This window comes from Simochromis diagramma, unplaced genomic scaffold, assembly GCF_900408965.1.
Source record: "Simochromis diagramma unplaced genomic scaffold, fSimDia1.1 OVJJ01000816.1, whole genome shotgun sequence".
Lineage (NCBI taxonomy): Eukaryota > Metazoa > Chordata > Actinopteri > Cichliformes > Cichlidae > Simochromis > Simochromis diagramma.
Window position 1 is genome coordinate 6,316,342 of NW_024386908.1, and position 133,909 is coordinate 6,450,250.

Here is a 133,909-nt window from a genome sequence, read left to right on the forward strand (position 1 = left end):
TTGAGTTTAGATCCCTTTGTTTTTTTTCCCGCTCATCTTTACAGTCCTTTGCATATATATGTTGCAGCCACGCTGAAAAAGCCTGGTGCTTTTTTCATATTGATTTTAAAGCTATGCAAATAGACTAAGAAGGACATTTTAATATCAAACATGCTACAGCAACTCCTCAGCAATTTTTTCCAATAATTTTTGTTCATCACTAGTGGCCCCAGGAATAAAGCTTCCCTGATTTCCAATATCTAGCTGTGTCATAATGGCCCCCTGTCACAGCAGGTTGTTAATGAGCGGCCATTTTGTGTCTTTGACTGCAGTTGCACTGAGCTTCATTAATTTCTACAGGTCTCAGAGGTGAGAAATGGGTTGGGGGTGTGTGATGGCGGAGCCATTGTCTCCGGGGACACAACACTGACTATTCTGAAACACATTGCGTTTATATATTCTTGCATGTGTGAAGAACTGTCCTCTTCAGTGTATGTTAGCCTGGGTCTTGAGTGTGTATATCGCCATAGTGACCACCCCTGCCCTGTCTGTAGGGTGTGAAATTACTTCAAAATAGGAAACAGAGGCAGGTGCGCTATGATAGATGATGACCCCTGCGCCCTCTTGTTCAGTAGCAATGGTCCGTGCCGCAACGGACAAGGCCACCCCAAGGCAGGAGGAGGAAATGACACGCTTTTTAGAGGACATAAACGCCATTAGGTCACCACAGGCTGTCTATAGCTTGTTCATTTAGTTTCCCTGTCTAATTTTAATGCTTTCTGTTTTACTCCCTGTTTTAATGTTTGGCAGCAACGATGAAACAGGTGTCAGAGTGCAGAGGAATTATGTCACAGTCCTGCCGAGTGCGACTTTGTTGTGTGAACATCAACCTGCGTGTGAATATGCAGTGTGTCCACAAGCTCAAACCTTTAGAAATGTTTGATTTTACTTTAAAAAGAATTTGATTGGTAAATGGCCTGTATTTATATAGCGCTTTACTAGTCCTTAAGGACCCCAAAGCGCTTAACATATCCAGTCATCCACCCATTCACACACTGGTGATGGCAAGCTACATTGTAGCCACAGCCACCCTGACAGAGGCGAGGCTGCCGGACACTGGCGCCACCGGGCCCTCTGACCACCACCAGTAGGGAACGGGTGAAGTGTCTTGCCCAAGGACACAACGACCGAGACTGTCCAAGCCGGGGCTCGAACCGGCAACCTTTCGATTACAAGGCGAACTCCCAACTCTTGAGCCACGATCGCCCCATATCTCACATCTCAACTCCATTGAAAAGGTTATTGAATTTGGAAGCTATTACTGTGCAGGATTACCCAAGTGCAACATTTGCATAAAATTCAATCCATCTATCTATTTTCTGACTGCTTATCCAGGTTCGGGTCAGTAGGGGAGCAGTTTAAGCAGAGAATCCCAAACTTTCCTCACCCTGCCCACTTCTTCCAGCTCATCTGGGGGCACACCAAGTTGTTCGAAAGCCAGCCAAGAGATATGATATCTCCAGCAAATTCTGGGGCTGTGTTTGGGCCACCTTCTGGTAGGACATACCTGAAAGACCTCGTCTAAGGAGGCACCCGGAGGGCATCCAAATTTTACATGGCACGCTACATATTGAACCCTTTAGGTTTAAACATTTTGGACTGACATCATAGTGCTGACATCACAGTCCCTGTAATGCACAGGTGTCGAACTCCAGGCCTCGAGGGCCGGTGTCCTGCAGGTTTTAGATGTGTCCTTGATCCAACACAGGTGATTTAAATGGCTAAATTACCTCCTCAACATGTCTTGAAGTTCTCCAGAAGCCTGGTGATGAACTAATCATTTGATTCAGGTGTGTTGACCCAGGGTGATATCTAAAACCTGCAGGACACTGGCCCTCGAGGCCTAGACTTCGACACCCCTGCTGTAATGTGTTTATTGTGGGGCTTGCAAAATTGCGACACAGGCCTGGGGTGAATGTTTATGTAATGCAGTGATGGCCATTAACAGAGCAATGGCAGAGAGAGATGTTCCATACTAGCTCTCCCTCTTCATCTGTCTTTGCACTCCTCCCCTCCCTCCTCCCCGGAATCATTGCTGATATATTTCTCTCTCTTAACTTCGAACCGCCCCTCCCTCACCTCTGTACCCCCATCCTCACCCCCTCCCACCAGCAGATACAATAAATATCATGTCATGAAGATGGCAATGCTCCTTCATGGAACACTGCATGTTTATTAGAGGCAGAAGAAGTTTAAGAGAAATGCTAACAGTGTTCATTAATGGGCCGCATCCGCGTTTGATGAGGCATGGCACATCCTAGCCATCGGCCAAACGGGGAGAACAGGCGGGGTTTCAAGGGGGAGGAGGGGATGGGGCGATGGGCATAACGGCCACTGGTAAACGGCCGGTAATTGCGTCCAAATTGTACTGCAAGAAGGCCTCTCAAGGACTGACAGTGACGGAGCAATTATGGCAAGCCAAGCGAGCTGTGTCAAATTAGTCCTCTCCTCCCCTACCTCCTTACTCCAAAGCCCAACCCCTTCTGCCACCCGCTGATGGGGAGTCATATTTCTTTGCCCTACATAGCAGCATGGAGTGATGAACCTTTGATTGTGAATGATACGCAAAACTAGCCACGGCACTTGATGATTCAAATTGTAAATACTTTTTTCCCCCCAAAAGCTAGGGATCACGTGGGTGTCTTAGGCCATATAAAAATGTTTAAGAAGAAAGAAGTTTAGAAAGAGGCGGGGGGGTTGGATGGCAGATGGGTGTGTCTTGTGCTCAGCGACCCAACTGAGGGAGTCTCTACCCAGGAAGGTCATCAGTCAGTGTTGCCTGTCAGGAATGGATCACACACAGTGGAGTGCGTCTGACTTTGGTAATTACATCTGACTGCAGAGTGGGGATGTCTTCTTTTGTGGGCCCACAAAGACTGCATAATTTATAATTAACTGCAATCAGTTCAGTCACAGGGATGTTCATCAGAGCTTTTTTGTTTTAGGGTGGGGTGGTTAGGAGTTTAGGACTTGATCATCATTCTGTGTGTTTCAGTATCGCAAGCTTCAGATGTAGAAATGCATTTTTTAACCTAAATCCAAAAGCAGCTTTTGCTTCTCCTGTCTTTCCTGTTTTTCTCCTCTGACGTTTCACTAAGTCCTGCAATGTATTGTTTATGACCCTTCTGCCAATGTTTATGCACACCGGAATCTGAGAAGGAACAACTTATTGGCTGGATATGCAAACTTTAGGTGGAACAAATGGGCTTTATGAAGATCACAGTGGAGGGGATCAATAGCACTGATGATTCAAGGTGTCAATCCATACATGCAAACACATTCTAATTGATTTTCTCCTATTGATTTCACTTGTGCCTCTGTGGCTCTGGTTAAGATGGGAACATGCATTTGTGTTTGATGATAGAATTCAGACAATGATTAGGCCTGCACTGTGTCAAATTAGTGTTGCTTACTTTGATTTATGATTGTAATGCATATTAAATAAACCTCAGACATTGCAAGCTGGGTTTGAATTATGATTAAAGGAGAATAATATATGGGCCGTAATGTGATAATTATCTTATAAATTATGTAAACAATTATGCCCATGAATCACATTTCCCAAATCATCTAAAAGTAGTTATTTAAATGAAATTCATTGTACTCCCCTTTTAATTTGAATTTGAAATCGTAATGCATCATTTTCTGTGCTTCTCCATGTAATAATTAATCATTCCATTTTAGGGTTAAGATAAGGTTAGGTAAGTAGTGGTTACAGTTAGGGTTAAGGTAATTCTCTGGGAAATGTAAGTCAGTGTAATGTCCTCTGAAGTGATGGACATGACTGTGTGTGTGTGTGTGTGTGTGTGTGTGTGTGTGTGTGTGTGTGTGTGTGTGTGTATGCACACATGCACGCACTTGTGTGCGTACGTTTGCCTCTAAGTTCTAAGTTGAGTCCAAGTGTATCAATCTTGTTACTGCCATTAATGTCACTTTCAGCTCATCATACTCAAATGATATTTAATAATAGATAGCTTTTGGGCATAAATGTTAATGCAGAATTGCATAGAATTTTATGTTCTGAGAATGAAATGCCTTAGTTAACCTCTCAACATTTAGAGAGCTACTCCACTTCCACAGATGGCAAAAATCCTAATAAGTGAATGCAGGCTCATAACTTCCTCTGCAAACTTTCCTCTTAGTCTAAACCAAACACATTCCCTTAATTTCACTCTGAGTTTGCTTGAATAGTAAACACATTGATTATTCATTTTAATCCTAAAAGCAGTTTTATCTAACACGTCTACAGTAATGTGTCACTACTGGTTTCTAGTTCACTTTTTGATATTTGCCATTTCCGAAGAGCAAAATTCAGTGGTTGGTTTTCTCTTATGTCAAAGCTTTTATTACATCTATTGGGAGGTTTAAAAAAGTTTCTTTAGTTACGAAAACAAAAGTCATCAGAACTGCATTCCTTAAATGAATTCCATTTTCAAAAGCAGGGTGGCGTGGTGGTGCAGTGGTTAGCACCATCCCCTAACAGTCATAAGGTCCTGGGATCGGGCACCGGCCAGGTGAGGTCTTCCTGATTGGAGCATGCATGTTGTCCCTGTGCCTGTAGATTAGGTGGCCATTGGATAAAGCAGTGACCTGTACACTAAAGCGTGTACCCTGTGTCTAGCCCTATAATATGTGGGATAAGCTCTGTGGGATAATAGACTGTACACGATTTCTGAAGCTTGTAAGTTTGGGACCTCATTTGTTATAATGCACCTGATCCTTTTCAGTGTATGACAGGGACTGCAAGTAGGCCAGATTGATCTATCTATCCATTCATCCATCCATCACAGGGCTAACACTCTAGTTTACTCCCTTAACTTTCTAACAGCAGAGCAGAGACATCCTGCTGTAATGCATGCAGAATGTCATTTGGCATTGACTGGCTATAATAATGACACCCCTTAATAAAATATGTTTTATATGCATTAATGGTTATCTGACACATGTGCAAGTTACCTTCTGAAATGTTAACGTTGTGCTATTTTCAAAGAAATAAGCTGCTTAACGATTTGTGAATCACTTCAGTTTTTTTTTCTGTGATGTTGACTTAAGAACAAGCTTTAGAAATCAATTTTTGAAGATGTCATTTTTGCCTCTTAAACAAGTGTCAATATGTTTAGCACATTAACACCTATTCCGTCTCATTCCAATGTGTTGCCCCTAGTCTTCTGTATACGATTAGGTGGATTAAACTATTGGGAATTGACCGTGACCCTGGACCATCGACCCTGTATTGATTAGCCATTAACCCACTAACACCAAGTAATCCATTTGAAATAGGTTTCCTCAGGACATAAATGTTGATTTCTTCCTTTTTGCCACAAAAAACCTAGATGCTGGCAACCATCTTTGCAGTCACATTACATTTTAACAGCATCGCCAGTAATGTTCTTGGTGAGTACACCGAAGCAGAGCCGCCTCCAGGATTAATTATTAATACTGTCCTTTGCGCAACCCAAACTAAAAGCATGTTCACAGTTTCTTTTTAAAGATCATCTTATATAAAAATAGCTTAGTGCTCTTACGTATGGAGCCTAGATTCCTGTAAACATGTTTTGCTTGGATTTCCATGGATTTAAGGCATCATTGAGATTCACTTACATGTTACCTTGCCTGTGATTGGAGCCTTTTCCTTGTATTTGTGGTTTTTTTATGCTAAATAATACATTTTAAAGTGTTGTAGTATTTGACAAAGATCTGGACTTTTATTATTTTCCACTGAAATCACAGTTTGGACACAAGTTCCACTGAACCACTGGAAGCTAACACATCTATTGTTGCATACTGGTGCATGTTCTTAGCATGAGGGTGTTGTGGCTTGTCTTACTCCCTTGCTGCCCGTCCAAGCCCCTAGTGGTATGTTTTTGTTTATTAGCCTGGATTCTTGAGTCCTGTTGTTTATTCATAAGCCATTGTTTTCAAGCTTGAACTGCTCTATTCATATTTGTCAGCTGAGTGTCAGTGGATGGCACCGACACGCCTCCCACCACCTCCAGAGACTCTCATTCTGACAAGGACATTTTTTTTCCTCCCCCATCTTCTTCAAGCTCCTGTAATGAAAACTAAATACACACATCTTCCCGTGCTGTCTTAACAAACCCTCGTTTTCTCTTTTTCTTTACTCTCTCTCCTTATTTTATCCTTCTCTCTCTGCTTTTCTGACACCTTGGCCAATGGGAGTTGTTTCTGTGCTCAGTGGTTGTCAGGAGAGACAGCCAATAAGCAATCAAAGTGGCGGCCAGCGGCTGAGACAAAGGAGCACTCTGCCTTTTTCTGAGGTGCTGCAGCGGGCCATACAGAGGGGGCTTGCATGTATAATTAAGTGAGAGAGGAAGCCGGGGCCACTTAATCTTCCCCCTAATGGTGATCCTAGCTCCATCACCAGGTCCCCTCTAGGGGGGCTGTACCCCAAAGACCCACTCTCTGGGTCAACTCTGTCCCCCAATTGTCATTGGCAAATCTTTTTTATCGGCCGGAAGAGCTGTTTTCCTGGACCGTTGGCATTGATCCATTCATCATGGCTTTGTTCCTTTAAGAACTCTGAGGGCACACCAAGGGTCTGCCGAATGGGCTATTTATCATCCAGCAGAGAAAAATAGAGAAAGAAGTCAAGAGATGCATATTTCACGCAGAGTTTTTCTCAAAGCTTACAATAGCTTGACATATTTTCGAGTTCAACTTGTATTGTTACAGGAGTTCCTGTCACCTGTGTGATTTATATGAACAGTAATCATGTTGGAATGGCATTGAAACATACCTGTTTGATTATTGGCACTAATAAATAAACTTACATTGTAAACACAGCTTAGTTTTACGAGATCTGTGGGACTGCTGTCCTCTGGCTCAGCATTTGAATAGTTTAAAAGAATAGTTAAACACTTTTGGAAATGTGCTTATTCAGTCCTGAGATTTAGATGACAGGTTTGTTAACAGGTTTGTCTCCATGTTATTAAGTTTCAGCTGGAAATATGGGTCTAGACAGTGGGTGGGAAATTATTTAATCCCCTGCTTAACTTGTATGTTTTCTCACAAAGGAATCAGCCATATCTAAGTTTGTTTTTATGATTATTTCATTTTAATGTGAAGATTACAATTACTGATACTCCTGATCTCAACTTGCTACGTGTATAAAGCACAACTGTCCACAGAATCAGTTTCTTCCATTCCAATTTCTCCACCACGGTGGGAAAGACCAAAGAGCTGTCAAAAGACATCAGAGAGAAGATTGTAGACCTACAAAGGTTGGATTGGGCTACAAGACCATACCAGCAAGAAGCTTGGTAAGAAGGAATAATGACCATCAGTCGGCCTCAAAGATCTTGCCTCATGGGGTGAGGACGATCATGTGAAAGGTGGTGGATCAGCCCAAAATTACACAGGAGGAACTAGTAAATGATCTGATGACAGCTGGGACCACACTCACGAAGAACACCGCTGATAACACACTACACTGTAATGAATTGAAATCTTGCAGCACCCATCCATCTGCTCAATAAGACACACGTACAGGCCAGTCTTTAAGTTTGCCAGTGAAAATCTAAATGATTCAGAGAAGTAAGAAATTGCCAACAAGGCAACAAATGAGTGGCTAAAGAAGAAGCGCATTAAGGCCTAGGCCTAGTCTCCTGACCTCAGTAGTATAAAAAATCAGTGGAAGGAGCTGAAGGATTTGGAGAGCTTCTGTAAAGAGAAGAAGAGGGCCAAAGACCCTCTTCAAATGTGTGCAAACTTGTGACCAACTAAAAGAAGCATCACTTTGCTTGCCAACAAGGGTTTCTCCACCAAGTAGCATGTCATGTTTCGGTTAGGGATCAAATACGTATTTCACTCTTTGACTTGCAAACTTATAACTTTCAAGTAATGTGTCTTTTCTGGATTTTTTGGTTGATCTTCTGTCTCTCTCCACTGAAATGAAACTATTATGGTAAATGGCCTGTATTTGTATAGTTAGTCCCTAAGGACCCCAAAGCGCTTTACACATTCAGTCATCCACCCATTCACACACTGGTGATGGCAAGCTACATTGTAGCCACAGCTGCCCTGGGGCGCACTGACAGAGGCGAGGCTGCCGGACACTGGCACCACCGGGCCCTCTGACCACCACCAGTAGGCAACGGGTGAAGTGTCTTGCCCAAGGACACAATGACCGAGACTGTCCGAGCCGGGGCTCGAACCGGCAACCTTCCAATTACAAGATGAACTGCCAACTCTTGAGCCACGATCGCCCCATCTATTATAAAAAGTAGAGACTGTTCATTTCTGAGTAAACTTACAAATTCAGCAGGGGATCAAATAATTATTTATGATCTTTCCTAACTAGTTTTGGTCTTTCAGCTTAACCTTGAAAGAAAGCACCAAGTGAAAACAGAAATAAATGAAAAGCAAAGCCCACGCGCAGCTCATGAGCTGCACTCTGCTGGTTAACTGTGTTGTGATTTGTTGCTGCTTTGAAACAGAGAGTGTTTGCTTTCATTTGATTTTGCTACGGCCTTTACAGTGAGTCACAATGATGCTCATTCTACCAAACCTGGAGGCTATCCGTGTATCCGGCTTTGACATAGCAACAGTTTTTGATTCCATGGGAACAAGAATGATTTCTCTATAAAGGTAAAAATACGATATGTATGACTATATATAGAGAGAGATTAGAACCTCGAAAGTTGCCATGATAACATGTTATGTCATGTTGTGTATTCTCTACAAAAACTAAGCCAGCAACAAGTTGTGAGTTTGGAGTTATGTTGTGGAGTATTTCTTGTTCAGTCAGGTGACTGTTGCAGTAACTGTCAAAGAACCTAAGGAGAAAGAGTATGAACTGCTGATCTTAAGACTTTACTTTTATCTGACTCAGACTCTTTTCTCCATCTTTAGTCTCTCTGGGAAACTAACCATCAGACATGACAGCAGTTTTTATCTTCGTTCAATTAAACAAGACATCGAATAAGTGTATTTTCGAAACAGTACCTTTAGCATACAGGTTTTGGTGTGTGGATAAAACTTGACTCGTTTTCATTATTTCTTCAATATGTGATCTTGCCAAAGCTTTTTGCATCATGTTGCTATTTGTTTGTTATGCTTGTAAGTATGCTTGCTCACTTTTATTACACCGGGTGACTCAATGCACAATAGAAAATCAGGAGCACGGCATCTCTCCCCATACTAAGCAAACCAAGATTTAATTCTCCTCGTTCTTACTGATGCAGTTAAAGGGAGCATAATGACCTATTATAGCCTACCTGCGTCATGCTTTATTCATCAGGTGGTGATGCTGTGTTTCCTTATTCAGTAGCCTCCTCATCCTCTTGATACAAAGCAGCAGCAACTAACAGGGTAGCAACCCTCAATCAAGTCCCCTGTGTCTACATTGGCACTCCAAACCACCAGTGACCCTTCACTTTCCTCGGACAGAGGTGAGGATCTGGGGACCAGGACAGGAGACTAGAGAGGACCCATGTGACTCAGTCCAAATGGAGTGTCTTGTGGTTATATCTCTAATATAGACTATAATGTGGTCCCACCACTGACACTAATGGGATGTTACAACGATTTAAAATGATTTAATGGCTCCCAGGTTGGGGCCCCTAATGGCCCTCTTTATACGTCAGTGCGTATTATGAATGGTAATGACAGTGTTGTGAAGTGCCTCTGTTTCTTTGGCTTTCTTTTTTCCCCTCTCTCCTGCTCTCTCTTTCTAAGCAGCTGTTCAGGTAGTGTGACAGGTATCATTTGTGTGGTGATAGGGCTGCAGACAGTGCTGTGAGTCAGTGGATGGTTGAAAGACTCTTTCTGCACACGTGGTGCAATAACGGGTTCATTAAAAGTCTTATTGCTCATTCACTCATGCGCACCAGACCATATACTGAACAGTTTGTTTATATTATGTGCGATATTCATGATTTATACTGACTAAAAACATGTCAGCTATTGGTTTTTAAAGACATATTTCAAAGACCAAAGCTTCCAGACTCTTAGAGCATGACTTAGCTATTCCCTAAAATATCCATCATGGACAAAATGAACATCATGCTTTATTAAAGAAGACTTGAAACAAGTAATCAAGAACTTTACTTCACTTATGCACAGCAGGGTTTTATGCATCAAGTTGAAGATTAAAAAAATTAAAAACAGAAGAATTTCTGAGATCATTTAAAAAGCAACAATGCAGCATGTATTGATACTTTTACAAACTTCCTTGAAAGAAGTAAAAACATATTTGCAAATCTAGATATCTGTGCTCAAAATTTCAAATGGAGAAACACATGTTGAAAAGGAAAACGTCTCTTTTCAATGCTCTAATATAATATGTGCATGGGCTATTTTAGGTTTTTAATTATTCATTGTTGTGATTGGATGAGGGGTAGTTAATTTTAGCTAGTATGTATACTTTCAGACATCATAACAATCTATAGCATGTTCTAGACCCCTTATTGTAATGTGTAAAATCTATAGTTACAGTCTCCATAATTCCCTGATACATACTTGTGGTGTGGTATGTACATGTGATGTACAAATACTTAAGGATCCAGGTAACTGTTTTGTAACTCCCAAGAGAAACATGATCCAACTTTTCCATGCATAATGCAGATTTGTATGATGAATTCTTTTCTCTCTTTTTTGGGGGGAGCAGGAATTCTTTAGAAAATGGGATATATCCATTTTTACTCTGCTCAATTATACACCAAAGTAAAAAATATCACTCATCCAGCAGATACTCAGCGATGTCCAGCAATCAACGTGGCAAAGAAATAGAATGGAGATATAATTGATGGCTTTAATTTTAAAGTCCTCTCTCTATTTTCTTATCCAACATGTCTGCTTTGCAATCCTCAAGGACGTTTCTCAGTGTGGATTAAAGCTATTGATCATCTATACACATACGTAAGCCAGGCGAAGAGGTTAAGCTGATTGCGCATGTTGCATTTTCTAGTCCCCAAAAACTGCACGCTTAAAGTTGTAATTTGTAATAAGCACTCATATGTGAAGTCACAAAAAGGAAGATCTGGAAGATCAAGTGCACACAGAATCTTATCAGACCTAATAAGGATATGATTTTTATCAGCATACAGATGATTATATGTTTCTAAGCACAAATGACAATATAAAAAAATATCAATTCCAACAGCCTTCACACCCTTTTCCCATTGTATTGTGTCTGTGGATGGTTGATGGTTGGAGCAGCTCGAGATGACCGGGTTTATTCCCTGAAACTCTTGGTCAGTTCAGCTTAGCTGTCTAGCAGACTCTCAATATGTTGTCCACAGAACAAACGGGAGGTTTGCGTATACATACGTTTCTATACCACAATATAGTGCGCGAGCGCTTCATGAGTATGTGCTCATGTGCTTCTGTGTGTGTCTGTGTGTGTGTGAGACAGAAGGAGAGCCCAGAGGATTGACAGCTCTAGCAGTCATTACACGCTGGATTGAATGCTAGATTAGTCCAAAGTGGCTCAGGGTCAAGCGGCTGCCTGCTCCCTTTTGGCACTCAATGACTTTAATACCGGCTACTGTATTAGTCAATTACTTCAAAGGCTAGGCTGCCCTCTCATTACCTCTCCCACAGTCCTGACTCCTTGCTTTACGAAGCATCGACTTTTTATTGTATCTATTATTCAATTGGCTTATTTATATTTGATATAAGGACAAAAGAAGACAAAAAAGAAAAAGGGATTACGTTTTTGCATTCATTCATATTGACCATAAAAAACTGGATTTTTATCCAGGATGTAAAGATATTTTTAATGTGTCAACAACACAGATATTATTCATATTTTTGCGAGAGCTACAAAAACCTTGATCTCGACGAATGAAATTCTGGGAATATTTTTGCTGATATATATGTGGAAAAAAAATTAATGAAATATGAAAAAAGGTTGAAAAATCTTGTCAAAACATTAACACCCTGTCTGCTTTTCAAATAAAGCGAAGATAAATGTACAATGAATAGAGCTCATTTGAAGTACAGCAGGGAAAAAGAAGCATTTCGATAAACCTAACAGATCCTAAAGCGCCCAAGTTTTCCAGTCTTGGACATTCTGTCTCCTGACCATCAAAATATCACGTGAGCACTCTGACATAAGATCGAGCCGCTCCGCTCTCCACCTCTCTGCTATTCTTTCTGTCTATCACAGCTCCACTCCTCCCATTAGCTCTGATGTTAAATTGCTCTTGTGTGATTGTGTCATCAGGCTCTCCCTTCCTTTTCTCTTGGGTGACTGATATGACCTTTAGGTACACCGACTGACAATTACTGTCACCGAGAAATTGAATTATTAGCTTTCTCTGCCAACGGAGCCGCGGGTAGGTGGTTGGTAGTTGAGAGTAAAATGCTGTAATTACTTAGCTAAATTGCCATATTATATTTTTTTGCCACTCCTTTTCCTTTTCCATTCTTTCTCGTATGTGATATAAAAGCAGGGTAAAAGAGGGAAAAGAAAGGTGTTGAGCTGTGAAGCTGATGAAAGAATGATTTTGAATGTCCCCTGTAACCCTTTCAGGTGTTGATTGTCAATAGGAGCAATTTGGAGATGTGTAAGGAGGGGCCAGAGGGAAAAGGTCACACTATGCCCCCCACCTTCCTTCCTTTTTTTTTTTTTTTTTTTGTCTTTTTGGTTGTTGGTCAGCATGACTTTCTCTCTTTTTAATTCTCTCTCAGCCTCTCTCTCTCCGCCAAACAGCCAACAATTGATTTGACCCCAGTCTTTCTGTTCTCCAGCCCCCCTCTTTATCACACACAATACTTGCACATACACATCCCAGACTGGTCAGGCTGAACATAATTATTTTTTTCCTCCTTTCCAGTCCTGAGCCAGCAAGTGGTTTCCTTTGCTTAGCAGCTTGTATCACAGCCTGTCAGATCTCACACTTTGATTACAGTATCTAGCTATTTAGCAAAGCCTAAACTGTGCTTTTGTTAATTAACTAGCATTTGAGGAGGATTGATGACTGCGAGGGCCTTCAGAGGTCACTTGGCTTCCTGAGAAAGTGAGAGGAAGACAATGTGGCGGTTTAAAATGCAGAAAGAGCATGGTAGTATCTAAGATAGCACAAGAGGAGAGAAAAAAGCGTCTTGTTTTCTTTTCTTTCTTTTTTTTTCCTCCAGCTTCTCAGACGTATGCTGGGCCCCTGTCATCCTTGGTTCTGCATCTGTATTAACCTTTTCATCTCTTCTTCAAATACACTAAATACACACATTGTCAGTTTCACGAGGAACAAATACTGGCTTCTTATTTTCTTCAATGTTAGAAGGCGTTTATATTTGACGATTAATGCAAGTATTATCTGTATTTCTTTATAGGCTACTAAATGCGACTAATGGTTACAGTTTAAATGACAGCTATCAAAACACAAAAACGTCTCTCTGTGTTTGGCAAAAATTCTAATAAATGTAATCACTAAATACGATTGATTGACTTTTATACATTTACATTAAGACGTATTCTATTTTAAATTACTCCTTAATTGTTGAAGTGGTCTTCAGGAGTAGTTTTCCAGGTTTTCTGAAGGTCTTTCTTTGGGTTTGCTCTGCTTTTTCATTCATGAACCAGTGCTGTGTCACACACAACAGAGCAGAGGCAATCTTTATACACTTTACACACACAAGTTGTTCCCATTTCTTTGGTTGAATCTATGAAAAACAGCCAAAGATAACAGTTGACAGGCATAAAATAGTAAAATAGCCTTCAGTTGATGCATCTAGTGTTGGCTGAATGTTCAACAGAAGGATAGCTTTCATAAAGACATTTTTAAGGAAGTTCAGGCTGTGTTCCACATTAAAGGTGGAATTATAAAATATCGACTTTCAGGCTTGTTAAAAATGTACAAACTCATTTTTTACTTATGTACTGTATTTCCATTTATGTTTGCACATATTTCAACAAATCGCTCCACCTATCCTTTGTTTTCCATAAAGAAATGAAGGGCGACTCGAGACACAGTACATATAGTGTGTGTATATATACGACTACCAAAGTCTGCAAACTGTCAGCTTTAGAGAAAACAGGCAAAAATGTCCAACAAAGGAATTTGAATAGGCACAAGAGCATACAGGGAATAACACAATGAAACCAAACAGGTAGGCAATGCAGGCTGACTAAACAAACACAATGATGTGGAGACTACAGGGGACAAGGGGAGACTAGAAAACCACACATGGCTGATTGTGGGGTAGGCACAGTTGCGTGATGAAAGACAAGAAACTACCAAAGTAAAACAGGAGGTGGATAACAAGAGCTGGAACAAGGAAATTCAGCAACCTGGATGAACAACAGAAGGAAGTGGAGGAAAGTAAATAACGTCTGGTAAGTAAAGTGAGAAATGAAAGCACAGCGTGGCAGTAAATGTCATAAAAACTAAACAAGAAACCAAGAAAACTCAAAAGCACGCGAAAAACACAAGGAGCTAAACTACATAAGTAGTAAACCAAGATGCCGTTTTTCCTTCAGCTGTGGAAGGTGGTGGAAAAAAGGAAACAGAGATACTGAATACTACAGGAAAATGACAAATGATTGAAAATCATAGGCATGATGGGGGAGGGGGGGTTCCAAGATTTTTTTTTCCGTCTTTAAGGTCGAGCCAGCTAAACTATCATAAAAAGGGGACAATAGCCCATAAAGGACATTTATGCTCATCGCCTCGTCCCAGCAGAACCCCCATTGCTCTTTGTCTTAATTGTCCATGAACAAGACATTGTTCTGCAAGATCAGGGTCTGAAGAAAATTTCCTCAAACTTATTCATTGTTACAAGAAACACATTATAGTGCCTTCATTATTTTCACTCTGATATAAAGAATATGTTATTTGAATTTACATAATTCTCTGTGTGGCTCAAAAGCCACTTCTATAAATAGCTTTATTCAACTTGAGCGCAGATTCAAATGAAGGGAGAAGTCATAATCTCGTACAGTTTTACATCTTCCTCCGTTTCATGGCTGTGTCGTGCACACACACGCGCGCACACAAATTTTACACGTCCGCTTTTGTATACTTTGTCCCTGGTTTGTGATGCATGTCACCGTTTTTTTTGTGATGAATGCCGATGAATTGCTAGCCAATGGGAAGATTAATTTGTTGTTCATCTTGTAACACACGCGACTTTCTGCTGACTTTGTGCTGCTCTAAATTAGGTTTTTGTGTGTGTGTGTGTCATACATTTGGCAGGGGGTTGTCCCACTTTCAAAGACTTTGTTTCCGAGAAAGGCCCAGAGGTTCTGCGACACAGCTACCCGCCAGCTCAAACACATCGTCACACATCCACACAGTGTTGACCAAACACAGAGAATCGCACACCAAAATCTGCCTTTCCCTCTGAAAGGAGCTTATCCTCAGCCTGATTTTTTGCCCTGGAGTTTGGTTAAAAGTGTTTTATGTGCTCTCGCTGCTTCTGCTTGGCTAGCCCAGCTGCGCCTGAGGACATACAGTTGATCAATGTGCCATCACAGACAGAGGCAGGACTTTCAGCAGCGCATGACTGACTCCAGCTCGACTACTTGCGGTGTAATAATTCTATTTTGTGGGCTTTTTTCGAGTCCAGAGGTTATAGGTACAATGCTTGAAGAACATCGGTGTTTTTGCCCACTCGCCAAATTACATTTACAGGCCATTCCAGTTTTTTATTAAATTTGACGTTGGCACTGGGATTTGGAAAGGAAGGATGTGATATATTAGTGGTATGTTAATCCCAGGAGAGCGATAAAAATGCATTAAAAATGAACCCTTGTTAATTTGTTGTTGGTGTGTGGCCCTGAGCGTCAAACAGTCCCTCTGTTATTCAGGTAAAGTTTATGTGGCTTCAGAATTATTTCACTACTCAGCCGCCTTCTACTCCTATGGCCCGGCTGCGCTGCCGGGCACTACAGTATCCATAAACCCAACCTGGAGTCTCTCACCTCTCGCCTCTCATTTCTCATGGTATTAATAATACAGAGGCATCCATAAAGTGGGGAGCTGGGCTTGTATTAAAACACCACTGGCCCAGGATATATCCAAGGTCACCACAAGGCTGAACTGTTATTCTCCCCACACACGGAGAGAGGCGAACCGCTGGTCATTCCAGCAGATGGAGATGAGCACCAACACTGAAATGCTTATTTTTCTGCTTAAAAAAAATATATATATATATATATATATATATATATATATATATATATATATATGCAATGAGTTACCCATCAGAGACCTCTCTGGGTTGCAGAGATGTCATCTGCATTCTTTGTTGTGTTAAGAAGAGTTAAATGACCACTCGGGATGGCTATGGGCTGACCTTTAACCCATGAGGATAATGAATGAAATGAGGACCGGCAGGTATAATAGACTGCTGAGGTTGATAGTATTATAGCAGAGGCGGTGGCGGGGGGGGGGGGGGGGGTAGGCCTCCCATGCTTCCTCACGTCTTTGCTTTCTCTCTTTTTCCTCGTTGTTAAAGATGATACAGACACAGAGGAGCAATTACCGAGAGAAAGAGTCTCCCATTTCCATCTGACAACTGAGTAAAAGGCCGTGGCCTTCTCGCTTAGGCATGCAGAGGGCCGAAGTGTAACAGGAAGCTGGAGAGGGTGACAGAGGCCAGCGGCTGCTAGCATCTATTCTCAGATTCCAAGGCCTCACAGGTTTTTTGAAATATGGAAAATGAATTTCATGATGTTTCTATTATTCATTAAATCCCAGACAGGAGTAGAGGGGAAAAGGAGGAAAAGGCAGGCAGGTAGGCGACCGCGATTATCGATTACAATGCTGAAAATATAATGAAGTAGATATGAGAATTGAGTTTTCCCTCATACATTCTGAGGCTACCGACTGTCACAGCGCTGTGTCTGTCTCTGTCACCGAAAGGGCACATTTGTTGTACGTCTGCTGTTGTGTCAAGGCGATGTGTGTGGAAAAGAAATGGGTCCTTTCTCTCTCTCACTCTTGCTCACACACACACACACACACACACACACGCACACACACACACACACACACAGACGTTTTTAACAATCACATTCCAAGGAATTCATTTGTCTTGGTTTAGCTTTGTCTCAGAGGTGACACACAAGCAGAGTGGTGGTGGTTGGGGAGCGGGGGCTCCTTTTGTTGCTCAAAATTGATACCGCCAACTGTGTAATAAAAATGTCCAAAACTTGCAACTCTGTTTGAGGGAGAGCTCCTTTTGTTCCTGGGGAAGCTGTTGTACAGAGGAGATAACTGCAACGCTGTGTTTGGTGGCAAGATTAATATGTTGGGCCGTTTAGACCGGGGGTGTTTTCTTGCTCTGGCTGTGTCTCTGGTGTCACCATCACGGCTCTTTCTTTGAATCCGGCTCATGAGCGTGCTCATTCTGCTGAAATGGTAACCAGCACAGTTTAGCGACACATATATCCTGCTGTAGCCTGCTTTGGTTACAAACTGTGTTGCTGCCATCGGGTTTAAAATACTCCAACAAAGACAGCATTAATTCATTTAATCATGAAAGTTGGCTTATCAGCAGAGCAGAGGGGTGATGACTATCTACAAGGGGTTCCTTAGAATAATGACTACAGTTGATGACTGGAGTTTAAATCCTTTTTTTTTTTTCTTTTAAGGTGGCATATCCAAATAAAGAAAGTGAAATGATGCTTTTCAATTCATTTCATAGTCTGATATTTTTTTCTTTTGGTCTCATGACAAACAGTAACCTGACACGGCTGAATTACTGAACTGTGTCTAAGGACTAATGAGAGAAATTTCCCCAGAGAATCTTTATCTATTGCTCCTTGGAGAGCACCTTGTGGACTCGCTGTGCTGTCTGTCACGTCCACACACACACACACACACATCATCCACACTCGACCCCGGTCCACCCCACCTCCCAACTCCGATCTACCTCTCTACTGTCTGCCTGTCTTCCCCTTTCCACCTCTTCATCCCCCTCTCTCCACCACCTCCTTCACTCATTGACACCCCTGTTTCCTGTAACACTATCATGTAGCACAGCCATTTCACTTTTGCACCTCGCAATTAAAACCAGAGGAAAGGCGGAGGAAAAAGAATATACTTTCAACCCCCACCCCTCATTCAGCAGCAACTACTGCCTTCCCATCAGCAAGACAACCTTTCATGGATTTTTTTTTTTTTCATATATGCGATACACATGTATGTGTTAGAAATCCAGAGTTTATGAGAATGGCAGGCATGGAATTAATTAACAAAGGAAATCTCACCGCTGCTTTGAGCTGAAGTTGATAATTTTAGCTTTTTAGTTTCTGCTCCTGTGATAGCAGGTGGGGGCAGATGTGACAAACACTTTAATAAGGAAACGGTGGAAAGTGAGATTTGTTGTGCCAACTGGAGGAGTCCGTTATTCTGCGATGGCTGACTGATTTGACTCACATGGACAGCACTTCTGCTGAGAGAAATTGTTTCACTTGTAACAACCACACAAAAACTTGCACACACGCACACTCTCGTGTGAAGTCAAAAGCTTTGATCATTTGGTGTTGCTTTGCTGACCTCTGCAGGATCCTCCCCCAGCTCTCTCTTGTGAGTTTGAGAGTGTGTGTTTGTATGTGTGGCCTAGCATAACTTGCTTGTTGTATGTATATGTTTTTCTTTCTTTGTTTTATAGGTGTGTAGAATTTAACATTTTCAAATGGTAAGGCTGAAAGATGGTTATAGAATACTGAGCAAGGAAAATGGGAAATAGGGAAATAGGTGTGGAAATGTATTGAAGCATGCAAACATATGTGGAAAAGGCAAAAAGAGAGTTTGTGCAATTTACTTCAGTATTTTTCTTCAGGCTGTATATTTCTTCAGTGCAGCCTGAGCTCATAGGAAGCTTTCTTGTAATTTCTTTAAGCAGTCTTTGTAGTCTTCAGGAATAGTTCTCCAGACTTACTGAAGGAAATTCAAAGCTCTTCTTTGGATGATGGCTTCCTTTTGTTCAGTCCTCTGTCGAGATGATCCCAAACTGCAGCAGTAATATTGAGGTCCTGTTTCTGGGGAGGCCAATCCATGTGTTTTTCTCTCCAGGTAAGCAGCCACTAATCAGAAGGTCGGTGGTTCGATCCCAGGCTGCCTCCTAGCTGCATGCCAAATATCCTTGGGCAAGATACCAACCCCATGTTTGCCTACTGGTGGTGGTCAGAGGGCCCGGTGGCGCCAGTGTCCGGCAGCCTCGCCTCTGTCAGTGTGCCCCAGGGCAGCTGTGGCTACAATGGCTGTATCCCAATTCAGGGTCTGCAGCCTTAAAGTACGCAGCCTCAACGATCCTCAAGGGCCGCGTACTCAAAGACCGCTAAGGCCGGAAGTGCGAGGCTTGTGTAATGGGACGGTCTAGCCTCCGTTGCGCTGACACTTGTTTGTCAATAAAGTTAAAAAAAAAAAAAAGCCTCCGTTGTGCTGCCCAGGTTGCCTAGCAACCATGATACTAACCACTGGAAACGTGTCATACAGCTTTGTTTGACAGAAATGAAGGAGAAAATCTTTTGTTCATTTGTTTGTTTGTTTCTACAAGAGCTTTGATCATTCTCTGTAAGATTAAGCTCAGCTATTGAACGGTGTATATTTTAAAGTAAAGGCTTTAAAACCAAGTTAGTACAAACGTCACTAATGTCACATAACTTTGCCGACATGTGGCCAACAGTAATGTTTTAATGTTCTTCGTTATTAAACATTTGCACATAAATAAGTGACATAATATTCAGTACTTACTTTTCACAGTTTACTCTTCGGCCGCTCCGCTTCTGCCGTCTGCGGCAGAATTCTCCACACCGACTGCCGCGCTATGAATTGTGGGATATATGGGACCACGAAGTCTACACTGCCACAGCCTTAAAATTCAGGGAAATGAAGGACGCATTTCAGGGCTGCATTTCGAGCAGCCTTTGAATTGGGACAGCCTTCGGCACGCCGCTGTGACGTAATCGGCCTTGAAATGCGTACTTTAAGGCTGCAGACCCTGAATTGGGATACAGCCAATGTAGCTTGCCATTGCCAGTGTGTGAATGTGTGTGTGAATGGGTGAATGACTGAATGTAGTGTAAAGCGCTTTGGGGTCCTTAGGGACTGAGTAAAGCGCTATACAAATGCAGGCCATTTACCATTTACCATTTTACTGCATCGTTGCCATGGTGAGATATTACATTTTTGCCATTTAGATGCTTTTTGGATGACATTGCATTATGCATCAAAATGTGACGTCACTGTTGTCACTCAGTCCAGTTCTTGTATAATTTTACATACTTCACCTTTTCTACCTGTTTCCATTCATTAAGAATAACTTCTTGACAGCCACTCTGTGATATCTGATGAGACTTCAGTGAACAGTTGATGTTTCAACTGAAGGGTCAGATGCATCTCTCAGGTAATGGGTCAGGTCTTTGCTGGGTTGTTCTGTAGTTCTTGTTTTTTAAGGATATGACATTCACATACACATTCAGAAATGGAAACAAATTAAGTGTTTTTTTGACAGGCTGCTATTAACAAAAGACAATTTAAAATTGATTCATTGCAAGTCATCTGAGATACCTTTAGAAATATATAATATATAAGACAAAAAATGAAGAAAGCCTATCTGTGGTCTCGTGGTGTGGAGTGAATTTTCAGCTTTGGTGGAGGTCTACTCTTCTTTGTGACACTGAAGCTGTCTTTTGATTACTCACCTGCCTCAGTCCTGAGATCCTGCATTTAGGTCTGTACCCTAGAGATGATAATCTGACGAATGAGTCTATCCACATATGGAAAACATTGTCTGTTGAGTAGTCCAAAAGTTGTTCGAGCTAATTAGGACATCTCACATAAAGAGAATGACCCAGGAAATTACATTGCTTCTGTGGCTAATTTCTTGCTAGACAAACACCATCTGTGTTTTCATACATGGGAGAGCGATCTGTGGTGTGACAGTATTTGGATGGAAGAAACTGCTCAACAAACAGAGCCAAACGGCCCAGTGTAATTTAGACACACACACATATGTGTACACAAACATTCATAGACACCAAGCCCCCTTGGGAAAACACCATCACACATCGAGTCAGAGATCACAGCTACGTAAACAACAATCCCTGATTAGTGTTGCATTACTGTTCAATTTTTTATTCGTTCCAAATTGGAAATCTGAGGGCTCTGTGTTTTTGTCTCTTCTTGTACGCCACAAGTTCTTTGATATTAAACATGGATTAGCAGTGTCTAAGCTCTCGCTGACCAGACATGAATGAGAGAAGAGGGGGTTGGAACTGCTATCTCTCCTTGTAGAGGCCATTGATTTCCAAGCTACTTACGCCTTGTTTGTATGTACAGACACACTGGAGTGTAAGCCTGTTAAATGTGAAGTGCTTCACCTGTCACCTACAGGTCCCTGTCTCATCTTCTTTGGGCTTCTCAGCACACAAACTCGCGCACGTGTGCACAAAATACAATCTGGCCACTTTGCAAATCAGATTTAGATATCGTATGGGACGCGGGCTGATTTTATCACTGTACCGTCTATTATATCAGGATGTTATGAGCTACTGGGTGACATGGAGCCGACTAAATAGGGTTATCATCCATTTGGTATTCTTATTCAGGGCCTCTGTTAACATAGCTGTAGCTCTATTTTAATTTTAATGTGGCAATAGTTATGTAGGGGTGGTGCCTGGTTAAGCATTTGATCTACCGTTGATTTTCTTCTTTGAACTGACTAAGAACACGAGGCAAGATCGCTCCTATAGATTAAAATTCATGTCAAGTAATATCAATCATGTGATTACTCCCTATCATTTGTAAGTTCTCCTTTCATCTCATCCTTAGTGAATAGAGTTTGACTTGAGCGCCAAACTACTCATAAGGGAAGGCAATTTTGATTATTTCTCTGGGTTCCTAAGAAAATAGAAGTTTGTATTTCTCATAACGTGAGCTTCCATCTGGCCTTGGTGTTCGGTGCTGAAGGATAGCCCAAGTGATTACAGTCTGTAGTCTGCTCCAGCTTATTATGGCAAAACATCACTGGCCCCTTCTCCAAATATATCATAAATAATTATTACGGAGTGCATGTTCAGTGCTCTGGGCTATGGATATAACTTGTTTAGTTTCAAACACAGCCCAATCAATATAAGCCTGTCATCTAAAATTTATGAGAACACCAGCTTGTATTTTATTTATCTATTTATTTATTTATTTCATTTGGCTGCTTTCTTTCAGCTTCTTTTTCTTAACTAATTTTGCTGATCTTTGCGTCTGTGTGTGTATGTGTGTGTGTGTGTGTGTTTGAATTCCTGAAAGCACTTGTACCTTTGTGTGGATGCAGTCAAGTATGCGTGTGTGAGTCTCTGGATGTGTGCACACATTCTCTGCAGCTCGGTCCAGCAGGCAGCGCCACTCAGGGGACTCCTGGAATTATGGATTGAGGACAGGAGTCATGCGATGATTGACAGCCGCATTCCGTTGGAGGTGATTAGGTGCACGAGGCCCAAAGAAAACAGACATGATGGAAATTTCAACATCCCTGCTCTAATTTTGACTGTGGGTAATTATGATACATGATGATCTGCAGACATCATTGGCCACACAGTCTGCTGTGCTCAGTCTCCCCAGTTCTCGCTGGCTCTCTGTGCCTCACTGGCTCACTCACTCACTCACTCTCAGAGCAGCACAAAAGATTTCTTACAAACAAATGGTGTCAAAAAGCAGGTGGGCATCATTAAGCAGCACCGAAAGTATGAAGGTTTGTTTTTTCAGCGAGTTTGTTATTATCTTGTTATATTACTGTGTACACAAAATCAAAGTCGGGGTTTAGTACATCATTTGTAACATTTGTAAGGCAGGAAAAAATTTTAAATCCCAGAATCATTTGTTAAGTATGGGGGGAAATCCCTGTGTCCAGCGTAAAGTGGATAAAAATGTTGGCTGTAGCCACTGTGGCTTCACCAGTTAGTTCGTGAACTCTTGTTTGGAAGCTTCAGTTTCTGAATACTTAAATCATTTTTTGTATTTGCACAAGAAATTTGTGTGCTACGTTTTCAGGTAATGCTAACTAACTTGACCAGCAAGTTGCTAACCAGGTACACCTGCTCAGCTGCTTAATGCAAATTTGCTTAATGCAAATATCTATTCAGCCGGTCACATGGTAGTAACTCAATGCATGTTGGCACGTAGACATGGTTAATTCAAACTGCTTAAGTTTAAACCGAGCATCAGAAGAGGGAAGGGAAGGCGATTCAAGTGACTTTGAACGTGGCGTGGTTGTTGTTATTGCCAGATGGACTGGGCCGAGTGGTCCAAAAAATTGAAACTATCCAGTGAGCAGCAGTTCTATGTGTAAAAACGCTAGTTGATGCTACAGGTCAGAGGTGAAGGCCCAGACACCTTCAAGCTAAGCGGAAGGTGACACTAACTCAAATAACAACTTGTTAGATCTAAAGTATGCAGAAAAGCATCTTTGTTTGAGCAACATGTTGAACCTTAAAGCAGATGGGCTACATCAGCAGAAGAGCACACTGGGAGCCACTCCAGTGTGGTCTGTTCCTTGGTCTCTTGCTTCTCAGTAGGATCAGAATTTAGCAAGAGAGCATGAATCTATCCTGCCTTGTATCAACCACACAGCCTACCTGAGCATTGTTGCTGACATTGCACATTCCCTTATGACCCCAGTGTACCCAACTTCTGATGCCTGCTTCTAGCAGGATAAAACACCATGTCACAAATCTCAGATCATCTCAAACTGATTTCTTGAACATGATAATGAGTTCACTGTAGTCAAATGGCCTTTATCGACACCAGATCTCAATGCTATAGAACAAACTTTGGGATGTGGTGGAACAGGAGATTCACTTCATGGATGTGCAGCTGACAAATCTGCAGTGACTGCGTGATGCTATCATGTCAATATGGACCACAATCTCTGAGGAATGTTTCCAGCACCTTGTTGAATCTATCCCACAGAGACCTGAGGCAGACTCTAACTCAGTACTGGTACTAAAATGTAAACTCGTGCAAGTAAAATGAAATTAGGTAAAAAGTGCAACCCAAACGTCTTGAACAGGCTTTTAATACAACAGATAAGATACTATTTCTCAGACAATAATAACAAAGCCAAAAGGTCCAGTTGAGGGACTCGTAGTAGTAGAACACATGACTCAGCACCCACTGTTTACTTAAAGCAGTGATGCACAAAATACCTGTACAGTTGTGAGCAATACTCACTGCAGATGCCATGGGGGGCAATGGGGGGCAAGGTTATTTTAAAGCCTACCCCATGTGGCCATTAAAAGATCTGCAGTTATAGGCAGTTCTGCAGTGTCAACAGCTAGCTGTAGTTATAAAGACGATGTCTTCTCATGCAGCCCTCTGCAAGATAGTAAGTGCATTTCACAAAGTGCAATTAAATGTGAATTAAACATCTGTTCCACTGAATTTGAGTTAGTCCTTCATTCTTAAGTATCACATTCCATTTAAGTAAACTTACCTCTAGTAAGAACCATCGTGCATCTTATTAATGACAAAACTAATCAGCGTGGAATTTAACTGCTGCGTTAAATCACGCCACACAGTTTTCAAAACCCAAACACACAAGTGGACTCACTCAAACGCACGCACAGGCACGATCTGCAAAGGCCACGAGCGCACCATCGCGGATCCCGAGCCGAGTGTTCAGATCTGAAAGTTACAATATTCCTCCCAGCACTTTTCTTCTCGGCTTCTCTCATGTGCAGCCTCACTCTTTTCCCCCCCATCTGACAAGAGCTGCACGTCCCGCTCTCACTCCCCCAACGTCAGGTGCGTTTAGCATGGCTTTGAACGCCATGCCGCCATATTTTATTGAACACTTTGTTGGTTGATGCTGGAGCCCTCCACAATGCCTGGCGATGAACTCATGCATTAGAGATGTGAGATGCGGACGGCGGCTGGAGAGGGTTTGAAAGAAAATACTGGGAGGGCGGGTGTTTCTCTCTGTTTTGGTGAGCTGTATAGAAGTCATTGTGATTTAGTGTTTCAGTATTAGTTCTTGCTCCCTGTAAAGAAAAATCCATGATAGCTCTCACAGATTCCCTCTTAAGGATAAGAGCTCTGCAAGTGCTCTTAGCCTTGCTCACACACTGTCTTTCTTTCTTCAGCAGGTTCATAACATTGTTTTTTTGTTTTTTAAAAATTTGTTGCTCAAACTTGTGCTCCATGTTGACAGGAATAAAAGAGACTGTTGTCTCTTTTATGATCCTTCAGTCCGGTACCTTATCATCAACATTTCCCGTGTGACCTTTACCTTTGCCTAGAAAGACGTTCTTGGGCGTGGAATACATAGAACAGAGTGTATTTTGCATATCTAATGTTAAACCCAGCTGCCCGTCCTATAGAGTAGGTGAGAAAATACTGATTAATCCCCCAAAGGGGTGAGTGTAAAATACATATCTGCATTCTCTTGATTGTAAAGTGTAGCAATAGGAAAATTAGACACTGAAATGTGTTAAGCCTTAAATTAACGCTCCATATTTTAGTGCCATTTTCAACTGTAGCACGTCGCAGAGGCCTCCACAGACAAGAGGCATCTCACTTGTTGTCAGACAACCTTCTATCACCTCTGCTACACCTTTGTAGGATTTGCATACGATCTGGTTATGTGTGAGCCAGTGAATTAAGAACCAGGCTTTTTATTTTTGAGGTTGCATCTTTTTTTGCAGTACTGGTATTAAAAATAATCCCAAACTGCAGAGTTAGTGCAAAGGTTTTGCGTCGCTCTTTGGATTTCTGACAGGAACTCTGTTCTCGGACATTTATCGATTCACATTTATCTGATGGTCGCTGGATTCTTTGACTGCAGCGCCACAGCCAAACAGATGTTTCATTTACAGCTAACAATTACACCCTGAGAAGTTTTGGGATGGAGGGGGTGGTTAAAAAAAAAAAGGCACGAGTTTATTTAAACAGATTCTTCACATGACACGTCCTCTCTCCAGCACCCCGCAGATTTATTTAAAACGAAACAGTTTGTGCTGATTCTCTCATTTACTTCTCAACCCCCTCAGTCCGCGGAGCAATAATCTGGCTTCCTGTAGACTAAACATAAAATTAAAAAGCAATCTGGTTCTCCTGTATGTTTTATAGAAAATCTGGGGGGAAAAAGAACTCACATCAGCGACTTTTACAGATAAAAGTGCCACGGCTTGCCAAGTGAAAAGACGGATAAAAAAAAAAAGAATATCTTTTTTTTCCTCTCTTTTCGCCTTTGCATATGTTAGAGCAGCTTGATTAACGGCAGGGCTGTCCAAAAGCTAATTATTTTATTGAGTTGTGGGATGAGGCGGGATCCCACCCTGAGGATTTGGCTTTGGCTTTGGCTGCAAAATAGAAAAGGGCCCCCTGCATGTGATGTGTGATTTCTCCCTCCTCCTGGTGCCCGTCCTGCACGGTGACAGCAGGATGAGCCCCAGGTATGGGTGGTCTCATCTCTTCTCTATCAATAAGGAGCTTACTAGCTGTACTGGAAATGGGAGGGAATACAATACCATTGCAATTTGATTTTAAGCCCCACAGGTCAATCTCCTGAACCCCCTTTTCAGGTGCCGCCTTTTATCATTCCCTCCCCATCCTTCACATCTGTCATTTGCTTTCTCTTTCTGAGTCTCTATCGCCCCCCCTCACTTTCATTCTCTTTTGCTTTCTCTAACCCTTTGTCTCTATTACTCTTTTTTTTAACTCTCTGTGTTAAACCGCTAGCAGAAGTGCATTTAAGTTGCTCTCAGAGCGGTCTCTCTTTGAAGGTTGGTGGTCACATCAAAATATGCAACAGCCACAAATATGGATTTTAAATGTCAGGATGTCGTTTCTTTATGGTCACCACTGAGTGGCAAGTAGTTATTGCATTCACTTCAGTGCAAGAAAACAGATGCGCTGCACACAAAATGGGACAAACAAGTAAGAACTGGTGCATTCGTGTTTGCATTTATGCACTTCGTGCTCATTATTTGGCCCATTATAACATATACTTTGAATCCTTGAACAATAACAAATTATGGCAATCTTGTATGGAGGTGTCAGGATAATCACTTGAATGCAGCACAAGTTTTTGCTGTTTGTTAATGCAATGTGTAGTCTTAAAGAACGACCCAGACAGCTCAGGCTGTGTCCAACAAGTGTCACCACACCTTAGTTCTTGTAGAAGAACTCTACGCTGACGATCACCTTGGGGGTGAATTTACAGTGCACAGTCCTCACCTCATGTGCCTCCTCCTCACTTGAACTTTGCACACTGACTAGAAATCTACTGTTTGGTCTCTGGGTGGGAGATCCATCTCTCATCACAACTGATTCAAAGTTGGGTCAGCTGGAAGTTGAGGTTGGAGGTTTTGAGGCCCGTGCTGAAATTGCAGATGTGCACATGCAAGTGGTCAGAATGGGACTTCCCGGGGGTGACCTAAAAATAGTAGCCATACTGGAAGCCGAGACACAAATATAATTCAAGAATCTTTTTTGGATTTTTATGGGTCCACTATGCAGTCAAAGTTCATTCAGGGTTTAAAGCCTGTTTTTATATCGAGTAACTTGATGCAGTTGTCTTCTGAGGTTATTTAATAGAAAAAGAAGTGAAGAAAGAAGAAATGTTGTACTCATAAATAAACATTGATTAGTGCGTAATTACATCTTCCAACAAACTTTCTTCTCGTAAACTTAGAATTTATCCATTAAAAATACATAGGAAGCAGCGCCAGTTTGCGAAGCTGCCGTTTTGCCCTGCCATCTTGATTAGAGTGACTCAGATGGACATTGTCAGATGGACAAGTATGTGGCTAGAGAACTGCCACATACATAGTACCTCTTATAAGATCTCTCTTATCTCCTTTCTACTTCATCCTCTTCCTCCTCATTCTAAGCCTCAAATACTGAGCCGAAGTCAGGGCTCTAATATCAGAAAATGTGCAGAAATATGCTTATTTATTCCGAATATTGTCAAGCGTTTAGACAACAATTTTAGATCCCTTTCAAAGAAAGTTTTACTAATGCCAGCTAACAACAGCTGACAGTGGCTAACAGCAGTTAACAGAGGCTAACAGCATCAGAAAAGTACAGGATACCTCAACAACTTCATATCACTCATCAGTGAGAAGTGAGGTTCACTGACTCAGTGTCTCAGATCGGACTTCTTTCATGAATTTTTACAGCCTCCTGCAGAGTAAATAGATGGGGATACATAGTGAGGCAGAAATAAACAGCGGACTAACAGCCTACATGCGCTACAGATGAACGGTTACTAGAGTTGTTTGTCTTACAGTGTCCACCATAGCAAGAATTATACCCTTGAATTGGATGGATTAAAAAACATAATTCTGCAAATTTGACCGCAATCGGCAATCTACTGACATCTAGTGGTGAGCTTTTATAAAGTGTAACTTTAAAGCAGACTACGTTAACTTTAATTCAGAAAATGAATGAATTAATGCATTTCTTAAGTTATACACACTACACAAGTTTGACTGTGATGCACAGCATGCCTGTGTGAATGCGTGCTTGCATATGGTGTATATATGTGGGTGGCTCTGCATGTGTCATTAGTGTGTTTTAGTATACCACCGAATGCCATTTTTTGTGTGTCGCTGTCTCTGTAGGATCTGATTGACCTCACATCCCTGTCAACAAAATGTAGAGCCAGGCCTGCGAGTTCCATAAAAAAAGCAAGAAAAAAAAAACTTTACTCACTTCTTTGTATCAAAGGCAGCTGCGTTGCAGACAACAAATTGGCTCTTCATGTCTCCCTCGCCAAATGCTAAGGTTAGGCTTTAATTGTGGCACCTGGGTCGGAAAGCAGCAGAGTTATAGACAAAATAGCGATGCTCATGTCAGTGGACGTGTTGTGAATAGTTCACATAATACCAGTGTATACACAGTGGACACGGAGCCAGCCACCTTTGCTCCTCTCCCCTGTTCTCGCTGAATAAGAATCTGACATAAATTCTGCACATATAAAATTAGTAAATGCCACTGTAGCCGTAGTTAAATATCACACAAACCCCCGGGGAGGGGGGCAGGGGGAGGCGCCGACAAGTTACCTTGGCCTATTTTTTTGTGGCGAAGACAGGGGGGAGGGGAAGGGCCTTTGACTAGCAAAAGAGATGGTGGGAGGTTAGAGAGAAGGAACGGGGAGAAGGGAAAGGAAAAAGGGAAAGGAAACAGCTGTACATCATCAGAGAGAGGGTGGGGAAGGAGTGGTGGCGGTCTCCCTGCGAAAGAACCCTACTTTCAGATATGGAGCTGTCATGCAGCAGGCGTACTCGTCTCCCCCCGCTGCTCCCCTTCCTTTCTTCACATTGAAACTATCAAATAAAAAAAGTGTCGTGCAGAAACTTCTTTCTTCAGCCATCATTAGAGGTTAAGTGCAGTCTAATCTCTCCACTAATAAAGTTTCTTTGAAGTGAGGAAAAGGGGTGGAGTAAGGCCAAGGGTTGTTCACACACTCTATTTAGTAAATTAGCTCAGCAGAGGCATCACTGCTGGCGACGGCTGGAACACTCAGCATGAAAGCTGATGTGGCCTCATAGAGTTAGTTGATTATCAACACAGCCTTAGAGTAAATACTGGTTCTCAGTACATTTGGATGTTGGATGTTCTCCAGAATCAGTTTGCAATTCAAGGCAAGCTTTTTGGCTGTTTTTGCAGCTTTTTGGATGGAAACGTGAATATTTGATATTCTAACAAGTGGCTGTTGAATGGAAATGTATTTAAGAAAGTCAAATGGTTTATTTTCTACTTTCTTGTAATTTTTTTTAAAGTGGTCTTGAGCAATAGTTCCCCAGGCTTTCTGAAGGTCTTTCAAAGGTTTTTTGGACATTGGCTAATTTTTCACTCATTTTCAGTCCACTCTTCATACATTTTCAGAGGAATGAGAGCAACCTTGTTATGTCTACACATAACAGACAATTAATCAAAGAACCAATTTTAAACTCTATCTTATATCTTTGGGCCCTTTGTTACTAGCAGTCTGTCACAAAAACGCATCATTTAGTTTACTTTACCAAATATGCCAAAGATAACGCAGTTTGACAGGCATTAAATAGCATTTTTGTAACAAGGCGATTTCCAAAGACCTATTAGCTGAAAACTTGGCATTTCTCGACATCATGCGCATGTATCTTTTTAAGATTTGGGGAAACTGCTCAAGTGAAGGACAGAAATAAGAAGCGACAGGCCAAAAATGCTGTCAATAACAGATGAACAGTATCTAAAAATCACATCCTTAAGAAATAGAATAAAAAATGCAGCAAAGACCTGAAGCAGGATCTTCAGATTATTCTTAACCCCTGAATCCTCATCAGAAATGGTCTCAGTGATAGCGGAGATGGCTTCTTGATAGCCACCTTTCCATTGGTGAGGTATTTTTAATTAAGGTAGGTTAAATTACACATAAACTGGACTGAAAATCAGTTTAGATTTTGTTAAAGAATACAAAATACTGACTTTCATAATGTCAGACAATATTTTCACAGACCGGCCTTTAAGGTGTCGCGGATAAATGCAACAAAATAAAATGATACGACCAAGACAAAAACTGTGGTATTTTGTAAATATAAGAAAAAATGTGAATTCTCTGTGCAATTGTGTAATTGTATTAGCAGCGTCCTCCTGAAATATGTCAACAACATTGAGAGTAATATCCTCCTCTCTGCCCCTTAGTGCTCTCTGGTCACTATGGTAATGCGTAAATATTTCTTTCAAAATTAGACACACAACTACAACACGGGAAAAGACACAGGGAAACCGAGTTAACGATAAAAAACCTGAAAACCATAAATTTCACACCTGAGCCTCAACTCTCGCGGCCCAGCACCAAACTACTTACGGACCGATACGGGTCCGTGGCCCGGGGGTTGGGGACCACTGTTATAGACCATATTTCCATGTATGACTGCATATTTCTCTAAATAAATGTAGGGTGGCTTAAGACTTTTGCACATTTAAAAAACTGAGCTCCCTTTCAGTCGTCAATGGGTAATAACTGTGATTTTGTGTGTAACATAGCAGCATCTAACAAAACAGCACATTTATTAAACAGAAAGTACTTTAATGTAATTTGTCTTATTGGATTTTCTTCATCATCCTTTTTCTCCTTCATTTTCTTCCATTTCCCTGCCTTGTGTGTGTGTGTGTGTGTGTTTTCTTTTGTATCAGCCTGTTGCTTCCACAGCCTCAGCCTGGCACAGCGCCAGTGCTGGGCAGGAATCCCACCCCTCCCCTCCTCATTAATTTGCCAACAGATTGCCAAGGGCTGCTCGCCGTTCACAGACGAGGGGGCGGTGGTGGTCGTGAGGCGTGTTTACAACAGTTAAGTAACAAACTGACAACCATTAAAACCTTAATGCAGCACAGCATCACAGAGCAAAGACTCGACTGCCCCCACTTTGTCTGGCACGCGTGATGATGCAACAGCCAGAGCCGGGCATGCTGTTGGCACTTCATCTTAACTGGAAATCTTGGGACCCTGCCAACACCGGCAGCCAAGAAACAACAGGTCTGAGGCAACACGGGCCTGCCAGTGAAAAAAAAAACCCAAAAAATGCATGCAGACAAATTCATTCAACAAGTGGAATTTTTGTCACGCGTCAAGTATAAATAATGTACAACGTCTAAACGGTGAAATTTAAACGATTTAAATGATAAAATAGTTTTGATAAATATTTAGCACTGACTAAATGTGTTCTGCCTGTGTCTGGAGCATTTTTATAAACTGTAATTGCTCATTTTCTTGTGCTACAGATGTATTAAAATCAACCAATCAATTACATCAATCACATCATGAACAAAAACAACATTTCCCTGCATAAACTGTTATTGTTGGGGCGGCTTACCTTATACAACACAGCTCAATTTGGTAGCGATTTGCAGAGTAAATGTTATTGCCCTTGCATGCATCAACGCCATATGTTTTTTGTGTGTGTGTCTTTTGTTGGAAATTTCACTGGAAGGGGGCAAAATTCCTTCTCCAAAGGGATCTTGTTAAATTACTCCGAACCGTTTAGTGTCCAGCACACAAAAATGCCATTTCGTGACCATATGGAAGCCTTTATGTAAAGTTTTTCCTTGTTGATATACAGAATCTATAACAAATGATAATGATTTGCACATGTGGGATGGATAGGGCTTGGTGTCAGTTGATGGCTTGATGGCTTCAACATGAGTTGTGTGCCCAATTTTAAAGTTGTTCCCTGCCCACTACCTGTCGTAATGGGAAGTTTATGGCTACTTTATTATATCCAGTAACTGGCAGATAGTTTGAGGGGCTAGATTTAAGATGACCATGAGAAGGAAAGTAAAGTGCTGAGCGAGCTCAAACAAGCTTAGTAGGAAACTGAGTTTAAATGTTTTCAGCTTTCCCATTGATTTGATCGTTTAATCTACGCAGATAGATTTAGCTGAAAACCCCAGACCCTCAAGTACACCATTGCGTGACAGATTCATGGCGCAGTGACTACCTCCATATTTGGATTCTGAACGGCTGGTGAGCTGATATGGAATTTTACGCATATAGTTTTTATCAAGAAATCACAACCACATGGATACATATGTACATCATAATGTGAGAGCCTCCTGTGAAGAAGGTAAGCTATCCGAATGTAAAAGGCAGATAAACATGAGATGCTGGCAGCTTCCTTTGTCGGTCACTTGGATCAAAATCATTCACACAAGGGATACAAGGTGGATGAAAGGCAGAGATTGCAAACATGCGGGTAATTTCTAATGCATGTATAGAAACATGTCCTCTAGGAAAGCTGATACACCGTCACTGACCACCAAAAAATTTAGGCAAGGCGGTGACAAATTGCATTACAGGGCAAATAGGCTAGTTTTTTAGAGGCCCCAATTTGTCGTCTCCAATAAAGGCCATTGTTGCTCAAAAGTCTGGGCTCATTGCCCAGTGGCTGTTTAGAGCCAAACTGATTGGACGTAATGTCTGACAGCTGTCGGCGGTTCCATGAATTGAGTCAATTTCTATGTGTCATGCCAAGTTTTCTGTACATCAATATGTATAAGGTGAAAAGAGAGGCCGACAGGGCAAAGGAGAGCGAGAGCAAAAGAGACTGCTTTACAAAGAATGGATGACTTCCTGCTGTAACAAGAGGCCCCATCTGGCGCTGCTTTAGGTTCCCCGGGCTTCATGTGTAGACTGGGGAGAGTTTGGTCAAAGGGTGGGGGAAGTGTGGGTAGAATGTGTGGTAGGGAGTATTATGTGGTTACAGAAGGGACACTTCAGGCTCCCGAGGTCGCAATGTGAGAGTTTCTAGGTCAAGAGGGTTGACTCTGCCCTACCGTGGGCATCTGAAGTCTGGCATTTGGACTGACTTTGTAGTGATACAGATGGGTAGGCATGACATTAGGCCTGTAGGATGGGTGCTAGTGACACATATATACAGATATGTGTATAATACGTCTGGGTGTGAGCATGCAAGCCTGTGTGAAGTCTGATCAGAAGTTTTGGGAAGTCATGTCCAAGAATAGAAATAATCTGTGCTGAATAGAAAGACAGTTTAAGTTAAGTAAGTTGTGAATGCTTGAACACTTTATATGTGACTGCAGGTTCTCTTTCATTTTTGTGAAGTTAGCTACAGTCTACTATTATATATATATATATATATATATATATATATATATATATATATATATATATATATATATATATATATATATATATATGTCCCCACTGCTGTTCTGCATAGGCCTGAACCCCCTCAGTGAGATCATTAACAAGACTGGCTACGGATAGAACGAGACATCGATTCACTGATCCACACTACCAGACTATACAGCAATGACATTGGAATGTCGTTCGGACTGGAGAAGTGTAGTCGGATGGTAACAAAGAGAGGGAAGGTAGTCAGAACTGAGGGGATTGAACTACCAGAAGGCAACATTGCAGACATAGAGGACAGTTACAAGTACCTGGGGATCCCGCAGGCAAATGGGAACCATGAAGAGGCCGCTAGAAAGGCTGCAACCACCAAGTACCTGCAGAGGGTCAGGCAAGTCCTGAGGAGTCAGCTGAATGGTAAGAACAAGATCCGGGCCATCAACACGTATGCCCTGCCCGTGATCAGGTACCCTGCTGGGGTAATAGGCTGGCCAAAGGAGGAGATAGAAGCCACTGACATAAAGACAAGAAAGCTCCTTACCATGCATGGAGGGTTTCACCCCAAGTCCAGCACCCTGAGGCTGTACGCTAAGCGGAAGGAAGGGGGCCGGGGACTGGTGAGTGTCAGCACCACAGTCCAGGATGAGACAACGAACATCCAAGAATACATCACGAAGATGGCCCCAACTGACCGAGTGCTCAGTGAATACCTCAGGCAGCAGAAACCCAAGAAAGAGGAGGGAGACGAGGAACCATCATGGAAGGACAGGCCCCTGCACGGTATGTACCACCGGCAGATAGAGGAGGTGGCTGATATCCAGAAATCCTACCAGTGGCTGGACAAAGCTGGACTGAAAGACAGCACAGAGGCACTAATCATGGCAGCACAAGAACAAGCTCTGAGTACAAGATCCATAGAGGCTGGGGTCTATCACACCAGGCAAGACCCCAGGTGCAGGCTGTGTAAAGATGCCCCAGAGACAATCCAGCACATAACAGCAGGGTGCAAGATGCTAGCAGGCAAGGCATACATGGAACGCCATAACCAAGTGGCCGGCATAGTGTACAGGAACATCTGTGCCGAGTATAACCTGGAAGTCCCGAGGTCAAAATGGGAGATGCCCTCAAGGGTGGTAGAGAATGACCGAGCTAAGATCCTGTGGGACTTCCAGATACAGACGGACAAAATGGTGGTGGCTAACCAACCGGACATAGTGGTGGTAGACAAACAGAAGAAGACGGCCGTAGTGATCGATGTAGCGGTTCCGAATGACAGCAATATCAGGAAGAAGGAACACGAGAAGCTGGAGAAATACCAAGGGCTCAGAGAAGAGCTCGAGAGGATGTGGAGGGTGAAGGTAACGGTGGTCCCCGTGGTAATCGGAGCACTAGGTGCGGTGACTCCCAAGCTAGGCGAGTGGCTCCAGCAGATCCCGGGAACAACATCGGAGATCTCTGTCCAGAAGAGCGCAGTCCTGGGAACAGCTAAGATACTGCGCAGGACCCTCAAGCTCCCAGGCCTCTGGTAGAGGACCCGAGCTTGAAGGATAAACCGCCCGCAGGGGCGTGCTGGGTGTTTTTATATATATACACACCATCAGCCACTGAAGTCTTTCTTTCAACAGATTTTGTCTGCATGATAGCCCACAACTATGCAAAAGTCACATAATTTTGGAGGCAGAATTTGCAGATTGGTAAGGTTCAACATATGAATGCTGAGTACTCAGTAGATTAGCACCAGCACAGAATTCTTGGACAATTGACCGCACAGCGAATGCTGAGGCCCAGTTCAGAGGTTCAGTTAGTACACCTAGCAGCCAGCTGCTAATAGCGCAAAACCTAGAGCCCCTGCTATTTATAAGAAAATTGCTATAGAGAAAAAGTTGTTGTTTTTTTTGTATCAAACTGTAAACATTTTATACCCTGCTGTAATATTTGGCATTTTAACATGAGTGTCACTTTTGCTGCCATTGGCCATTTAAGGGACTACAGTTTTAGCACTTTGCATTGGCTTCATTTTTCAGCCATATAGGTTGTGCTAATGTAGTAATGGCTATAGTGTATATGCAGTATAGCTATACTGCATATCCAAAAAGTATCTGATTTAGAAATTCAATTTTTGTGGATTTAAATGGGGTGGGATTAAAAAAAATTTATACAGTGATTTCTGTCAAATAATGACAAACCACAAACTAGTTAACACTACAAATATTCACAGACAGAGCGCTCCCAGGTATAAAACATATCTCATAGACCTCGTATAGGAAAGATTTAGCTTGTAGCACTGACCGATGTCTGATTTAGACTAATGCTGGCTGCACTGACAGTGTGTGTAGTTCAGTTTCTCAGGAGGTGCACATCAGGTTCTGTAGAAGGTTACGCTGTACATTTAAAAGAGGTTTCCAGTTGCTTCAAAAGTTATGATGTCGATTTCCCACAGAAGTCTAAATCAGTGATTAGTGAGCCAACGTGCATAAACCCAGGTTCCTTTTGATAAGACAGACTTGTGTTTATGTTAAAAGAATGCATATGTTTATGTTGGTATTATTGAAAATCTTGTGAATTTAGACTGCTTTTAATGGGATACAGAACCATTTGAAGAATCCATGACCAGCTCTTTGCCCTGGTGTGTGAGTCAAATTAAACCATTGGCTTTTAGTAGATTTCAGATCTGTGACACTGATTATCCTGCCATTAGCAGTGTCTGTTTATTTGATTTGCTTTATCGATTGGAGCCAATCCCCGATCAAACAAACTTTATGGATGTAACAACACGACCTCCAGGTCCCTGGATAAACAAGACACGGCTTGTGGGGGGCAGCGACACCAATCTGTTCTGGAAAAGTCTCCACATTTCATAACAACTGAACAGTGCTGTGGTTTCCCATAAGACACGTGCAGAGGAATTATCTGTGACAGCACAAGCAAAGGCATGTGATTAGATGCCATATTGTGCTGCCATCTTTTACATACAATATTTATCCTATTGATTTCTTTTGATTAAAAATCTAAGCAGTCAGTGTTGGCTTGTCACTGCGAAAATCTTCACATTTCCCCTCCTTTGTGAGGGATATGTGTCATGTGGATTAATATTTCAAAGTCTGGTAATTCATTTATGGCAGGAAGAGCTTGTTACGGGGGGGAAGAAGCGTCTTCACGCTGCATAGTGAGGGAAAAAACCCCAACAACAATCGTGTTGCTGTTGCTGTTTGTCAACGACCTGCCGCGAATTGGCGATGAGGGAGTTACGGAGCGAGATGAAAAGAAAACATGCTAAATAATACAACAAATTACATTGCAACTTTTTCCCTGTGTGTCAGGAGAGCAGATTTGAATATCTATTATTTACACAAACATCTTGTTAGCTAAAGAGTAAGCAGTTTGTTTACTAAATATGTGTTTTAGGCTGGATCAGAACACTACAGTTGCATAATTCATGGAGCCAGGAGTTGTTTGTTCACGTAACTCAAGCATTGCAAAATGTTGTGGTGTCGGGCACATCCCTGCGCATTAAATATAGACTAGTGCAACACAGAAAAAGCTCCTTCTTTCCAGTCACTTATTCAGACTCGCTTCCGCACATTAATATTGCAAACCGTACACTGGCACGACAAAGCTTTTTGTGTGTGTGGGTGTGTGTTTGTGTGCCTTTTTACCCCAGTTCACTAATATGCCTTGTCCTGAGGATTTTTCCTGTTTCTGCTTCTTCCCCTCCATCGCTGCTTCCAACCACCGCTACCCCGACAACCCCCAAAATTAATCCTCATTTTAAACGTCTGCTCTGGTAGCAGATCAGGCCAGGTGAGAGATTGTCTTCTCCTCCCGCCTTCAGGGCATCTCAAGCTCCATTTAATCCAAATGCCAATTTGTAGCACACAAATAGGAAGAGGCTGGAGCCAGCTGCCTGGTTGGCTGGCTTGTTTGGGCATTTTGTGCACATACAGTACAAAGGTGTGTGAAAGTATCTGCATGCGTGTGTGCGCATGCACACGCAAGTTCCCCTGTACGAGGGTTTACACTGGGCTCTCTCAGCTTGGTGCATCTATAATTGGAGAGCAGGGAGCGTCCAGAGGTGTGGGGTTGTCAGTCACTGTTTAGGTTGCCCTGGGGCCCCTGGCACTCCTGTGGGTATCAAAGTGGCGCTAATTAAATGTGGGCCCCGCTGTACGGCCCTCCACATCACGGGGCCAACGAAGAGCCCCCGCTCGGCTGTCTTCCCCATGCCTTTGAGATTCTGGTGCTCGCACTAATTACCCATTGTCCATTGACTTGCCCATTCTCACACACCCACACACAGACACGCATTTCATCCCCTACCAACCCCCATCTACATCACTAACCCCCCACCCTTCCTATATTTATTATTTTATATTTTCTCTGCCCACTCTGTCTTTGGCTAGCCAGTCTAATTAATCTTATGGAAATCTCCTCCAGCCAAGGTTGGCCTCCGATGTTTGTAATTTGATTTGGTGATGATAAAAGTGAAAGCCGGGTTCTGGGATGCTGAGGGAACAGTGTCATTTCTCTGTCCTCTCGCCCTGTCCCCCTCCACATCCCAGTACTCGGGAGACGCGTGGGGGCTATCAATCTTTCCCACGTGCCCAGCAAACTGATATCCCTGAAAATTAACTTCAATTAATAACAGAAATCCCCTGATGCGGCCGTGGAGGCAAGCCGGGGCTTTGAAGGAGAACCTTCAAAGATGTCTCTCTGCAAGTCTTTTATAGGCCAGCTGGGGAGGGGGGTTTCTTTTCATTGTCATCAACCACCATTTGAACACTCATTTTTTCTTTTTCGTTTTTTTCTTTCTTTCTTTTTTTGTCTATGGCTGTGGACATTTAAATAAAACCACTGTCAACACTGAAAAATCGATTAAGTTTCCCTCCAGCTAGAAAAGAAAAAACAAAATGGCTGCTCATTATTAAATTGCACAACTTGGCCTTTGTGTGCTCGGTAATGTAAGTCTTTCCAACAAGACCTTGTTTATATCAAATGAATGACCACAAAGTTCAGTCATTGTGTCAGTTTTTTATGTTTGCAGAGATTAGGATTTCCTAAAATTGAAGTTTTGACTTTAATATATTACAGAGATGTGTTAGTGTAGTAATGTAATGTAGTAATTCACACGTTCACCTAAGAAACAATGGGTTCTTGGATTGATCCCAGGAGGAAACACAAATTACTTTGTGTTAGGAGGGTTATCTGCTGTAATAGTAGCCGATAGTAGCTTCTTCCAAAGTATTGTGACTAGTCAGGCTTTTGTGTAATTTCAATAAAAACTTAATATTTTGTCCTTAAGATTTACCAGTATACCAAAAGATTATAAGATTTTTTTTAAAATGTAAAAATGTTCATCATTATGCCAAAAGTCTACTATTAATGAAGCTATTGTCCTTTTTTTTTTTTACATGGGGCATAATTATAATTTGAGCAATTCTTACAATTTGTGAAATGACAGGCTTTTAGGGTTTTAGCTGACCTCTTAGAATGTCTCACAGGTTTTGCTGACTTGTACAAAGGTACAGTCAGTTTACAGAGGAAATATGAGAACCGCCTCGATTGAATCTACACATGTTTGCTCTTTTTCTTCAAATCGCTTAGAAACACGCTATTTAACATCATTAAAGTCCTGGTTAAGGTCAGGAATAAAGTTAGGTTTGGGGCTGGAATACAGGGCTGGAACGTCTACTACCGCGGGAGCGTCATTGCACTGGATTCCAGCCATAGCCCGCCGCGTACCATAAGAACGCCGAAGGTCTCCTTTCGCGTTCCTCAGGAACGCCGCGGGACGTGACAAAACGTCGCCATGTTACGCCTCGGGAGTGGGAACGGGCTGGATAATCACAGTGATGTAGTGAAGAATGTGAAGTCAATAAGACCCCAGTCACACAGACCTAGAGACTGGTCCGCTGCCCTTCTGGTAATACCCATTCTGGGGGAAAAAGGAACATTCCCAGAGCAGTTGTGAGTGTTTCCTGAAGGTTGATTGCAGTTGTGGAGAAAGTGAAGGTTAGAGTGTTCAGTTAGGCGGGTCCCCAACCAATTTGCCTTCAAAGTAACATTTTTGCCTCACCGCTGAAGCTAGCATGTTTTAAAATGTGCAACTTTTGCTTTGAAGGCAAGTCTTTGCCACATGCAGCCTGCTAGCAAACAAAGCAATCACTAGGAGGTTTTTGACACTGCTCCTTCTTTGCAACCTCAGAAAGAGAATCTGAAACTTCCAGAAACCATTACCAACCATTTGGGTATATAAATTTTATCCTTAGTGAAAGGTTGTTGTATCGATCCACTAGCGATCAACATAGCATTGCACAACGAACAAATAGCTTACTGTGTGGACTCTTCTTAGTAAACCACTTAAATTTAGGACTTTATGAATACAATGTACTTAATTTTGTAAAGCATGAACTTAAATAGGTCAGTGTTGTCTCAAACACAGCAAGTTGCGTATTTACCAGAAATGGCGATTACAATATTTGGCTGCTATTGTCCTGCTACCAAGTGTGTCTTGTAAACATTTACAGTTTGTTGAGCCTTCAAGTACACAGTTCTAAGCTCTTTAACAATAAAGAGAGGGACTTAATGATCATAAAAACTAACAAAGATACAATAACTATACCCTAATGCCACAACCTAAAATCAGCAACCGTTAGCTAGCTAGGTAGCAGAAGCAGTGTTGCCAACTTAGCGACTTTGTCGCTATATTTAACGAGTTTTCAGATCCCCTTAGCGGCTTTTTTAAAAAAATGCGACTAGTGGTGTTATTGGAGTCTTATTTATGACGACTTTTTGACGCGAAAGTGCGTCTCGCTCTTCTCAAGCAGCGGGTGCTGCCATGGGCACCTTGCCCGTGCCAAAGCACTCACGGGTGGAGGATAGTCCTCACCCTGCTGCTATCAGGGCAGGAGATGTTCATACCTATGCGTCCAAACTGCAAATGAATCGCGCATGAGCGAAGCCGCTGCTCCCGCACTGACTGTAACGCAGTCAGTTCTTCTTTTACTGTTATGTTGTTTTGTGGATCACAATGTTTAAAACTACTTATAAACACACACACACACACACAAAGTAACTCCACCAGAGTGCCTATTTCGGGTAACTTTTGCCGGTCCAAGCCCAGATAAAGGAGTAGGGATGGAATTTTAAAAAACAACAATAATTGCTAAAAGAAATTTAATTTGTAGTTCTAAATAAATTCTAAATGCATTTAGGACTTTTTAACTCACTTTATGTCTCTTCCATGATATTATTTTTCTCTCCTATAATGTAGGTTACAATTACATTAGCATGACCAATTATGCAAATTAGCGCTAAAGACTATATTCCCTTTTACGCCATGTAGAAAAGTGTGCAGAGTTCTAGAGTGAAGTTCTGTCGATCATGAGTACAGTGATCCCTCGTTTATCGTGAGAGTTACGTTCTAAAAATAACTCGTGATAGGTGAAATCTGGGAAGTAGTCAGCTTTATTTTTTACAATTATTGTAGATGTTTTAAAGCTGTAAAAAACCCCTCACTGCACACTTTATGTACTTTTCTCAGACAGGCATGGACATTTTCACACTTTTCTCTCTTGTTTATACACTCTCAAAGTTCAAACCTTCATAGAAAAAAAAGTCCAATATTATAGAATGAAACCAAAGATCAAACCGTGTTTTCATGTCCAGAACAAGGGAATAGAGCAGCTGCCAGAGAATTCAACATTAATGAATCAATGGTACGGAAGTAGAGGAAGCAAGAAGAATGAGTTGAGTAAAGTTTGACTGTTTTATTTTGCTTATGCGCCTTATCATCTGAAAAATACAGTAACTTCTACCTGCCTTTAGCATGTCCAGAAGTCCAACTTTTTATGCAATGGTTAGCATCTTCCTCTGCCTTTTGGGTGCTAGCGCAGGTGCCTTTGAGGGTGCAAAACGTTTCGTCGACATTGTTGTGCTTGTTGGGGACAAAACGTACAAACATACAGTACAGCACTTCAGAGTCACACTGCTAGCGATCGAAGATTTATGTAAATTTGACAAGCTGAAGCCATTCTGTACTGTACAGGAAACACGGCACGAAATTGATTGACAATCGTTTACAGCTGATCAGGACACAGAACAAAATGCGCTGTAAAGAAAAAAAAGGGGAAAAAATTGCAAAATTGCACAGAAAAAATCCACGAAACAGCGAGGCCGCTAAAGGTAATACCGTGTTATAGCAAGGGACCACGGTATCGCATTTCATCTTTGTAGCCATACTTCACTAAAATAGCAAGTAAAATTAGGCTATTAAACCTTTCAAAACAAAATCATTTTCACCTCATATTCAACCTTTAAATCTATTTTTATATTATATAAAAATATTTGACATTTTATTCCATTAAAAAATGCCTGGAACTATAAATGGCCTTTGCCACAGTAACAAATTCCTCCATGCTTGTTGTGTCCTTACACGCCCCCTAACATCTTTTCCCACACAAGGAGCTTTACTTTAAGTGGCACAAATACAACAAATACACCATGCTTATCAAGTCACAGTCCCCTGCCACCCCTACAATAAAACACAATTCTGTTTTCTTCACGCTGGCTTCTGCCGTGCTTGTATGCCATGGCGGTCACGTCTGGGGAGAGAGCTCTCTGCTTATTTATTTGTGGCTGTTTCCTCGGCTGTCAGGATAAAGAGGGCAACACGGAGCTAGTCTGAGAACATAATTTCACTCAGAGTGCCTTAGCCTGAAGCGCTGTACACAAGCACACACATCTAACAGACATGCACATACTGTATACATTGGCACACACACACACACAAACACAGACTCCCAAGCAGCGAGAGTGGCTGTTGACCTGCTGAATAATGCTTTCAGACTGTTGAAGCAGTGCAATGTGTGAGTGTCTGCACGTGTGTGTTTGTGTGTACGCCTCAGAGTGGGTGGTTAGCAGCTTAACCCTCCTGCTGACTCTTGTTAAGGGCTAAAGGGATCCATGTCAACAACAAGCAATAAAGAAGATGCCTCATCCAGAGAGATATGGGGGAGACAGAATACAAGTGCACGCACACAAACACACACACACACACAGTCAACATGATGCACATCCTCATCCACAGCCTTCAAATACACACATAAACATAACGGACTTGTCTCAAATAAAATATAGATAGAGGTAAGAGTGATTGAAGGGGCTATTAGCACAGACAGTGCGGGAGTGATAGGGGTGGGATCAGTGTCACAGCCCCGCTCGGCTCAGCCCGGCATTGCTGCACGCCGTGGGGAGCTTGGAGTGCTGCCAGCTGCCTGTTTACAAGCCAGACGTGTGTTTGATAAGGACTGCTACCAGTTGATAGAAGCCAAATCCCCTTTCAATGAAAAATAAAGTAGTGGGCTTCCTCTGAAGTAGAATGGGCCAACATGGAGCAGCTCAGTTAAGCCAGGATGCTGCCTGAGAGCTGCTGAGTCAGTGTGATTGGCTGTGTTGACTGGTGGATTGTAGAGCAACTGAATGTCTGTGTTTTTCTTTTCTTAAATGCAAAATATGAAAGGGCTGCAAATGACTCATATTGCCACAGCACCTTACTTACAAGAGTAAGATGTATCACTTTAAAGAAATTGCACTTCCTTGGGTCCCCAGCATACACCCACCAATTGTGTAAGTAAGATAAGATAACCTTTATGAGATAGTAGATAACAAATAGATAAGTAGATAACAAATACACACACACACACACACACACACACACACACACACACACACACACACACAAAACAAGAAGACAGACATGCAGAGTTTCCCTTATTAGCAAGAATTGTAACAGCCTAATTGGCAGATCTTTTTCAGTTGTATAAACATACAGTGCCCTCAATAATGTTTGGGGCAAAGACACAATTTTTGCCCTTATACATCACCACAGTGGATGGTAAATCAAACAATCAATGTGTAATTGATGTCACATTCAGGCTGTCACTGAAGTTATTTTCATCCAAGAATTAAAAAATGAATCTTAAAAGGCTGAAGGTTGAAGTATGGACAGTTTTATCCTGTTAAACATCGTTTATTTATTGCAGAAATCTCTCTTCTTCCTTTAATACCCTTTTAGTAACAAGGTCATTTGAAAATGACCACAGTAAAACAAATAAACAAGACAGAAGTCGAGGTTCTTAAAACATTGAATATGTTCATAAGCTTGTTCCCTTTTTAATGCTAACAAGCCATGAATGTTTTACGTAATGTAAGCTTCCTGCGGGCAGATCAGTGGGTGGTTAATTAAAGTTTATTCAAATTCTGAATCAACCATTTAATCTGAAAATGATCTATTAAAGATGCTCTGGTAATAAGATGAATTAAGTTGCTCCAGTGTTGTGAGAATAAAAAAAACACAAAATACTTGAAAGAAACTTCCCTGCACTGTGATTTCACAGTAAGTTCACATAGCTCCCACCTGTTACAAGAAAATTGTAATTTTTAGCCACGGTCTCCTCCTCCTCCCTCTCGTCTCTGCCCGAGGCAGTGCCTCTCCTCCGGGAAGGTTTACATGTTGTGGTAGACCATCTACTTATTGATCGCTGCTAATATCTCAGTGATCTCCACCTTGTGCTGTTGGAGGGAAGCTGCTGTGCTTACTGATTGGTCAGATAACGGTGTGATCAGGTGAGGAGCAGCGGTGTGTTAGGCAGTTTGTGTGAGCGTATTGTACATCTTCGTGTGCTTCTGTATCTCGCTCTTTTTGATCTATAACCACTTTAATTAGCTGTGATGTTAATTAACCCCCCTCCCTTTACATTCAGTCAAGTAATGGATATTTTATTCAATTACATCTCATCTCAGCCTTTTCTTCTCATTTCAGAATCAAACTTTTGTTTCCTTTTTTTAATTTCTTTGGTTCATCCTGTCTTGTCTCTGTATATTAAAACATGTTAAAAGGAATTAAGGGGCTTGATACGAACGCTGACATCAGATATCACATTCATAATCGCTGGTGTTCAAACTCGATGTGAAAATGTAGCACAATCGAGTTAGGAAAAGACAGCTGGATGTATATGTGGGTACAAAGACCTTGGCTCTTTGTGAAGAAACAGTGCCTTCCTCTTCCTTCTCCTCGTGCCTATGTATATTGTTGCATTAATCATTTTCTCCAAGCTGAATGTCACAGAGTCTGCCTGGTAGCCCTGAATAAACACTGTCATCCCTCTGTAGGAATAACCTTCACATATTGCTACTGCCTTGTGTATGTGTTTGTGTGTACAGTATATGTACAGTATGTGTGTGTGTGTGTGTGTGCGTGCCAAGCCTGACTAAAGGTTAGGAGGGCATGTAAATAAAAGAGCAGTACATGGCAGGCTCTGATAGTTTGCTTATGTATCTGTGCATTCTCACTTGCCTGTTAAAGCACCCCGTTGTGTTTGATTAGTCTGAGGTAAGGCAGGTTATTTCTTCACACACACACACACACACACACACTGCACTTTCTTTCTTTTTTACTCTGTCGCTCTCCACGTCCCTTCCTGACGTTCCTTCGCTCCCTCCAACTCTATCCCTCGTTTGTTTTCATTAGTGTGATTGCCTCAATGTCTTCCTGACCTTCAGCCATCTTCAGGTCTCTCTCATTTGCTCTCTCTCTTTTGCTCTCACACACACACACACACACACATATAAACATTCCTCTGGATGATCACTTCTGATTTTAGGCCTCATATCTTCATCCTATCGCTCATTTGGCTCTGTCTCTCTCTTTTTTTCCTCTTTCCCAGACCTGCTGGTAATAGCAACACTGTAAATGTTTCCAAGCTGATAACTGATAACTTTTCCTTTTGAACGAAGGTCTTTGTTACATTTTGACTCCCATTTTTCTTTCTTTCTTTCTTTCTTTTGAAGATCTCTAATGGACTATTGGTTCAAGTGGCGGTTGCTGTTGGAAAAAAAGGGGGGAGGGGGCTGGAAAAAAAGAAAAGAGGAGAAGGACAGGTCAGAGGAAGGGAGATGTGTTGCTGAGTAGCCATGACCTTCAGCGGTGATTAGGGACAATTATGTCTTCAACAGCAGCTTGAACCATAAAGCTACTCAGACAGAAAGATAGAGGGGGAACAGACATGAGGATTTACCAAGGTGTGGTCATTAGCAGATGTCCATAAAATGACTGTAAACGCTTTATTTGATGCCTTTTTCACCCCCACATCTGTATTTAACACAGCAGCAACGAGATGGAGGGCTTGTTGTGTGTGGGGGGGTGGAGAAATGATTAATATTAATTCAAGGGCTGATTGAAGGCAACACTCGAGTGAAGTGGCTCATGATGATGTCTCCTGAGCAACTCCCACGCACCGCTCCCGCCATGAGTGGAAAGAGGAGAGAGGAGAAGAGAGGAAAGGAGACAGGAAAGGCAGGAAAGAGACGATGCCAGATGTGACAGCGAGAGGAAGATGTTAGATGAGCCACCATCCAACATCTCCCCACCCACTCTTCCATCACCATGTTATGGATTTTAAAAAAATCCACAAGCAAAACAGAGTTCACACAAAGAACTTTCGGGCGGGTTAGTTCAAGTTTTTTTTAATTAGCATGTGCTAGAAAATTAAGTACTTGCTTTCATTGCCTTGGCATTTAGGGATTGGCACTAGCATTAGCAGACAAAACCAAAGACTAAATATTAACTTATTATTTTGTTTTGTTTTTAAATAATATATTCTCTGTGGTAGAAGCAGTCTTTGTATGTTTAATTAGCACATTCAGAAGTATGGAAGCTTTTTTAGAGGTCCAAACAAGTAGTGTGTGGTACAGTAACACACAGTTTCCAAACTTTGGAAGCTCACAATAGTAATCTTTCAAAATAAATGACCAGAACTCTGTGTATGTGTATCTGACTGGCCAGTGCAGTGTGTTGGCAGCAATGTTGTGTTGTGCTGCGCCAGAACTTTTTCTTTTTCTTGATCGCTCCGCATGTTTTTGTCAGATCTTTTTGGATCTGGATCCTATAAAAACAGAAAAATGTTTGCTAAGACCTTCCTTTTTTCTGCAGTCTTTATTTCTTGCTTTCTGTTGGAAGGCTGTTTTTGGCCTCAGTGCCTCATCGATCTAAGGCTAGTGAAGGTGGTGAAATGTGAAGTTTAGCTTAGTGTTTAGGCTGTACACGCCCTTGGCCTCAGATTCTATTCCCCTTGTGTCTTTCTCAATTTCCTGCTTTCATCCGCGGTCAAAAAAGGCTTAAAATGCTAAAAGTAAATAAAATTGTTTTCCTTTATTTGCAGATCTCTCTCAAGTGTGACTATTTAGAAGAGTGCGCCATATTCTTCCAAATGTCTAAGCTTTCTCTCTCTCTCTCTCTCTGTACTAACCCATAAAGGTTGACCAGAGGTGCCGGGTTAAGTTATGTTAATGTTACAGGGATCATCAGAGTGTAAAAGGAGATAACAACATGTTTTAAAGTCCACATTGCTGGGAGGTTGAATGGTGTGGAGGCTTGGGTTTGGATTGGCACTGGCGGCCTTTCGAAGTGTGTATGTGTGTGTGGAGCTAAGGCATAATGACTTGGGCCAAGGGAGGGGAGGCCAGAGGGGCTGGATTGGTAAAAGCAGAGGCAAGGCAGGGCACCCTTAGGTGCCATGTGAAATTAGGAATGATTAAGAAGTAAGAAAGACCAGGAGCAGCGCTTTGCAGTAAGGTGTACTTAATGAATAATGCAGTAAAAAGTCACATGCATGTACCCGGACGGACACATTGAAAGAAAGACGGACAAAAATATACTGAACTAGGTCCTTCGAGCTTCCTGCTTTACAAAGAGGCACAAAATAACTTTCATGCAAACATGCCCGGTTTGAGACACAAGTGCCTATACGTATTTCTGTGAGTCGACAGATACTACATCGACGTGAATCGAGGTCATTTGTGCTCAAATATCTAACTCAAAGCAGGTGGAGTGCCTGCTGAGAGGCAAACAAGAGTCGAGGAGGTGTTGCAGCGTCCATCAGGGGCTGACATTTATTTTGGCTCGAACAACTGATGTAATTAACTTTTAGACCTTCCTGTTCATGGCTGCTTCTCCGGGCAGGTGCGCCAAGGAAAACATGCCAAAATTACCCACCCTCCCGTTCACCCTTTCAAACACATCCACATTAATTTGCGCGCACACACTTCTTCCCTCGTTCCATCTCTTCTCTAACGGTACGTCTCTTCCAACCCCTCTTTTTCTCCCACCCCCGTTCTTTACCTTACAATCTGCCCTCACTCTTGTTTTCTTGCTCTCTTTCTTCCCGTCTCCTCCTGGCAGTACAGCGAGGTCTCTTCAAGCTTCGAGTTTTCGTAACCAACCGCAGCGGCGTTCAGTTTCCCCTCCATCGACGCGAAAAAGAGAAAAAAAAAGCCACTTCCTTACTTTGTAACAATTTTGTACTCCGGGGAGAAGTACTCAGTAGGCCTACGAGTTAACTTCAACCGCCGTGACACTCCACAGTTGCTTAACGCAGCACTTTTTTTTTTTTCATCAGCCTGGCAGTTTTGTATTGGAATGACTGACAACATACAACCATCAGCTTCATGTTTGTACCTTGTATGTGTCTGGAAGACTACAAGAGTTTCCCATAAGTTGGAGTTTTCACAGGTTTTTTTGCTCGTCTTAGACTGACTTTCAGTTAGGATTTTGCTTTTGATGACAAGATGAATAAATGAATAAAAATGAATGAATTCTATATGAGGTAATAGCATATCCTAAAGACATGACTCCTAACCTCCTTGTCAGTTAGCATGAATAACCCATATCACCTGTGAGGAGCATTTGGCATCTCCCTTGGGTCACTTTAGAATTCTGTGGGTGGTGCAGGTGTACTTTGTACACTGCCCCCAACTCCGCCGTATCATCTTTAATAATGAATAATGATGCCTGTGGTCTTGTCGGGTTTATTTGTCGGACTGGAAGCAGAATCTGGATTATTTTGTGAGAAGAGTGATATGAGGCAGATATGAGGTTATAATGGATGGCAGATGCGCTGGCCTGCACCGGGCCCGCAGAGCAAGCAAGGTGTTTGTTTGTACAAGCTGATTTCCCAGACTAAACGGTCTCTGTGTCCTACCAGCTGCTTTGGATCTAGACAGTCAGTTTTGAGCGGGAAGGAAAGGGCCCTCAGATTCACCTGGCAAAACAAGATGGGACCTCGGCATGACAGAGAGGATAACATCTCTGCTAGCAAAGCGAGCTGCTTACTGAGATGACACATCTGAACGGCCCGCACGTACGCCTGCTCTGTCTTCAGACTAGGCTCAGAGAGAAATACAGGATCTTACAAAGTCGTAGGTTGTTCTTATGCACACATCAGGTGGTCGCAATGATAGCACTCTGGCCTCACAAATCCCACCTCAATCTGCATCAGTACTCATGTAGGCATTTGGTTTACATTAAACCGGGCCCCAATGCGTCGCTGTTTTTGCTGTCATGCGCTGTTGGCCACAGCCAGACGCCATCAATTCAGCGTCTTTGGGTCTGAAAGAAACTGTAAATCACATTAGTTACTCAGGTAAACAACCTCAGCAACTACACCCCAGAGAACATTTGATTTCACGAGCAAAGGCGCGCCGCTGAAGAAAAAAAATAAAACACAGGAAAAAGTGTTCAGATGTAAATTTTAATGACCGGTTGAGTAGCGGCACAGGTGCGTCGAAGCAGAGGTCGCCTGCAAAGGAGGAAGAGGACGGGGGAGACGAGTGTTTGAATGAGTTCTGTGTGTTCTAACAGGTTTCTGCATCTCCGGGAAACCTTGCTGGTCTTGTTGGCCAGCAGGCTGCTGCCTTCTGGGAATACTGAGGAAATGTCCTCATTTTCTGTTTTTAGAGGCCCAATTCTGTTCATGTGCAGGTGCAGGTCAAGAAAATAATTCTCTCTCTTAAAAAAAAGAATACAATTTGTGTCTTTTTCAAGCCTGTTGAGTTGTTTTGTGCTAATAAGAGCTAAATGTTTTTAGGAATTTTAGGGATTTTGTGTTCTGGTTTCTGGTGAAAACAGTGCTTTTATAGTGTGGATTAAAGGTTGAGACATTATGGACTTAGCATGCATTTATTACAGCAATAAGACAGACTTGCAGTCTTTGGCTTAGAGCCTGTATTTATAGAAAAACAGTAGGCAAAAATCCTTTGCAAAAATCCATCATATGAAAATTGGGCCATTGCATTATGTTGCAAAAGAGCAGAATGAGTCGGTTTAGAGAGGGTAATTGAAGTAATGAGCCATTCTGGCTTCTTCCCTTTGATTTCCGGATATAGATGATTCACAGCAGTCGAGGTAAACTTCCCTCAGTTAGAGAATTATTGCCTCCTTGTCGTTCCTTAAAAGCCATGGGGATAACATGGCTGCAGATTGTGGTATCTCCTTTATCACCTGCCTGTTACAGCTGAAGCCACTTCATAAATAAAGCCATTGCACTTCAGATCCAGGGTGGGAGGAATTGGGGGGGGGGGGGGCACATACACACATAAACAGGCTGACATTCACACTGCGGGCAGGTACTCAGGCTGCTGTCGCTGGGGAGCTTTAACCCTGAAACCCTGACCAGCTTAGTTCAGAGGCGAGAGGCTTTATGGGACATCGGGGAGCTGCTTGCAAGGAGTAAATAGAATCTCCAACAGTATCTGTCCCAATCTCAGATTAAGCCACCAAATCTCAGCAGTTTTTCTCTCTGACAGAAATGTGTACATATGTTTCTACAACATGCTTTCAACACGCACGTGAAAATCAGCCCATACAGAAAACAGTGTCTGCGAGTGGGTCCCAGTGCAGCTAGGGGTTTATGCTGACACTAAAGAATGTGTTCATCTATGAGTGAAGGGCCTCTCTCTGCCTGTCTGTTACCTGCTTCCCTGCTTTACCGACAGACCGACTTACTGACTGATTGACTGACTGAATGAAGTGCAGTGCAGCGGAGATCTGACAGGGATCTCGACGTGATCCGATGCAGCTCCCAAAGGACCCCGAGCTAAAGCTTTCCCTGAGCGTGCTGGCAAAACAGTGTTCCATCTGAGCAGAGCCAACTTGCAGGGTGGCCCAGCTTTTTAGTCAAGCTTTCGCTGAAAAACTCCCAAGAACTGATGTCTTTTGTCAAAATGTACTCCCAAAAACAGAATCTCTATTATTTTGTGGGGCTTCTGGGGTCACCGGAGGTTTTTCTGGGTAAGTTAACTAAATGTTGCCAGGAGCCAGGAGGCTAATGATTCAAAGGCGAGCAAAAGTTAGCAAGCTGTTTGGAGTGGATGCCTTTTCTTCGAATCTGTGGAAAGTGTGAGGTTAAATCTGTGCCACTCTCTCCTTGTTTTCTGGTACCCTGTCCTGGAGATCGTGTGGTAGAACGTTAAAGATGGAGGAACATAATTTATAAGGCAAGCGAAAGGAGTTCATGAGCTGATGTTGCTTGGGAAAGAAAAAGCATGATAGGGAGTAACAAATCACCACAGGAGGGAAAAAAGAGTTCAGAAAAGAGTGGAAATTTAGGTAGTGGAGGGAGGTTAAAGTAGGGTATGTGTAAGCTTGAAAAATAAGAAATTTAATTTGAAGAAAATATGATTTTGAATGAAAAGTGTGAGATCTAAATATTTACGTCTCTGCCTCCCTGTTAGCTCAGACGGTATACTTGAACCGGTCATTGATGGTGTTCATAATTTTTACATATGTGTTTGTAACACATCCAGGAGCAGCTGAGGTTTCTCCACGACGTGGCTTTCACACAGCGCGGGCTTGATTGAATTCCAGTCTGCACGTAAGTGTTTTTTGATCTAGCAGGCTTGATCCTTGTGCACCAAAGCAGCGCCACACACACGCACGCACTCACACGTGCAGACGCGAGCACACGCATCCCATTATACGACATCAGGCGGGCTCAAAGTGGATCATTATTTACTAAACAGGTTGCCTAACAAGAAAAGACGGATTCCCCTGCAGGCTTGTATAAAAACCCTGGAAGCATGGCGGTGGAGCAATATCCATCATAATTGATGTGTTGCAAAGCAGATTACACACATTAGCGCACACTGTTCTAGCTATGACAGCTCCAACTGAACATGACAAATTCCATAATATGGAAAAGAAAGGTAAAAAAGCTATTTTTTTTTTTACTCTCTCTGGGTATTAAAAAAAACCAGCACAGCAACTAACAAAGAACCATTTGCATGTGGCAGGAGTAAATGTGTGTTTGTGCGCTCAAATGTTAGCGCGTGAGCATCCGTGTCTAACTGCACCTCCTCCGTGCTCTCATCTCTCCTTAATTACATTCTATTTGTTCCACTTGGGGCGGAGGGGTCCTGTAAACTGTTTGGCACAGCTCTCCCCCCTGCTCTGACACAAGACTTCATTCAGCACAGCTAATCCCAGCGTAGCACTAGCTACATGGGATGATGCGTTTGAGGCCAGCTGACAGCTGCAGCATTATTTACTGCACGCGGCACAACAGATAAGCCCATTGAAACGGCAGCCGGCAGTTCATTGTGGGGAAGTGTTAAATGCGTATGTGGCCGGCTAATCAGTGGGCCGGATGCTAGAGGAATAAATAAACCTCAGAGGGGAAAGAGGGGCGGCTCGGCGCGCTCACTCCCTCCTCTCTTCTTACTTGCCCGCTCGCTCTCCGTCATTCGCCTCTCACACTTCTAATCAACTCAACAGCATTAGGGCAAACCTGCCAGCAGAATTCCTATTTCTGTACGAGTGCTATTAAATTAGAAAAAGGCTGCAAATAACGTGTCACTGATTTGCACTTATCAATATTATTATTATTATTATTATTTGATTCTGTTTGTGGTTCATTCGCTTGAAAACCTGCATATTTTCTCCTCTTTTTTTCATCATCTTTCCCAGCAATTTAATGAAAATATTCTCACCATGATAATTTTATTAGAAATTACCATTTTTATTAAGTAAGAGGCTAAAAAGTCATATCACAGTCATACCTTCTGTTCTGCTGTAGATGCTAAGTAATTGGATGTAATTAAAAGAGAGCCTGGAATGATTTACAGTTGTTTTTATACATTAATAATTTAAAAAAAGGGTTTTATTTAGAATTTATTTTCCTTACACATCCTAAAGATATCCTTTCATTTTGTTTGATGGCATAAAAAATATAATTTTATTTCCCTTTGATTAAAGCTAACATATTAAAGTATTTTGCTCAGCACTAATTGTCAAATTCATTTTAATTGTAAAAGAAGGCCGAAGCTCAACACTGTGTGTGTGTGCGTGCGTGTGTGTGCGTGTGTGTGTGTGTGTGTGTGAGACCGAGCTGTTTCGGAGCCGTGTCGTTAGCCGCACACTCACTCCTGACGACCCACTAATTAACACCCCATGTTAATCACTCTCAACCCAGCCAATAACCAGTGACATGCCATCATGCAGATCACTTTATCATACCGCAGCACAGCAGCACATCCGAGCTGGGCGATATCCCCCCCAACCCCACCCCTCGATCCTCGCTGTTTTTGTTGTACGAAAATCTCCGTCTGTATTTTGACTTCTTTCACAGGACGAGAGAAAAATATTTCATCTGCGTTACCAAACCAGTGAGTTGCCATTTAACGTGGAAAGTGAAACTGATATGTTATAAACACTTCGACAGTGACAAAGAAACATGTCGTCCCCACCTTTCAATCAATCCTTTTTGTTTCCGCACATTCATTTATGTCACCATACCGAGTGCCACATGCATTAGATCTGATCCATTAGCTCGATCCCACTTCACATAGACTGGTTTAAGTGCATGCTGGCTAAAATATCTTCTCAGTGAATCTGCCATTCTGGATGAAATAATAATTTTGATATAAGTTAAGCTGATTTGCCTAAGCTACCGAGTAATTAACTGGACTTAATCATTTCATTTCAATTCATTTCCATTACCTGAATTATTTTTCCCAGTCTCTCCTGTCTTTTGTAATGTCTGCTTTAAGCGTGCTGTTGTTTGCTACCGAAGACCAGTGTCCGAACTCTGTTACAACACTGACCTCTAGTGTCGGTTCGCCCCAGCTGTGGCTTGCTGTGTGAGGGTTTTCTTTTTCTTTTTTTTAAATGTGACATTTTAGCAGGCACATTGGTAGTCCTATCTAAGGTAATGAATCCGCTTTGGCCAAACTGCCTCGAAGCTTTAGCCTCCAAACGCCTGCAGCGGGGATTGCCCACGATAGGGTAAAGGTAGATTAGGAGCCAGTGTAATGAGAGGCAAAGCATCTCTTTAGCTTACCCTTTGTCTTTGCCTCCATCCACCGAGCCTTCGAGGAGAAGGAGAGACTTACTTCTTTAGCCAGTGGCATCCACACAAGCTTTAGCTTTATTTTTCATCATCCTTTGCTCCTCTCCTCCCTGCCAACTTCCTCCTATTTTCCCATCTCTACCTACTTTTTTTTCTCCTGTATTTTCTACATCCTGAGCTGTGCTGACACTTACTCATGCCAAAGCAGTCTCACGTCCTTGAAAGGGGATTGTCAGATCTTCTAGAATATGGAAAAAACACAGTCGCTTGCCAGCCACACTGGTGTGCGGCACTTGGGTAATAGGCATAATAGGGTCATGCCTGCATTTAATAAACAATTACCCATCTATAATAGATGAGTCCAGCTCCTAAGGCCCAGTGCCTGGCCTGGGTTGGAGAGAGGGAAGAGAGAGAGCGGGAAGGTGAATGAATAATGCAGCGGAGTTGCCCATCAGAGCGCCCAAAACGCAGTGCCAATTATCTTCGACTGCTAATGATGATCATCTTGATGCTCTCCCCTTTTACACCCCCTAACACTGCCATGCCTAAATCTGACATTTACCCAGCTGCTCCCACACCTCACCTCACCTCACCCAACTTGCACAACACGAGCCAGGAGGCGCGTTAACCAGCATTTATTTTATTTTGGAGGGGCATCCAAAATGTATTTATTTTTCTTCCTGTTGGTGGTCAGTGGTCATTCATACCTGCTCTTTGTGAATTTCAAATCAATCAGGGACTTCTCTTCAGCCGCTTCGCATTCAGTCCAAGGTCACCCAGATTACACAAGGTTAAAGTGTGCACGTGCAGGAAGACTTAGGGTGGTGGTGGTGTAGAGAGGAGGGGGGCTTGCAAGTTGGATTAGCATACAGCACTGGCAGAGCAAGGGAATTAAAGTCAGCACAGAGGTACGATGGCCAAGCAAAATGGTCCCCGCTCGCTGCTGTATTTGAATAGAAAGCCTAAGATACGTGAAAACAGAGTGAGGAAGCGAGGAGAAGCTCCGTGGCCCCGAGGATCAGAGGGGGGAGGACCTGTGGTGCTCAACTCAGACTGCTAGTGAAGTCGATAGGGCCCCAGCAGACAGCTCCACTGTGGGCTCTGGGAAAAATACATAGCCATTTTGGATCCCTCGGGGCCCCGAGTCTGTGGTAATAATGGGATCAGAGCCATGACCCTCCCAGGACACCGTACCGCTGTTGGATATTCTATTAGTTTTCTCTGCAGTGAAAAGAACTCCGTGCTCAGCTACTTTCCTCACTCCGGATCACATTTGTTTTACTTTTATGTCGGTTTTAACAGCGACTAATCGAATTACTTCAAGTTTCCAGGAAGAGACTTTATTAACAACAGAGCAGAGTGCAGCGTTTCTTATGGCTGCCGTAAAAACCTCCTAGTATATAAACTGTGGATATCTTCTAATCATATCTAATGTTCTTTATGTATGCAAGGATATTGTAAGCTATTAACATATGCGGCAAAAAAAAAAAGAAAGAAAAAAGAAAGAAAGCCCCATAATTGTTCCTTTTTACCATTTAATCCCAGGCACTGGAAGATACAGCAGAGATCACATTAACATTTACATTTCTGAATCCCTCCACCTCCTTGATACAGTTCCAGCTTTCAGCCCCGGCATCTCATCTGCCTTTACATAATATCAGGGCGTATTAATGCTACATATGGCACTGTCTGTGCTGTGCCGATTTACATTTTTCCTAATGATGTGCTTTCATTTTTCCTCCTCTTATCCCCCGTGTCCTTCCCTTCACCTCCAGCCCACAGCCCACTGTGATTTAAAATGCATACAACTGTGCCGCTGTTTTTTACTGCGGAATAACAAAAAAAAACACACACACACAAAAAAAAGAGCGGGCCGAGACACCTTCGGTTGCCCCGGCTCCATCTGTTGCACATCTGGAAGTGGTGTGCGGCACCAATAATTGGAAGTCAATTTGTTTGAAGTTATGTATTTGGCATCTGGTGCGATTCATAAAAACTCTGGAAATCGCATTAATTTTATAGCATCTCAAGAAGGGCCTTTTTAAAAAAAAATTCAATTCTCTGTCTCTCGTGTTCCTTTGTTAATGCACGTGGGGGCCTCGGCGGTCCATTGACGTGGGAGTTTGTCGAGCGTTGGTCAGGGTGTGGTCCCTAATAAAATCAGCCCTTAGAGAATCATGGGAAGTATTACTCTGGTGCAATGGAGGAACACAGTCAATGGTATGAGCATTAAAATGTGATGCTCAGACTTTGGCGAAGTTTTATATATTTTTTTTCACCTTTAACTTTGACCTTAGCTTCAGATCGCTTCTTATTTTCCTGAAGGGGGGGAAAAAACTCATGGGGGGGGGGGGGGGGTAGTTTGCCACATTTCCAGTAGATGGGTTGACTGATTGAGAAGCAGCATGGTGTTGTTTGTCACACAGCTCTGAGTCATGGCTGAAAATAGATATGACACTTGATGTTTGGTTCCTCACTGCCGGCTGTCATATTGTTATTCCCACTCAAATTTCACCTAATTTGTGCACAAGTCTTGTCACAGTCCAGATCCTGATGAGGGCTTTTACGTGGATTTCTCTCTCTCCGTCTCTCTCTCTCTCTCTCTTTTCACCTTCTCTTCCACCTATGTGTGGCAACGAAGCTCAGTGATACACACACCTGCGCGTGCATTTGTGCGGCGAGTGTGTGTTTGTGTTTACACACGAGCACATTTGATTAGGCTTGTTTGTGTGCACGAGCGAGCGCGCGGCCCCCCGTGCATATGTCTCCGAGCTTGCCATGCCTCCAAAGTGAGTCACCTCAGCGGGAGGTGATTAAGAGTTGCCAATGGCAGGCTCGACAGGTGAGCGCATTGTAGCATGCTGGCAGCTCTGGCATCTGTGCAGGTGACAGCTTCTCCTGCTCGGCGGTGGCGTCAGTGTTGGTGGGTGGCAGGAGGTCTGACAACGTTGTTTTGGTGACAGAACGACTGCGCTGTGAGGTTCACGACATCACTTGCCTTCTTTAGATTTGTCACTTTATGCTGGGAAGTATATGGAGTACCCTGGACTTTAGCATATACTGCCAAGGCACAGTTCCATATGGGAAAGTAGTGTTTTCCAGCCATTGTTACACAGTAAAGGGTTTTTTTATTCTTCTTTTATTGGCTTTTCTTAAATAATCCACCACAAATGTTCCCTATTGGCACCACAGTCCTGCATTGAGTTTCTTTTCATTACTGCACAGTGTGATAACAGAACACAGCCAGCTGCTGCCACCTGCTGTTGCAATCAGGATACAGCAGCAGCCTTTTCTTTTCTTTCCTCCTTTTTTTTGCAGTCGTGGAAGTGAGGTAATTCACCGAAGGGGACCATGTTCCTGTGGGTGCTTGTACTATAACAGAAGGGAGGTGAAGTATTATTTTACTAGGTGCACTTTTTTTTTCTTTGCAGATTCTGTAAGAAGCTAGAATCCCATCTGTTTCTCTACGACGGAAATTAGGCAAGGACTATAGCGAGTGAGACAAAGATTGAGAGAGTTGCGCAATTAGAAATACACCCAGATTTGTTTTACATGTTCAAGTTTAACTCCTTACACATGCAGCTAATGCCTCTAACATGCAGGCAGACATGTTTTCTCCATCCAGCGCAGACACAAACCCTCCGAGTTTTTCAAACCTGGGCTTGATGAGCTGTGATATTCCTAATAAAAAGTCACTTGTTCTGATGTCACTGTTGCCTCATCCGACCACATTTCCTTTTGAAGCATGTGCACAACGGACCTTGAACTTTGCCTGTGATAGCTTTTTGATATGGAGGAAATGAATTAGTTAGGAAGTGTGTTTTGTCTATTGAGTGTGAATGTTTTGGTTTTGTTTTCTTTTTAATTAACACCTTTTTAAAATGTTCTTGCTTCATATCCTTCCAATACTTTAACTACAACAGAGAGTGCTGTTTTGTTTTGTTTAGCATAACAGAAATCTGTATTTGCCTTCTATAACTGATTTGGAAAGTTACTCGTAAACATCACTAATCACTTTGTAGTTTGAAGTGGCTCTGCTCCAAACCAATTGATTGGATCTTCTCTTTATTTGCAGCTGAAGAGGAGATGCGAGCGGGATACGTTTCGATTTCAGTACACACTAATAAGACTCTGAAACATTAATTTGAAGAGGCTTTGATGAGAAATCCATTTGGGAAGTATTGGCGTGTTTGTTGTATTATTAATGCATGACCTCATGATTAGAAAACCGCTTGTTGATGTATGATTTTCGTCAATGACACAGCTACTTTTTTTTTTGTCAATATGAGATCAAAGAGTTTTTATTTCTGTGTCACACAGAAAGTTTCTGCGGCTAACTTTGATACAGATTGTTTATAATCGTATTCCGAAAAGGACACCATCTCCACAACCTCTTACCTCAAAGGAAACTTTCTCGGCTCTCGGCTAACAGCTCTCAGAGCAACTCTTTATCCGTCGCCATTATTCATCCTCAAGGGCTCATCAGCTCACAGTGGGCTCATCAGAATTATTACTCCTCCTCCACTTGTCTTTATTATCTAATTTCCCTCCTCTCTCTTCCTTTCGGCCTCTCGTTGCCAATCAGCCACCTTGTAAGGCTCTTCGCCTTTCACTATGAATCTTTCCAGGCTTTTTTATTCACTCCTGTTGTCATCCAGAATGTGCTTTTCTTTTCTTTTTCTTCTTTTTTTTTTGCCCCCAGTTTACAACTAGTCACTTTGTATCAAGTTTTTACCTGCAGGTTTGTGGGTGTTGAGTTAGAAGTAAAAGTTTTTGTAGCAAAGTGAGAAATGTGTTGCTTGGATGTGACAGATTGCTGACTGAAATTCCTGACGGTGGCTACAACAGGTGTGACACTCAGGAACAACTGTTTGAGGAAGGGTGCACCAATGAATCCAGCATGACAAGAAATAAGAAATACAAAAAAAAAGGGGTTTATTACGTCGTTCCCACCCCTACAAAGAAGTTTTTAAAAAAGGTGTTAGATAATAATATATATACACTTTTTATGAATAAATGGATTAAAACATATAAATACACCAACATTTCAAACAAAAACATTTCAAAGACACTGATGAGGACGTGTTAGGCATTGGGGTGAGTACATCAGTACTGGTCAAATAAGGCATATCAAATAATGCAACCATCTGCAACGTATTAACATGATCTTTTGTAAAGAATTAATGCTTTCATGAAAGGAAACACCTTTGGTATGTTTTTAGTGGTTATTTTGCATATGTTACAGTGTGTGGCCACCACAGTGTGTTTAAAAAACAGTAGTCATTAACATTATGTACTTATAATTGTCTCCCTTTTTCTTATAAGTCTTTTTCAGCTGTGTCTGGGAGGCAGAGAATAGTTGAAACTGTCTGTAGTAAAGTTAAAAAGAGCAGCCGGTCCGTGGTGTGCTCACAGGATGTTTCTGTTCCCGCTCAGCTTTGGCGAACGTCAGTGTTCTGTAGCTTCAACACTCAACTGATCGACAAGAACTACACGCTTAATGCACAGGTGGCACTTTAAAGGAGTGCTGTCAGCTGTCGTTTAAATTACTTGCAACCCTAGTAGGAGTCTTAAATGTATGCTCGGAGCCATCACTCAGTCATTTAAAGGCCATGTGGATGCCCTTTACCGACAGGGATTATAGGTGATAACGAGACTGAGGGCACCCTTATAGGTCATCACCCTCGGCAGAGCTGAAGCTGCTCCTGCGGCTGCTGTCCTTGGATGCAGCTCCGGGGGAGCCGGCCGAGAGGAGCGGATCGGTGCCAAACGGCGACAGTGGGTCATCCATCAGGATCTCATCCAGCTGGTGTTCCTCCTTAAGCGTGGTGGTGAAGAAGTCTGTGAAATGGGACAGCGGGTCGGAGAAGGTGGTGCAGGCGTCAGTGCCACTAATGTGATCCTGCGGCCCGCTGACGGTGGCGGTGGATTGCACGCCAGATGCCGCAGCTATCCTCTGGAGGTAGTCGTTGTTGATGTCCTCTTGGTAGAGAGTTGGCTGCTGAGGTTGCTGGGCCTGGGGAGATGATTGCTGCTGCTGCTGCTGCTGCTGCTGTTGTTGTTGTTGTTGTTTGAGTAGGTGGGAGGAAAGTTCGACCGTCCCCAAGGCTGTGGCCATGTTTGGTAGCCCGTGAGCTCGTGCTTGAATCTCAAGCTCCTGGAAAGCAAAGAAAAGAAACCTTTTAAAAAATAATAGGTTTAGAAAATGTGTGCATGCATGGCGAGAGCAGGCATAGGTTCAAAGGTGCTGGGGCTGGAGGTGGGTTGCAAAGCAGTTTGCAGCTGTAGGTGAAGCTGCCAACTGGATGCACAGATGGATGTAAGCTGAGACGTCAACTTTTTTTTGAAGAAAAAAAAAAAAGCTATGTGTAGTATCTGAATAACTATCTAAAACTGTGTGAAATTCATCAGTTATGAGCTGACGTCTTTAACTGATATGGGAGTAGCTCTGACACAATCATAGTCACACCCTGGCTCCTCCACATTCTGAGGTTGGATTGGGAGGTTCACTGCGTAATCTTCTCACACTTTTACAGAGTACATTATCTGCGCTTATCACCCATCAGTGACACCACAAAGCCCTGCTGTTGCATTAAGCCCTTTGTTTGCTGCCCTTTTGTCGGGGTTGGTTATTGTTTCACACATACTTTTATCATCATTTCTGATTACACATACTTTTCTTTCTTTTTTTTTTTAGCATTCCCATCATTGAAATCTACTCTGGTTAACCACAGTGAATGAGTGTGAAAGTCTGCATGTGCATAGTGCAATCCTATCAGCACACATTTATCAGTAAGCATCTCTTCTATTAGTGCTCTTCATCTATTTATGCCCCTGCTGCATTCCCTGAGGTCGCAGAGCTGAGGTCATTGTGTTTATTTATCAGGTAATTAGCACTGACCTCTATAAGAAAAGATTATGGGATGTGAGGGATCTTTTGTAAAAGAGAGTGGCGGTGAAGGTGGCGGGGACTGTGGGAGTCCCTAAGTTTGCGTTGTGGTGTCGTAAAGCATTCAGGTGGAAATTAGCGTGAAGTACCTGGGGATGATGGATGTGGGACTGGCAGTTACCAGCTGATCTTTGGCAGGAAGAACTCAGTATTGTAAAAATAGAATTAAAATATTATGCTGTGTGCTGATTGGCTTGTAAAAATGTATATGAAATATAAGTTCCTTCTTTTTCTCTCTGTGTTTATCAAATGTGTCAAGCACTTTATCTGCATTTATACCACAGATATAAAGTAAACCCACTGAGACATTCCCATCTTATTACCTGGATCCTCAGGAGCAGCCTCCTATTGGCTTGCTCCAGCTTCTTCTGACGGCTTTCCAGCTCCCGGGCGTGCTGCTGCTCCTTCTGCAGCCATCTTATGTACTCCACCGAGGCCTTGAGGATGGTGCCTTTGTTCCACCGCATGTCGCTGCAGAAAGGAGAAACGTAAAAGATAACCTTTTACACAGAACCCCCTTATGTCGGCAGAATATCCTTTGCAATAAAAAAAAAAATGCAGGGAAAAGTTTTAACAGAGGTTTTTTTTCTCCCCCTTTTTTATGATATGAATAAGAAATGGTGATTTACACGGGGCAATTATTCATCCTTGGACATTACATGGGGACACTGAATGGGAATTTTAATAGAATAGTTAAGTAGCTATGTGGAAAGTCCATTCTTGTACCTCCTTGTACGGTAAAATTAATCCTCGAATAAAAATAGGTGAAGGGAAAATGAGCTAAGCAGGAAGGCAAGGAGAAAAATGGAGAAATGGACTTAAGGTGCTAGAGTGCAAGTCATTCTTTTGGAGATATTATTACTTTTTTAAAAGAGGACAGGGAAGCTGTAGTAAAATTGTCCTTTTCCACACGAGTGAGACGTTGGCCTGATCAGCGCTAATAATCTCTTTTATCCCGCGTTAATGGCACTACGACAACGCTAACCTTCCATTTAAATTTGAAGCAAAGTTCAACTGCGAAAGATGGCCGCGGGATTTCAATTCAGTTCCACGCTCCGTCTCGGTGTTCGAATTGTGCTTCAAACTTTGATTCAAATGGCGTGGCCCGCTTCTTTGCATTTGACCCTTTCCTCATCATTCATGCTTTGAGCTGAACTGCCGGGACCCGGCGAGGAGACGTACAGCTCGGAGAGCGTCGACTACAATGAGAGTTCAAGTGCACCCTTGAAATATGACTGAAATGTGCTCGAGCACTCATTTGAATTCAATGAACGACGTTTCGAGTGTCTTTGTGCTGCGAATTTAATACCCAACACACAGGTTCTTGCAGTTGTTTCAGTGGCGTGAAGTGAAGCGAAGCAGGAGGTGGGGTGGCGGGGGAGAATTTTTCAGTAAATATATTTAGGATTTTGCAACTTACGGATCGTTCGACTTTGGTATGAGTGTTCCAAGCTCCTTAATCCTGTAGTTAATGTTGTATCGTCGCCTTCTTTCAACTGTGCAAGCAGAAAGAAAAAAAAAAGGGAGCAAAAGTTGATGAGAGCAGTGTCAGATGCTGCACCAAAGGTTATCCCAGATGTTAAAGTATTATGGAGCTGAATGGCGTGGGTTGGAGGGGGTGACACTTACTCAAATTATGGTTGTCTTTTTTCTGCCTCTCTTTGGCCATCACCCTTGTGTCATGTTCTGTCAAAAAAAGCAAAAAAACCATAAAAATACACGAATAAATAAATCACACAGGAGAACGAATGGATTAGCAATGCACACAGATTTAGAAACTGAAAGACAACAAATACAAAAGGCCACAGAAGGTCCAGCCAGGAGACGCACAATCGGCCGTTTTGAGGGGAGTTCAGCGCCGGGGTCAGAATGAGGAGTGTCTGTGCAGCGAGTCTACACTACGGACATAAATTTGACCTCCTTACACACACGCTGACCCCGGTTCACCCCCCTCCAGCATGTATGAAGCTCATTGTAAAGAAAAAGAAAAATGGTAACCCCATTTTTTTTTACCGCAAAACATTCTATAATTAAGAAGATTTAGCGAATTGACTCATCCGTCCGAGAAGGACAAAAATTCCAGTGTATCCATATTTGTAGTCACGTTCTCCTAAATTACATAATTGGGGACCTGAGATTGGATTTCCCAATTTGTCTCTTGTTGATTTAATCAGGACAATTTGAACTCTGTGCAACAGCCCATTGTCCCCTCTGCCTACACTCAAATGAAACAGATGGCAATGTTCTTATTTGCCTATTGAGACTGAAGGATTTCATTTATTTATTTATTTTTGGTCAGGCATCCTTTTTGTTTCCTAATCAGCTTTCGTCTGGGTGTTTGTAATTAATATGAACAAAAAAAACTAAAAGGATCTCTTTTTTGTTGTTGTTGTTGTTGTTGTTGTTGTTGTTGTTGTTGCCTTGAGATGAAAAGTCTCCACTAGTGTCTAACAAAGGGAACTTTGTTTTAGCTTCTATTTTTTTAGGTTTCACAATGTGAGCAACTCTTTAATGGTTTAGCTGTTTGGTCAGATTATGGTATGAGTTCATACCTGTGTATTCCCTTTTTACAGTGAGCTTTGTAGGGTTAGATGTAGGACTCAGTCCACCATTAGGGGCGTTCATACCTTGTTCACCCCCATAGACGTCCAACATGCTGCTGCTGAGAGACACCTAGGCAGGAGAGAGGGGAGATGCAGAGGAAGAAAGGGGAGTGAGTTAAGTGAATGGGAAGTGCATTTACATTTCACACATTCACACGCACATAAACAAACAGGGCTTTCACACTATGACACAAAAGCCGCCAAACAAACAGTTGTTTTTAACTGCTGTGTGGCTTTGTTTGGCAAAACTGACAAGAGACATGTGGAGTGATCAGAGCGTTTAAGAGAAGATTGTTAGCATCTCCTCCACTCTACCCGGGAATGTGGCAATGGAGTAAAAACAACTTAACAGAAACACAACCTAATTGTAAGACGTTTTACCCCTGACCTCGAACCCAGGCTGCTCGCCAAGGGGGCGATTTGACCAAACATAGCGCCTTGATTTGCTAATGGTACCATTTTCAGAACCCCTCCAGATGAAAGTGCTCCTAACACTGATTCGCTCTGTGTTGAAAATAGCATCCCATTAGATGAAAAGGCTAGCTAGGTCAACTGCATGAACAGAGGCAAAACTGTTTTCCTACGGGTGTCGTCTTGTCTGAGAACACATGTATCCCCCCTCTGCAATAATACGGCCTTTTCATGGAGTGGAGGGAGAGAGATGTCTGGATCTTTAGCATGATGACACACGTGTGTGTCTAATTCGCATTTGTGTATTTATGTCGAAAAAAAAGCATGCCAGAAGCCACCACGGATTCCAACTAATTTTATCTCCAACATGTGTTAGATTTAACAACCATGCTGTTATATGTGGAAAAAGGAAGTCAAGAGAAAATGAGTGTTAGCTGGTTTTAAAAATATGTATATATGTATATATATATATATATATATATATATATATATATATATATATATATATATATATACACACATATATATATATAGGAGGAGGGGACAAAATTGCATATCAAAATAAAAGATAGGAACAATTCCCCTACTACTAAAATTGTAATCACTTCAATTCCTCTCCCGTCTGCGTTCCTGAGTGTGTTGACACAGCGAAACGATGTGATGCATCGTACTGTATGACTAATTAGGATGAATTGATCCATTTAAGCACGGTATCATTTCTGAACAAGCCCATGGGGACTATGTGCATTAGGCCAATCCACTGGCTCAGTAACTCTCTCTGGCAAAATCTCTCACTCTTCGCTCCTGGCTGTTGCATTCCTGTCTACATTTGAAACCCACTGACTCGCCCTCATTCTTCCTCCTCCATTACAATGTCTGTTGTGTTTTACTCTGTTTTGCTTTATCTGTGTGTGTGTGTGTGTGTGCGTGTGTGTGTGTGTGTGTGTGTGTGTCTCTTTTTATTTGTGGAGTTAGGCCTGATTCCCATTGTGTAGCTATGTTCTCTGGCCAAACGGACCTCTTGTCCCAGAGTTTTTGAATTCTTCCCTGTCTGTGAATCCTACTGATGCATCAGTGCATCCACTTCATTTCTGCTAAAGAGTTAAAAAGTGTGCATTTTATGTGGTTTTTTTAGACTGATTTAAAGTTTTCCTTTATGTTACTAAATGCTTTAATGCACTAATCTAAATGTCAGGTTTAGATTTGATTACTTTGAGAGCATTTATTGGATTTTTTTTTTTTATGCGCACATCATTACAAACTAGTATAAAAAGACTTTTCTCACATGTGATTTTCCTATGAATTTATGAATTTACTATACATTTAGCTTTTGTTGTTAAACGCATGTCATCACTTTTCCTTTAAAAAAAAGTTCTTAATCTGCTTTGTTAAACTTCTTTAGTAATGTTGCTAATCTCAAGTGAACTTTGACTCATTTCTAGACTTAAGCTGACCTCAAACTGAGTCGGGTCCCCTTTTTCCCAAGTGAGTCAAACCAGCACCTAAGGGTTTGGGTAAAGAAACCTCACTTTCAAGTCCCCATTCAACTTTAAAAACAGAGAAGTGATTAGTTAAGGGGACTGTCACAAATCTAGGCTCACCTAGTCTAACCCACAGAGGCAGCCATGCAGAAATGCAGAAATCAGCACAAAGCATTATTTAAAAAAAAAACGGTGTGGGGGGGGGTTAATGAGTAGCTATTAGAGCAAAGTTGATGTGATTCATACTTACATTGTTTTGCATTATGATGTTAGGCTCCATGCAATCCAAGCCTCCATCATTGAAACCGGATTCAAGACTAATTAGGTCATCAATAACTTCATCCATTGGAAACTAAAAGAAAACAGTGATTTCAGTGTACTCAAGGACAGACTGATGATGTTTGTACCAGAATTTCAATGCTGTCCAATTCGTTTGAAATCTCAACATTCAAACCAGAATAGACAAGGGAAAAAGTGGGAGGAACTGTGGAGAGATTAATTCAATAACAGACGAGCTCTTCGCCGCCATGTTCTCAGATTTGTTAGTGGTGCTGGCGGGAAAAAACAGGCATCTGTTACCAACCTAGTTTCCTCCTTTGAAAGGGGTTCTCTCATCAGAGACTGCATGTCTGAAGTTATTGATGAGCACATCAGAGAGAGAGGGCGATCAATAATGGCATCACTTTGTTTAGATGATTAGTTGGACCTGCTCCCTGCATTAAGATTCAGACCCAATCCAGATAGTACATTTAGTCATAATTGATGCTTCTGAAGTATGCCCCGTGTCAGCTATCCATCTCAACAAAGTGTCAGCCATTATTTATCACCCTTAGAAAGAAATTAGAGGGGCAGCAACAAATCTTTCACAAGTGCTTATTAAAAATCAACAGAGAAGAAAAGCTTTGCTTTAAAGTAATAGGCTGTGCTGAAAGGAAAACCTTGTAAGGATGTTGTGTAATCTACAAAAACCATGAACCACAGTTCATCCGTAAGTGACCCAGTCTGTGGTTCAAAACTTATGTTTCAATTTCATGGTCGGAGTTCTCTGAATTTCAGTTCCACAAAGTCATGACTGAGATTCTTTCCTTTTCCATGCATCCACTCACCTCACTGTCATGATTGGCCATCGTAAGCAGGGTAACAGGGCTGTTGGGGTTACTGCTATCACTGACAGGGGGCATGTGTCCGTTCCTCATGATCGGCACGGTGGCGAGTGCCTGGCCAGGGGTGTGCGGATGTGTCACGGCGTGGCCTGATGCGGCCGAGGAGGCCAGCTTGGAGCCCAGCGTCAGGTACTGCTTCACGGGCTGATTCTGGCTCTGGTGGAGATGGAACTTGGAGTTCTCCAGGTGGCTCTGTACCTGTAGCAGAACAGATCATTCAACAGTTCAGCAAGCTGACTAAGTTAGTCCAGGAAGCGCAAGGTTGGGCACTGTTTCCCATACCGCTGAAACAGCGCTGACTCAGAGTATTTGCACAGGGGTTGTCCAAAACAGCTGTTGACTTTATGAAAAGAATATCTAAAGTAACACACATAACTAGTTTGCCGTGATTAGTCACAGTTTACAGACTTGCAAAATGTAAGTTAGAACTCATAATAAAGTGAATCATGTACAGAAATAAAAATGTTGAAAGTGTCTTTATGGGAATTTGATCTCATTCTCTGAACTCATTCTCACAGTCTAAAAGTTAAAAAAACAAACCTAAAAGCAAAAAGCTTTTCTTCCCCCCTGAGACTTCAGCTGAATTTAACCAACTAAGCTGACTATTTTTACAATCAGTCTTAATATTTAATCTTCAGTTGATCTTGAATTACATGTCAGTACAGCAATAGTCAAGATAACCTTAAAAAACATTATGAAATCAGTGTTAAATAAACTTTACCAAGCCGCTCACAATGTTTCTAAAAGTTGGTATTCTTACATTTGAAGCTCTGGTTGCATCCCGCATTGTGTAGTAACTGCAGTCACTTAAGTGTGGCATTCTCAGAAAAGCAGATAATCTTCAAATTGATTTGTTCTGGTGTGGCAGCAGGTCAACTTTAGGGATCCACGGCTGCTGCTGCTGCTGCTATCCTGTTGATCTGGTGACTTCTCAGTGAGTGTCTGTCCCTTCCAGTCTCCCTACCAGCTCTTTATAAAGGGCCCTAAGTGAACTAATTAGGCCCAAAGCCGGGTGTAAGCCTTTATGTTGCGTAGCAATGATAATCACTTCAAACACTGGACTGTTAGATCATCCAAGGTTTGATCACTGCAGGGTATCTGCCTTTACCATCTATCACTAACTCCCTCAGACCGCCCTTTTCTTTCTGGTTGACCAATCAGTGGTGATCTCCCAAAGTCCTCTGCAACCCTCTGTAGGGGTTGTGGCAGCACAATTGACCCTTGTTCCCCAGTGAAGTTTTTAAATAACTCCTCCAATGCCATTTTTAACCAAGCCTTTCAATTCATTCAAGGCTTTTAGAGTAAATAGTTTAGTATTATGCGTTCCCCATACAATAACTGCAGTAAATCTGTTTTGAGGTCTCCTTTGGTGTAAGTTGAGGGCAAAGTTAGGAAAGAACATCCCTCCTAAAATATCAAATTTTCATGCTTGTTGGTGCTCACAAAGACGGTTGCTGTCGTGACTTGCTTTATTAGTTTAGGGGCTGCAGAGTATTTAGGGGAGTACATGAAGTGCTATGATTTAAGAATGGTAGTCTTGTTGACTGTAATAGGTTGGTCAGTTTGCCTGCGTCTCGCTTACTTCCTCCCAAATCTGTTTTATTTACTGGTCAAAACAGCAAGCTCTCAGTTATTTTAAACCATGGAATAGATGCTCTTTCAGGGACTGACGGAATCAGGACCCACCAAAAACTGAGCAACAACAAGCTCAAGAAGCTTCGATTGGCCAGACCAGTATTACTCGAACATGATTTGAAAATGCAGATATTTAATGTGTTCCTAATTTCATGGTAACACATTTAGATGACAGTACTCAGCCTTAAAAACAGGTGACAGGTGTCGTTTATGTCGAGATGAGGAAAGCAGCTAACTTATTTAAAATGCCCAAAAAAAGTATCATCAGCTGTTGGTTAGAACAGTCCAAGTGTTACTTCTTCTTTTACGCTGCCTCAGAAAAAAAAAAAAAGTCAGAACTGATTTGTTATGCAGCTATCCTTTATATCGTCATGCTTTCAGACCAAACTTCTTATTCTTCAAATGCTATCTGGCACAAAGCTGCTGAACTGTAGGGAGTTTTTAGTTTTGACAGCTTTAGAATTGGTCTTTATGCTAAAAGTCAGCATTAAATTCCCCCTTGTCAGCTAGACTAGCTGACCTTATTCACAACTCAGCCACCTAACTAAGACCTGGCTCATCACAATACTCATCTTGTCAGTAGTGACTAAGGGTTGTTATCTGAGTTCTCCAGGCTAAACAAGATGCCAGTTGTTAGCCAATCAACATTTTTTTCCACTTTGGATAGCAGGAGGGATGCCAGGACCGCTGCACACCACATCTGCTTTGTGTGACAGCGGATTGTCCTGGTTTCACTTCAGCTTTCTCACTACTGTAAATGCCGGAGACACGCTTGTTATCCACTTAAGGAAATCTGATTAGATTTGAGGAGTAATGGTGCTTCAGTCACCAAGGCCAGCCTCGACAATGGCAGGCCTGTGCATGTGTGAAGCGGGCATGCAGGAAAATTATCAGTGCCCGCCATACACATGGGTCAGGAGAGAATATAAGAATGTAATCAATCAGGAGTTTGGGCATGTTGTAGCTATTCAGATGCTTCAGTTTTGTTTTGTTTTGGTTGTTTTCCTCTTTTTCGGCACGGCTACCAGCACCTGCTACAACAATCGAGGCAGTGTTTGAGATTACTGGCACAGAGGAGGTCATGGGTTCAGTTTTCTATTTACACACATTTGCACAGTTATTCCTGACATGCAAACCTACATTAGACTATGAAAGCTTTTTGCCTTTTGACTTCATGCACATAGTTTAACTTTAGAACACACCTTCTTGTCAGCATATTTCAGAGTGTTTGAATAAAATAATATATATCTGTATCTTCCTCACTTTTTGTCATTAGAGATATTAGACCACTAAAATAAAAATGCCAAAACCCAGAACATGCCTTTGTCCCTACATATGTCCTAATCAAATCTAAAGCACTCTACAGTACACGCCCAAGAAATCCCATCGCAAGTGAATACAACTGCAGCTCTTCAACATATCAATTCAAAGCTCTGTCAGGCTTAAAATAAAGCAACATCCCAAACCTCAGCTTCTACTTACAGATAGCAGCAGGCCCGAAATTACAGTAACACCTTCACAGCTAAACGTAAGCCCAGTTCTTTAGCCTCTATTTGTGAGATCCATTTAACAGTGGTGTCATTTACCTCGCAGTTAAGAGGCGTATTTCTTTAGTGGCCCTCTCCCCCTGAAATGCTGCACTCACAAAGCCATTGTACTAGACAACCTTGCAGGTTTTACATTGAAATGCACAAAGCTCTTGCCTAATCCAGTTTCAGTCTTGCCCAAGTTCTCCTTTCACTTCAGAAAAATCCAACAACTTATGAAACACTGGGTGATGGTGACATTAGCTAGCTGTACAAATTATGGGCAACACCTACTAGGAGTTTTGGATTCATTTCTGCAAAATGCCGCACTTTGCGACATATTGATGCAGATTATTAACATCTAACATCTTGTTTTCCCATCTCAAATGGATGGAGATAAGTTGAAAGTGGAACAAAACTCTTCCTCGGTCATGCTTACTGTATTTTGCTGAGCCTGCTAACCAGTAAATAGCTGTAACCACCCACTAGATTGTGCAATGTGAGGAAAGATAAGACTGGGATAGCAAACTGATAGCAAAAGTCCCATTCCACGGTGCCTCCATGGTTAGTCTGGCTGTAACTGCAAATGTGTCTAGCGTGCAAACAAATGCACACATAGAATTTAACACAATGTTTTCTTCAGTGTGTGTCATTGCCTCAAAATCCCAGGGCTGTAAATAAGTCATTTCCCCTACCTGTAAAAGTTGGATCTTTGTCAAGGTGATTACTTTGACCACACAACAGCGGCTCATGGCTCTCCAGAGTGGCAGCGTCTCCCACCACAGGAGCTGCAAATCCTTACAGAAGAAGAACAACTGTCACAGCCACAGCTTCGTCTCACACCGTGACAGGAGGAGAAGAAGAGGAAGAAAAAGAGAGGTGCTGCAGCCTCCTTCCTGAATATTTTTTTTTTGCAGAAATATCAGAAAGGAAGCCATGACACATCAGCTTATTTGGGAGCAGCACGAGCCGTTTCCTCTCTGTAGCTGTGTGTCTGTGTGTGTGTTTGGTCAAGGAAAAGGCCTGACAGAGGCAGAAATACAGATGGCATTTACAGTAGGGGGTTGAAGTAAGTGTGTGTGTGTGTGTGTGCGAAGCCATAATAAGTTGACAGAATGTGAATTTCTGCTTGCTTGTGGATCACTACACTTTCCTGCTTTTCCCGCATAACATCCAGCCTAGCTCAGCGCAGTTTCCTGTCTTCATGACACCAACTTCCCAGTGGAAGTCATTTTATCCACAAAACTGTAGTCACTTTTCCAACACAGGGAAACAGGAATCTTGAGAATGTGTGCAAACATGCTAAAACACACATTTTATTATGTTCTAGTTATTATTAGGCCAAAAATCCCTGAAAAGTCCTCCCTTTAATCCCAAGATTTACAAGTTTTTATATTAGCAGGTGAATAAATCTGAATCAGAGTTGCTCCGATACATGTTCTGGGGTGAACTCCACACTGGTGCTGACAATTTGAGAACTCAAATTTCATATAGTAATTATTTTTGATTCACTGTAATAAACACATCAGGATTAATTTGAGGACATTGAACATAATGTTCAATGTCCACAATGATTCAATTAAATCAATCCCATGCAGACTTTGGGTTTTAAAAGTCTTCTTTCAGCAGTTTAAATGCAGCCTGCCCCACACGTGTCTATGGTCAATGTTTTCATTACGCAAAGAATGCCCTTCTTGATGCTACTGTACACAGTAATCTTCTGTGAATATAGCGGATCTAGATCATTAGGTAATATTTATGCTGCACTATCTGGATTCTGTTGCTGCTGTTTGACCATCAACACGAGGCATGCCCATCTCTCCAGCTTATCTGTTGCTGTGTTTTCCTGCACTCGTTTTTGTACTGTTCTAACCATTACCCATGTGTATATTTGTCCACTATTTTGTTTATTTGATGTCTGCTGTATGTACGCTCCATCAGATCTAGGCAAAAATTCCTGGCTGGCCATTTTTGGCTCATCTTGGGGCAAGCCACAAGTGCTCACCTTTGTTAGTCCCCCTTCATAGCATGTTTTAAACATCAGGGACTTCCTGTAAGAGTTGGCCTGCTTCTGAGACAACACTTCAAAGTGCAGCGCCCACATCTGAGGACTGTTTTATCCTGCTAGAAAAGGAATGCATAATGGACACAGCACCACTGCACTTTTAATGATTCTCATATGAATTAAATATTACAGCTATTTTAACTGGATTACACGTGAAACTGTGTGCGAGAGCATGCGCTTGTTACCTTGATGAAATATTGAATTTAAGAAAATGGTTCACCTCAGCAGTGCTGCGAAAATAATTAAAATTCATACTTAAAGTAAAGACATCTCACTGTAAAATGATTTAAAGGTGCCCTGTGGAGGTTTGATTGTAAACAAACTTCTTCTTTTTTAAAAAAAAATGCCATCATTAATTACAAAAACACGGGTAATATTTTGAAGCCTGAGAGAAAATGAAATGTAAATTCGTACAGGGCCATTAGCGGTACATAACTACAGCTGTGGTTAAAAAAGAAAAACTGATTCCTGTAAGTACACAAACAAAACCTATTTAACTATATTTGACTGATATAGCAAGCAGAGGACTTAGTTGTGAAACTATTTTCTCTGGTTTTAACACCAAGTCATATATAGAAAAATATTTTCTTAATCATTTTACTTAACAGTTCACTTTCCACTGAATTTTGGTTTAAAAATGTAGTGAACTAAAAATGTGAGCTACTGTAGCAAAGTGCAAATACCTGACATAACACACTAATAGACTAACAAAGTATGTATTTGTGGCTGACTCATTTACCTTTAATTTTACAAATGAGTATTACATAAATAGCTACAGTCAGGCAGTGCAGCCTGTCCTCTCTGTCAGTACAGGGTAGATTTAATTAGTCAAAATGCAATAATACAATTTTTGCTGCTAAATCAGTTAGAGCGCATTATTCTTTCTGTGAGCAGTGAAAAAGGAGCCTGTTCACAGGAACACCTGAGAGGTCGCAGACCCTCATGCACATATGCATGCACACTGCTTCACAGACACGTGCTAGCAAGAACATGAAGAAATAGCACAGAATAGATCCAGGTTTGTAGACTCTATGTTTTTTTGTTTATATATATTTTTTACTTCACAAGTGGTCTATACAAACTGTATATTTGTGAATAAAACCTTTTGCTGTTAATGACACTGTAAAATCAATGTTAGCTATTACACAAAAGGTAATAGCTAACATTATTGTTTACATTGGTTGGTTTTAGTTTTTTAATGATAAGACTATAAGACATATAATAACTAAACATTATTTAAAAAAATGTTAAAGTGCACTGTCCTGTTGTTGTTAAGCCACCTAACACTGACCTGTATATTTTTCACACATAAAATGGCCATTTAACTCAGGGGATTAACCAATGATGCGTTTACACAGAACTCATTTTAAATTGTATTTTTAGCCACTTTGTTACTAGCAGCCTGCTGCAAATACATTTCATTTGTTCTAATTTCTTTAGTCAAATATAAGTAAAATGGTAACAGAATAACATAAAATTTGACATAAAATGGTGCTATTGCACCAACAGGGTGATTCCCAAAAAGCTAGTAACTGAAATATTGGCATATTGCGATATAATGTGCAGTCTGTCCGTAAAAAATTATGGTAATGGAACCCATGGAGGACAAAAGAAGAAGTTGTAGGCCTAAAATATATAACAGCAGATGGACAGTTTCTAAAAGTCCTTAAGAAATAGGGGAAAAAATCCAGCAAAGACCTGACACAGGACCTGACTGTTGCATATGGCCCTACAGGTGAGCCCTATACTGTTCACTGAAACCTCATCAGAAATGGTCTAATAAAAGGAACCAGGAAGAAATGACTGAAATATGCCACATTACACAAGAACCTGACAATCAGTCATTTGTACAACATAGGCTCTGTCTGCGACTGCATTTCAGCCAGTGGCGTTGTGCAATCTTGTCAAACCTGATGGAAATATTGTATGGAAAAGTATGATCAGGTTTTAATACCATCTCAAACGTATCGAATTGTCAACTGCTTCATTTCTCATCATGACAGTGATGAAAAATTAAACTTCCAATGCAGTAAAAGCATACCTGGGCAGAAAAACACATTTCTATGACACACTGTCAGTCATGGATTGGCCTCCCCAGAACCTCTCAAAATTACTGAAGCAGTGTGGGATCATCTCGACAAAGAACAGAAAAAAATGCAGCCTAAGAGGAGCTTTGAATGTTCTTCAAGAAGGTTGGAGAATCTTTCCTTAAGAAAACATGAGAAAGTTTTTCTAAGAGAGTTCGGACTGTATTAAAGGATAACGGTAGTCATACCAAATATTGACTCTAAAGCTTGTTACAATGATCCAAACTTTGATTTTGTTATTATATACTACATTTTTAGGCATGTTTGCATATAATTAAATTAGTGCAGTCAGCATTAATCTCCTTAAAATGACATTAGCGTCATAACTGCATTAATCCGGCAAATCTCTGTTAGTGAGTTAGCACGGATCGCCCCATGCGTGCATGGGGCTGCATGGCATCAACGTGTTAGCGAGGTTAGCTTGTTAACATGTTAGCGCCATCCAATGCGGTTATGGCGTTAACGTCAATTTAACGAGATTAACACTGACCGCACTAATTTAAATAAATAACTACACCTATTTTATAACAAAATATAAAGAAGTGAGATGTGACTCAAGACTTATGATCAGTGTGTCATACAAATGCCATCCATCCATTCCCTTCCTCTTAACCTTATTAGGCTCGGGGAGGGTGGAGCCTATCCGAGCTATCATAGGGTGAGAGGTGGGGTACACCCTGCACAGGTCCCCAGTCTACCACAGGGCTAACACATAGAGACAGACTACCATTCGCAGTCAAATTCACACCTATGGACAAGTTAGGTCACCAATTAACCTAACCCCAATAATTACATGTCTTTGAATTGTGGGAAGAAGCCGGAATACCCAGAGAGAACCCAGGGAAACGGGATAAAACATTCAGACGCAAACAGAAAGGCCCAGGCCACCTGGTGGATTTGAGCAAGAAACACAGGACAAGTTTTCCTCAAAAGAAGTTTAAACAGAAGCTGTTGAGCAGTACAGAACAGGATTATGGGTAAACTACTGTGTAGTAGTTCTGAAAGGGGAATCTCAGCCTTGACCCTCACTGTCCAGTGAGCTAGAACAGGATAGAGCGATGTTTAGTATTGCTTCTTTGGATGATGTCAGAAAGCTGCACCATAGACAAACTTTAATCTCTCGCTTTGGCAGACGGTGAAAAGAAGCCCCAGTGAGCCCCAGCTATAACTATTAAGATGAAGTCTTATTAAAATTATGCACATGATTGATTGCAAGACAATCCCAGCTTACCAAACTAAAGACTTTTCAAGACTGGATAAAGGATTATAGACAAAATAGTTACAATACAGACAATGAATTAGATTTCCTTAAAAGAAAGATGCGGTTAAGTACGACTGTGCTACCCTACTTTTTTGTAAAGGACAGATATATTTATCTATTTATCACAAAAAACTTGACTCACTGTGCCTTTTGTACAAATGCTGCATGTCAAACTGAGTCTAAATACACTTAGTCTAATCGATTAGGAATCTATTCTCTCTCACTAATTCAATCTGTTCTGAAGTTATACATCCTGCTGGGAAACCACAGTAAGAGACATGAGTGTAAGTAGGATTTTATTGAAGCGTTTGATCTGTTCAGTTCACAGAGACTCTGACCTCTCAGTCCTCAGTACCAGCTGTCTGAGTGTCTACACCAGGCTGGCTGACAGCTTAAATTTGCTACTGGTTTTATTATAGGCATAGATTTTTATGTATCAATTTACCAGTTTCAGTCATTTCTATCTGATTTGTTTAGCAGACAAGCTGAAAATAAAATCAGAAACTACAATGGTCGTCAATAATCGGTGATTGGTAATCCTGCTTTGAAGACTTGTCATTTCATAGCATGGAGGTTGGTCTTTTACCCACCTCCAAACAAAACTTATACTGAAATAACACTTACAGACATAAAATTAGAACCTTTTACATCTGCACTGATGGGAGTTTAAGTTTTAATCTGGATTCTTTGACATTTCTAGCTAGATAGTTGCAATTAGTATTAATATTTAGAACAGCAAAAATAACACTCAAAGATCATCTACTGAAATATGTTTAAATCCATTATTTAATTACTTAAACACAGCCCAGCTCATATCTATATATCCGCAGTCCACTCACAATGAGTCTGCATCTATCAGTTACTAAGAAAACATAACAATTTTTAAGAATTCAATGAAACTGTCTACTGGCAATTCTTGTAAAATTACACTCTTAGATAAACACCCTGAATGAAACTATTCATATGACATGAAGATATAGTCATGGATGAAGCACAGACTATTGAATTTAATAGTCAGGAAAGAATCGGTAAGAGCTGGCCAAAAAAGATTTAATAATCTAACAGCATCAAGACTTGTAATTAAGTCTTGGGTAACCTATTACAGAATGATCAACTTAGTCTGTAGTATTCTGAATCAATATAAAAACATTAGGCAACATGATGTAACATATAAGTGGAACATTAGACGTGCTTTTTGTGTCTGAAGATAATGGAAAATACAAAAACTAGATTGTAACTTTTTTCCAACAAGGGTGCACAACATTACTTTGAATGATGCAAGCCAAATCTCTGAAGTCACATGCATAGTGTTTGGCGGTTTGTATTTCCTGTCTGGATTTAGCTGTTCGGGGAGATGCACCTTGTCGGCCCTTTGTCATTTCATCTGGTAATAAAAAAAAACGTATTAGCTGAGATGCTACTGTGAACAGAACATGATGATTTCCCACTTATAAATCCACCTACGTTCTTCCACTTATTCAATTCGGGGTCGTGAGGGGGCTGGAGCCTATCTAGTCGGTCATGAGGCAAGAGGCAGGTTATACCTTGGACAAGCTGCCAGTCTGTTGTAGGGGTAATGGAGAGGACCAATTAATCTGACGTGCATGTCTTTGGACACTATTGGATCTATGTAAACCAGTCTAGTGGCCAAGATCCGCTGTTTGATCCTGGGAGGAGACACAAATCCCTTTGGTGTTGCGTCACAAAGTCCACCCGGTTTTAAAAGACACTTTAAAATCAAATATGTGGGCCTACCAAATGTGGTGACTCCTTGTAAATAAGGGAGCAGCTGGAAGAAGCATCTATGTGGGAGTAAGCTGGAGTACCTGGATAGAACCCATACAGGCTTGGGGAGAACATGCCACACAGAAAGGCCCTAACCAGGTGGTGGATTCAAATCCAGGACCTTCTTACTGTGAGGTAACAGCGCTGACCACTGTACCCTCTGTTGTATTAGTTTTTTTGGGGGCAAAATCATGGATTCAATTGGACCAGCTACCTGCACCCCACATTTAGCAATTTGTTTAAACACTCTTCCAAGCGTTTAATTTATTCTGTGAGCTACTTTTCATTTCAGCTTACTATTTCAGACGTCTATCTGTTAGTTTTTATATAGTAGTGCCCTTCAGGTGGACTGTAGTGCATTGGTTGCAGACTTCAGCATGCATTAAAGAATTGTTCGTTAATTTTAGCTATTTATCCCATTTATCTGTTATTTTAAGTTATTTCATCTGTGTTTTTACCTTATCATCAATCAGTTTTTTTAACCAGTTATCTAACTAGCTGTCGCAGGAGTATGGAGTCTTTCCAAGTCTTTCCACCTTGGAAAGATCCCTTTTAACTTACTGTTTATTTAAGTATTTAAACAATTTCTCCAGTGCTTCTCTGTTCATTCATTCTCAGGAGCAATTTATAGTTCATGTTTATATTTGCCACATTTTTTTAATTAGTTGGGATACTCAAAAATCTTTACATATATCACTTAGTAACTTCCGCTGTATCCCACAGGGTAAACAGGACAGGCCATCAGGGTTTGATGAGTGTTTATTCTAAGTCCTCATAAACATTCAAGAAATTTTTTTTTGATGAACTAAAGTCTTTGACCAGAAAATCAGAATCGGAAATATTTCAATATTTCAATATAGTGCTGACCTTTAAAGCTTAATATGGCATCAAAAAGAGGATCTTACTGTTCCTAACTAGTATAAAGCTTTGTGGGCTAAATTTGTAATCTACTGTTCAAAAGCTTTTGGTGGACATATATTGATTAGTCAACCCCCACTCTTCTTCCTTAACTTGATTGTGGGAAATTAAATAATGCAATAGCTGTTTAATGAGAACTAAGCAGAAAATTAAATCAGCTTTGACCTTACCCGAACTAATAATATATAGTGGAGCTGTGGACAAAGAGCTGTTTGTTTGCTCCGTCTGGCTATCTTTGTGCTTTTGCTGTTTGAACGAGCGAGCTGCTGTGAAGTGAAAAGCAATCACAAGCAGGATGCAGCTCTGATCAGACGCTGATCTGCATTTAGATCATATCACATCACCTTCCTACATAACATAATGTGTTTCCATATATGCGCACTGACCAAAATGAAAGTATTTTTTTCAAGACTTCAAAAGCAGGCTTTCTCTTTTCTTTTTTTTTAAAAATATCTTTCTTGCGTAGATACTACTGGATCATGCTACACTGCGAGCCACACTCTCCCACCACTCCAACTCCTAGTCTGGGGTAAATTGTGTAATTAGCTTTGCCTGAGTTCAATTTATTTTATTTTTTTTTCATCATTTAGGTACTGCCAGTTCCAAGTGTGTTACAGAATTTCTGCCAGTGCCAACTTTTTCATTGTAGGCTACGATGCACTCCCCTGCCGCTGAAAATAAAGTTCAAATCAACTACAGGTTCACCAGTTTTAAACCTTAAATTTAACATGAATGTTTTGATTTCTGTTACCAACAAAATGAGCTGCTGCACATCACATCGATGTTCATAATGGCATTTGTTAATCTTTCTTGCGTCTTCGCCATATTTTAAAAGTAAACTGGCACTTTTATTTGTTTTTCTATAACAGACTAGAATACCAAAGGGTTACCAGAATACCAAAGATTGTCTCCTTGCAATTGACATCCGTTTTCAACATTTAGTGCCAGGAGTAGAGGGAATCTGCACCACACATTAAGGTTTGGGGGTGAAGTTTGGGGGTGTTAGTGCAGTAGTGTCAGGGATATGAGTTACATGTAGAAGACCAGATTTTGGTCCAAGCCTTAACCAAGTGTTATAGCTGCCAAAGATGTCTTTCAAAGGGAAATGCAACAATTCCCTATTGACCAATCCTGTGCTTTATATTCCCAAATATCTGCCCAAAGCTCCCACCTCAATATCAGGAAGCCTTCATATATTATTAATTGTAGAATGCAGTTAGAGCGTGTTGTTTTACTCTTAAAGATCCTTCTCAGACATTTTTACAGAATTTTTATATTTTAAAAAATCCAAATACAAAGTTAAAAATGCTTAAAACCAAACTTTCTTGTCATTGAAATGAATATTAACTTGCTGTATTTTATTTTAACTGCTGGATGTCCAACACCAGTTCTTATACTTACATTCAGTAACTAAGCATAAACACATTTTCACTCATTTTTGTAATTATAATGTTGTAAGGGATGGGCGGTTTATTTATTTCTTCCTCAAAACCCTGCTGACACTCCCTGAATACTACTTGCTCATTTCTGCATGCCTCCATTGTCTGTGTTCAAACATGTGTTGTTGCATTTATTCTACTCCATGGTATTACTCTGTGTGTGAACCAAAATGATTGGTGCTTTACAATTTTCTGCTTCTGTGTGTGAAACGTTTGCGATGTCAGTGAACCAGAAATGACCATGAAACCGTTGCTGTTTTACATAATTTATAATCATATATAATCCTTTTCATATCTTTATATACAGTATGAGCAACATAATTCAAACTGTGCATGTAGAAAGGTGCACAGTACAAAGAAATGATGGATTAAAGGATCTTGCTGGTGGTTATGCATGTTTTAACGTGTGAAATAAAAACTTTGTATACGTATAATTATAGCTAAACATTTTCTGGAGCATTTTAGCTTCATCTTTGTCTGTTTAAACAGCCATATGCCTCATATTATCCCAGAATGTTTTAGAAAATATAACTTTCTTCCACAAATCTTTGGCTATTTTATATTTTATAGGACCCTGAAAGTATGTTTCTCTTTCCATCTCAACTTATGGTAATTATCAGATGTGCTGGCGGAGAATGCGCTTGTGCGAGGATAACAAGACACGACACCAGTCTTTTCACAATTGGGAGGTCCACAGACCAAAAGACTCACTTAAAAGGCGTTTTTCAGGGTATTAATTGCTTGACATGGCTTACCCAGGTATGGGAAATCTTTGGTTTCACAGTTAAAAGACTAAAAGAGGGGAAAGGACCGTTCTGCAATAGCTAAGAGGATGGCAGAAGTATTTCACGGTGTGTAACACGCAGCTATGTTTTCCAACAAAATCACGTGTTGTGAACAGACAAAGTTCTGGCAATTGAAGTAACTCTCCTGTTATCCTTTGCTCCTTCACATCTCCTTTGGTTATGTATGCAAGCACAAGCATTTCAAGAAGGGTTTTCAGCCCAAAGCCACACTAGCTGGTTTTGACATGTGTAAATAAAATGAAGTTTGTCAGAAAAAAAAAGACAAAGATACATTTTTTAAAAACCCAGGAAATTCTCTCATTTAATGATTAACAATATCAATTAATGATATTCATTAAACACATCAGAAAATCTGTGAAGTACAATTACGTTGTTTAGTACTATGATGAAAATACTTACACTGACTTAACAGATAACGAAGTGTGCTAAACAGTTCCTGTGACATTATGACATAGAACAGCATGTAACTACTAAAGAAACAAATTGAATTACTTATTGTCAACATGCTTTATTGTCCAAAATCAAAAATTTAAACAAATCTATTTTTCCTATTTACTGTGTTTTTTACTATAACGTAATTCTACCTTGCACGTGTTTACATCACTTCAAAGAAAGCTAGTCGGGATTTGTGAATATTAGCGACCACTAAAGCCAGGGGCAACACTACCGTAGCCCTCATAGTTGCTGTAACAACAAAATAGTGTTCATAACAAGTGAACGAAACAGCAGTAAAGTTAAGCTACTTTAAGGAGATTATCTTTTAATGAGTCTGCAGTGTTTTGCTATGTCACTGATGAGGTAATACTGTCGGCCTTGTTAATTTATACAGAATTTGACAGAGTCTGATGCCATTTAAATGCACATCATTTACTCTAACTATGCCCTGTACAAACTTCATTTTATTTAACATTTAATAGAGTCATCAAGTTCTTTTTTTTGTGCTATGTGAAACCATGCTATGTGTTCTTTATGCTAAGCATTTAAGCAGTCACACAATACAATTATATTATTTTAAAGTTAGTGATATGAAGTTATGTAAATGTATAGAGTAAGAGTCCAAATAATTGCTTTGATTTTATTGAGCATGTAGTATAGAACGAGGGTAGACTTGGTCCGATTGTCTACAGTCTGAATGTTAAACAATAAATGGCGTTTAACATTGTTAAACAATGTAAGCAGTCAATGCACAGCAGTATAGTAATTCAACATTAGCAATTCTGAAAGCTTTGCAGACTCACGCAGATACATCAGCAGAGGTTTACATCAGTATACTTTTGAAAGCATCAATGCAGGGATTGGTGCGTCAGCTTCACTTACCTGTCCGTACCAGTTATATTCCAGCATCGCTACAGGACTTGTAGGACTCACAAACATAAACAGTAAAAGTTGTATGTCTACGTTCTTGCACAACTATTTAAAAATAAAAAAAAATTAAGCTAAAAAGTGCAGTCTATTGCTCTTTGCTCTCAACCTGCCTGTACAACTCTTAGTTTTCCTGTGTGGAATTGATGTTGTCAAGACTTGGAGGGGGGGCAGGCAAAAATCTAAGCCATTACACACGTTTTTGTACACATGGACTGGCAAGCATATGCACGCTCACTCACACACCCCTGACTCTCCAGTTGAATTTTGGCACTCCCAGGGCTTACAACCTGTTGATAATGAACCTGAACCCATTATTTTGAGTCAATGAATTGAAAGAAATAGGGCAAAGAATGAAAGCCACAGGGCCAATTAACGGCATTCTTTGATGTATTACCCTCGCTCACCACTCAACCAGACCGCTCTGCGCCTTTTGTCTTTATCCTCTCTGTTATTCATTAATTATTCTGAGCGGGGTCAGAGTTCGACTGGCTAATTGTGCAGACTGTCTCTCTTTGAGGATGGCAAAAGATTCGCCCAACGCTGACACTCCCCCTGACTGTGCCCAGCCACCTTGAATTATGCCAATTATTCCAATTCTTTGATTTTTTTTCCCTCCTACTCTCTGTTCCATCATTGTACTCAGCTATATTACTCTTTCTCCCTCCCTCCTGCCTTTTCGTAGTTTAGTCTACATCACTGGACTCTATCTCTCTCTCACACACACATACACATACACATACACACACACTCAAACCAGTACATAATATTTTGGCAATGATGGCATTTGAGCTGGACAATTAGGGTCTTCTAAGGATAAAATCTGACTCATAATTGAATTATACACTCAGCAGATCTACACTACAAAATGTGTCACACAATCTACTCACAAGAAGAGCACCATTCTGATGTATTAACCCATTATAACACATAAAAGGAAAAGTTTTGTGCTCTTTTAAGTGCACATTTGTTAAGTGTACATCAGGTGTTCTTGCCAAGAATGAGATGACATGATTAATAATGCCACTTTCATAACTGTATCACCAGATTAATAGTAGATAAACACGCAATCTTCCATAACAACAATATAATTAGTAAGATAAAAAAAAATAGCTGTATTCTAAAGAAAACAAGGCTCATTTCCCCCATGTTTCTATTTTTTAGGCTAAGCTAAGCTTACTAGCTGACCACTGAACTAATATGGAACCATAATATTGAGCAAATCACAGGAATAGGTCTTGTTGGTTTATACACAATTTATAAAATATAATTACTTTTTCCCCCCCAAGCTTCTTAGATTACCTTCACCTGGAAGACTGAGAACCTACATAGAATTAATTTATAACAGTATGTAGAGACTCTACAGACCCCAGTTAGCATGAAAGCTCATGACAGTGCAATCAGAAACGGTGTCTAGAACAAAGGTGGAGATGTTTGGTCATAATGCACAGGGCCACATTCAGAGAAATCCAGACACAGCATATCAACCAAAAGCAGCCACGGGAACCTGGGCACATAGTATTCAATGAGTTGAAAATGCACTCCTCTGTATTCAAAGTATTCTAGAGTCCAATATAGGGCCATTTATCTGACAACTAAAGTTTGGCTGAAATTGCATCATGCAACAGAATGGCTGAAAAGAACAAAGACTTAAGGTGTTTAAACTTATTTGCAGTCATTGCTACACCCAATCCCAGACTTCATTCTGATTAAAATGCTGTGCCAGGACCTGAAGACCACTGTTATAAATGAAAATCTGCAAAACCTAATGAACTGAAACAACTTTGTAAAGAATAGTGAACCAAAATAATGTGAAGCACTTCAAAGTGTTGCTGCTAAAAGTGGTTCTACAAACTACTGAAATGTGCCCTTCACAGGATTGCATACAGTCCTGTAGAAATATCACTATCACTCTATTCTCTTGTGTTACCCTTGTTTCTGTATTTTCATTATATGGATGGAAGCATCCCGAAAATAAAGACTTTTTGACATGTAAGGATAAAAAAACGGTAACAAAGGTAAAGCAAATGAAGATGCAAAGGAAAGATGTAATCAGGTTAGGTAACATGGCGGCCCCTCTTTAACACCATTATAAGAATAGACAGCATATAATGGTTTAATTATCTGTCTGGCAAGTTCTACTTCTATTCATCTGAACTGAGGATGCAGTGTTTTTGTATCATACATTTATATATATGTCCCAGATTCACAAATCATTGTATTCCATTTTTGACTGACATTTTAAACAGCATTCAACATTTTGGGGGAAACAGGGTTGTAATAATAAAACAGTTATTATTCTATTAACTCAGTGCTATTACTTTAAAAGCCTACGTTAAATAAGCTTTAGTACTTGCAGTTAATGTCAAGTATCTCTTCAGAGTCTTTGTTCCTTGTTTGTTTTTCAAGACATAAGACTATGTAAGATGAATGAAATCCTGTGCTAACCTTTTGTCTCTCAAGTCCTTTTGGATTTGTTTTCTTCAAAGGGAGTCCCATTTAGCACCTCTGGCTATGGTCCGTCCTGAAAGGATAAATCCTCAGGGTATATCTGTGTCACTGATACCATTGGCTAAACACTGTGTCCTCTTCTGACCTCCTTAATTTGGTGTGCGTGAGTATGTGCTGCTTTGCCTATCACAAGTGCTCATCTTGTCTTTTGGCAGGCACAAAAGGACAGAGGGGGCGGTTAACAAAGGGTCTTGATAATATGTTGTAGCTACAAACCCAAAATAGAAAGGAATCAATGAGGTGACAAAGTTTTTGATTGTTTAAGGCCAAGAGTGGTGTTTCCTACTGTCTTTTGACTCGAGGACCCCTCAATTTAGATTGCATCTTGGGATTTCATTCTTACCAGGAAGTTTTTGGTACAAGTGAAATTCTAATTGTGATGCTAAATGCAATTTTTTTGTTTATTTTATTTTATTTTATTTTATTTTATATGACTGTTGTGTACCCTTTTGTCTTGTTTGTTGTCTGCATCTGTGTCCCTTATATTACAGTGATTTATTTGTTGAAAAGAAAATAACATGGCCCTTGTGACATGCATTATGACACATAATGTAATATGTCTCACTACAAAATCCACTTCATGTGCTGACATTCAGATGAATGTTTGAAAGATTAAGATAAATTTCTCTAAACCACATTTTTTGTCTTCATTTCCCTTTTCACTTGGCAGAACATTGATCTATTACAGCTTGCAGCACTGAGCAGCAAGTAGTTAAATCATGTATGTATATATACAGATCACATACATACAGATAAATGTGATAATCTTCCTCCAATCATCTTTCATCAATTAAACTGTTCACTTATAAATCACACCATTTATTATCCATGGAGCGCATACATACACAAACATGCAAGAGACTCCCAAACGCCAGCTGTTCTTGCTTCTCCACCTTGAGGGAGACCTCTGGCTTGTTTCCTCGCTCCCACATATCCCCAAACTCAGCAGGAAGCCCCTACTGGTTCCAATACTGTCCACTTCCCCAGCCACACACTAACACTGCTGCTCTCTTCGTTGTACCTTTTTTGCCCCCTTTTGAATCCTATTAGTGCATGAACTTAGTTTAACTGAAAAAGACTGTGGACTTCACTCAATTGGGCCTAATAGGATTAGGCTGTGGGTATGGGCTGGAAGGTTTAAATGGGAATGGAATTTTGGCAGACACCTGCTCAATCCATTGCATTAATCTTATAAAGGTTATAGACTATGTGGGGGCCCCACTGATGCCCAGAGTTGAATGGTTGGATGAATGGCTGTATTAGGTACGTGGGTTTCAACTAGGATGGCATCAGTATTAGAGGAAGTGCAGCCCAGTGATAAAAGAGGGCACACGTGGACCCAGTGGTTGCAGGTATAGAGATCATTATTCATGTAGCAGTTATGATTCCATTAATTTAAATGAGATCATAAGAATTAAGAACTGTACTTTTATATACCAAATATACCATTAAGTCTTTCTGTTTATACTAAAAAAAAAAGTTATTTGAAATTGTTTTCCAGTTTTTATGAAAGCCTATAGAGTCATCTGAATTCCTGGAAACAAGAAGAAAGCACATGGATCCAAGGAAATGATGACTGAAGCTTGGGAACATTCTTTATTGTAAGATGTAAACATTGATCAATAATGTAAAACTGACTAAAGCTCAGAAGAAACGTCACAAGTAAATTTTAAATTTCACATGTCCAATGGTTTCCTACTGAATTTTCTCACCGCAGATACATTTTTTGAGGTTATTTTAGTATGTTGCAGTTCAATCCTGTTGGATGCTGCTATGATAACCTTTATGTTTTGAAAGCTTGAAATATGAAGTAATGTTATAGATATGATTACAAAAATAGTTTCTTGAGAGTTTCAATTCTACATCAGAAGTAGCCAATAATAGATTAAGCATTACTCTGTTTAAATCTTTTACACTGAACATTACATTACTGAATGTAATTACGTTGCAGAATGATTCAGAACTTTGATCATTTTAAAAATATGCTGAGAAGTCTTATTCTATTATAAACCCAGACATTCCCTATTTTATTTTTAGACCTGATTAAAGATTACATGTTAATGTTTTCAGTTATGTTGAACATTACAGTCTGACTGGTTTATCAAAGGTATGATTTTCCTAAGCAAAATGGCATTTACAGTGTAAGATTACCTATCTATCTATCTATCTATCCATCTATCCATCTATCTATCCATCCATCCATCCATCCATCCATCCATCCATCCATCCATCCATCCATCCATCCATCCCTCCTTCCTTCCTTCCTTTCTTTCCTGGACTTTCCAGTATCACACCAGGAATGTCCAGACCTGCCACTCGTTTACAACATTTTAAAATGCGTTTAAAGAGCTCGAACTCATATCAACAAATAATGCTAAACATCTTGGGTGTTCAAAATTACATAAATAAGTCTCTTCATATCCCAAATAATTACAGAGTGTTAGCCAAAGTACTCAGCCCTATCAAATGGGACATTTTCACTTTATGACAATATTGGTATCATATTATTCTAATGGAACAACAATTACAATTAGCTGTTAGAAAGTTATATGAACATATACTAATCAAAAAAGAATCTAACTTAGGCTTCAGTTCACAAATTCACTTCATTAGGTCAGAAATGCCTGAAGGACTGCAGTCACAAAGACTGCCAGAGGACATGAACCCACTCATTGTCACGGGAAACAACACCATAAAAGTAAAGAAATGGAGATAGATAAGAGTGGCACAGGGGAGAAAATGGCTTGATGTGGTTCATGCTCTTAAGATAATTACTAGCAGTTACTGTCTCTTAATACACTGAAAACAGTGGCTTTTTACCATGTCACTGATCACTTTACTGCTTGATTCACACAATACCTAATCACTTCAACACAAACCGTTTAAATATGTGAGGCTTAAAGAAAAAATTTGGAATTAAATTATATTTTTTAATCTTGGTGTGAAACAGATATGTAAATCAATATGATTATGCATGCAGACTCAATGGGTTTGATTAATGAAATAAATTAGTGAGTAACTCACAGCACTTCAAAACCTACAATCAAACTAAAACCACTAGATAAAGATCAAGACTGCTAAAGTAAATTCACAATTTAAAACTTTAAAATTGAAAAAAGTTGAGAACAAAACAAATAATTTTCAAAAATGTTGAATTTTTCTTGAAGCTCTTGTCATTCTGCCCTTTGAACTTTGGGTTGTCGACACTGGAATGATTACAGGTTTGCTGGCACAGATTTACAGGGAGCACAAGACATTTGTCCTCAAGTGCAACATCTTCACGTACTTGCTAGTATTCTTGCAGCATCATTAACACATTAGTTGGTATTTTAACACCTAATAACAGGTTGTAAAAGTCTTAGAGTGCAGTTGATCCTCTTCATTTTTAATCACCATTCTTCCCAGGGGTGTCATACCAAGTCTCAACCAACACCTCATAATGTCTTTCCCGGAGGTCTCTGCATGTTTCTGGATGCTATGAATAGCTTTCTTGGTGGCCTTAAAACTCCCCTCCCACCCCACCTAGAGGGATTATGATATGTTTTAACCAGAAGTGGTCTGTGCTTTCTTCTTTGTGTCAATTATTGGGACAGTCTAATGAATGGCTTGATCTGTGGTGTTGTAAGAACAGTTGGTGCAGGAGGAGATCAGGGGCAAGCTGGACAGGTGGTGGTGGTTGTGTGTGTGTGTGTGTGTGTGTGTGTGTGTGTGTGTGTGTGTGTGTGTGTGTGTTGCACAAGCTGGAGTTAGTTATTTTCAGTGTGAAACACTGAAGAAATGAATGTGAAGCATTTAGAGGGTCATTCTTGTCTAATCCTATTAGTGTCTTAGAGCTCTTTTATATCAGAAAGGGTCAGGGAAAATACCTCTGTGGGAAAAATATCACAAAGATAGCAATTTCAACACTAAATAATGCAGAAAAAAGAAAAAGAAAAAATACTTTTACTCATAAGCAATTTGAAAGAAACAACAAATATATTCTATTTTGGTTTATAAAAATAATTATATGTCAATTTGAGCTCATCTGTATCTGTGAGTATGCATTAAACCAGGTTTGTAATTACAAGGAAACTTTTAATATTAACTCTGTGCTAGCGTTGTAATAGCATCACTGTTACATATTTTCATTTTTGACAGTTTTTTTTCATGGTCATTAAACTGTGTGTCTCAGTTTGGGTGTAAGGAGAACTTCTCCCTTTCACTCATAGCTTTGTTAGTGAGTAGAAAATCCAATTTCACTTTAGTATTTGCGGTCATGAAATGTACAAAAAAAAAAGATAAAATTACAGTACTTTACCTGTGTGTAGTCCTGCTTTAGACGGACTGATTTAAATATGAGAGACAAGGAAACTGTTGTCTCTGTGAGGATAACTGTCTTAGAGAAAACAGGATTTAAAACAGAGGCTTTATTTGATTAGCTAATTTTATTTACAGTATACTGTGTAAATCTGACTCTGTTGAGCATAATGAAGAAGTCAAAAAGCTGCACAATTGGTCTGGCCATAAAAAAGCCTGAATACCTCTAGTTGATATTTGATAATTAGAATTTTTATGCACAGATCTAATCAGGAAATGCACATATAAAACTTACATGCTTACTATTATTTTTTTTCATAGTTGTGAAGTTTAATTCTAGTTTAAGGGACTCTCAGTTATTCCAGGTTCACAGAGTCAATGCAGGAAATATGTCTGTTTTCATTTATATGTTTAATATTTCCGATGCCTTGATTCATCTCTTTGAATTATTGCATAGGACCTCTGTTTCTTCACTCATGCATACATCCAGTCCTGTGGGCTAACCCGGGCCAGCCCAGGCGCTGAGCCAGTCCAGATGGGTGGTCTACACCCATCACTGCTGCTCTCTCATGCTTTGGCCTGTTAATGTCCTTGTTGCCCTGATACATTTTTTCTATCTTTCTTCTTCTGATTCTTCTCCTTTCAGCCCTCACTTCAATCTTAACTAAATTCCTTATTTCTTTTCTACCTTAAATGCTTTGTTAGTTCGTTTCATTTCATTCAGTCACAAAGACAGCGTTGCACTAAAAACCTCCTTATGATTGCTTCGGTCACAAGCAGATTGCCACATTCTGCCTTTGTTTTGCATGGAAGAAAGTGAATTGTCTGTATATACTCACGAAGGAATCATGGAGCGGTAGTGAAACTTATAAAAGTGCAGCACAAACCAGAAATGAAGAACATTCACCTTCAAAGGAAACATTACCTTGAAACCAACACATTTCAAAAGGTGCAACTTATGCATTGAAGGCAAAGGGTCTCCACTTCCAGTTTGTGTCACACATTTCAGTTTCACTACTGCTAAGCCAGTTTTAGGCCAATGTTTGCAAATAAGTCTTTGTCCTTTATACAAACTAGGAGCAACTGCTAGGGACCAAAGCAATCGCAAGGAGGTTTTGTTGCAGCACTGTATGTCAACCTCCAGCAACCACTCACCAACCAGTTGGAGGATACACATTTTTCCATATTAACTCTTTTTTAGCAATGGTTTACTGACCGGTTTATGCCCAACAATATTTTCACGGACCGGCCTTTAAGGTGTCGCGGATAAATACAACAAAATCAAACTAGTACCGGTACCGAAAAAAGAAGATTTATTCATAACACACGTGAAAAGACCCAGGAAAACCGAGTTAACGATAAAAACGATAACAAAATAACGCTGAAAACCCTGAAAACCATACATTTCACACCCGAGCCTCAACTCTCGCGGCCCGGTACCAAACGACTCACGGACCGGTACTGGTCCGAGGACCCGGGGTTGGGGACTGCTGCATTAATTCATTACACACCCAGCAACACACTGAAGTTTTTTTTTGTGTTTCCTCACTGACTCAAATGCCCTGCTGTGAATATTAGACAAACAATGTTTGTGTTGTTGGTTGTATAGTGAGATTCACTTGCAGTAGACAATATGGGCTAGCTGTTTGACTGAAATTATATATAGTTTTAATGCCAATATAATTAGTGTAGAGAGAAATTCAGTGTGTAAGTAAAAAACATTAATTCAGTTTGGTATTTGCCTGATTAACAATATACATTTATATATGTATCTAGATATGTAGATAGATAGATAGATAGACTCAACTTAGTAGTTCTTTTAATTAGGAGAAGGAAGTTACCTGAATCTACCTAGCCACTAGTGAAAGGGCTAGCTTTTACCTTGAGGCAGACATCAACTCACAAACACCCGCAAGTATTTGTGCATGTACACAAACACACACATCACACATCAGAGAAACTTTAGCACATGAAAGGCCTCCCACTGAAGTGAAAAACATGCTCCAACAATGCTTTGAAGTCTACTAGTCATCCATCTGATGTTTTCCGTTCCTCCTCCTCTAAAAGTCTGATTCATGCATCCCTTGCAGAACTTACCTCCCCAAAGCCAAGAGACGACTCCAGCCGATCTGGGAGTCATTTGACTCTTTTCACAATACCCCCCTAACACATCCCAAACATCCAAAATTCAGCCTTACTTTTTGCATCAAAGCAAAGCAGGAAAATAAATGGTCCTAGACGACGCATGCAATCTTTGTGCAATCTAAGAAAATACACACATATGCAACAGTACATGATATGAATACCCAAATTATGCATACTTTCAGTGGCATACAGTAATTGCAGAAGCCAGTTATGGCTCAGTGAGCTGTCAGCACATTGTGTGTGTGGTTTTTGGAGTTCCTTGGACAATCTGGCAACAATATCCAGAGACAAAATATCAAGGAAGTGACCCCTAAAACTTGGATCATTCAAATGGTTCTTGCCATGTGTGAACAACAGCCACAAATAGTCACAAATAGGCTAGTATATATTATATATAGCTATTATATATTATATATTATTAGCAAATACTAAGAAATGATTATTATCAGTAAAAAAAAATATATCCAGCAAATAAGCATTTCTTCCACAGTCATCTTTACTGTGAGACACAGTTTTGTTGACCTTTTCAAAGGCCTCTAAATAGCTTTGATGAAAAGAGAGTAACGTTTCATTGGTATTTACATGTGGCAGGCAAGAGGAGGTTCACCAGGAGAGTCCCCTCTGTGTTTACGACCTGATTGCATTCTAAATTTATGTCAGTTGATGCATTACATAGAGCTTCGTAATTATACATGTGACAACATTTTTTTAACCTGACAGTTCAGTAATTAAATACCTGTGGTGATATATGGGCTATTAGCGCAGTGTGTGAATAAGAAAAAACACACATTGTTAGTCTTTGTAGCTACAGGTGTTAATTGTTTATGCTCAGGTCACAGTTTTATTTCCTCACCATTAGTGTAATGTAATGTAAAGTGACAGAGAAAAACAAAGGGAGAGGAATGCACCAAAAAAACCCAAAACAAACAAGGATATGGCAGATACCATAGATAGATAGATAGATAGATAGATAGATAGATAGATAGATAGATAATTTTGAATTTGATGGCAGCATCACATCTTTAAAAGTTGGGACAGGGCCTCTTGAGTCCAGAGGACATGGTAGCCATGATTTCCAAAAACAAATTCCAAAAACTGATTTGTCTGAACACAGAGCATTTAAGCCATTTACCTCCATCCATTTGAAATGAGCTTTGGCCCAGAGAAGATAAGGAATGCCGCTAATGCATTTCAGTGGGCACAGAAATGCCACTAAAACTATGTCATACGTCTTCTCTGCATGGTAAAGCTTTAACCTTTATTTCTGGATGTCACGGGGAACTGAGTTCACGAAGTGATTTCCGTGATAGAATCATGCCTGTTTTTAATGAAGTGCTGCTTGAGGGCCCAAAGATCATGAAGCATCTTATTTTGATTTTATTTACCAATTGTCTGCACACAGAGATTTCTCCAGATTCTCAGAATCTTTTGACAATATTAGGTATGTTATATGATGAGATCATCAAAGTCTTTAAATTCTAAGTTAAGAAAATTCATCTTAAATTATTCAACAAATTGTAGACACAGTTTTTTACAAATTAGTGAACCTAATAAGACGCTCGCATCAACCTAATGAGTTCCAAAATGTTCTTTTGGCTTTTCTAACTGTTTATTTACTCCATCCCGACTTTTTTTAGAGATGATTTTTGACATCAAATTCAAAATAAATTTTTATGGGACATTCCTAAGTTTAAACATTTGAGATTAATGTTCTATTGTGAATATAATTGTGATTTTTTTTCATTGATTGTACTCATTTGTATTTTTGTATTTCCTTCTGATATCTGTACCTAAACCCCAATATAACGGGATTCTGATTGCTAACAGATACCGATCGTGCCTATCATTGGTTGCTAGTGTACATTGTAGGTTCTGGTCATGAAGGTAAACCTCCGCCATATTACAATCAATAATACAGGGAGTGCAGAATTATTAGGCAAGTTGTATTTTTGAGGAATAATTTTTATTATTGAACAACAACCATGTTCTCAATGAACCCAAAAAACTCATTAATATCAAAGCTGAATGTTTTTGGAAGTAGTTTTTAGTTTGTTTTTAGTTTTAGCTATTTTAGGGGGATATCTGTGTGTGCAGGTGACTATTACTGTGCATAATTATTAGGCAACTTAACAAAAAACAAATATATACCCATTTCAATTATTTATTTTTACCAGTGAAACCAATATAACATCTCCACATTCACAAATATACATTTCTGATATTCAAAAACAAAACAAAAACAAATCAGCGACCAATATAGCCACCTTTCTTTGCAAGGACACTCAAAAGCCTGCCATCCATGGATTCTGTCAGTGTTTTGATCTGTTCACCATCAACATTGCGTGCAGCAGCAACCACAGCCTCCCAGACACTGTTCAGAGAGGTGTACTGTTTTCCCTCCTTGTAAATCTCACATTTGATGATGGACCACAGGTTCTCAATGGGGTTCAGATCAGGTGAACAAGGTGGCCATGTCATTAGTTTTTCTTCTTTTATACCCTTTCTTGCCAGCCACGCTGTGGAGTACTTGGACGCGTGTGATGGAGCATTGTCCTGCATGAAAATCATGTTTTTCTTGAAGGATGCAGACTTCTTCCTGTACCACTGCTTGAAGAAGGTGTCTTCCAGAAACTGGCAGTAGGACTGGGAGTTGAGCTTGACTCCATCCTCAACCCGAAAAGGCCCCACAAGCTCATCTTTGATGATACCAGCCCAAACCAGTACTCCACCTCCACCTTGCTGGCGTCTGAGTCGGACTGGAGCTCTCTGCCCTTTACCAATCCAGCCACGGGCCCATCCATCTGGCCCATCAAGACTCACTCTCATTTCATCAGTCCATAAAACCTTAGAAAAATCAGTCTTGAGATATTTCTTGGCCCAGTCTTGACGTTTCAGCTTGTGTGTCTTGTTCAGTGGTGGTCGTCTTTCAGCCTTTCTTACCTTGGCCATGTCTCTGTGTATTGCACACCTTGTGCTTTTGGGCACTCCAGTGATGTTGCAGCTCTGAAATATGGCCAAACTGGTGGCAAGTGGCATCTTGGCAGCTGCACGCTTGACTTTTCTCAGTTCATGGGCAGTTATTTGCGCCTTGGTTTTTCCACACGCTTCTTGCGACCCTGTTGACTATTTTGAATGAAACGCTTGATTGTTCGATGATCACGCTTCAGAAGCTTTGCAATTTTGAGACTGCTGCATCCCTCTGCAAGATATCTCACTATTTTTGACTTTTCTGAGCCTGTCAAGTCCTTCTTTTGACCCATTTTGCCAAAGGAAAGGACGTTGCCTAATAATTATGCACACCTGATATAGGGTGTTGATGTCATTAGACCACACCCCTTCTCATTACAGCGATGCACATCACCTAATATGCTTAATTGGTAGTAGGCTTTCGAGCCTATACAGCTTGGAGTAAGACAACATGCATGAAGAGGATGATGTGGACAAAATACTCATTTGCCTAATAATTCTGCACTCCCTGTATTCACTCTCATTAGCAAGACGTTTCAGTGGCACAGCACTGAGTTGAAATTAATTAAACTCTGCCACATCACCTTTTTCAAATAATTCTCTGTATTTTATTGACAGTCCTTGATATCTGTTCAGCAAAGTGCCACAAATCTCTTCTTTCAGTCAGTTGTATTTATCATATTTAATAATGTTTCAGTGGTATTTGATGATCTCATAACCTCATAACTCATAACCTACCTTCCACGTGTTTTTGGACTGCCTCCAAAATGGAGCTGGTGGCCTGGTGTAGACTTCACCATAGGGACACTGGGAGCGAGCATTACGGATGGCGCCACTGGGATGAGAGGGGACAGAACTGAGGCCAATGTGGATGTGGCTCAGAATCATATAAACCCTGTCCACTAATCACGCACTGGTTGTCTGGACTGGAGCGCGACTGGAACATTTTCGAACAACCCAAAACTGGATCTAAGGAAAAAAAGGAAATAACAATTAGTCAGCAAATTAACCAATTCTTGTAATGAAATTGTTACATTATCCTTATTAAATCATGATTTATACTTGAATTTCTCAGCAAATATCTTGTTAAAGAAAGGGAAGCAAGAGGGCAGAAAGTGGCTGCACTGTTGGATTTGGGGCCTGTGTTTGCATGAGTTTATATTCGTTAGTAAATCAGCAGCGTTTTTTTTAGACAGCTATAGACTCCAGCTGATTAGTTACCAAAGTCTAACATGCTGTTAATCTTGAAAGTAGGGCGTTTTCCTTAAAGACATTAGAGGAATAATTTCCAACTACATTAGCACACATCAGTCACAGTGGGATGTATCTATCACGTGGAAACAACTTGTAGGAGACTTTAGGCATTTAGCAGAACAGCTGTCCTTCACAATTCACTTGCCTCATTCACATAAGTGGTTATGCAAAAAGGTCACTAACTTTACTACTACAACTGCTAATACTACTACTTCCTTAGTGTCTTTTTTTGTTTGTTTCTGTCTGGGAGCCTTGCTGTCTCCCATCAGATTTGAGAACTTAATTGCATCCACTTACAGGATTCCCTCAAATGTATTGAGTTCAGGAACAATAGTAACTTACTTGAGTTTATTTGTGAAATGACTAAATGGCTCCACATTTGATTTACTAAATGTTTAATTCCATAAAACGTTTAGTATTTCCATTAACGAGTGAATAGACGAGCAAACGTGATTACTTGTACGACTGAAATAACAACAAGCAGCATGCCCCAGATGAAAGCATCTCTGAGGCTGTAGCCTAAGCAGAATCAGTTGATGTATAAAATCAAAAGCAATTTTGATTGGAAAACATTTATTTCAACCAGCCTTTTATATTTAATTGTTAATATTATCAGCCATTGAAAATGGCAAGGGGCCTATTAGGCAAATAGCAGGCCTGTTGTATTTTCTTTTATTATTATATTTATTATTTTACTTGCTGGAAACCAAGACATTAAAGATCTATTAGCAGTGCCAGACAGAGGCAAACACATTTGATTTTTCTAACTTAACTCTATTTATCACTTAATACATTACTGTGCACCTCTTCATTTCTTTATATTTTGCTAGGAAGATGGAAACACATGCAGCAGTTTATCAAAACACGCAAACGTATATGCAAATACAGTATACAAGACAAAAACAGTTTTACACGTCAATATTTGCTGTGACCACATTTATTCTTCAACACAGCCTGAACTCTCTTAGACACTTTAACTTTCTTCTCATTTCTTTACGGAGTGTTCAGGAATGCTTCTCCAGGCTTCTTGAAGGACATTTAAAGACCTTCTTACCTTTTGGTCTTTTCGCTGCTAAGAAGTTCCACACACAGCTTCAATAATGCTGAGGTCTGGGTTTTAGGGAGGCCAATCCACGACTGATAGTCAATTTCTATCCAGGTATGCTTTTACTGGATTGGCAGTAAAAAAAAAAAATGCTGAAAAATGAAGTTTTTGCCAATCAAATCCTTTCCAGACTGTATTGCACTGTGGATCAAAATCTAATGCTGATGAGTTCGTGATTCCATCAGTTTTGACAAGATCTCCAATGCTGCAGGCTGAAATGCAGTCCCAAACCATGAGAGAGTCTCCAGTGTGTTTTACAGATAGCCCTCTTGCCACAAATGTCCAGTGCAGTTCTTGTTTAATTTGGAAAACCTAAGAATTTTCTCCTGAAGAATGTCTTCTTCACAGCCACCTTTCCACAGGGACCACTTCTAATGAAGCTTCAGTTAACAACAGTTGGACAAACAGAAGGCCAGATGCATCTCTTGGGACCTGTGTCAGGTCTTTGTTGGATTTTTTTTTTCCCCGATTTCTTAAAGACATGACTTTCAGATTCAGTTCATCAGCTGTCAGTTGTTTTATGGGGCTGACACTTCATCTTTTGTCCTCCACTTGTTCAATTTCCTCAGATTTTTTAAAGACACATTTCCCACCATGCTGAGATATGCCAAGTTCTCAGCTAATAGCTGTTTGTGAATTACCTTGTTGGTGCAAAAATGCTGTTTTATGCCTGTCAACTGTGTAATCCTTGGCATTTCAACTAAAGAAATTGGAACAAATTATGTGTTTTTGAGACAGGCTGCTGGTAACAAAATGAATAAAGATACAGTGTGATACAGTTCTTTGCTAAGTTGTCTGTTTTGTGTTGACACAACACTGGCTCATCACTTGAGTGAGCGGCCTTTTTATGCTTGAATGATTCACGGGACAGTGCTAAGTGGCTTGACCATTCCCCTAAAAATGGTCAGGTACAAGGACTGGAAATGAACTATTTCTCAAAACCACTTTAAAATTATTATAAGAAAGTCTGACTCCTAGAAAGTAAAATATAGATAAAAGAGGGGTTATTCAAGACTTTTACAGAGTGCTGTGCTTAAAAAGTCTGAAACTATGTTTTAACTGGTTGGGAAAAGAAATCTCACTTTCTTGGAGTTATTTTTATTTTTTGCCTTCAAAAGATTCAAGAAGATGTCTAACATGGAGAATCACTGGTGACATGAAAGAAATTAAAATGTTCCACTCTAAAATAAAGGTGATTGGTCCTCGCGGAAACAGACTGGGGAGACGAGCCCAGAAGTAGGTTAGATGGGGAGAAGTCGACAATAGCCGATGATCCTGAGGGGGAGCCAAGCAAGGGTGCAAATGTGGAGGTAAGTAAGCACTTCATATCAAAATTACAATATCTGAGTGCAAATTAGCTGTCATAGAGGAGTAGTAACACAGAATACATGCAAAATAAGAGAGCATTTATTACAGCAGAACAGCAAGCAGAACTGATTGAACACAAAGACGGGGAAGGGTGAGAGACTCGAAGGATGTGCGCGATTATAATCTTGCAGTGTCTTCTTCCTTCCCTCCTTATTATGTGGGAGGTTAATTAGCTAGGCATATGGCTGTCTAAGCACAGTGCAAACAGTGCTTAATTGCCTTTTATTCTGAAGCCAACATCGCAGAATCTGCCAGGCACTTCTATGCACCGTGTAAAACCGTGTAGATGACGTAGGCCCGCCATGAAAAAACAGGTTTTTGTAAATGTAGAGAAAGGGTTTTGTCCACCTAGCTGCATTCCTGCAAAAATGGTCATCTGGAACAAGTGGTTTGTTTGTGTGGGTTTAGTGTGAGTCTTTGTCTGTGGTTTGTGGGCCTCTCTGTTAGGCCATGAGCAAGGCATCTTTCTTAATTAACAATTAACTAAGTGTTTTGTGGGGATGGCAATGCCACTCAACAAACCTTTTGTCACCCAGTTATCCCTACTCCATTACTAATTCATAAAGTGCACATTTAGATCAAATGGATGGCTGGAAGTGAAACACAGTATCACTGCCTGTCTTCTTAAGTGAATGTTTAATGCCAGTATTCACAGTTTCAAGACATTATAAAACCAAATCCCAAAATATTGGAATGCTGTGTAAAATGTAGATTCAAAAAATGCAACATCTGCAAATCTCATAAATCCATAATTTGCAATAGAACATGTATCAAATGTTTATACTGTGAAATATTACTATTTCTTGAAAAAACAATCTCCAAAAAGCTGTGTCAAATTTTTAAAAATGTGATTCTGCAATCAAATTCAACATGTTTTTCTTTAAGTGATACATTTTCTCAGTTTAAACAGTTTTTCTATGTTCTGTTGTGAATAAAATCTGGGTATATGAGATTTGCAATCTTGTTTTTATTTATATTTTACACAACAGCCCAACTTTTTCCCAAATGTGTGAAAGCACTGTGTGTGAGAAACTGCAGCTGCCTTTAAATTGCCATACAGTTACTACAGTCATATGTGGCTAGATGCATGTCATATCAACAGGGGTACAGTTTGTGCCTGTAATAACCATTTTATCATTTACTCTAATATTCCCCTTTACATCACAATAGAATGAATCAGTTGGAGAAAGGGACGATAATTATTTAATTGATTTCTTTTAAAAATGTATATTTTAAAAGCACAGCCTGAATATGTTTTTTGTCTTCCTTCCTTTGAATCCAGGTTGCGTCTCATTCTTGCACTATTATAGACCAACATGGATTATTTGAATGAATTTACCTTATTCATTCATTTTCCTTTTTATTCATTTACCTTAATCTGAGATTTCTAAGACAAAACGCAACCACATAGCATCCTGTGTTTGCTCAGCCTCTTTAATTACGTTACCCTAGTTAACATGGCTCATTAAAAGTTACACGTTGAATGACCATGCAACACTATAAACAGTGTGACTGTGACGTCCTGATCTCATGAGACCACCATCTTATGACCCCTTGCTTGTTTAACAAGTGTTACCCCTAATTGAGCCTTTTGATTTGCTTTTGTTGCAACTGAGAACTAACACCAGTATTAAAGGTCTCCTGCTGCTCTGAAGACACCGACTACAGTTAAACTAAGCCACGGGGGTCACTGAAAAACAACAAGCAGCAGCACTACAGGGGTTACATCTCTTTTCATTAGGTTACAGGCCTGGTGCCATTCTCTGTAGATGACAGATGACCTTTTTATCTGTCATGAGTGACTAGTTTTTATCTTGATCTTGATTAAGTCAAATTTAGTTATGTTTTTGTGCTCTCCTGCTATGCCCTTCCAGTCCATCCACAGATGGCTGCCACTTCCTGAACCTGGGCTGTGTCTGTGGTTGCTTCCTGTCAAAAGGGAGTTTTATCCTTACCACTTTAGCCAAGGCCTTGCTCATAGGGAATAGCTGAATTGTTGGGGTTTTCCCTCCAATATTGAAGGGATTTGTAGTATAAAGCACCTTGACTGTTGATGTGAACTGCACCGTTTGAAAAACTAACTTGAACTGAATTGAACTGCATCAGAGTTTTAGTAATCAAACACAGTCTGTATATAAAAGATGGCCATAGCCATTGTGACGCTATCATTAGTTTGTGGACTCACCCTCAGAGTGAGGAGAAAAACCAAGTACACTCGACATTCTTTCATTTCATTTCATTTCTTTATTTATTTCACACATGGTTCAACAGTGTTTCATTTCCTACATACAGATCCTCCTTCCCATTAACGGCACTGTCTTACCATTCGCAGTGTGTCCAGTTAAGCACTCCTTTACAATCTTTTTTTTCCCTAAATTTACAAAACGTACATCACGCTGTATTGGAGAAAGCTTCTAGTCTATGAGCGAGGTAGTTTCCACAGAGAATTTGATATACTGAAAGTGGACTTGTTTTTTACGCAGGGGAAATTATAAAGAATGCATATTTAATGCATGACCTTTTTCTACAGTCATTCCATCTATCAACCAAACCAAGCTCAACCATCTCCAATTTACATAAAAAATTTTATGTTAGAAAACTTTCATAATGGTTGTTGTGAAATTTTTCCTTCATATATCAAATACATTTTGGGGGAAAGGGTCAGTCTGCCCACTTTAAGGCCTTTTTCCACACACTGTGTTAACTATTCTAGTTATAACTGAGAAGATAATTTTGTTAAATATATAATTTTTTTTGTCCTCTCAGTATATTTTACTCTGAATTATCAGACTTTCTCGGGGCAGTTGGTCTCAAGATTATATAGGTAGAGTAGGTCTTAAAAAATAAAGATTCCATAATGTTCTTCTATTTGGGATAGACTATGATCTGATATTTTCGTTTTTCTGGTACGGCTTCTGATATTTGCTCAATCCTATCTAATCATGAGAATTACATGCAAATAGCATTTTCTTCATTTTTGTGACTAAGAATTTCCGTTAAAAAGTATTCTACATCCTACATTTTTCAGCGTTGTGTAATTCAACTACATCCCATTCAGATATCGTCACTAGTTGTCTTTTGCAATTTGACGTTTTTCATTAATGTGTGATCAAATACGGGACTTTGAAGGAATGGGGGACTTTTTTTTTTTTTCATATTTTAACAAGCCAGTAATCTGACATTACATTGATGGCTCGGTCTCAAATGTTAGATCCCGATTAATGGTAAGAAAGACCAGTGAAAGCTTCCGGCTTTTATCTTTAATAGTTTTAAGATATTCACGTTCAAAAAAATTTTTATCAGATTGTTTTTCCTGAAGACAATCTGATATTTGAAGCTAATATCAGATTGTTTCCAAGCTAAAATATGACAGCACTCATTATATGTTCAAACTTTGTACCATAAAAAATGATACAACTTGAAGATGCTCAGGTAGGAACTGTTCTAAAAGTTGAAACCCTTGTCCATCTTTTATATTCAGTCTACGTTATTAATCGACTACTTTGATCATGACCCCGATAATCAAATAATCTCTTTTAAATCATAACTGTCTCTGTGTCCATGTTGCACACACAAACCTTTACCCACCCATGTTGAGGCAGGAAGTTAGGAGTATCATTGCTGAGGATTTTCTGAGTGTCTGTGTCACAGATGAGAAAACATACACACACATACACACACACACGGACGTCTGCCTCATTAAAACCTATCCCATAGATGTACTACTTTGTGCAGCTCTTCACTCATCATCACCTCCAATCCGCTCAAGCCTTGCCTCCCTTTGAGCTTCGCTACTTATTTTCATCAAGGCCTCTCTCCCCACCTTCTGCCTCTCTCTCGCTCGCCGTCTTATCCACAGTGGGCTTTGTCACTGGGCTGCCATGTATTTAGGAACCTATTTACTTGCTTTTTCCACCCCTAATTCTCTCTTATTGTCACTCCCAGCATCCCACTGCGTCAGGAACAAGGCCTCCACAAGAGTTTTGTTCCCTGTGCCCAAGACATGAATCACTGAGCCAAGATAATGATGAAGAGCTCAGACACACTGCAGATCAAGCCTCTATCACCGATCGTGCCAGCAAACACACACCGCTCGTAGGAGGTCATTATTACAGAGGGCTTTCAGTTTGTCTGAAGAGCCGAGGTATTACAAACCTGTGCGTTTTAACTGGTCATCAAATTTTGGGTTAGATTGCAGTCACTTAAATAGGGTTTTGAGATCCATGCAACAATATTTATTCCAATATGTCACTTTATTATGATTCTGTTTTCATTCCATTAAAGAAAAAAAAATTAATAAGCTGCACTGGGTGATGAGGTCCACCTATAAAACATTAAGCTCCGAGAATTCATTAAACCTCATAACTAGTATTTACCTCTCATTCAGAACATGTCTCTCAGATGATGATAATAACATTACATTTAGCTAATCTCATATAATATGATCTTTGAGGCCTAAACAAAATTATGACTGAAAACTGTTTGCCACATGTTAAGAAGCCCCAGATATGCTTGTCTGTATTAGTCCCACTAGCTGACAACGTGACATATAGAAGCTCAAAAATGATGATAGCGAAATCAATTTAACTAAAATAAACTTAAAACCGGAGGGGTCAATGCAAGGTCAACGGAGAGACTTGACGGTTGTTCTGTGGGTACATTTAATAATAGTTATGAAACAGATTAGGTTTTGTGAAAAAGAAAAAGGGGAATCGGCTTTTATTGTCTAACAAATATGAAACTGCTGGGAATTTTTGTCACATAAATAAACCAAAACAACACTCACCTGGGGCTAACCCTTAACCACAGAATCATGAAGTTGATACTTTTGCAAACTCATCCCTGTGGTTGTTATGTGTCTGCAAAATAACTGCCAGGATGTGCGTTAATTATGAGATCTCCAATTAAAAGTATACATTTTTAAAACTAAAGCACTTTCTCTTGTCTAACGCTTGCTAAACTGAATGCTAAAAGATGAAAATGATAATTCTGATGAAGGAACAACAACAGAAAAGGGGATGAAACACATGCTAAAGCATGCTCGTGCATTGCCGAAAACAACCCCTCTCCAGAGATGGGAAACAGAGAGGTTCTGTATGTGTCAATCAGATCCATTTAGTGACATCAAAGAGCGGATTCAGGAAGAAGCTGTTGAGAGTGGATGAGCGTTCACCTTCCCTTTTCATCGGTCAAGGGCCACAGCTGAGAGGAGGTTGCCACAGGCTCACTTTGAAGTCAGTCCTCAGAGCAGACAATGTTTACATTCTTCCAGCACATTACCCCATTAGCCCATCATTTCTTACATACATCTGTCTACCGCCTGCAGAAATGGCACCTAGAACCTACTACTTGAAGCCACATGATACTGGGCTTGGTCTTCCAGGTTTCTTATTCTTATTTTTGTTGTTTCTCAAAGCCGAGATTATATTTTTTCACAAAGTCTTAACAACCATGTGTAAACGAATATGTGCTTCTGAGGAGGTGAAACAGACCAAATTGTCATTTCCATATTATCCACAAGGTGGTGCTGTGGTGCTCTCACTTACTCACTTCAGAAGCTTTAAAAAGAAAGAACAAAAAAACCCCAACTTTTATTTCCTTCTTGAAACTGTTTTGCCCCCACAAACAGAAGAAACAAATCCTAGAATATTTGAAAGGCAGAATGAGTGTCAGTTTTCAAATGTCATTACCGACAAGTCATGACTCAGAGAAGAATGATTTCTCAAAATTGCAAAACATATGGAGGGCAATGAGTGCAGTCAGTCATGTCAAAGTACCACTTCCACAAAGCTGCACGCTACTCCATATTTGCACTCCACCCTTTGAAGATAGACTGGAATTGCAGCGCTGCACACATCTGTGGTGCTGCACACTGCACCCCTGCACACACCACTGACACAATTTCTTTCACCTTCTCATATTTTTGATTAAAAGCCATACTGAATTCTGTCATTGACCTTTTAATAACAGCTAAAAGCCCCCAAACATAACTGGATGCAATCTCGTAATTATACCTTTTATGATCATTTCTGTTCATCATACTGCTCTACCACTGATCTTCATTGTGACTCACTGTCCCATTAGTCTTTTACACACATCCCCACTCTTTGCCACACCGCTCATTCTCTCCACGCTTTTTTTTCCTCTTCCCCAAGCCCCCACGCTGCACACGCACTCCAAAAACAACATTCCCGTGATGCAAGATTAGAGAAGTTTTTCTTAAAATATTGTAAATAATATCAGATGACTGAAAACGAGGAAGTCCCCCATGAGGAACTTTTCCCGCTGTGTCATTCTGATTTCTAAAAGCGGCACCCAGACAAACATACACAAACAGACCACATGCCCACGCGATAATAACTTGTTGTTAGGTTGCAACTGGAAACAAAGGATGCTGTGGGGCTTGATGCAGCATGGTTATCTTGTCCAAATATTAACTTTACTTTTAAAATATGAATATAAAAATGAATATAATGAAGAATCAAATTATTTTAGTGTATAGCAGCAAACTAAAATATCCTCATTGTGTTACATAACCAAGTAAACATCTCTGAGATGTCCCGTCTCAGAAATCTGAGAAATGTGAGCCTTGCGTAAGAAAAAGTTGAGCATTCGAGTTATCGTAAAATGATTATGCTGACACCACTCAATAATCTTAAAATATGAGCAACATGTTTATATCTCAATAATGTCTATCCAAATTGCTTAAATTTCTCAGCATTATGCTCACACGTGAGCACAAAATCTATTTATTTAAGAACCCAATAAAACATACCTGCCTACCGGGAAGTATCAAACTTCCTGTTAAACAGGATGTTACTTGTGGAGAAGTGAAGGACAATTCTTCCTCTTCATCACACATGACAGCAAGAACAGGTGATACGCATTATACATATAGAAGTAAAATTATAGCCTGCACAATATTAATTGCATTCTAGTGTGTCTGTCAAAGAAAACATTCTCATTTACCTGTTTGTTTGGACTCTTTGTTGAAAGTCTCGTTGGTATATTTTATGTAGCTTTTCTATATCCAAGTCCAGCTTCAGTTTATCCAAGTCAAAGTGCTTGTTGACGTGTGACACATGGAAGCCCGAGCCAGTGAAAGGGCCCCAGATTTAAACCAAATTCTATTTCCTCTTTTCAAGCGGGGTGCAAAGGGAAGCTTTTACGTCAACTGCCCCTCTGCCACTCTAACAGGAAAAAAAAATCACAGATTCTTGCAAGTCATTGTGTGACATAATGATGGTTACTTTAATCTTAGCGTCTTAAAGTTTTATGTGAAAAGTGTAAAGTGGTGAACAGAACTTACTTTATACCTGACTTTGAGGGGTTTTTTTTACTGGAAATTCTCAACAAACCCACAGTACTTACCAGGTAAATTACACTCCAGCTGATAATGCAGCATGCTGCCTCACTTTGATATTGTTGTCAAGGTCGACACTAAAAATAAAGGCTTGACTTTCAAGTGTAGACAGAATACTGTTAATTTCATATTCTTGAGACAGTTTGTTCATAACTGATCAGGACTACTTGAAATATAAGAACAAAACACACAAGTGTTTTCGGTCAGCTTTATGAAATTGTGGCATTTGGTTCCAGATGGAAAGGGCTTCAACACTGCATTCACGGTCACACTGTAATCTGCATGATAACAATGATGAACAACCCATCAGGGACGATTTAAGAGAAAAAGCCTTCAAATTCCCCTTCAGATGCATGTTGATTGTGTTTATTCATGGCAGTTAGGTTGATGAGGGAGCAATATGGAGGAGGCTGGATGGACACTTGTTACGCGTTACCGTTAAAATAGCAGACATCTCTTGACAAAGAACAAACAGCAAAGGCAGACTGAAATCAAGGCGTCTGTGAAAGCTCTCAGGAATGCAAATTCAAAAGCACTTCATTACTTGCTTTTTCCCTGCAATCTTGTGTCTGAGAGACTGAACTAAGTGGTTAATCAAGCCAAAAACCAAACCTCGTCTGAGGGGCCAGAGAGGAGGCACCTCTGCTCGCAGACAAGGCCAAAGCTGTGAGTATGTCAGCACATGTGAAAATACACAACTATGTGTGTTTTTAGAAACTCATAAGAAAAGGATAACACTCAAAAATAATTATTATGAGATATCCGTGACTTGTTTTTGATTTTGATACTCTGTGGGTAATTTCCTTGTTAGAATTACGGGAAAAGTACTGGCATCTAGATTTACCAGCATTTAACTGTTATTTTATATTATATCAACAATAACTGTATTTGTTTTTAATAAGTCTCTGTCGAGAGTACAAGCTTTCTAATACTGTCAGCTTGTCATTCTATGGTTATTTCAGTGTTCCTACTGTTCTCCCTATGAACAGTTTAATGTTCTTGCCCATGTACCATGCAGTCAGTATCTTGTCTTCCTCGAACTATCACATGATGTTAGCTTTTTCGCAACTCCCATAGGTTACAGGAATGGTGCTGTGGTAAATTTTCCAACAAAAACCCCCAAAGATGAAGTGATTAATCACTAAATATGATTAATCACATATGGAGGAGGGTGTATGGACATTAGGAAACTATTAAAAACCTACAAAGTCTTAGCGCAACACATCATCTTAAACGACATTGTCCCTATCAAATTAAAAACTGTAAGCGTGTTGTGATAATGGCCCATTATAATGGAACGCACATAGCACATTCACCACAATTAAAGTCAACACACTGATTATTAATTAGAAGGAAAAAGATGCTGAATTATACCATAAGACAGTGGTTTTCTCATCAACATCAGCATTTACAGTATTCAGCTGTATTCAAAACACACAAAAAATGGTAGATTACTTTATTATTACTGTATTTTTATTTATTTTACATTTTTAAAGCAATTTGTTACAGTGTACAACTCTTCTACTCTTAGAATGAGTAAGTTGGATTATTTCTATGACATGTACTGTATGACAGAAAAACAAACAAATACTGTAATGAATCCAAAGGGAATTTAGGCATTCAGTCAAAACGTCAGAGATGCTGTCGGGTTATGTTAGTACATAGTCCTTTTCACACACACATTCCCTAACATTATTTAAGAAAAAAAAAGAGTCTGAACTATTCTGGTAGAGATAGATTCTTCTCTTTCTCGCTTAATCAGGGTCTTAACACAATTTTAAGGCTATGTGAGCCTTCACACACCAACAGAGAGGGCACAAGTCCTCTGTTGTCTGAAGTTAGATGCATTAACACGATATCTCAGGATGGAACTTGAGCACTGATGTTCCCCTTAAAACTGTCTTAACTGATTTAGTACCATAAAAGCGTTCGATTCGTTTTTACAAATCTCTGTAAAATATGATAGAAAAAACAGTCGTGAATCTGTGACTGTGTGTGTGAAGTGCATGCTCACATTAATATGGTAATTTTATACATACTGTATATCACAAGACATGCCCCTGCATTAGTCAGTAGAAACTATCCAGCAACATCCTGTAGACTAAGTGCCAAAATATGTTCAACTTGCTGCTATATAATACGGATAAAAGCTAATAAACAGTATTTATTTTTGTAGTTGATTAAAAATTACCAGCAATCAACTAATCAACTAATCAGCTGATTAAGTAAAAGCTTTAGATCTAAATCTATTTAGACTGTCTGCTGAATTTAAATATCAGCTGGATTATTCTAAGTTTATTCTTCCTTGATGTCTGCAGGGCTCGAATCAGCCCAAATTATCTCCCGTGCCTCCAAGAACATGTAATGCACCTGACAAATGACCATGATTTACTTATGACGTAGGGATTTCTCTCCCTGATCTTGTTATTGTTCAACAGGCGGAATGTGCGGAATGCCAGTGTGTGAGTGAACTCAGCGAGAGCCGACACTCGACATTAGATTTATGGGTGAAGATTATGACCCAGGGCGCTCTGGCAGAAACAGAGAAAAAGACAGCAAAGCCAAGGCCAATGGTACAGACGAGAGGAGGAGAGAAAAGGCAGGGAGAACGGAGCAAATGCCAAGAAATGAAATGAGGTGTTTGATCTCTCCAGGACAGGCCAGGTCTTACCCGTGGAGTGTCTGATCTGATGTAGAACCACTGAAAGCACCTCCAGCTGCACAAGGCATTCATTACAGCCACACGTACTGGAAGAGGAGAAATACATTGGAATCTATGTATTTATTTGTGACGCCCCTCTCTGCCCGTTCCACTTCACCATCCTATAAAAATCTATCTGTTCTCTGCAGATTCTTTGAGAATATACTCCTCCAACACAAACCTACCCTCTTTGTCCAAAAGTTTCCTTGAGAGACACTCGGTTTAACTCGAAGCCTCTGTTGTCTCTTCAAATGCCCGCTCGTTTTTCTTTTCTTTTATTCTAATCGATGCACTTGGCAAAGTGAAACGGCGTCTGCCTGCAGACGCAAAATAAGAAGCTCTGAAATGAAAACCTCCCTTTTAGGTGGCAATTGTATGTGGCTGTATCTTCGTCTGGTTTACCTGCGGGTCTTTGATCCTGACAGTGTGCGACTGCGTTTGATTCCTGGGGTACTTTGACAGTTTGCGGGCTGGCAAAAGGCCCTCCAGTGTCTGAAGTTAGATCAGAGGAGAGAGGGCCTGAAAAGCAGGCGTCCAGCTGGGAGAAGATCAGAAGAGACACAAACTTTAGCGAGAGCCATTGTGAGGTACACAGTAGCTGCTGGCTCCCGTAACTTTTCTCTTTGTGTGTGTGTGTTTTTCTTTTTTTCATATGGCTATCTTCTCCCTCTCTTATCTTCGTCGCAGAAAGTTGAATGGCTCAGTTAAAGGTCTGCGAGGTTTTATCTGATTTCGCCAAAACAAGTCACCTTGTATTTGTTCCCTCTTTCAACTGTCTCTGAAGGTTTAAGGCCGGTGTGTGCTGAACAATGCTACACATCCTCTTTAAGAATTTAGTGTAAGAATATAATGACGATCTCCTAAAAAAAATAATCCTAGAAACATAAAACAAAATTCTTTAAATATCACATCCTATGTCCAGTCAGTGCGCTTAGAATAATTATTGTAAATTGAAATTAAAATGTAAATGTGAGCATGAGTTTTTGGGAGCCTCAAGTTAAAATATCAATCATTTCATTTACTGTAATTACTGCGTACACTGACAAATGTCTCAAATTATGGAACTGTATTTCCTTTGAGCCTCAGTTGGGTGATTTGAGGAGACTGTTTCACAGATTTGTAAAGCGTAACGGTGCCCTCTAGTGGTGCAATGGTAGACTCGAACAAAATTGAAGAAAAAAGCAAAGAGGTTTTATTTTGCCAGTTAGTTCTGGAGTTTGGTTAGGTGAAACCATATAAATGCCACACTGCAAGACAGAAAACAAAACTGTGCAGTTATCGTACTATGCAAAGGTCTTGACCTGTCCCTCAATTTCTTTATATTTTTCTTCCAATGAGTCACACTTGGTTGTATTTTTTAGGTGGCCTTGCACAATAGTTCTCCAGATTTTTCTGAACTGTTCCATATTATTTCTTTGGATTTTGGCTCCCTTTTCACTTATTTGTCAGACATGTGCTTTTACCTCATCATAATAATTATTCAAGCATAAAAAAATGGCACCTAACTCAAGAGATGAACCAGTATTGTTCCTGCACATAACAGTCAACTTGGCAAAAAAAACAAAAAACAAACAAACAAAAAACCTAGCTAAATGTTGTGTTTTTATGCTATTTGTTATTGGCAGCCTGTCAAAAACTTTGTTGCAGATTCTTTAGTTAAATCTATTAAAAATACCCCAAAAATTAGTTTTATTAGTCCCACCTGTGGGACTAATAAAGGTCATCTTAAAATGTATTTCTGCAGAAACAAGGTGATTCGTGTTACCCAAAAACTCGACATATCTTGGCGTGGTGTGCAGTGTGTCCTTTATTGAGCACAAGTTGCAGGCCTAAAAACTAAATTCTCCGGCTATTGGAGACTAACTGAAATTATTTCTGAAGACTACTTAAAGAAACTACGGGTACGGAGTCCCCTGGGGGGCTCCGTAAGAAACTACCAGAAAGGCTTGCCTGAAAAAGTTCAGTCTGCATTAAAAAAATAAAGGTGGTGATACCACATACTGACTGTTAGAATTGTACAAACTGTCTTTTTGTTTCATTTTCATGTATGCTTGTTCCCATTTTCCTAGCAAAATATAAAGAAATGAGGGGTAGTATGAGATTTTTGCACTGTACTACATGTTTTATTGTTTGTTTGTTTTTAGGTCAGTATTTTCTGGAGCATTATCCATAGTCCCTCAGTATTTTATTAATATTTATTTCTAAGTTACTTACGATTGTAAAGGTACTTGAGCTTCCCTTAAAAAATGTCAGTCAATGTAAAATGATGCTGCTTATCAGTAAATACACTGGAAGGTGCGTGCGACTGCCGCCTGTAGCACATCCTGCAGAAAAGAATTAAAAGACATCATTAATCGATCGATCGACGGTGCTAGCGATCTACTAGCTCTCTGCGGTGCACTTGGCATTTGCTCTCGCTCCTCGTCTGCTTTCAACGACATTCAGGTTCTGCTCGTTCACTACAGAAATGGCAACTTCAGTGAAACTCAACACCGGTGCACAAATGCCCATTTTGGGACTGGGGACGTGGAAGGTGCGTCTGCTTTCATTTATTATGCTGTCCGACTTTGCACAAGTTTGTAGTTAGCCTTTTATGTAGGCTAACATGCCAACAGAAAATATGGTTGGAGGACGAATAATGGCCGTTTAAAACAAGTTTCTATCGTATTATCTTTCGACATTTCGAGGTAAATTGCATATACCGTCTACAGAAATTACTGCTCGACATTATTTTTACTTTAGGACCCCACCTTTGGGAGTGGAGCCAACCTTGGCCGAGTTTCTAGAACCATGACAAAGTCTGTGCGAAGCTGGGGGCTGGGCAGTCCTGTAATGCCCCACGTTTGCTTCACTGTTATTCAGTGCGCAGAATCAAGAGTAGTTTAAGGATTTGTTACAAGTCGTGCTACGTAACTGCTGCTGAGACACAGCTGATACATTTACCCTGCTTGTGTAAACAGTAAGGGCAGCAAGTTTAGTGTACTTGAAAGCTGAGGTCGCTGTATTCTCCTTTTAGATATAATGAATATTAAATGTGTTGACCTTTCCTTCTTAAATAAAGGATGGAAATTGAATTTGTCCCCCAGATATTGCTTTTAGCTAAGTGGGTATAATGGAAAAAGTAGCAATTAACATTAGGAAAACAATTAGACTATAGCATCACTGGACGAAAGGTATATGTGAAGAGGACACAAGACAAGGGCAGTGTAGATGTAACCTATTTAGTGGTCCTTTCCCAACAAGACAAAATCAGGAACTGGAACTCGTGTTTTCTAAGTTACATTTTGTGAAGTGTGCAAAATGTTATCTGCATAGAGACAACAGGTCCATGTATAAGTCTACCATGATGTTTTGGTACAGCAGTCTAAATGATTCTTTTAACTGCCAGGGTGAAGTACCACAACAGCTAACCATCTCTTGTTTGTTAGTCTCCACCTGGCAAAGTTGCCGAGGCAGTGAAAGCAGCCATTTCTGCAGGTTACAGGCACATCGATGGTGCCTACGTCTACCAGAATGAGGTAGAGGTGGGTGAAGGTATCCACACTATGATCAAGGATGGTGTGGTCAAAAGAGAGGATCTTTTTATTGTAAGCAAGGTGAGCTATTGGTGCAAAAAGTACCTTTTTTTTGTTTGTTTGTTTGTTTGTTTGTTTGTTTGGTTTTTTTTTAAGATTTTATACTAAATTGATGACCAGTGCGTGCCTTATGTGTGCTTTCATTTCCCAGCTGTGGTGTACTTTTCATGAAAAGTCCTTGGTCCGGAAGGGTTGTGAGAAGACTCTCAGTGATCTTAAACTGGACTACCTAGATCTCTATTTAGTGCACTGGCCCACGGGTTTTAAGGTAGGACCACTTTTGTTTTAAACATAAAAATATTTTAACTCTTTGCTGCCCTCATCTTGTTTAGTGGCATATAATCCTTTGTCATGTTACAGGCAGGTGATGAGCTTTTTCCTTTGGACAGTACAGGACAAAGCATCAGTGATAACACCAGCTTCCTGGAGACATGGGAGGTAAGTTAATAAGACTGTGTGTGATAGATGATCTGAATTACACTTTGCCATACTTATAGTGCTGTGCTAATAATTTTGTGTATGGTGTGAGGATTACAGAGGTCAAAGTATATCACTTTAATGACAATGGCAGACTTCATTTTGTTTTGTGGAGGTAAGAAATTGCGTTGCGTGTCAAACCAGGAAAAACTGCACCCAGAATGTGTGACAGGGTCAGTCATTTTGGATCAGGAAGGATCGTGGTTTAAGGGAAAAGATGGTCATGTTATACAGATACACGGCACTAACATTTATCAGAAATGTCTTCATTGGCACATTATTTCCTCAGTCCCATCTGCTTCCAATCAGTCAGCATTTTTTATGCAAGACAGTTCTCCTTGTCACGCTGCACAATGGGTAAACCACTTCCTTGACGTTGACAAAAATGAAATAATGAAATGACTAGCCCAGAGTCCTGAAATGAACCCAACTGAGAACTTGTGGGATTTTCATTGAGGACAAAGTTATGCCCGAGAAAACCACCACAGTTATCAAACAGTGAAAAAATATGGGAAGAGAGAAAAAAACAATTCTGCAGATATACTGAGGTAATTACAAGAAATAGGCCTCCACTACTTCCAACTTTCTTTTTTTTCTGTAGCCATTAATAATTTCATTATTAATGAAAATATCTTTTCTGCCTCAGTGGTTACTGTTCTGTAATTCTGATTAGTTTCTTTTATTTATTTTTTTAATCCGTTTTTAATTTTTCAGACAAAATCATCATCTTGAAGGAAAAAAGGGTTTTATATCATTGCATATCATGCGCGCTAACACCAAAAGTCCTTGTGCACCAAAGTCCTTGTGTTTATTTTTTATCCTAAATGTTCTCAGGGAATGGAAGAGCTGGTAGATGCTGGTTTGGTCAAAGCTATTGGGATCTCCAATTTCAACAAGGAGCAGATTGAAGCCATTCTCAACAAGCCGGGCCTCAAATACAAGCCTGCCACCAACCAGGTATGCTAAATGATTTGTATTGTATAAAATAACCGTTTCTGTTTGTTGTTAGAGTTAGCTGTTGTGAAAGTTAAACACTCAGGGCTATGAAGGAACAAGAAAACATTAATGTTTCATGCTTGCTGTTCTTAAAGGTCAAGAGGCCGTAATAGCATTATCTGTCTCCTCCTGTGAGGCCTGAGAAATAAATGTCTTGTTAGTTCATGATGGGCTGCAGCAGTTTCCCCTCAGGCTGGGCCAATTAGTTGAGGTGACCTTATATTTTTGTTTGTTCTCAGAATCAAGGTTTACCATCAACGTCACGTTGTGTCTTATATTAGATTAAAGCACAATTCTTTTCCTTTTTGTCATCAGAGCACAGCAGTGTTATAGCTGCTTATCAGGAAATTTATTACTGAAAATGATGCCAAATGGATCCAGCAGACTCTGAAGGTTTATGGTCTTGTATCTTACTTCTAAGCCAGTGCTAGAATACTTCATTTAACCATGCTAAGAGTCTTTATATACAAATATTAGTCCTTTGACAAGACATTCAATGCTGAATTTTTAAGTGAAGCTGTTTTCATTCTCTTTTCTTCAGTCATTTAATGGAAATACTAAAGTAATATGTAGTAATGATGATGATGATGATGATGATGATAATAATATGTGCATGTTTTGAAGGGGTTCACTGACATGATACATACATAGATTTATCACTCTTATTTGCTTCTCATTTTTCCCACTAGGTGGAGTGCCACCCATACCTGACCCAGGACAAGCTGATCAACTACTGCCACTCCCAGGGTATCTCTGTGACAGCTTACAGCCCCCTGGGATCCCCTGACAGACCATGGTCAGTAGGCATGGCAAATATGTTTGCCTCAAAATGACTTCAACAGGCCTTGAAAAGTGACCAAATACTCCACACTCACATTGGTTGATTCCCTTTATAATATTTATCAATACTGTTCAGCCTATTATATCCCTTTAGCGAGTTTCAACTCATGACTCTTGTTCCTCTTTCTCTCTGTGGCATATGTTGTCACGAGTTTGATATTAAGTAACAAGCCAATGAGACCAGGGTCTCATTTATTTATTTTTTTACAGAATACACTATTTTGTACACAGAGAAAATCTTATTGAACATGTATTGAAAATGCAGGGCTAAACCAGAAGATCCCTCACTCCTGGAGGATCCCAACATTAAAGTCATCGCTGAGAAACACAAGAAGACACCTGCTCAGGTACAGCTGTCCTTCTGGGCAGAACATGCCACTGATATATTCTATTTTATTTTGAGTAACTTCTATCCAAGAGAAAAAAGTCAAATCAATCTGCCTGTTGTACTCTGGAACATTATATTGAGCTTAATCACCTTATCACGTTAATAGCCTGAATTCTTTTATTTCCAGGTCCTGATCCGCTTCCACATCCAGAGAAATGTGATTGTGATCCCTAAGTCAATCACACCGCAGCGCATTCAAGAGAATTTCCAGGTCTTTAGCTGGGGAGATTGATTATCCTTCCATTTTGTTACTTAAACTTCTTTTGATTGGGTCATTATTCTTATATTTTATACACATTTGCAGGTGTTTGACTTTGAATTAACTGAGGAGGAAATGAAGACTATACTGGGATTTAATAGGAACTGGAGAGTCTGTCCAATGCAGTGGTGAGACAGGATAATTGTGTGCGCTTTAAACATAGAGTTGTGAGTTGGATAACAGGGAGTCATTTTTTTCTTTTCTCCCTCTCTCTCTTTGTAGGGCCACAAAGCACAAGGACTTTCCATTCAACGCTGAATTCTGAGAGGAAAACTGGAAAGTTTCCACATGTTAACGCTGGGTCTTTGTGATTGCTTACTTTCCTCTTCTTTATGTGTTTATGCTGTTGGGTTATTGCATATAAAATCAATCAAATCTGGAAAAAAGTTCCCACTTCACACTCAAGCACGTGAAAGTTATTGTACAAAAGAAGTCAGTTGACATGAGGGGTTAGGTGGAAACACTGATTTTTATTTTTTTTATTTATTTTCTTTTTTTCATGGAATGCCCCTGCTGTAGCTTTGACTCCTCTTACATTTCTCAGGTAAAAAAAACACCTGCTTCCTGTGTTACCACTAAAGTTTATACACACACTCCAAAGACAACTTGATGCTTAATTTGATCTTTGGGTTATTATAACATATAATTATGTTTTGGATTTTGCACTCCTGTAGTGGCATATTGGCATTGAGCCTTGGGGTGAAGGAAACGTATTTGTTAAGTTACTGAAGAGAATAAAACAAGCTACTTAAAAATCATAGACTTTACAATGTCATTTAGTTTGTAGTTTTTCATGTCTAGTAGTGTCACATGCAAGAGCAATCTTAACTACCTTTAAGCTTTCATGTCCAACAATTTTTAAAAACGTATTTCATTTATATAGAAAATTTGATTTAATTTGCATTAAACGTGAAACCTGCAGTCCCTGACAGAGGCAAAAAAATGGTGAATTTATAAACTTATCTCTGTGAAGCACATGTTGCCTTAGAGTCATGCCATACAGTATTTGGTGCTTTGTATTCGTGTGTATTACTGTGTTATAATGGTGTGGCTTTTGCTTCTCATGCTCGTTTTATGGTCGAGCAAAGCGAGCGCGTTCACTCCACACTAGGGTCTGCCCATCTATCTGCAGTGAAATCTATTGTCAGATGGAGGCAGTGTACAAGTTATGTGCTACAACCGGTCTGTAGGCCACTCTTTCTTGTGTTGTTGCTGTTCTGCGAGCCGGCCGTAGAAAAGAGCGAAGTTGTAGGATACAAAGAGCTGACGTTAAACTGAGTGTTTAAAAACAATTAAAAGTTTTACTCCTGCCATTGTCTGTGCTTTTCATGCTTTGTTTTATGATCTTTGAAGTTTATTTACTGTTCTCCGTTTCCCATGAACCCCTGTGTTCCATATTCCGGCGCACTTGTCAACCAGCTGTCAATAGCCAGTCACATAAGTCATCCGCTTCCAGCGACATACAGTCAGGATCTTCGAAGACTACCCTGCAGCACGCTTGTGAGAGCTCTTCTCCCCCTGTGTGACTGAAAATTGTACACGGATAGGTACATTTGTGGGACTAGAAATCCTGCTTCAGTTGTTGCTAGTTTAATAAAGTCCTGTGGAAGAGAATAAAATAATTATATTTAAAAATAAAAAGAAGGGACCAGCCCAAGCAGAGATTTATTGTATTCAATTCAGGTTTATATTGTATTTCGTGAATCTGTTCACTCCCATAAAGTGATGCTAGCATTGCATCACCACACAGAAGTAGCAGTACCTTTTTGGTCTTTTAAAAAATAGTTTGTCTTATGAATGATTTATGAATTAAACACTGTTGGCCCACAGGCAACATGTTTAACATTCAGGGCATATAGTTGTAGAGGTTTCTGTCATGTCAGCAGGGTGCTGTCATCTTGTTGCTCTTGGGCAGCAAACTGCATATTTTCTTATTACACTGTCTTTTCATTTTTTTTAAATTATGTATTTATTTTAAAATGCAGTAACACAAAAGACATCAATGTCTGATAAAATAAGGAATAGAAGGGGATTTGACCTTTCACCCAAGGGTGAAGCAATCCTTTCAGGAACCAAAGCACCAGCAACTGGTAAAATTAAAACAAGTTTATTTATTCCCTCAGAGCAACGGTATACAGTTAGGATTCTCTTCTTAGGGCACGTGATTTAAATTTTCATCTTATTATCAGGCAACTTCAGCATTTAATGCCCAGCTGATCATTTAATCATTAGTGCCTCTAATGTTTCGAGATGACTGAGTTATGGGATATACACGTAGTCAAACTATGCACCACAATGAACTTGTACTAACTTACAGAAAATGGACACTATATATTTTAATGGGAGGAAAGACTGATTGGACAGTTATGATCATCCCTTCTGGCAGTGAGGATGAGTGCACCCCAGGATTAGGTCAGCGGTCAGGCATCCAATGTGATATGTGCTTTTAGATCTTATTAAGGTACCCACATGTAAAAGCCACACCTGCCAGTGGTTTCCTCCCAAAGTCCTACATAAGGTAGTAGTGTCTGACACAATAAGAGCTGATGATTGATTTACCAACAAAGTCCCCCAAGCTCCCAAAAGTAAGGGGCTTTTTTTCCCCCCCCTTTCTCCTAAGAAAAAAATAATAATACCATATAGGTATGAAAGGATAAATGTTTGTTGTTGTTTTTTTTTAAATCATGTCAACAAGAAGATGCTGTTTTTTTGTACTGGTAGATCTACAGTTTAATTACTGGCTTATTTTGTGCCTTTTCATCCATAATTTTAATTACATGGATTACAACATGATGCATTTACAAACTGTAAATTAGTTCTGGCAGAACTATTTGACACTTTCAGTGAAATGCCTCTCTCATTCCAAAACCCTCACTGTGGCTTAAAAAGCAGCTGAACTCACATTCATCCAATGCAAACACAAATGTCCTAACAGGATTTTTAACAAAGCCACACAAGTTGCATTGTTCATTTTATTGATTTATTTTTAAATTCTGCAGGAAACATTCAAGCAAAACTGATATAAACAAGGCATGGTGAACCATATTAACTTAGTATTCTGCATTAAGGGGAAAGTCTTTGTGTTTTGAAGCCCTGGAAAGAGAAGACAAGAAATAGCCATTACTTGATAGCACAGTTTATTTTAGAATAATGCCACGTCTTTATTTTTTCTGTATCCCCTTTACCCTTAATCTTCCTTTATTTTTACTCACCACTGTAATGTGAAGCCTCTCCAGTCCTTATTCAAGCTGAGGACGTCCTTCATGTCATCTTTGCTCAACTTGAAGTCAAACAGCTGAAAAAGACAGAACCGAAAAATAACTTATAACCTGCACAAACTATATGAGCTGCTCTATGGAACCCAACACGTATAATGAAAATCCAAATGAGAACATAGAAAAATACAAATTTTTGCATAAGTCCATGACCTAAATTCCCCCAACAATGCAGATTTCTACACAAATAAATCTAAATATGATAACTGCTCAGTGTGAATACACTATATTAGCTAAAAAAGACTAAAAACAAAATCTGCTCATGAATATTTATGATTACTGTACCTGGAAGTTCTCCTTGACACGATGGGGTGTTACTGACTTTGGAATGACAACCACATTTCTTTCGATGTGGAACCTAATCAGAACCTGGGGATATGGTTCAAACGAGCAGTGGTCATTCAGTTCAGTATTATTTAACTTTCCCATGATTCAAATATTTTTTTAATAAGCCTTCTAATCCACCACATGACAGTACTGATTTTCTTCTTGCTGACGTCAGTAATTTAACTTTTGAAATGTTGCATTGCATAACTGTAAGCACAGTTTTTGGTTTTCCACGGGAGACAACATGCAGCCAATAACTAAGATATTCAATATTAGTTAAATACTGCATCTCGTTGTTCTCTGGTTGTGCTGCACACTCGTGATCCTACTGTCTGATATCTGACCTTTTACCCAACATGAGATGTCTCATTTAGAAATTCAAATTTCAAAATTCCTGACTTGTGTAATTCCTCAGTACCTGTGCTGGAGTTTTCTTGTACTTTTGAGCAATGGCCTTGATCTTAGGTTCCTCCAGCAGCGAGGGTTCATCAGATGAAGCCCTTTAGTAGAAGAGGACAAGAAAAACATTGTGACACTGTTAATATCCTCGAGAAGTAAAGCTGATTATACTCCTACATTAGCTTTGTTTACAATAGATTGTACATCCTCTTACCAGGGTCTGTCAGGGGAGCCTAGAGGACTGTATGCTGTCACTGTGATGCCTTTTGAGTGGCAGTAGTTGATCATCTTCTCTTGGGTCAGAAATGGGTGGCACTCAATCTAAGAAAACAACCACATTTCGGGGACTTTGTTTTATTTTTATTTTCATTTCATTTTTTAACAGTGCATGCCTCCAGAATTCAAAATAAATAAAAAACAATTTTGCAAAATCTACCTGGTGGTTGGCAGGCTTGTGCTTGAGGCCAGGCTTGTTAAGTATGGCTTCAATCTGGTCTTTGTTGAAGTTGGAAATGCCGATAGCTTTGACCAAACCAGCATCCACCAGCTTTTCCATGGCCTTTAAGATAAATCATAAACTGGTTTTAGCACAGCATATTTTAATTTGGTTGTCAGCAAGTCCACGGGATTATCACTGTGCAATAAGTCATTTATATTACCTCCCAAGTGTCCAAGAAGTTGCTGTTGTCAGAAATAACCTGCCCATTCTCATCCACAGGAAAAAGATCACCTCCTGGCTGCAGTGGCCAAAAGATGTGTTCAAGACAGTATTAAATTTAGACTGCATAGTTCAGTCTGATAATACAATTCAATTTTATTTTATTTATATAGCGCCAAATCACAACAAAAGTCGCCTCAAGGCGCTTCGTATGAGAAAAACCCAACAATCATATGACCCCCTATGAGCAAGCACTTTGGCGACAGTGGGAAGGAAAAACTCCCTTTTAACAGGAAGAAACCTCCGGCAGAACCAGGCTCAGGGAGGGGCGGCCATCTGCTGCGACCGGTTGGGGTGAGAGAAGGAAGACAGGATAAAAGACATGCTGTGGAAGAGAGACAGAGGTTAACAACAGATATGATTCGATGCAGAGAGGTCTATTAACACATAGTGAGTGAGAAAGGTGACTGGAAAGGAAAAACTCAATGCATCATGGGAATCCCCTGGCAGCCTACGTCTATTGCAGCATAACTAAGGGAGGATTCAGGGTCACCTGGTCCAGCCCTAACTATATGCTTTAGCAAAAAGGAAAGTTTTAAGCCTAATCTTGAAAGTAGAGATAGTGTCTGTCTGGAAGCTGGTTCCACAGAAGAGGGGCCTGAAAACTGAAGGCTCTCCCTCCCATTCTACTTTTAAATACTCTAGGAACAACAAGTAGGCCTGCAGTGTGAGAGCGAAGTGCTCTAATAGGGTGATATGGTACTACAAGGTCATTAAGATAAGATGGGGCCTGATTATTTAAGACCTTGTATGTGAGGAGCAGGATTTTGAATTCAATTCTGGATTTAACAGGAAGCCAATGAAGGGAAGCCAAAACAGGAGAAATATGCTCTCTCTTTCTAGTCCCTGTCAGGACTCTTGCTGCAGCATTTTGGATTAGCTGAAGGCTTTTCAGCGAGTGTTTTGGACATCCTGATAATAATGAATTGCAGTTCATTATAAACACTATTATATCACAGAGATTTTAGAGAAAGTTAACTGTATTGTAAGGACTGGACAGAAGTTTCCAGACCTTGGTCCCCATTGGGAAATGCATGAGGTAAAGATCCAGGTAGTCCAGCTTCAGGTCCTTGAGAGTCTTCTCACAAGCTGTTCTCACCAGAGATGGAAGGTGATAGGTGCACCATAACTAGGAAAAATAAGCAGGAGTTTTACAAACAAGGTGTCTCATTTCCCCCAACGCTGTAAACATGTCATAGTATGACCATTGTACCCTCATTATTTCCTTATGAAACTAACAACATAACTACTATAAAGGTACTGCCGCTTAGCTGCTCCTTTATTTCCAGAGTGGTTGCTTTTGATTCAGCTTAGATACCCTTCCTGACACAACCCTTCCACCGACCCTTGGAACCAGCACTAGGAATTCACTAGCTTGTGTCTTTATCCCATCTCAGCTGGGGATCTTTCATGTAAAGGGATCACCATGGTGTGGAAAGCCACATGCCTCAGGTTGTCTTCCAAAGCCACTGCTTTGGAAGACAACCTGAGATAATAAAATGGTTTATACTCATTTTTATTGGCTCTCTCTAAAGCTCACCTTGCTCACAATGAATAGGTCTTCCCTCTTTACCACTCCTTGATCAATCATTGCATGGATTCCAGCTCCAACTTCTTCTTCATTCTGATACACATAAGCGCCATCTATGTGTCTGTAGCCACAACTTATGGCGACTTTCACGGCCTCAGTCACTTTTCCTGGTTCTGACTGCACAGGTAAGGTGATAGAAAAACATGGAATGAATAAAGCAAGTGTGAATCGCAAGAAGGCAAGCAGTTTGTGACCGCTGCGCTGTTATGGTAAAATGATGTTGGAATAAAGACCAAAAAGGACAAGATAAGTACTGCTGGAGTTATTGGACTGTTTAATTCATTCATGCATACCAGTGACATCGCGTCACGTAGGATTAGCCTCTACAATCCAGTTTATTTTACTTTAGTTGCACTATGTAAATAACATGTTACTTTGCTTTCTTCTGTAACCAGACTCTATCAGCAAGATAGGGAATTTGTTATATAAAAACAAATTAAATATAAATAGTACAGATAACATAGACGAGTGAAACCAGTGAAAAATAATGAGAGTAGCAGAAATATTCATTGAAAAGTAGGGTGAGCATGGACAGATTAGCAGTCTCCCACAGAGCTAGTTTAAAACAAAAAAATCTAAGACTTACCCTCCAGGTGCCCAGACCCACTATTGGCATCTTTGCTCCATTGTTAAGTGTAACAGCAGGTATCATCTTAGTAGCTTTGAAGTAACGTTCTCAACCTAGTCGGAACACTCACTGTTTGAGTGTGCTGACTCATGCTACTATATACTCTCTCTAGTAGTAGGAGGAGACCGTCTCTTACATAATCATAATATCAGTGAAATAGGAGGGCTTTCAATGGGCCCCGCTTGTCTTACACACAGTGCAGAAATATTCTGTTAGGTGTACATAATTTTTTTTAACGAGTAGTTCTATAATTTCCACAATTTGGAGATGTCACACAGTGGAAATTTGTATTTATCTTGTATATTGTTTTTATTCTGATTTTTAGTGTTTATTTATGAGTGTTGTTTTATTTGCATGGTTTTATTCTGTTTCTATTGCAAGGTTTTTAGTGTTTTATGTGACATGGTTTTTATCCACTGTGGACTGGCTGCACATGGGACAAATTAGCTGATAGGGACCACCTGCTGAGGCAGGGGTGTGTCCAGAGGTGGCCTATCAGCTGTGTAAAGACCTTTTAAAAACAGGCTAGCTGAGCACTGAAGAGAGAGGCCCCAGACTGGAAGGTTAATGCAAGATGGCCAGTGTGATGCGGCGGCCAAGTCCTGACCTCATGGAACGGCAACAGTAAGAGACAACGCGTGTGATTGGCAGCAGGGCAGAGGTTTACCTCTGCCTGCATTTGTGAGTAGGGTCTCTACTGTTGTTTACTGGGTGCAGCTGGATTGGGAGAGGGTCACCATGGCCATGAGCCAGGGCCGCTTCTGGGACCATTGTTCTGGCCCCTATTTGTTATGTTACAGGACACCGACGCAAGGGGAGCTGTGGCGGTGGTCGCATCATGGATTCGGGTGCAGAACGCAAGCCGGGCTGGGAAGTGATGGGCCAGCGGAAGGACAAGAAGATGGGTGGCTCTTTCTTGTCTGCCGAAAACGGGGCTGGCGTGGACTCTGCTCTAAAGGAGGAATTCCTGGCCTGCTGATGGACCCATAATGAACATGTGGCCTAATTATAGCAGGGGGGGTTTAGTGAATGTAGAAAATGGTAGTTTTACGGGTTTTAGAATTGTTTTTAGTAGAGAGCAAACATTTTATTACGTACATTTTAAGGGTGTTTTTATTTGTGCTCCCTGGCCTAGTAATAAACTGTTTCTGATCAGACCTGCTTCCTCTCTGTGCCCGTGGTATCCGACTCGCTTGCTCCCCCTTGTATTTTAAAGAATCTTTCTTTTTAGCGTGACATTCTGGCGCGACCGCTTTAGTGTCCCCCACGCGTTACAGATAATGTGGAAAATTTGAAAGGAATGTCTTCATTCAGTCTGAGCACAATTCTGAAAAGCTGCAAACAAAATTATTGTGTTGCTGAAACTGACATTTGACTGCATCTCACTTTAAATTGGTAACCTCTTATATGTGTAAACATAAATCCGCAGACAAAGTAAAATGAATTATTTTTTTTAATTGGCACTTACCATTGATACCTCTTACAACGATGCAGCAATAGATGACTCCTCTACAGTTTACAAAAAATATGCGATGGCCAAACATGTCTGTGACATCAATTAGTGTATAGTCACTATAACGTTCACAACCATATACAGTGCTGTAAACTTGTCAGAATCGAGGCAGTAAGCAGTCTTAGTCGTGTCAAGAGTTTACAGGAAAGTGAAAAGTTAGTATACAACCATCACAGGAATGCAAAGTATTGTAGATAAGATTATGCAATTTGATAAAGTTTCTATTAGCACGGCTTGCGATTTTAGGTCAGTCTGAATGAATTAATCCCCCCCTCAAAAATAATCTTTGAACACAGGACGCGGAGGAGGAGAGAAAGCAACCTTCGCACTCAGGCTTTGAGCCAAATTTAAGTGTTGTGTTAATTAAAAAGCTTCAGCGGAAGATTGCTGCAGGGTTTATTCAGCAAACCAAGGTTAGGAAAGCCTTTCAAAATATATGCTCCCAAGACCAAAAATCTGTCAGAACTCACTTACTATAAACTAGTAGGAAACACACACAAAAGAAAAATTTTCTTTTTCTGACTGAGTTGGGTTTACAGCAGTAGGATAGTGAAGCAGTAACTTTTTGTTGACTAAAGGCCTGTTCTGTCAAGGTGAAGACGTTGTAAATATAAGTGCGTTTATTGAGATGTTGGTGCATGTTATCTTCAGAAGGCAAAAGAGAACATGTGATTCAGCACTCTGTTCTCAGAACAAAATGCTGAATCATGCAGTGAATATTACTTCAGCAACACACTGAAAACTACAGCTGCAGATTCAATGATATGTTAAACGTGACATGTCAAAATGGAAATATGTCTAAATGCAGATGTTCTCACAAAGATCACAACGTTAATGATAAAAACTTTAAAAACTTTTCTCTGCTCATTAGAGTTAATATAGATATACAGTCCTCCTCTTTGTCAGGAACAGTTTGTTCTTATGGGTGCTTGACCCTGTTTAGCTGAATTGCAAAAGAATAACTATGTTATGTAACCGGAAGGTCACCGGTTCGATCCCTGGGCTCTTTGTTCTGGTCGTTGTGTCCTTTGGCAAGACACTTCACCTACCGCCTAGTGGTGTTGGCCAGAAGCGCCGATGGCACGATATGGCAGCCTCGCTTCTGTCAGTCTGCTCCAGGGCAGCTGTGGCTACGACTGTAGCTGCCTCCAGCAGTGTGTGAGAGTGAATGAATAGTGGAAGGGTATATATATATATATATATATATATATATAATTTTTTTTTTTTTTTTTTTTTTTTTTTTTTTTTTGCCTGTCCCGTTTGGCTCTTTTGCCATCAGAATTGTTGTCTAAAGGCAAAGAAAGATGCCCAACGGATTTACTTTACCAAATTGACCATCCCAGCCTTGCAATAATGGTCCATTTGATTCACCTTGTATTGTTTATTTTATTTTCACTTACTGAATACGGGACAGACTTGACTGGAGGAAAGAAGGGGAGAAAGAAAGAGGGAAAGAGAAACAGCTGAGAAGAGGGACAGGGGAGAAGGGCAAAAGACAAAAACCAACAGAATGGGCAGGAAAAAAAAATGCATATATCGATCACCTGCTGAGAAAGAAAAAAGAAAACAAGCAGAAGAGAACAAGAGTAATAGAATAAACAACATCACAATGATATATGGGAATATGACAGTAAATACTAAATATTAAACATTATTGTGCAGCACATAAGATCAACAGAACACAGTGTGCTTTGAGGTAGGAGCCAAAAAGGGTGTAGTTTGTGGGTGTGAGCACCCGTGTGTACACCTGTGAGCATGGACGCGCTTGTTTTTTTAAAAGGTTCCTTCATGTAATGATCTGCCCCCACACCCTCTAGCCTCCTCTGCACCCTGGTGACATACCCCTACTCCAAGGCCCTGCATGTGTGGGTGGTTGTGGTGGAGCGGGAAGAGGGAGGCAGCTGGAGATGGGGAGGGAAGGAAGGGAGGGGCAAGTGACCCCTCCCTGGGGCCAGCTCCCCCGCTGACCCCAGTAGGCACCCCCATACTCCGCGACCCGCCAGGGAAAGGGGGCCCAGGCCCATCCAGACCGGGGCCCAGTGCAGCAGCGCCTCCCGGCCCCACAGAGCCCGGGACAGTCCACCCAACCCCACCACAGAGAAAACTGCACCCACCCCACCATCCACTCATCTTCCAGACTACATAAGACAATAAACACCCAGGCTGAGATCTTCCTCCACCTCTCCTGTATCTCCCCCTCCTGCAGAGAGAGTTCCTGAAGAGAGGAAAGCTCCTGCAAGATGTGACAATCTCCCCCACCAGTTGAAGAGCCCCCCAGGTGGCTCGACGCACTGGCGGCACCCTGCGCCAGGGCTGGGCCCCCATGCACCCACCCGCCCACAACCCCGGCAACACACCAACCAGGACCCAAGCCCCCGAGGCCCGGCCAGGGCCCCAGCCCAGAGACGGAGCGCCCCCAGAACCTCACGCCCATCCCGGACCCACCCAGGGGCAGCCAGGCTACCAGGTCAGTAACCCACGTCCGTCAGCACAGACCCTCCCCTAGCCCCGCTGCACGCAGCCACGAGGAAACAGTCACCTGAGAGCCAACAGAGCCCCTAACCGAACATGACCGCTACCCCGGGTTGAGCCCCCCAAGGAAGATGCCTCCGGGGAACCCCCCGACGCCCTAAGCCTGTCCCTACCCCCACACCAATCACAACAGTGAAGGCGGGACCAAACTAAGACCCCCCCAATGGAAGGGTATATATAAATGCAATCCATTATTATCCTGATAATATGTATGTTTGTATCAGTTGCGTTAAAAATGTAGACACAATCTATGTATATATATTTTCACAATTTTTTGTTTTCAAACTGATTTTGATTATGACTTCTCTTTTACACCAAACTTCCTTCAAGGAGATAAAAGTTAGGCCCAAGGTTTTCTTTCCAAAGCACCAGATCTAAATCTACTCGATTACCTTTTGAATGTGGTGGAACAAGACAAATCGCATAGACAAATCTGCAGCAATTGTGCGATGATATCATGTCAATATGGACCAAAATTTCTGAGGAATGTTTTCAGGACATTGCTGAAATTGATGCCATAAAGAATACCAGAAAAATATGTGTGTGTCCTCAGCGGCCACACCGAAGATGTGAACAAGTGGGTGAACATTTTATCTGACAGACAACTCACCCAAGCAAAGCAAAAGGGTTGAACTTTGCTGTGACACCAAGACAAATCCCGCTAGTGGAACTGATCACAGTCACAGAAACAGCAATTCAAAATAACAACATTGCAGATGTGGAAGCAGAGCAACTACAGATGAAGGTTTCGGCCTGTCCCAGCAATGCAAAGGTTGCGGTGATGATACAGCAATGCAGGAGGAGGAGAAGAAAGCACTCACATCGCTTAATAATGAGAACAGCAATACCATCCGTCCAGCAGACAAGGGTAAGTGCACAGTTTTGCTAAACCAGAAAGATTATTGTGAGAAAATTTTGTCACTGCTCAGTGACCCTTTGCATTAGTACCTACTTGAATTGACTCAACACGGACGGACGGTGAGGCAAGAATATACCTGCTGCTCAGTCTGTGGCTTTTCGTCAGACGCTGGGAGCACGGAGTTTGGTGGGGGTTTTTCTCCCGTTGCCGGATTTCAAAAAAGGTGGTTTTGATTTCCATGAACAAGCCGAGTTGGCAAAACTACAGATATTCTGTGCTTATGTAGAAGTACAGATACTACTGTTAAAAACTACTCCAGTAAAAGTTGAAGTACTGAGTCAAATTCTTTACTTAAGTAAAAATAAAACTGTACAAGCTCTGAAATGCACTCAAAGTAAGAAAGTAAAAAGTAGCTCTTTGGAGGATGTTTCTATTTGTGTGCAAAGCTATATGAACCTTGTGTTATATTATTGTGTTATATTAACATAATGATAAAATAATATTAATAGATGGGAATACAAACGTTCAGTCTAACTTTTTTAAAATTTTAATTATACTCAGCTTGAATCTGAAGGGAAAAAAAGGAAAATATATCTATTTTCTGTTGCCTACATTGTAGAGGATGACTTTGCCTCAAAACAGGAAAATGTGTACAGTAAAGTGGGATTCAGCAGGTGGGGGAACCCTAAAATTGGTTGTAATCGCTGAGTGTGGAAAAAATGAGGGGGAAAACAATCATAACTGACAATAATTTCTATTGAGAACTTCAGGAGACTTTCAGACTAGTGTACAGGCTGTGATCAGCTGACCTGCTGCTCTTTGTGGATTTACACAACGTAATTAAACCAGATGTCAGCAGATATTTCATGAGTTGTCCTGCTGATTCCATCCTCCACTGACAGCAAGCATTGTTTCTGCTGCCTTTTTTCTAGATGGTATAAATTTGGTATGAAGGTGCAATTCAGTCAATGAATCTAAGCATCATCAGCTGAGGTTCATATGAATGTCTGCTACACTTGATGCAACCTTACTCTGACCATGAACGACAGTCACTGGGCACCAGTCACACATTGTTCTTTACTTTAGAACCATCACAGTACAGCGAATTAACCTGTTTATCCTGCACTAACCTGTTTATTTTCATGCAGCTTTTAAATAGCAGTTAGTCTACCTCGGTTTGTTTTACAGCACATTTCACAATATGAAAAAAACATAATGTTGAATGTACAGACCGAATATCTGATTTAAAAACATGAGGAATTACATGTAAGCTTTACATTTACAGTTTATCAAATACCACTAAACAGTCCTTACATTTAAATCCAATCTCTCTTCTTTCTCTCATGTCTTTCTTATCTTTCTCCATCTCTGAGTAAAGTTAGCCCTCTTTCTTTTCTCCCCTGTGAAATACAGCAACTGGACCTTTAGCTAGCAACACACTGTGTGACAAACTGCCCACAAACAGTTTGTGTTTGCTGATGTTTGTTAGGCTGATAGATACCTTGCATTTGAAACTACCTGCCACTTTTTTTAAGCCACTCCCTTTATGTTTGCTCCTCTTCAGTAAGGCTAGCTAGATCCTGAAGTACCTCAACTTATAGACACCTGCAGTCATTCTGGTGTTGTGTGAAGGAAGGAAGGAAGGAAGGAAGGAAGGAAGGAAGAAAGGAAGAAAGAAAGAAAGAAAGAAAGGAAGAAAGAAAGAAAGGAAGAAAGGAAGGAAGAAGGAAGAAAGGAAGAAAGGAAGAAAGAAAGAAAGGAAGAAAATCTTCCCACTTTTAACCCCTGACTTTGGTGATCCTCTGGTGATTAATACACGAACAGGACTGCCTTTCATGTTACAGTTTAGTCTCAAATCGCTTTGATGCCTGAAAGCTGGCAATGACAAAACTTCCCTCAAATGCATTAAAGCTAAAGTAATGAGTCTGTTTTGAAAATGTAAGGAGAAGAAAGCACAGATATTTGTTAAAACATGTAGGGAGTAAAAGTGGTCAGGAAAAACAACTACCTTAAGTAAAGTATAGATACCTGAAATTTGTACTTAAGTACAGTAAGGAAGTATTTGTAGGAGTCAAGGAGGCCACTTACATCGAAAGGGAAATACCATCTCTGAAATAGATATTAAACGCTTGAGTATTTTGCATAAAAAAATAATATGTATTTAATGTGAGATGGCTTCATGCCCAACTAGCAGGGCCTGCCCTACAATTTAACCAAACCAGTTATCTCATTTGTAGCACAGTGTTATATGTGTGTTGTCATAAAAGACAAGATAACAAATCCTTTATTAGAGATAAAGAAATCTGCAGTGTCATGCTAGCTCTGTGACGCTGCAGATTTGCAAGACCATGGCGTGCTGGATCTCTAACCTTATTCAAGTTTATGAAAAATATGATGGCCATCAGGATTACTTGTTAACCAGTGTTTATTACTTATTAGCCAACCTTACCACCACAGAGCTCTCTGCTAATACACATGCTCACTTCATTTTTTTTTTTTTCAAATGGAGACGTTAAGGGGATTGCTATGCCACAGTCTTTTTTCTTCTACTTTCTCTCTTGTTGTTTTTAATATTTTATTTTATTATCTTGTGGTTGGATCTCATGAGCATTCAGTTTTAATGCTTTAACCCTCCTGTTATGTTTGTTTCTCAGGTACAGCAATTAAGTAAGTTAAGCACAGTTTTAGGCATGCAAACACCTTTTCATAGCTTTTGCTTTGTACTTGAGGAAAACCCACTAAATGACGTAGAGAAATTGTAGGAAAATGGTTTGCCATTTCATGAAATGAAATAATTATGTTATTTATTGCTGTGCTGGATAAACAGTGGGTAAAAATATGTAATTAAGCCAACTTTAGATTTCAAGATTGAAAGATAAAACAGGGAGGGGATTTAAGGAGAGGAGATGCAGTTAGAGTCATAAGTATTTTGACAACAGCAGATTTTTTTGAAAATATAGTCTCTCAGTGGATTATGAGAGAAATTCAAACTTTGACTTTATTTAAAAGTGTTTAATAAAAGTATTGTATTGAGTGTATAGGTGTTACAGATACCCCTCTGTGAATCGCTGCCTTATCGTGGTGGAGTGGTTTGTGTGTCCCAGAGATCCCAGGAGCTATGCTGTCAGGGAGATTTTGCCCCCTGGTAGGGTCTCCCATGGAAAATTAGAACTGGGTGAGGGAGCAGACAAAGAGTGTTTCAAAAGACCCCTATGAGTATACGATCAAGGGAACGGTTCACCCTTCTTGTAATGCATTATAGCCCGAATTTTAATAAAAAGCATTACCTAGGTTTCTAATCCACCATGTTGTTATTTTTGTCAAGGTTGCCTCTGTGTCACCTGATAATCCAATGAATGTTGCAGATTGCGCTCAAAACACTTTTCCTGCTTTAAGAAAGTATGACCTCTACTGGAAGTAGACAAGAATTGCTTATCAGGTAAAATGCTGGCAAAACTGAAAGTGGGTTACTTGTGTATTTTGGTAACTGGGTGACCCAAATAAGTAAAATTGGGGGGTGGATTATGATCCATGCATTTGAACCCTTAAAAAGAGCGTGAAAAACTGTCTTTCAGTCAAATCAACTATTAAGTTTCACATAAGAATCATCCAATGTGCAGTTGTGTTGTGTTATGTAAATATCCTTGAGTGGATCTCTCACTTACTGTACAAAACTGCTACAGTCTGTTTATCTGAGACTGTATAACACGTATGCATGTAAGACTACAGTCTCATTTAAGTTATAACAGTGTGCAGAAGCCAGTGCAGCAACTTGCACTTTGTGGCTTCACACATCAAGCAGCTTCTCCTTTTAGTTGCATCTCATCTCATGAGACCACATGACACGGAACTTATTCTACATTTGCATTGGTGTGTGCTTCACATGCAAATATAATTCATATTTTATAATCAGAATACAATCATAAACAATAAAGCACATTAATAACAAAGACCAATTACACAAGTGCATTACTGCCTCCCTCCTTTCCCAATTCAGTTAAACACACAAGCACAAACTTTCCTCTAATATATATTTTTTTTATTCATTCTCCAAACATTTTGCAACCAATTGATATTCAAGACACTCACACACGCATTCAAAGTGCAGACATTAGACAATGACATTTACACAGCACGGTCTATAGAAGATAGGCAACATGAAGAGCAAAGGTGCTAAATATTGCACATTATGATCAGTTTAGGGAATCTTAACTTGTCAGACCACTCAGTTTGACTGGCAGATGAGCCTGGGCGGTTTTTGTGATAGCTGGTCCAAATGAAAAAACAAAACAACAAACAAAAAACAAACAAACAGCCAAGCAATCACGCATGCAAACACCTCCGCCGACTTTGCCTGTGGCCAAGTCTGCCAGTTTTTGTCATAGGACTGATGTTAATTTCCAACCCTGACTGAGTAAAAGGTAGATGCAACTCTGTTGGAAGAGGAAAAAAAACCAACAACAACCAAAAAAACCTAAATGAGGTAACAGTTGATAATGGCCAAACTGTACACATTCCAGGTGAATGTAGTGCATCCACAAATGCAGTTAGAAGAATTGATTGTTAATGTATCCTTTCACCAAAATAAAGAAAAAAAAAAAAAGGGGGGGTTGTCAGGAAACCAAATGTGCAAAACCTGCAAGTCTTGGTTTTGGATGAGAAAAAGGTTTCTATTGATGAGATAAAATAAAATATGGCCTATATAGCTGCAGAGTTATGGTTTCCCATTTTCACAAATGTGAATTCTAACGCATCTAATTGCTTCACTGCTCAAGAGAAAAGTACTCTTTTTAAACTAAGCATAGGCCATGCCTGAGAATCAGATTGTACCATCATAAAACACAAGTAAACATAACGAACCTGGAAAGCGAGGTGATAGGGAGGTATCTGACAGATCTTAAGACTTATTACTATGCTATAATAATAATAATATGAATGAGTTATTGCTTGGAAGCAGCCATTTTTCGGGCTAGCTTAGATATTTGTTCATACAAGAAATTACATACAATTACAAAAAGCCACACAAAGCCACTCTGTTTCACCAAGTGATAAATTAGCTTTCAATTTCAAAAACCACAAAGACCCCCCCTACTATCCAGCCTGTCTTAGGAGCAGTCAGTGAAGGTGGTCACCATGTTCCCCCTACGCTGCGTCACTGTCCTGCAGTGTTGCTTCCCTGAGCCCTGAAATCTGTTCTCAGTCCTGGAGCTGTGCGTGTGAAAGGAAAACATCTTCTCCAAGTCCTCAAACATATCATCAAATAGTCCTCCGCCAAAGCTGCCCTGCTGAAACTGCCTCCTGTGCCCATTCATGGCCTCTCGATGAGCCTGGAAGTGGCTGTCAAAGTGTCTCTTGTGGTGGGAATTAGAGTGGGAGTGAAAGTGGTGTTGGTGGTGTTGTTGTTGTTGACCAAAAGAGTCAAAGTCTTTGAAAATGTCATCAAAGTTGAATGACTTGAAGTGCTGGTTAAAGTCGTAGTCTCCTCCTCTCTGGCCCTCCCCTGATGAAGCACTATGTCCAAACTGGTCATACTCTTGCCTCTTCTTATCATCCGATAAGGTTTCATATGCTGGAGGACACAAATATATATATATATATATATATATAAGATTAAATTCATTAGGAAATAAGTTACAAAAAGCACAGAATGGGGCGTGTAACCCTTTAGCCGTTACCATAGTGTGCAATTACGTCAACAAAAACAAGGAAATGTGCGACTGCTGGGGCAGATCCTCCCCTTTAAGTCCACTCTAACATCAGAATCCTTAAAAAAAAAACTTTTAAGTAGCAACTATTTTGCTTTTAGGTCTCTAGATCAACTGTATGAGGACTCTTTCCCAACAATACAGACTGACATAATGTGTAACTTACCCTCTGCTATTTCTCTGAACTTGGCTTCAGCGTCTGGCCCCTTGTTTCGGTCAGGATGGTACTTCAGGGCCAGCTTGTGGAAGGCCTTCTTGATCTGCCGCTCGGTAGCATCTCTCGGCACCCCCAGTATGTCGTAGTAGTCCCTTTTGGCCAGAATGAACTCTGAGATGAGCAGAATATGCACTGCTAGCAGCAACGTCGACTGCGCTGTGGCCATACTGGTGGTTTAGACACCTTTCCGTCTGTGAGAACAGCATTTAGACAACTGTGTTAAAAACGTTTCACACAATTCTGAAACACTTCTGAAGCCTTAAAAGGATAAAATTGTTACCGTTTTGTCAAATGATACAAGCAGTTATTAACTTTCGAGCGAGTCTGAGGGCAGAAGGCGTCGCAAACAAGAAAAATGACAACTTTTACTGGAAAAGAGGAGAAACTAGTTTGACCTTTTAAAAGCTTGTAAATTATACCCTATAAAGAGCCACCGGCGGCAGCTAAGTTAAAACTGAGAGCTTACCTGTATACACGGTAACAAACAGCCCGGTGATACTGGTGTTAATCGCCGGAGGTTCCAGCTCAGCTGATGTGAAACGAAAGCTAACAGTTGTTGTCTAGCTGCATTCCTGAGCCGTAACACCACGACTCGCAACGCCATTGGTGGGTTTCCGAACACAGCGATTCAGACCGTTGTGATTGGTGGAAAATATGCGCACGTGGAAGATTTAAGGCCAGGGCGGAACGTAGGTATAGGTAACGCAAGAAAATAATCTGCTTATCTTTTCCGCCTTTGCTTTTCTATTCAATTTTGACGTAATCGATTTAGCAGAATTAGAATACTTAAATAATCCGAGGGTTGGGGAAAACGGAAGCATTGAAAGTCAATAGTAAATTTAAATGAAAGATTTCAAAGATTAAAACGTCGATTGTACTTTATAGACAAATGCCGTAAGACCTATACAGGTTTTGCCATCGGTACATTTTTTATTTAGCGCGTGCGTTATTATTTTGTAGGTTTTTATTTAATACAAATAATGAAAATAATAATTTTATTTAAAAAAGTTATATCCTCATAGGGAATCTTAATTTCAATGCAAATATTTCTAATAAGTGATGACGTGAAAGAGCCAGTAAAAAAGAAAATAAATGCTGTACACGTCACTTCCGTTACGAGGGCTACAAGCCGGATATAATCACCTACGAGCTGGTTTGTGGGTTTTTTTTTCTTTTTTTCTAATTGTATCCTCGAACGGGTCTCGCCGAGGTGTTTTCATGTAGTCTGACTACAGATATGCCACGCTACTGCGCTGTGAGAGTTTGCAGAAACCGTGGGGGGACTGCATCAAGACAAGACAACAAGAGAATCAGCTTCTACCCGTATGTTTTTGTTGTTTTAGTTAATCTGTAACGTGTTGCTTGGCTTAATTGGTGAAAGATGTCACTTGCAGGATGAGCAAAAAGGATGTCACCTAAGTATATCATAGTGCTTGCTTGTAATGACACGAGGGTAGTGTTGGGCTGATCCAAATCACACTCCAGTGCTTAGAGTTAAAGCTCTCTATTATCGGTCTGTCTCTCAAAGGTTTCCTTTGCAAGACAAGTCCAGGCTTCAGAAATGGGTGAGCAACATGAAGAGGGAGCAGTGGACCCCTAGTCGACATCAGTATCTGTGCAGTGAGCACTTTACAGCGGACTGCTTCGATATTCGATGGGGAATCCGGTACCTGAAGAATACAGCCATCCCCACCATTTTTCCTTCTAGTGAAGATGTATGTATCTTGCAGCATTTAGAAAACATCAAGCTCAGAATACAATTTTGGCTTCTTAATAACTTCTTAAACTTTGAGTATAAAGCGTGGTCCTGTGGAGTTAAGCCTGTCTTTATATATATATTTGTATATATTAGTACTATGTTATAACCGTGACTGCAAGGAAAAGAGGTAGTAAAGGCAGGTGAGTTTAAATACCTGGGGTCAACCAATCAAAGCAAGAGACAGGGTACAAGAGTGGTGACGAAAAGAGTGCAGGCAAGGATTTAAGCAGTTTCTTACCATGCGTTTGTTGCGCCAAAACTTGTTGATTTTCTGTTAATTCCCATTAATGAAGACCTTTTATCTTTTATTCCAGGACGATGAGAAGAAAACAACAAACCTGAAAAGAAGCCTCAAGGCTAAAACCAACATTTCACTCGGTGATCCTGAGCTTGCAACATTCGACTCTCCTGCCAGTAAAAAAAGGCCACTCATTTTGAGCAAAACAGGCAGAAAGTCCCAGTCAGCAGTGATAAACAATATGTCTGGGGAGCGCACAGAGATGGTATTTGAACCTGCAGTGTTGGACTCTCATTTAGAACGTTCTGAGATACAGACTGCTGCTTGTGAGAAACCACTTGATGGTGAAACGGCAGCACAGTCTCCAAGCAGGGAACTCTGTTCTGAAGAGCAGGCCGAGTCCGCTGTGACTGTATTGTGCTGTGAGCCAGGTTCATTCTCTGATGCAGGGGCAAACATGGATGGAGATGCATTCCAGGCAGTGCTGGGTCAGGCTTTTAGCTTTGTCCCCATGGAACTGGTCAAGGACAAAACCACAGGCTGTTTTTTAGCAGAGAGTGGACTCACTGATGAAGAGAAGGTTTCTGTTTTTGAGCATTCGTACTGCAGACCGGATACTGACAAAGATGAGCTCTGGAGGAAGATCTTGAGTT

The 133,909-nt window shown here is 40.5% G+C and overlaps 5 protein-coding genes across 9 annotated transcripts in view; 2 read left to right on the plus strand and 3 right to left on the minus strand.

Moving 5' to 3' along the window:
* Positions 1–58,670: 58,670 nt before the first annotated feature.
* On the minus strand, positions 58,671–103,990 carry tfec (transcription factor EC). Of its 5 annotated transcripts, none has more exons than XM_040036045.1 (9): positions 103,866–103,990; positions 93,908–94,138; positions 66,310–66,564; positions 65,454–65,555; positions 63,261–63,381; positions 62,338–62,394; positions 62,129–62,204; positions 61,032–61,179; positions 58,671–59,916 (listed from the first exon to the last, which is right to left on the minus strand). In XM_040036045.1, the coding sequence occupies exons 2-9, from the start codon at positions 94,055–94,057 to the stop codon at positions 59,428–59,430; spliced, it is 1,398 nt and encodes a 465-aa protein (XP_039891979.1). In that variant the 5' UTR covers positions 94,058–94,138; positions 103,866–103,990; the 3' UTR covers positions 58,671–59,427. The 5 variants fall into 5 exon arrangements, with proteins under 5 accessions (XP_039891979.1, XP_039891980.1, XP_039891982.1 ...); XM_040036046.1 differs by having other exon boundaries at positions 93,908–94,132; positions 103,866–103,978; XM_040036048.1 differs by lacking the exons at positions 93,908–94,138; positions 103,866–103,990 and adding an exon at positions 70,223–70,971.
* Positions 103,991–109,312: 5,322 nt separating this feature from the next.
* Positions 109,313–114,808, plus strand: LOC120736044 (aldo-keto reductase family 1 member B1-like). The gene is made up of 10 exons (XM_040035977.1): positions 109,313–109,493; positions 110,389–110,556; positions 110,687–110,803; positions 110,896–110,973; positions 111,847–111,969; positions 112,698–112,804; positions 113,114–113,195; positions 113,364–113,447; positions 113,541–113,623; positions 113,718–114,808. Exons 1-10 carry the CDS (start codon positions 109,428–109,430, stop codon positions 113,758–113,760), a joined length of 951 nt encoding a protein of 316 aa, XP_039891911.1. The 5' UTR covers positions 109,313–109,427; the 3' UTR covers positions 113,761–114,808.
* Positions 114,809–116,454: 1,646 nt separating this feature from the next.
* On the minus strand, positions 116,455–120,522 carry LOC120736046 (aldo-keto reductase family 1 member B1-like). The gene is made up of 10 exons (XM_040035978.1): positions 120,392–120,522; positions 119,755–119,922; positions 119,227–119,343; positions 118,156–118,233; positions 117,933–118,055; positions 117,711–117,817; positions 117,516–117,597; positions 117,056–117,139; positions 116,708–116,790; positions 116,455–116,588 (listed from the first exon to the last, which is right to left on the minus strand). The coding sequence occupies exons 1-10, from the start codon at positions 120,455–120,457 to the stop codon at positions 116,546–116,548; spliced, it is 951 nt and encodes a 316-aa protein (XP_039891912.1). The 5' UTR covers positions 120,458–120,522; the 3' UTR covers positions 116,455–116,545.
* Positions 120,523–129,221: 8,699 nt separating this feature from the next.
* LOC120736070 (dnaJ homolog subfamily B member 9-like) lies at positions 129,222–131,862 on the minus strand. Its single transcript, XM_040036024.1, has 3 exons — positions 131,726–131,862; positions 131,209–131,450; positions 129,222–130,906 (listed from the first exon to the last, which is right to left on the minus strand). The coding sequence occupies exons 2-3, from the start codon at positions 131,423–131,425 to the stop codon at positions 130,443–130,445; spliced, it is 681 nt and encodes a 226-aa protein (XP_039891958.1). The 5' UTR covers positions 131,426–131,450; positions 131,726–131,862; the 3' UTR covers positions 129,222–130,442.
* Positions 131,863–132,256: 394 nt separating this feature from the next.
* The window catches only part of LOC120736069 (THAP domain-containing protein 5-like), a 4,044-nt gene continuing 2,391 nt past the window's right edge, over positions 132,257–133,909 (plus strand). The window contains exons 1-3 of the mRNA XM_040036023.1: positions 132,257–132,582; positions 132,788–132,974; positions 133,333–133,909. The exon at positions 133,333–133,909 is cut by the window's right edge and continues 2,391 nt beyond it. Of these exons, the coding sequence (XP_039891957.1) occupies positions 132,497–132,582; positions 132,788–132,974; positions 133,333–133,909 (850 nt within the window). The 5' untranslated portion in view covers positions 132,257–132,496. The remainder of the gene's footprint in view (positions 132,583–132,787; positions 132,975–133,332) is intronic.

Bases quoted from the DNA above. Each gene is read 5' to 3' on its own strand.
- LOC120736044 (XM_040035977.1), top strand. From the start codon at position 109,428: ATGGCAACTTCAGTGAAACTCAACACCGGTGCACAAATGCCCATTTTG. The intron at 111,970-112,697 runs GTATGCTAAATG...TTTTCCCACTAG, and splicing joins ACAAGCCTGCCACCAACCAG to GTGGAGTGCCACCCATACCT. The intron at 112,805-113,113 runs GTCAGTAGGCAT...TTGAAAATGCAG, and splicing joins GGATCCCCTGACAGACCATG to GGCTAAACCAGAAGATCCCT.
- tfec (XM_040036045.1), bottom strand. From the start codon at position 94,057: ATGATTCTGAGCCACATCCACATTGGCCTCAGTTCTGTCCCCTCTCAT. The intron at 66,565-93,907 runs GTAGGTTATGAG...GTTCTGCTACAG, and splicing joins AGTCCAAAAACACGTGGAAG to GTACAGAGCCACCTGGAGAA. The intron at 63,382-65,453 runs GTAAGTATGAAT...TCTCCTGCCTAG, and splicing joins ACATCATAATGCAAAACAAT to GTGTCTCTCAGCAGCAGCAT.
- LOC120736046 (XM_040035978.1), bottom strand. From the start codon at position 120,457: ATGATACCTGCTGTTACACTTAACAATGGAGCAAAGATGCCAATAGTG. The intron at 119,923-120,391 runs GTAAGTCTTAGA...TTACCTGTGCAG, and splicing joins TGGGTCTGGGCACCTGGAGG to TCAGAACCAGGAAAAGTGAC. The intron at 119,344-119,754 runs GTGAGCTTTAGA...TATTTTTCCTAG, and splicing joins ACCTATTCATTGTGAGCAAG to TTATGGTGCACCTATCACCT.
- LOC120736070 (XM_040036024.1), bottom strand. From the start codon at position 131,425: ATGGCCACAGCGCAGTCGACGTTGCTGCTAGCAGTGCATATTCTGCTC. The intron at 130,907-131,208 runs GTAAGTTACACA...TGTGTCCTCCAG, and splicing joins GTTCAGAGAAATAGCAGAGG to CATATGAAACCTTATCGGAT.